The sequence below is a fragment of the Gorilla gorilla genome, chromosome 11, assembly GCF_029281585.2.
Source record: "Gorilla gorilla gorilla isolate KB3781 chromosome 11, NHGRI_mGorGor1-v2.1_pri, whole genome shotgun sequence".
NCBI lineage: Eukaryota > Metazoa > Chordata > Mammalia > Primates > Hominidae > Gorilla > Gorilla gorilla.
The window spans coordinates 594,353-738,531 of NC_073235.2; positions in this window are offsets into that span (position 1 = coordinate 594,353).

Here is a 144,179-nt window from a genome sequence, read left to right on the forward strand (position 1 = left end):
ATCTACAACGCTCTCTCTATAAACATGGAAATACCTACACCGATATCTCCATAAACATGGAAATATCGACACTGCTATGTGTAAAAACATGGAAATATCTACACCGCCATGTCTATAAACATGTAAATATCTACACCGTCATCTGTATAAACATGAAAATATCTACACCCAGTCTGTATCAAAATGGAAATATCCACACCGCCATCTGTATGATCATGGAAATATCTACACCGTTATATGTATAAACACAGAAATATCTACACCGCTATCAGTATAAACATGGAAATGTCTACACTGATATCTGTATAAACATGGAAATATCTACTCTGCTATCTGTAAAACAGGGAAATGTCTACACCGCAAACTCTATAAACATGGAAATATCTACAATGCTCTCTGTATAAACATGGAAATATCTACACCGCTGTCTGTATAAACATGGAAATATCTTCACTGCTATCTGTATAAACAAGTAAATATCTACACCGCTATCTATATAAACATGGAAATATCTACACCGCTATCTGTGTAATCATGGAAATATCTACACCGCTATCTGTATAAACATGGAAATATCTACACCGATATCTCCATAAACATGGAAATGTCTACACCGCTATCTGTATGAACATGGAAATATCTACACTGCCATCTGTATAAACTTGGAAGTATCTACACCGCCATCTCTATAAACATGGAAATATCTACACCGCCCTCGGTATGAACATGGAAATATCAACAACGTCATCTGTATGAACATGGAAATAACTACACAGACATCTGTGTGAACATGGAAATATCTACACCGACATCTGTATGAACATGGAAATATCTACACCGCCATCTGTATGAACATGCAAATATCTTCACCGCCATCTGTATGAAGATGGAAATATCTACACCGCCTTCTGTATGAACATGGAAATATCTACACCGCTATCTGTATGAACATGGAAATACCTACAAACCTATCTCTATAAACATCGAAATATTTAAACCGCTATCTGTATAAACAAGGAAATATCTTCACCGCCATCTCTATAAACATGGAAATATCTACACTGCCATCTGTATAAACATGGAAATATCTACACCGCTATCTGTATAAACATGGAAATATCTACACCGCCATCTCTATAAACATGGAAATATCTCCACCGCCATCTCTATAAACATGGAAATAATTACACCGCTATCTCTATAAACATGGATATATCTACACCGCTATCTGAATAAACATGGCAATATCTACACTGCTGTCTGTAAACAGGGAATTATCGACACCGCTATATCTATACACATGGAAATATCTACAAGACTATCTCTATAAACATGGAAATATCTACACCAATATCTCTGTAAACATAGAAATATCTATACCGCTATGTGTATAAACATGGAAATATCTACACCGCTATGGGTATAAACATGGAACTATCTACCCCGCCATCTGTATAAACATGGAAATATCTACACCGTCATCTCTATAAACATTGAAATATCTACACCGGCATCTGTATGCACATGGAAATATCTACACCGCCATGTGTATAAACATGGAAATATCTACACCGCTATCTGTATGAACATGGAAATATCGACACCACCATCTGCATAAACAAGTAAATAACTATAATGCCATCTCCATAAACATGGAAATATCTACACCGCTATCTGTATAAACATGGAAATATCTACACCGCTATCTGCATAAACATGGAAATATCTACACCGCTATCTGTATAAACATGGAAATATCTACACCACTATCTGTATAATCATGGAAATATCTTCAGCGCTATCTGTATAAAAATGGAAATATCTACACAGCTATCTGTCAATACAAGGAAATATCTACACCGCCATCCCTATAAACATGTAAATATCTACATTGCCATCTGAATAAACATGGGAATATCTACACCGCTATCTGTATGTACATGGAAATATCTACACCGCTATCTGTATAAACATGGAAATATCTACACTGCTATCTGTAAAACTGGGAAATATCTACACCGCTATCTGTATAAACATGGAAATATCTACAACGCTCTCTCTATAAACATGGAAATACCTACACCGATATCTCTATAAACATGGAAATATCGACACTGCTATGTGTAAAAACATGGAAATATCTACACCGCCATGTCTATAAACATGTAAGTATCTACACCGTCATCTGTATAAACATGAAAATATCTACACCCAGTCTGTATCAAAATGGAAATATCCACACCGCCATCTGTATGATCATGGAAATATCTACACCGTTATATGTATAAACACAGAAATATCTACACCGCTATCAGTATAAACATGGAAATGTCTACACTGCTATCTGTATAAACATGGAAATATCTACTCTGCTATCTGTAAAACAGGGAAATGTCTACACCGCTAACTCTATAAACATGGAAATATCTACAATGCTCTCTGTATAAACATGGAAATATCTACACCGCTGTCTGTATAAACATGGAAATATCTTCACCGCTATCTGTATAAACATGGAAATATCTACACCGCTATCTATATAAACATGGAAATATCTACACCGCTATCTGTGTAATCATGGAAATATCTACCCCGCTATCTGTATAAACATGGAAATATCTACACCGATATCTCCATAAACATGGAAATATCTACACCGCTATCTGTATGAACATGGAAATATCTACACTGCCATCTGTATAAACTTGGAAGTATCTACACCGCCATCTCTATAAACATGGAAATATCTACACCGCCCTCGGTATGAACATGGAAATATCAACAACGTCATCTGTATGAACATGGAAATAACTACACAGACATCTGTGTGAACATGGAAATATCTACACCGACATCTGTATGAACATGGAAATATCTACCCCGCCATCTGTATGAACATGCAAATATCTTCACCGCCATCTGTATGAAGATGGAAATATCTACACCGCCTTCTGTATGAACATGGAAATATCTACACCGCTATCTGTATGAACATGGAAATACCTACAAACCTATCTCTATAAACATCGAAATATTTAAACCGCTATCTGTATAAACAAGGAAATATCTACACCGCCATCTCTATAAACATGGAAATATCTACACTGCCATCTGTATAAACATGGAAATATCTACACCGCTATCTGTATAAACATGGAAATATCTACACTGTTTTCTGTGAAACAGGGAAATTTCTACACTGCTATCTCTATAAACATGGAAATAACTACACCACAATCTCTATAATCATGGAAATATCTACACCACTATCTCTATAAACATGGAAATATCTACACCACTATCTCTATAAACATGGAAATATCTACACCGCTATCTCTATAAACATGGAAATATCTACACCGCTATGTGTATCAACATGGAAATATCTATACCGCTATCTCTATAAACATGGAAATATCTACACCGCTATCTGTATAAACATGGAAATATTTACAACGCTATCTGTATGAACGTGGAAATACCTTCACCGCTATCTGTAGAAGCATGGGAATACCTACACCGCTATCTGTATAAACGTGGAAATACCTACACCGCCATCTGTATAAACATGGAAATATCTACACCGCCATCTCTATAAACATTGAAATATCTACAACGCCATCTGTATGAATATGGAAATAACTACACCGCCACCTGTATAAACATGGAAATATCTACACCGCCATCTGTTTAAACATGGAAATATCTACACCACTATCTCTATAAACATGGAAATATCTAAAACGCTATCTCTATAAACAAGGAAATATCTACACCGCTATCTGTATAAACATGGAAATATTTACAACGCTATCTGTATGAACATGGAAATATCTACACCGCTATCTCTATAAGCATGGAAATACCTACACCGCTATCTGTATAAACATGGAAATACCTACACCGCCATCTGTATAAACATGGAAATATCTACACCGCCATCTCTATAAACATGGAAATATCTCCACCGCCATCTCTATAAACATGGAAATAATTACACCGCTATCTCTATAAACATGGATATATCTACACCGCTATCTGAATAAACATGGCAATATCTACACTGCTGTCTGTGAAACAGGGAATTATCGACACCGCTATATCTATAAACATGGAAATATCTACAAGACTATCTCTATAAACATGGAAATATCTACACCAATATCTCTGTAAACATAGAAATATCTATACCGCTATGTGTATAAACATGGAAATATCTACACCGCTATGGGTATAAACATGGAAATATCTATCCCGCCATCTGTATAAACATGGAAATATCTACACCGTCATCTCTATAAACATTGAAATATCTACACCGGCATCTGTATGCACATGGAAATATCTACACCGCCATGTGTATAAACATGGAAATATCTACACCGCTATCTGTATGAACATGGAAATATCGACACCACCATCTGTATAAACAAGTAAATAACTATAATGCCATCTCCATAAACATGGAAATATCTACACCGCTATCTGTATAAACATGGAAATACCTACACCGCTATCTGCATAAACATGGAAATATCTACACCGCTATCTGTATAAACATGGAAATATCTACACCACTATCTGTATAATCATGGAAATATCTTCAGCGCTATCTGTATAAAAATGGAAATATCTACACAGCTATCTGTCAATACAAGGAAATATCTACACCGCCATCCCTATAAACATGTAAATATCTACATTGCCATCTGAATAAACATGGGAATATCTACACCGCTATCTGTATGTACATGGAAATATCTACACCGCTATCTGTATAAACATGGAAATATCTACACTGCTATCTGTAAAACAGGGAAATATCTACACCGCTATCTGTATAAACATGGAAATATCTACAATGCTCTCTCTATAAACATGGAAATACCTACACCGATATCTCCATAAACATGGAAATATCGACACTGCTATGTGTAAAAACATGGAAATATCTACACCGCCATGTCTATAAACATGTAAATATCTACACCGTCATCTGTATAAACATGAAAATATCTACACCCAGTCTGTATCAAAATGGAAATATCCACACCGCCATCTGTATGATCATGGAAATATCTACACCGTTATATGTATAAACACAGAAATATCTACACCGCTATCAGTATAAACATGGAAATGTCTACACTGCTATCTGTATAAACATGGAAATATCTACTCTGCTATCTGTAAAACAGGGAAATGTCTACACCGCTAACTCTATAAACATGGAAATATCTACAATGCTCTCTGTATAAACATGGAAATATCTACACCGCTGTCTGTATAAACATGGAAATATCTTCACCGCTATCTGTATAAACATGGAAATATCTACACCGCTATCTATATAAACATGGAAATATCTACACCGCTATCTGTGTAATCATGGAAATATCTACCCCGCTATCTGTATAAACATGGAAATATCTACACCGATATCTCCATAAACATGGAAATATCTACACCGCTATCTGTATGAACATGGAAATATCTACACTGCCATCTGTATAAACTTGGAAGTATCTACACCGCCATCTCTATAAACATGGAAATATCTACACCGCCCTCGGTATGAACATGGAAATATCAACAACGTCATCTGTATGAACATGGAAATAACTACACAGACATCTGTGTGAACATGGAAATATCTACACCGACATCTGTATGAACATGGAAATATCTACCCCGCCATCTGTATGAACATGCAAATATCTTCACCGCCATCTGTATGAAGATGGAAATATCTACACCGCCTTCTGTATGAACATGGAAATATCTACACCGCTATCTGTATGAACATGGAAATACCTACAAACCTATCTCTATAAACATCGAAATATTTAAACCGCTATCTGTATAAACAAGGAAATATCTACACCGCCATCTCTATAAACATGGAAATATCTACACTGCCATCTGTATAAACATGGAAATATCTACACCGCTATCTGTATAAACATGGAAATATCTACACTGTTTTCTGTGAAACAGGGAAATTTCTACACTGCTATCTCTATAAACATGGAAATAACTACACCACAATCTCTATAATCATGGAAATATCTACACCACTATCTCTATAAACATGGAAATATCTACACCACTATCTCTATAAACATGGAAATATCTACACCGCTATCTCTATAAACATGGAAATATCTACACCGCTATGTGTATCAACATGGAAATATCTATACCGCTATCTCTATAAACATGGAAATATCTACACCGCTATCTGTATAAACATGGAAATATTTACAACGCTATCTGTATGAACGTGGAAATACCTTCACCGCTATCTGTAGAAGCATGGGAATACCTACACCGCTATCTGTATAAACGTGGAAATACCTACACCGCCATCTGTATAAACATGGAAATATCTACACCGCCATCTCTATAAACATTGAAATATCTACAACGCCATCTGTATGAATATGGAAATAACTACACCGCCACCTGTATAAACATGGAAATATCTACACCGCCATCTGTTTAAACATGGAAATATCTACACCACTATCTCTATAAACATGGAAATATCTAAAACGCTATCTCTATAAACAAGGAAATATCTACACCGCTATCTGTATAAACATGGAAATATTTACAACGCTATCTGTATGAACATGGAAATATCTACACCGCTATCTCTATAAGCATGGAAATACCTACACCGCTATCTGTATAAACATGGAAATACCTACACCGCCATCTGTATAAACATGGAAATATCTACACCGCCATCTCTATAAACATGGAAATATCTCCACCGCCATCTCTATAAACATGGAAATAATTACACCGCTATCTCTATAAACATGGATATATCTACACCGCTATCTGAATAAACATGGCAATATCTACACTGCTGTCTGTGAAACAGGGAATTATCGACACCGCTATATCTATAAACATGGAAATATCTACAAGACTATCTCTATAAACATGGAAATATCTACACCAATATCTCTGTAAACATAGAAATATCTATACCGCTATGTGTATAAACATGGAAATATCTACACCGCTATGGGTATAAACATGGAAATATCTATCCCGCCATCTGTATAAACATGGAAATATCTACACCGTCATCTCTATAAACATTGAAATATCTACACCGGCATCTGTATGCACATGGAAATATCTACACCGCCATGTGTATAAACATGGAAATATCTACACCGCTATCTGTATGAACATGGAAATATCGACACCACCATCTGTATAAACAAGTAAATAACTATAATGCCATCTCCATAAACATGGAAATATCTACACCGCTATCTGTATAAACATGGAAATACCTACACCGCTATCTGCATAAACATGGAAATATCTACACCGCTATCTGTATAAACATGGAAATATCTACACCACTATCTGTATAATCATGGAAATATCTTCAGCGCTATCTGTATAAAAATGGAAATATCTACACAGCTATCTGTCAATACAAGGAAATATCTACACCGCCATCCCTATAAACATGTAAATATCTACATTGCCATCTGAATAAACATGGGAATATCTACACCGCTATCTGTATGTACATGGAAATATCTACACCGCTATCTGTATAAACATGGAAATATCTACACTGCTATCTGTAAAACAGGGAAATATCTACACCGCTATCTGTATAAACATGGAAATATCTACAATGCTCTCTCTATAAACATGGAAATACCTACACCGATATCTCCATAAACATGGAAATATCGACACTGCTATGTGTAAAAACATGGAAATATCTACACCGCCATGTCTATAAACATGTAAATATCTACACCGTCATCTGTATAAACATGAAAATATCTACACCCAGTCTGTATCAAAATGGAAATATCCACACCGCCATCTGTATGATCATGGAAATATCTACACCGTTATATGTATAAACACAGAAATATCTACACCGCTATCAGTATAAACATGGAAATGTCTACACTGCTATCTGTATAAACATGGAAATATCTACTCTGCTATCTGTAAAACAGGGAAATGTCTACACCGCTAACTCTATAAACATGGAAATATCTACACCGATATCTCCATAAACATGGAAATATCTACACCGCTATCTGTATGAACATGGAAATATCTACACCGCTATCTGTATAAACATGGAAATATCTACACTGATATCTCCATAAACATGGAAATATCTACACCGCTATCTGTATGAACATGGAAATATCTACACTGCCATCTGTATAAACTTGGAAGTATCTACACCGCCATCTCTATAAACATGGAAATATCTACACCGCCCTCGGTATGAACATGGTAATATCAACAACGTCATCTGTATGAACATGGAAATAACTACACAGACATCTGTGTGAACATGGAAATATCTACACCGACATCTGTATGAACATGGAAATATCTACACCGCCATCTGTATGAACATGCAAATATCTTCACCGCCATCTGTATGAAGATGGAAATATCTACACCGCCTTCTGTATGAACATGGAAATATCTACACCGCTATCTGTATGAACATGGAAATACCTACAAACCTATCTCTATAAACATCGAAATATTTAAACCGCTATCTGTATAAACAAGGAAATATCTACACCGCCATCTCTATAAACATGGAAATATCTCCACCGCCATCTCTATAAACATGGAAATAATTACACCGCTATCTCTATAAACATGGATATATCTACACCGCTATCTGAATAAACATGGCAATATCTACACTGCTGTCTGTGAAACAGGGAATTATCGACACCGCTATATCTATAAACATGGAAATATCTACAAGACTATCTCTATAAACATGGAAATATCTACACCAATATCTCTGTAAACATAGAAATATCTATACCGCTATGTGTATAAACATGGAAATATCTACACCGCTATGGGTATAAACATGGAAATATCTATCCCGCCATCTGTATAAACATGGAAATATCTACACCGTCATCTCTATAAACATTGAAATATCTACACCGGCATCTGTATGCACATGGAAATATCTACACCGCCATGTGTATAAACATGGAAATATCTACACCGCTATCTGTATGAACATGGAAATATCGACACCACCATCTGTATAAACAAGTAAATAACTATAATGCCATCTCCATAAACATGGAAATATCTACACCGCTATCTGTATAAACATGGAAATACCTACACCGCTATCTGCATAAACATGGAAATATCTACACCGCTATCTGTATAAACATGGAAATATCTACACCACTATCTGTATAATCATGGAAATATCTTCAGCGCTATCTGTATAAAAATGGAAATATCTACACAGCTATCTGTCAATACAAGGAAATATCTACACCGCCATCCCTATAAACATGTAAATATCTACATTGCCATCTGAATAAACATGGGAATATCTACACCGCTATCTGTATGTACATGGAAATATCTACACCGCTATCTGTATAAACATGGAAATATCTACACTGCTATCTGTAAAACAGGGAAATATCTACACCGCTATCTGTATAAACATGGAAATATCTACAATGCTCTCTCTATAAACATGGAAATACCTACACCGATATCTCCATAAACATGGAAATATCGACACTGCTATGTGTAAAAACATGGAAATATCTACACCGCCATGTCTATAAACATGTAAATATCTACACCGTCATCTGTATAAACATGAAAATATCTACACCCAGTCTGTATCAAAATGGAAATATCCACACCGCCATCTGTATGATCATGGAAATATCTACACCGTTATATGTATAAACACAGAAATATCTACACCGCTATCAGTATAAACATGGAAATGTCTACACTGATATCTGTATAAACATGGAAATATCTACTCTGCTATCTGTAAAACAGGGAAATGTCTACACCGCTAACTCTATAAACATGGAAATATCTACAATGCTATCTGTATAAACATGGAAATATCTACATTGCTGTCTGTATAAACATGGAAATATCTTCACCGCTATCTGTGTAATCATGGAAATATCTACACCGCTATCTGTATAAACATGGAAATATCTACACCGATATCTCCATAAAAAAGGAAATATCTACACCGCTATCTGTATGAACATGGAAATATCTACACCGCTATCTGTATAAACATGGAAATATCTACACCGATATCTCCATAAACATGGAAATATCTACACCGCTATCTGTATGAACATGGAAATATCTACACTGCCATCTGTATAAACTTGGAAGTATCTACACCGCCATCTCTATAAACATGGAAATATCTACACGGCCCTCGGTATGAACATGGTAATATCAACAACGTCATCTGTATGAACATGGAAATAACTACACAGACATCTGTGTGAACATGGAAATATCTACACTGACATCTGTATGAACATGGAAATATCTACACCGCCATCTGTATGAACATGCAAATATCTTCACCGCCATCTGTATGAAGATGGAAATATCTACACCGCCTTCTGTATGAACATGGAAATATCTACACCGCTATCTGTATGAACATGGAAATACCTACAAACCTATCTCTATAAACATCGAAATATTTAAACCGCTATCTGTATAAACAAGGAAATATCTACACCGCCATCTCTATAAACATGGAAATATCTACACTGCCATCTGTATAAACATGGAAATATCTACACCGCTATCTGTATAAACATGGAAATATCTACACCGCCATCTCTATAAACATGGAAATATCTCCACCGCCATCTCTATAAACATGGAAATAATTACACCGCTATCTCTAAACATGGATATATCTACACCGCTATCTGAATAAACATGGCAATATCTACACTGCTGTCTGTGAAACAGGGAATTATCGACACCGCTATATCTATAAACATGGAAATATCTACAAGACTATCTCTATAAACATGGAAATATCTACACCAATATCTCTGTAAACATAGAAATATCTATACCGCTATGTGTATAAACATGGAAATATCTACACCGCTATGGGTATAAACATGGAAATATCTACCCCGCCATCTGTATAAACATGGAAATATCTACACCGTCATCTCTATAAACATTGAAATATCTACACCGGCATCTGTATGCACATGGAAATATCTACACCGCCATGTGTATAAACATGGAAATATCTACACCGCTATCTGTATGAACATGGAAATATCGACACCACCATCTGCATAAACAAGTAAATAACTATAATGCCATCTCCATAAACATGGAAATATCTACACCGCTATCTGTATAAACATGGAAATATCTACACCGCTATCTGCATAAACATGGAAATATCTACACCGCTATCTGTATAAACATGGAAATATCTACACCACTATCTGTATAATCATGGAAATATCTTCAGCGCTATCTGTATAAAAATGGAAATATCTACACAGCTATCTGTCAATACAAGGAAATATCTACACCGCCATCCCTATAAACATGTAAATATCTACATTGCCATCTGAATAAACATGGGAATATCTACACCGCTATCTGTATGTACATGGAAATATCTACACCGCTATCTGTATAAACATGGAAATATCTACACTGCTATCTGTAAAACAGGGAAATATCTACACCGCTATCTGTATAAACATGGAAATATCGACACTGCTATGTGTAAAAACATGGAAATATCTACACCGCCATGTCTATAAACATGTAAATATCTACACCGTCATCTGTATAAACATGAAAATATCTACACCCAGTCTGTATCAAAATGGAAATATCCACACCGCCATCTGTATGATCACGGAAATATCTACACCGTTATATGTATAAACACAGAAATATCTACACCGCTATCAGTATAAACATGGAAATGTCTACACTGCTATCTGTATAAACATGGAAATATCTACTCTGCTATCTGTAAAACAGGGAAATGTCTACACCGCTAACTCTATAAACATGGAAATATCTACAATGCTCTCTGTATAAACATGGAAATATCTACACCGCTGTCTGTATAAACATGGAAATATCTTCACTGCTATCTGTATAAACATGTAAATATCTACACCGCTATCTATATAAACATGGAAATATCTACACCGCTATCTGTGTAATCATGGAAATATCTACACCGCTATCTGTATAAACATGGAAATATCTACACCGATATCTCCATAAACATGGAAATGTCTACACCGCTATCTGTATGAACATGGAAATATCTACACTGCCATCTGTATAAACTTGGAAGTATCTACACCGCCATCTCTATAAACATGGAAATATCTACACCGCCCTCGGTATGAACATGGAAATATCAACAACGTCATCTGTATGAACATGGAAATAACTACACAGACATCTGTGTGAACATGGAAATATCTACACCGACATCTGTATGAACATGGAAATATCTACACCGCCATCTGTATGAACATGCAAATATCTTCACCGCCATCTGTATGAAGATGGAAATATCTACACCGCCTTCTGTATGAACATGGAAATATCTACACCGCTATCTGAATGAACATGGAAATACCTACAAACCTATCTCTATAAACATCGAAATATTTAAACCGCTATCTGAATAAACAAGGAAATATCTTCACCGCCATCTCTATAAACATGGAAATATCTACACTGCCATCTGTATAAACATGGAAATATCTACACCGCTATCTGTATAAACATGGAAATATCTACACCGCCATCTCTATAAACATGGAAATATCTCCACCGCCATCTCTATAAACATGGAAATAATTACACCGCTATCTCTATAAACATGGATATATCTACACCGCTATCTGAATAAACATGGCAATATCTACACTGCTGTCTGTGAAACAGGGAATTATCGACACCGCTATATCTATAAACATGGAAATATCTACAAGACTATCTCTATAAACATGGAAATATCTACACCAATATCTCTGTAAACATAGAAATATCTATACCGCTATGTGTATAAACATGGAAATATCTACACCGCTATGGGTATAAACATGGAAATATCTACCCCGCCATCTGTATAAACATGGAAATATCTACTCCGTCATCTCTATAAACATTGAAATATCTACACCGGCATCTGTATGCACATGGAAATATCTACACCGCCATGTGTATAAACATGGAAATATCTACACCGCTATCTGTATGAACATGGAAATATCGACACCACCATCTGCATAAACAAGTAAATAACTATAATGCCATCTCCATAAACATGGAAATATCTACACCGCTATCTGTATAAACATGGAAATATCTACACCGCTATCTGCATAAACATGGAAATATCTACACCGCTATCTGTATAAACATGGAAATATCTACACCACTATCTGTATAATCATGGAAATATCTTCAGCGCTATCTGTATAAAAATGGAAATATCTACACAGCTATCTGTCAATACAAGGAAATATCTACACCGCCATCCCTATAAACATGTAAATATCTACATTGCCATCTGAATAAACATGGGAATATCTACACCGCTATCTGTATGTACATGGAAATATCTACACCGCTATCTGTATAAACATGGAAATATCTACACTGCTATCTGTAAAACAGGGAAATATCTACACCGCTATCTGTATAAACATGGAAATATCTACAACGCTCTCTCTATAAACATGGAAATACCTACACCGATATCTCCATAAACATGGAAATATCGACACTGCTATGTGTAAAAACATGGAAATATCTACACCGCCATGTCTATAAACATGTAAATATCTACACCGTCATCTGTATAAACATGAAAATATCTACACCCAGTCTGTATCAAAATGGAAATATCCACTCCGCCATCTGTATGATCATGGAAATATCTACACCGTTATATGTATAAACACAGAAATATCTACACCGCTATCAGTATAAACATGGAAATGTCTACACTGCTATCTTTATAAACATGGAAATATCTACTCTGCTATCTGTAAAACAGGGAAATGTCTACACCGCTAACTCTATAAACATGGAAATATCTACAATGCTCTCTGTATAAACATGGAAATATCTACACCGCTGTCTGTATAAACATGGAAATATCTTCACTGCTATCTGTATAAACATGTAAATATCTACACCGCTATCTATATAAACATGGAAATATCTACACCGCTATCTGTGTAATCATGGAAATATCTACACCGCTATCTGTATAAACATGGAAATATCTACACCGATATCTCCATAAACATGGAAATATCTACACCGCTATCTGTATAAACATGGAAATATCTACACCACTATCTGTATAATCATGGAAATATCTTCAGCGCTATCTGTATAAAAATGGAAATATCTACACAGCTATCTGTCAATACAAGGAAATATCTACACCGCCATCCCTATAAACATGTAAATATCTACATTGCCATCTGAATAAACATGGGAATATCTACACCGCTATCTGTATGTACATGGAAATATCTACACCGCTATCTGTATAAACATGGAAATATCTACACTGCTATCTGTAAAACAGGGAAATATCTACACCGCTATCTGTATAAACATGGAAATATCTACAACGCTCTCTCTATAAACATGGAAATACCTACACCGATATCTCCATAAACATGGAAATATCGACACTGCTACGTGTAAAAACATGGAAATATCTACACCGCCAAGTCTATAAACATGTAAATATCTACACCGCCCTCGGTATGAACATGGAAATATCAACAACGTCATCTGTATGAACATGGAAATAACTACACAGACATCTGTGTGAACATGGAAATATCTACACCGACATCTGTATGAACATGGAAATATCTACACCGCCATCTGTATGAACATGCAAATATCTTCACCGCCATCTGTATGAAGATGGAAATATCTACACCGCCTTCTGTATGAACATGGAAATATCTACACCGCTATCTGTATGAACATGGAAATACCTACAAACCTATCTCTATAAACATCGAAATATTTAAACCGCTATCTGTATAAACAAGGAAATATCTACACCGCCATCTCTATAAACATGGAAATATCTACACTGCCATCTGTATAAACATGGAAATATCTACACCGCTATCTGTATAAACATGGAAATATCTACACTGCTTTCTGTGAAACAGGGAAATTTCTACACTGCTATCTCTATAAACATGGAAATAACTACACCACAATCTCTATAATCATGGAAATATCTACACCACTATCTCTATAAACATGGAAATATCTACACCGCTATTTGTATAAACATGGAAATATCAACACTGCTATCTGAATAAACATGGAAATATCTACAGCGATAAGTGTATAAGCATGGAAATATCTACACCGCCATCTCTATAAACATGGAAATATCCACACCGCCGTCGGTGAGAACATGGAAATATCTGTACGCCATCTCTATAAACTTGGAAATATCTACACCGCCATCTGTATCAGCTTGCAAATATCTACACCGCCAGCTGAATGATGATGGAAATATCTACACGGCTATCTGTATAAACACAGAAATATCTGCACTGCTATCTGTATAAACATGGAAATATCTACACCGATATCTGTATAAACATGGAAATAAATACCCTGCTATCTCTACAAACATGGAAATATCTATAACGCTATCTGTATAAACATGGAAATATCTACACCGATATCTGTATAAACATGGAAATATCTACACCGCTATCTGTATAAACTTGTAAATATCTTCACTGCTATCTGTGTAAACATGGAAATATTGACACCACTATCTCTATAAACATGGAAATATCTACATTGCTCTCTGTATAAACATGGAAATATCTGCACCGCTATCAGTAAATACATGGAAATATCTACACCGCTATCTGTATAAACACTGAAATATCTACCCCGCCATATCTATAAACATGGAAATATCCACACTGCCATCTGTATAAACATGGAACTATCTACACCGCTATCTGTACAAGCATGGCAATATCTACTCCGCTATCTGTATAAACATGGAAATATCTACAACACTATATCTATAAAGAAGGAAATATCTACACCGCAATCTCTGTAAACATGGAAATATCTACACCGCTATCTGTTTGAACATTTAAATATATACACCACTATCTGTATAAACATGGAAATGTCTACACCGCCATCTGCATGAACATGGAAATAACTACACAGCCATCTGCAAGAAGATGGAATTATCTACACCGCCATCTGTATCAACATGGAAATATATACACAGCCATCTGTATCAACATGGAAATATCTTCACCGACATCTGTAGGAGCATGGAAAAATCTACACCTCTATCTGTATGAACATGGAAATATCTACACTGCTATCTGTAAAACAGGGAAATATCTTCACCGCTATCTATATAAACATGGAAATATCTACACCGCTATCTGAATAAACATGGAAATATCTACACCGCTATCTGAATAAACATGGAAATATCTATACCGCTATCTGTGTAAACATGGAAATATCTACACCGCTATCTCTATAAACATGGAAATAACTACACCGCCGTCTGTATAAACATGGAAATATCTACACCGTCATCTGTATAAACATAGAAATATCTACACCGCCATCTGTATCAAAATGGAATTATCTACACCGCCATCTTTATGATCATGGAAATATCTACAATGTTATCTGTATGAACACAGAAGTATCTACACCTTTATCTGCATAAATATGGAAATATCTACACTGTTATCTGTTTAAACATGGAAATAACTAGACTGCTATCTCTATAAACATGGAAATATCTACACCGCCATCGGTAAAAACTTGGAAATGACTACACTGCTCTCTGTATAAACATGTAAATATCTACTCCGCCATCTGTAAGAACATGGAATTATCTACACCGCCATCTGTATCAACATGGAAATATATACACCGCCTTCAGTATCAACATGGAAATATCTTCACCGCCATCTGTATGAACCTGGAAATATCTGTACTGCCATCTGTATGAAAATGGAAAAATCTACACCGCTATCTGTATGAACATGGAAATATCTACACTGCTATCTGTATGATCATGGAAATATCTACACCGCTTTCCATTTGAACATGGAAATATCTACCCCGCTATCTGTATAAACATGGAAATATCTACAATGTTATCTCAATAAACATGGAAATAACTACACCGCTATCTGTATAAACATGGAAATATCTATACCTTCATCTCTAAAAACATGGAAATATCTACACTGCCATCTGTATAAGCATGGAAATATCTACACGGCCTTCTGTACAAACATGGAAATATCTACAGCGCCATCTGTATAAAGATGGAAATATCTACAGCTCTATCTGTATAAACATGGAAATATCTACACCGCTATCTGTATAAACATGAAAATATTTACACCGCTATCTGCATAAACATGGAAATATCTACACCGCGATCTGTATAAACATGGAAATCTCTACACCATTATCTGTATATACATGGAAGTATCCACACCGCTATCTCTATAAACATGTAAATAAGTACACTGCTATCTCTGTAAACATGGAAATATCTAGATCGCCATCTCTATAAACATGGAAATATCTACAACGCCATCTGTATAAACATGGAAGTATCTACACCGCTAACCATATAAAGATGGATATATCTACACCGCTATCTGTATAAACATGGAAAAATCTTCACCACTATCTGTATAAACATGGAAATGTCTACACGGCCATCTCTATAAACATGGATATATCTACAATTCTATCTGTGTAAACATGGAAATGTCTACGCCGCTATCTGGGTAAACATGGAAATACCTACTCCGCTATCTGTATAAACACAGAAATATCTACACTGCTATCTGTATAAACATGGAAATATCTACACCGTTATCTGTATAAACTTGGAAATAACTACACTGCTATCTCTATAAACATGGAAATATCTGCACCGCTATCTGTATAAACATGGAAATATCTACATTGCTATCTGTAAAACAGGGAAATATCTACACCGCTATCTCTATAAACATCTAAATATCTACAGTGCTCTCTGTATAAACATGGAAATATCTACACCGCTATCTGCAAAAACATGGAAATATCTACGCTGCTATCTCTATAAACATGGAAATATGTACACCGCTATATCTATAAACATGGAATTATCTACACTGCCATCTGTATAAACATGGAAATATCAACACCGCTATCTGTATAAACATGGAAATATCTACACTGCTATCTGTATAAACATGGAAATTCCTTCACCGCTATCTGTATAAACACGGAAATATCTACACCGCCATCTCTTTAAACATGGAAATATCTACACCGCAATCGGTATAAATGTGGAAATATCTACATCACTATCTCTATAAACATGGAAATATCTACATCGCCATCTGTATGAACACGGAAATATCTTCACCGCTATCTGTATAAACATGCAAATATCTACACCACTAACTCTATAAACATGGAAATATCTACACCACTAAATCTATAAACATGGAAATACCTACACTGCCATCTGTATAAACATGGAAATAGCTACAGCGCCATCAGTATGAACATGGAAATATCTACGCCACCATCGGTATGAACATGGAAATATCTACACAGCCATCTGTATGAACACTGAAATATCTTCACGCCATCTGTATGAACATGGAAATATCTACACCGCCATCTGTATGAACATGGAAATATCTACACCGACATCTGTATGAACATGGAAATATCTACACCGCTATCTGTATGAACATGAAATATCTACACCGCTATCTGTATGAACACGGAAATATCTACACCACTCTCTGTATAAACATGGAAATATCTACACTTATCTGTGAAACAGGGAAATATCTACAACGCTATCTCTAAAAAGATGGAAATATCTACACCACTATCTCTATAATCATGGAAATATCTACACTGCCATCTCTATAAAGATTGAAATACATAGACTGCCATCTTATGAACTTGGAAATATCTACACCGCCAGGTGTATAAAGATGGAAATATCTACACTGCTATCTGTATGAACATGGAAATATCTACACAGCCATCTGTATAAAGATGGAATTATCTACACTGCTATCTGTATGGACATGGAAATATCTACCCCACTATCTGTATAAACAAGGAAATATCTACTCCGCTATCTGAATAAACATGGAAATATCTACACCGCTATCTGAATAAACATGGAAATATCTACAGTGCTATCTGTACAAACATGGAAATAGCTACACCGCTATCTGTATAAACATGGAAATATCTACACCGCTATCTGAATAAACATGGAAATATCTACAGTGCTATCTGTACAAACATGGAAATAGCTACACCGCTATCTGTATAAACTTGGAAATATCTACACCGCTATCTCAATAAACATGGAAAAATCTTCACCGCTATCTGTATAAACTTGGAAATATCTACAAAGCTATCTGTATGAACATGGAAATATCTACACCACTATCTGTTTGAACATGGAAATATCTAAACCGCTATCTGCATGAAAATGGAAATATCAACACAGCTATCTGCATATACATGGGAATATCTACACTGCTATCTCTTTACACATGGAAATAACTACACCGCTATCTGTATGAACATGGATATATCTACACCGCCATCTGTATGAACATGGAAATATCTGCATGGCCGTCTGTATGAACATATAAATATCTCCACCGCCATCTGTATTAAGATAGAGATATCTACACCGCTATCTGTATAAACATGGAAATATCTACACCGCTATCTGTATAAACATGGAAATGTCTACACCGCTATCTGTATAAACCTGGAAATATCTACACCGCTACCTGTATCAACATGGAAATATCAGCACCGCTATCTGAATGAACATGGAAATATCAGCCCCCCTATCTGTATGAACATGGAAATATCTACACCACTATCTGTATGAACATGGAAATATCTACACCGCTATCGGTATGAACATGGAAATATCTTCACCGCCATCTATATGAACATGGATATCTCTACACAGCCATCTGGATTAACATGGAAATATCTACAACGCTATCTCCATGAACATGGAAATAGCTATACCGCCATCTGTATAAACATGCAAATATCTACACCGCCATCTGTATGAACATGGAAATATCTACACCACTATCTGTATGAACATGGAAATATCTACACCGCTATCTGTTTGAACATGGAAATATCTACACCGCTATCTGCATGAAAATGGAAATATCTACACAGCTATCTGCATATACATGGAAATATCTACACAGCTATCTCTTTGCACATGGAAATAACTACATCGCTCTCTGTATGAACATGGAAATATCTACACCGCCATCTGTATGAACATGGAAATATCTACACCACTATCTGTATGAACATGGAAATATCTACACCGCTATCTGTATGAACATGGAAATATCTACACCGCTATCTGTTTGAACATGGAAATATCTAAACCGCTATCTGCCTGAAAATGGAAATATCTACACAGCTATCTGCATATACATGGAAATATCTACAGAGCTATCTCTTTATACATGGAAATAACTACACCGCTATCGGTATGAACATGGAAATATCTACACCGCCATCTGTATGAACATGGAAATATCTACACCGCCATCTGTATAAACATGGAAATATCTACACCGCTACCTGTATGAACATGGAAATATAAGCACCGCTATCTGTATGAACATGGAAATATCTACACCGCTATCTGTTTGAACATGGAAATAGCTACACCGCTATCTGTATGAACATGGAAATATCTACAGCACTATCTGTATGAACATGGAAATATCTACACCGCTATCTGTATGAACATGGATATATCTACACAGCCATCTGGATGAACATGGAAATAACTACACCGCTATCTGTATGAACATGGAAATATCTACACCGCTATCTGTGTAAACATGGAAATATCTGCACCGCTACCTGAATAAACATGGAAATATCAGCACCGCTATCTGTATGAACAAGGAAATATCTACACCGCTATCTGTACGAACATGGAAATAACTACACCGCTATCTGTATGAACATGGAAATATCTACACCACTCTCTGTATGAACATGGAAATATGTACACCGCTATCTCTATGAACATGGATATATCTACACAGCCATCTGGATGAACATGGAAATATCTACACCGCTATCTGTATGAACATGGAAATATCTACACCGCTATCTGTGTAAACATGCATACACCTTCACCGCTATCTGTATAAACATGGAAATATCTACACCGCTATCTGTATGAACATGGAAATATCTACACCGCTATCTGTTTGAACATGGAAATATCTAAACCGCTATCTGCATGAAAATGGAAATATCTACACCGCTATCTGTGTAAACATGCATACATCTTCACCGCTATCTGTATAAACATGGAAATATCTACACCGCTATCTGTATGAACATGGAAATATCTACACCGCTATCTGCTTGAACATGGAAATCTCTAAACCGCTATCTGCATGAAAATGGAAATATCTACACAGCTATCTGCATACGCATGGAAATATCTACATAGCTATCTCTTTGCACATGGAAATAACTACACTGCTATCTGTATGAACATGGAAATATCTACACCGCCATCTGTATGAACATGGAAATATCTGCACCGCCATCTGTATGAACATATAAATATCTACACCGCATTCTGTATTAAGATGGAGATATCTACACCGCTATCTGTATAAACTTGGAAATATCTACACCGCTATCTCTATAAACATGGAAATATCTACACCGCTATCTGTATAAACATGGAAATATCTACACCGCTATCTGTATAGACATGGAAATATAAGCACCGCTATCTTTATGAACATGGAAATATCTACACCGCTATCTGTACGAACATGGAAATATCTACACCGCTATCTGTATGAACATGGAAATAGCTGCACCGCTATCTGTATGAACATGGAAATATCTACAGCACTATCTGTATGAACATGGAAATATCTACACCGCTAACTGTATGAACATGGATATATCTACACAGCCATCTGGATGAACATGGAAATATCTACACCGCTATCTGTATAAACATGGAAATATCTACACCGCTATCTGTGTAAACATGCATACATCTTTGCCGCTATCTGTATAAACATGGATATATCTACAAAGCTATCTGTATGAACATGGAAATATCTACACCGCTATCTGTTTGAACATGGAAATATCTAAACCGCTATCTGCATGAAAATGGAAATATCTACACAGCTATCTGCGTATACATGGAAATATCTACACTGCTATCTCTTTACACATGGAAATAGCTACACCGCTATCTGTTTGAACATGGAAATATCTAAACCGCTATCTGCATGAAAATGGATATATCTACACAGCTATCTGCATATACATGGAAATATCTACACAGCTATCTCTTTACACATGGAAATAAGTACACCGCTATCTGTATGAACATGGATATATCTACACCGCCATCTGTATGAACATGGAAATATCTGCATGGACGTCTGTATGAACATATAAATATCTACACCGCCATCTGTATTAAGATAGAGATATCTACACCGCTATCTGTATAAACATGGAAATATCTACACCGCTATCTGTATAAACATGGAAATGTCTACACCGCTATCTGTATAAACCTGGAAATATCTACACCGCTACCTGTATAAACATGGAAATATCAGCACCGCTATCTGTATGAACATGGAAATATCAGCCCCACTATCTGTATGAACATGGAAATATCTACACCACTATCTGTATGAACATGGAAATATCTACACCGCTATCTGTATGAACATGGAAATATATTCACCGCCATCTGTATGAACATGGATATCTCTACACAGCCATCTGGATTAACATGGAAATATCTACAACGCTATCTCCATGAACATGGAAATAGCTATACCGCCATCTGTATGAACATGCAAATATCTACACCGCCATCTGTATGAACATGGAAATATCTGCACTGCCATCTGTATGAACATATAATTAACTGCACCGCCATCTGTATTAAGATGGAGATATCTACACCGCTATCTGTATAAACCTGGAAATATCTACACCGCTATCTTTATAAACATGGAAATATCTACACCGCTATCTGTATAAACATGGAAATATCTGCACCGCTACCTGTATAAACATGGAAATATCAGCACCGCTATCTGTATGAACATGGAAATATCTACACCGCTATCTGTACGAACATGGAAATATCTACATCGCTATCTGTATGTACATGGAAATAGCTGCACCGCTATCTGTATGAACATGGAAATATCTACAGCACTATGTGCATGAAAATGGAAATATCTACACCCCTATCTGTATGAACATGGATATATCTACACAGCCATGAGGATGAACATGGAAATATCTACACCGCTATCTGTATGAACATGGAAATATCTACACCGATATCTGTGTAAACATGCATACAACTTCGCCGCTATCTGTATAAACATGGATATATCTACAAAGCTATCTGTATGAACATGGAAATATCTATACCGCTATCTGTTTGAACATGGAAATATCTAAACCGCTATCTGCATGAAAATGGAAATATCTACACAGCTATCTGCATATACATGGAAATATCTACACAGCTATCTCTTTACACATGGAAATAACTACACCGCTATCTGTACGAACATGGATATATCTACACCGCCATCTGTATGAACATGGAAATATCTGCATGGCCGTCTGTATGAACATATAAATATCTACACCGCCATCTGTATTAAGATAGAGATATCTACACTGCTATCTGTATAAACATGGAAATATCTACACTGCTATCTGTATAAACATGGAAATGTCTACACCGTTATCTGTATAAACCTGGAAATATCTACACCGCTACCTGTATAAACATGGAAATATCAGCACCGCTATCTGTATGAACATGGAAATATCAGCCCCCCTATCTGTATGAACATGGAAATATGTACACCACTATCTGTATGAACATGGAAATATCTACACCGCTATCTGTATGAACATGGAAATATCTTCACCGCCATCTGTATGAACATGGATATCTCTACACAGCCATCTGGATTAACATGGAAATATCTGCAACGCTATCTCCATGAACATGGAAATAGCTATACCGCCATCTGTATGAACATGCAAATATCTACACCGCCGTCTGTATGAACATGGAAATTTCTGCACCGCCATCTGTATGAACATATAAATAACTACACCGCCATCTGTATTAAGATGGAGATATCTACACCGCTATCTGTATAAACCTGGAAATATCTACACCGCTATCTTTATAAACATGGAAATATCTACACCGCTATCTGTATAAACATGGAAATATCTGCACCGCTACCTGTATAAACATGGAAATATCAGCACCGCTATCTGTATAAACATGGAAATATCTACACCGCTATCTGTATAGACATGGAAATATAAGCACCACTATCTTTATGAACATGGAAATATCTACACCGCTATCTGTACGAACATGGAAATATCTACACCGCTATCTGTATGAACATGGAAATAGCTGCACCGCTATCTGTATGAAAATGGAAATATCTACAGCACTATCTGTATGAACATGGAAATATCTACACCGCTATCTGTATGAACATGGATATATCTACACAGCCTTCTGGATGAACATGGAAATATCTACACCGCTATCTGTATAAACATGGAAATATCTACACCGCTATCTGGGTAAACATGCATACATCTTTGCCGCTATCTGTATAAACATGGATATATCTACAAAGCTATCTGTATGAACATGGAAATATCTACACCGCTATCTGTTTGAACATGGAAATATCTAAACCGCTATCTGCATGAAAATGGAAATATCTACACAGCTATCTGCGTATACATGGAAATATCTACACTGCTATCTCTTTACACATGGAAATAGCTACACCGCTATCTGTTTGAACATGGAAATATCTAAACCGCTATCTGCATGAAAATGGATATATCTACACAGCTATCTGCATATACATGGAAATATCTACACAGCTATCTCTTTACACATGGAAATAACTACACCGCTATCTGTATGAACATGGATATATATACACCGCCATCTGTATGAACATGGAAATATCTGCATGGACGTCTGTATGAACATATAAATATCTACACCGCCATCTGTATTAAGATAGAGATATCTACACCGCTATCTGTATAAACATGGAAATATCTACACCGCTATCTGTATAAACATGGAAATGTCTACACCGCTATCTGTATAAACCTGGAAATATCTACACCGCTACCTGTATAAACATGGAAATATCAGCACCGCTATCTGTATGAACATGGAAATATCAGCCCCACTATCTGTATGAACATGGAAATATCTACACCACTATCTGTATGAACATGGAAATATCTACACCGCTATCTGTATGAACATAGAAATATATTCACCGCCATCTGTATGAACATGGATATCTCTACACAGCCATCTGGATTAACATGGAAATATCTACAACGCTATCTCCATGAACATGGAAATAGCTATACCGCCATCTGTATGAACATGCAAATATCTACACCGCCATCTGTATGAACATGGAAATATCTGCACTGCCATCTGTATGAACATATAATTAACTACACCGCCATCTGTATTAAGATGGAGATATCTACACCGCTATCTGTATAAACCTGGAAATATCTACACCGCTATCTTTATAAACATGGAAATATCTACACCGCTATCTGTATAAACATGGTAATATCTGCACCGCTACCTGTATAAACATGGAAATATCAGCACCGCTATCTGTATGAACATGGAAATATCTACACCGCTATCTGTACGAACATGGAAATATCTACATCGCTATCTGTATGTACATGGAAATAGCTGCACCGCTATCTGTATGAACATGGAAATATCTACAGCACTATGTGCATGAAAATGGAAATATCTACACCCCTATCTGTATGAACATGGATATATCTACACAGCCATGAGGATGAACATGGAAATATCTACACCGCTATCTGTATGAACATGGAAATATCTACACCGATATCTGTGTAAACATGCATACAACTTCGCCGCTATCTGTATAAACATGGATATATCTACAAAGCTATCTGTATGAACATGGAAATATCTATACCGCTATCTGTTTGAACATGGAAATATCTAAACCGCTATCTGCATGAAAATGGAAATATCTACACAGCTATCTGCATATACATGGAAATATCTACACAGCTATCTCTTTACACATGGAAATAACTACACCGCTATCTGTACGAACATGGATATATCTACACCGCCATCTGTATGAACATGGAAATATCTGCATGGCCGTCTGTATGAACATATAAATATCTACACCGCCATCTGTATTAAGATAGAGATATCTACACCGCTATCTGTATAAACATGGAAATATCTACACCGCTATCTGTATAAACATGGAAATGTCTACACCGTTATCTGTATAAACCTGGAAATATCTACACCGCTACCTGTATAAACATGGAAATATCAGCACCGCTATCTGTATGAACATGGAAATATCAGCCCCCCTATCTGTATGAACATGGAAATATGTACACCACTATCTGTATGAACATGGAAATATCTACACCGCTATCTGTATGAACATGGAAATATCTTCACCGCCATCTGTATGAACATGGATATCTCTACACAGCCATCTGGATTAACATGGAAATATCTGCAACGCTATCTCCATGAACATGGAAATAGCTATACCGCCATCTGTATGAACATGCAAATATCAACACCGCCATCTGTATGAACATGGAAATTTCTGCACCGCCATCTGTATGAACATATAAATAACTACACCGCCATCTGTATTAAGATGGAGATATCTACACCGCTATCTGTATAAACCTGGAAATATCTACACCGCTATCTTTATAAACATGGAAATATCTACACCGCTATCTGTATAAACATGGAAATATCTGCACCGCTACCTGTATAAACATGGAAATATCAGCACCGCTATCTGTATGAACATGGAAATATCTACACCGCTATCTGTACGAACATGGAAATATCTACAACGCTATCTGTATGAACATGGAAATAGCTGCACCGCTATCTGTATGAACATGGAAATACCTACAGCACTATCTGTATTAACATGGAAATATCTACACCGCTATCTGTATGAACATGGATATATCTACACAGCCATCTGGATGAACATGGAAATATCTACACCGCTATCTGTGTAAACATGCATACATCTTCACCGCAATCTGTATAAACATGGATATATCTACACCGCTATCTGTTTGAACATGGAAATACCTAAACCGCTATCTGCATGAAAATGGAAATTTCTACACAGCTATCTGCGTATACATGGAAATATCTACACTGCTATCTCTTTACACATGGAAATAGCTACACCGCTATCTGTTTGAACATGGAAATATCTAAACCGCTATCTGCATGAAAATGGATATATCTACACAGCTATCTGCATATACATGGAAATATCTACACAGCTATCTCTTTACACATGGAAATAACTACACCGCTATCTGTATGAACATGGATATATCTACACCGCCATCTGTATGAACATGGAAATATCTGCATGGACGTCTGTATGAACATATAAATATCTACACCGCCATCTGTATTAAGATAGAGATATCTACACCGCTATCTGTATAAACATGGAAATATCTACACCGCTATCTGTATAAACATGGAAATGTCTACACCGCTATCTGTATAAACCTGGAAATATCTACACCGCTACGTGTATAAACATGGAAATATCAGCACCGCTATCTGTATGAACATGGAAATATCAGCCCCACTATCTGTATGAACATGGAAATATCTACACCACTATCTGTATGAACATGGAAATATCTACACCGCTATCTGTATGAACATGGAAATATATTCACCGCCATCTGTATGAACATGGATATCTCTACACAGCCATCTGGATTAACATGGAAATATCTACAACGCTATCTCCATGAACATGGAAATAGCTATACCGCCATCTGTATGAACATGCAAATATCTACACCGCCATCTGTATGAACATGGAAATATCTGCACTGCCATCCGTATGAACATATAATTAACTACACCGCCATCTGTATTAAGATGGAGATATCTACACCGCTATCTGTATAAACCTGGAAATATCTACACCGCTATCTTTATAAACATGGAAATATCTACAGCGCTATCTGTATAAACATGGAAATATCTGCACCGCTACCTGTATAAACATGGAAATATCAGCACCGCTATCTGTATGAACATGGAAATATCTACACCGCTATCTGTACGAACATGGAAATATCCACATCGCTATCTGTATGTACATGGAAATAGCTGCACCGCTATCTGTATGAACATGGAAATATCTACAGCACTATGTGCATGAAAATGGAAATATCTACACCCCTATCTGTATGAACATGGATATATCTACACAGCCATGAGGATGAACATGGAAATATCTACACCGCTATCTGTATGAACATGGAAATATCTACACCGATATCTGTGTAAACATGCATACAACTTCGCCGCTATCTGTATAAACATGGATATATCTACAAAGCTATCTGTATGAACATGGAAATATCTATACCGCTATCTGTTTGAACATGGAAATATCTAAACCGCTATCTGCATGAAAATGGAAATATCTACACAGCTATCTGCATATACATGGAAATATCTACACAGCTATCTCTTTACACATGGAAATAACTACACCGCTATCTGTACGAATATGGATATATCTACACCGCCATCTGTATGAACATGGAAATATCTGCATGGCCGTCTGTATGAACATATAAATATCTACACCGCCATCTGTATTAAGATAGAGATATCTACACCGCTATCTGTATAAACATGGAAATATCTACACCGCTATCTGTATAAACATGGAAATGTCTACACCGTTATCTGTATAAACCTGGAAATATCTACACCGCTACCTGTATAAACATGGAAATATCAGCACCGCTATCTGTATGAACATGGAAATATCAGCCCCCCTATCTGTATGAACATGGAAATATGTACACCACTATCTGTATGAACATGGAAATATCTACACCGCTATCTGTATGAACATGGAAATATCTTCACCGCCATCTGTATGAACATGGATATCTCTACACAGCCATCTGGATTAACATGGAAATATCTGCAACGCTATCTCCATGAACATGGAAATAGCTATACCGCCATCTGTATGAACATGCAAATATCTACACCGCCATCTGTATGAACATGGAAATTTCTGCACCGCCATCTGTATGAACATATAAATAACTACACCGCCATCTGTATTAAGATGGAGATATCTACACCGCTATCTGTATAAACCTGGAAATATCTACACCGCTATCTTTATAAACATGGAAATATCTACACCGCTATCTGTATAAACATGGAAATATCTGCACCGCTACCTGTATAAACATGGAAATATCAGCACCGCTATCTGTATGAACATGGAAATATCTACACCGCTATCTGTACGAACATGGAAATATCTACAACGCTATCTGTATGAACATGGAAATACCTACAGCACTATCTGTATTAACATGGAAATATCTACACCGCTATCTGTATGAACATGGATATATCTACACAGCCATCTGGATGAACATGGAAATATCTAATCCGCTATCTGTGTAAACATGCATACATCTTCACCGCAATCTGTATAAACATGGATATATCTACACCGCTATCTGTTTGAACATGGAAATACCTAAACCGCTATCTGCATGAAAATGGAAATTTCTACACAGCTATCTGCATATACATGGAAATATCTACACAGCTATCTCTTTACACATGGAAATAACTACACCACTATCGGTATGAACATGGAAATATCTACACCGCCATCTGTATGAACATGGAAATATCTGCACGGCCTTCTGTATTAACATATAAATATCTACACTGCCATCTGTATTAAGATGGAGATATCTACACCGCTATCTGTATAAACATGGAAATATCTACACCGCTATCTGTATAAACATGGAAATGTCTACACCGCTATCTGTATAAACTTGGAAATATCTACACCGCAACCTGTATAAACATGGAAATATCAGCACCGCTATCTGTATGAACATGGAAATATCACCCCCTCTATCTGTATGAACATGGAAATATCTACACCGCTCTCTGTGTAAACATGCATACATCTTCACCGCAATCTGTATAAACATGGATATATCTACACCGCTATCTGTTTGAACATGGAAATATCTAAACCGCTATCTGCATGAAAATGGAAATATCTACACAGCTATCTGCATACACATGGAAATATCTACATAGCTATCTCTTTGCACATGGAAATAACTACACCGCTATCTATATGAACATGGAAATATCTACACCGCCATCTGTATGAACATGGAAATATCTGCACGGGCATCTGTATGAACATATAAATATCTACACTGCCATCTGTATTAACATGGAGATATCTACACCGCTATCTGTATAAACATGGAAATATCTACACCGCTATCTGTATAAACATGGAAATATCTACACCGCTACCTGTATAAACATGGAAATAACAGCACCGCTAACTGTATGAACATGGAAATATCAGCCCCTCTATCTGTATGAACATGGAAATATCTACACCACTATCTGTATGAACATGGAAATATCTACACCGCTATCTGTATGAACATGGAATTATCTTAACCGCCATCTGTATGAACATGGATATATCTACACAGCCATCTGGATAAACATGGAAATATCTACACCGCTATCTGTATAAACATGGAAATAACTACACCGCTATCTGTATAAACATGGAAATATCTACACCGCTACCTGTATAAACATGGAAATATAAGCACCGCTATCTGTATGAACATGGAAATATCTACAGCGCTATCTGTTTGAAAATGGAAATATCTACACCGCTATCTGTATGAACATGGAAATAGCTACACCGCTGTCTGCATGAAAATGGAAATATCTTCACAGCTATCTGCATATACATGGAAATATCTACACAGCTATCTCTTCACACATGGAAATAACTACACCGCTATCTGTATGAACATGGAAATGACTACACCGCCATCTGTATGAGCATGGAAATATCTACACCACTATCTGTATGAACATGGAAATATCTACACCGCTATCCGTATGAACATGGAAATATCTACACCGCTATCTGTATGAACATGGAAATATCTTCACCGCCATCTGTGTGAACATGGATATATCTACACTGCCATATGGATGAACATGGAAATATCTAGACGGCCATCTGTATGAACATATAAATATCTAAACCGCCATCTGTATTAAGATGGAGATATCTACACCGCTATCTGTATAAACATGAAAATATCTACACCGCTATCTGTATAAACATGGAAATGTCTACACCGCTATCTGTATAAACTTGGAAATATCTACACCGCTACCTGTATAAACATGGAAATATCAGCACCGCTATCTGTACGAACATGGAAATGTCAGCCCCTCTATCTGTATGAACATGGAAATATCTACACCACTATCTGTATGAACATGGAAATATCTACACCGCTACCTGTATGAAAATGGAAATAACTTCACCGCCATCTGTATGAACATGGATATATCTACACAGCCATCTGGATGAACATGGAAATATCTACACCGCTAACTGTATGAACATGGAAATAGCTACACCGCTATCTGTATGAACATGGAAATACCTACACCACTATCTGTATGAACATGGAAATATCTACACCTCTATCTGTTTGAACATGGAAATATCTACACCGCTATCTGCATGAAAATGGAAATATCTACACAGCTATCTGCATATACATGGAAATATCTACAAAGCTATCTCTTTACACATGGAAATAACTACACCACTATCTCTATAAACATGGAAACATCAACACCGCCATCTGTATGAACATGGAAATATCTGCACCGCCATCTGTATGAACATATAAATATCTACACCGCAATCTGTATTAAGATGGAGATATCTACACCGCTATCTGTATAAACTTGGAAATATCTACACCGCTATCTCTATAAACATGGAAATATCTACACCGCTATCTGTATAAACATGGAAATATCTACACCGCTATCTGTATAAACATGGAAATATCAGCACTGCTATCTGTAGGAAAATGGAAATATCTACACCGCTATCTGTACGAACATGGAAATATCTACACCGCTATCTGTATGAACATGGAAATAGCTGCACCGCTATCTGTATAAACATGGAAACATCTACAGCACTATCAGTATGAACATGGAAATATCTACACCGCTATCTGTATGAACATGGATATATCTACACAGCCATCTGGATGAACATGGAAATATCTACACCGCTATCTGTATAAACATGGAAATATCTACACCGCTATCTTTGTAAACATGCATACATCTTCGCCGCTATCTGTATAAACATGGATATATCTACAAAGCTATCTGTATGAACATGGAAATATCTACACAGCTATCTGTTTGAACATGGAAATATCTAAACCGCTATCTGCATGAAAATGGAAATATCTACACAGCTATCTGCATATACATGGAAATATCTACACAGCTATCTCTTTGCACAAGGAAATAACTACATCCCTCTCTGTATGAACATGGAAATATCTACACCGCCATCTGTATGAACATGGAAATATCTACACCACTATCTGTATGAACATGGAAATATCTACACCGCTATCTGTATGAACATGGAAATATCTACACCGCTATCTGTTTGAACATGGAAATATCTAAACCGCTATCTACCTGAAAATGGAAATATCTACACGGCTATCTGCATATACATGGAAATATCTACACAGCTATCTCTTTACACATGGAAATAACTACACAGCTATCGGTTTGAACATGGAAATATCTACACCCCCATCTGTATGAACATGGAAATATCTACACCGCTATCTGTATGAACATGGAAATATCTCCACCGCCATCTGTATGAACATGGATATATCTACACAGCCATATGGATGAACATGGAAATATATACACCGCCATCTGTATGAACATGGAAATATCTGCACGGCCATCTGTATGAACATATAAATATCTAAACCGCCATCTGTATTTAGATGGAGATATCTACACCGCTATCTGTATAAACATGAAAATATCTACACCGCTATCTGTATAAACATGGAAATGTCTACACCGCTATCTGTATAAACTTGGAAATATCTACACCGCTACCTGTATAAACATGGAAATATCACCACCGCTATCTGTTTGAACATGGAAATATCAGCCCCTCTATCTGTATGAACATGGAAATATCTACACCACTATCTGTATGAACATGGAAATATCTACACCGCTATCAGTATGAACATGGAAATATCTTCACCGCCATCTGTATGAACATGGATATATCTACACAGCCATCTGGATGAACATGGAAATATCTACACCGCTATCTCTATAAACATGGAAATATCTACACCGCTATCTGTATAAACATGGAAATATCTACACCGCTATCTGTATAAACATGGAAATATAAGCACCGCTATCTGTATGAACATGGAAATACCTACACTGCTATCTGTATGAACATGGAAATATCTACACCGCTATCTGTATGAACAGGGAAATAGCTGCACCGCTATCTGTATGAACACGGAAATATCTACAGCACTATCTGTATGAACGTGGAAATATCTACACCGCTATCTGTATGAACATGGATATATCTACACAGCCATCTGGATGAACATGGAAATATCTACACCGCTATCTGTATAAACATGGAAATATCTACACCGCTATCTGTTTAAACTTGCATACATCTTCGCCACTCTCTGTATAAACATGGATATATCTACAAAGCTATCTGTATGAACATGGAAATATCTACAACGATATCTGTTTGAACATGGAAATATCTAAACCGCTATCTGCATGAAAATGGAAATATCTACACAGCTATCTGCATATACATGGAAATATCTACACAGCTATCTCTTTACACATGGAAATAACAACACCGCTATCTGTATGAACATGGATATATCTACACCGCCATCTGTATGAACATGGAAATATCTGCATGGCCATCTGTATGAACATATAAATATCTACACCGCCATCAGTATTAAGTTAGAGATATCTACACCGCTATCTGTATAAACATGGAAATATCTACACCGCTATCTGTATGAACATGGAAATATCAGCCCCCCTATCTGTATGAACATGGAAATATGTACACCACTATCTGTATGAACATGGAAATATCTACACCGCTATCTGTATGAACATGGAAATATCTTCACCGCCATCTGTATGAACATGGATATCTCTACACAGCCATCTGGATTAACATGGAAATATCTGCAACGCTATCTCCATGAACATGGAAATAGCTATACCGCCATCTGTATGAACATGCAAATATCTACACCGCCATCTGTATGAACATGGAAATTTCTGCACCGCCATCTGTATGAACATATAAATAACTACACCGCCATCTGTATTAAGATGGAGATATCTACACCGCTATCTGTATAAACCTGGAAATATCTACACCGCTATCTTTATAAACATGGAAATATCTACACCGCTATCTGTATAAACATGGAAATATCTGCACCGCTACCTGTATAAACATGGAAATATCAGCACCGCTATCTGTATGAACATGGAAATATCTACACCGCTATCTGTACGAACATGGAAATATCTACAACGCTATCTGTATGAACATGGAAATAGCTGCACCGCTATCTGTATGAACATGGAAATACCTACAGCACTATCTGTATTAACATGGAAATAGCTACACCGCTATCTGTATGAACATGGATATATCTACACAGCCATCTGGATGAACATGGAAATATCTACACCGCTATCTGTGTAAACATGCATACATCTTCACCGCAATCTGTATAAACATGGATATATCTACACGGCTATCTGTTTGAACATGGAAATACCTAAACCGCTATCTGCATGAAAATGGAAATTTCTACACAGCTATCTGCGTATACATGGAAATATCTACACTGCTATCTCTTTACACATGGAAATAGCTACACCGCTATCTGTTTGAACATGGAAATATCTAAACCGCTATCTGCATGAAAATGGATATATCTACACAGCTATCTGCATATACATGGAAATATCTACACAGCTATCTCTTTACACATGGAAAGAACTACACCGCTATCTGTATGAACATGGATATATCTACACCGCCATCTGTATGAACATGGAAATATCTGCATGGACGTCTGTATGAACATATAAATATCTACACCGCCATCTGTATTAAGATAGAGATATCTACACCGCTATCTGTATAAACATGGAAATATCTACACCGCTATCTGTATAAACATGGAAATGTCTACACCGCTATCTGTATAAACCTGGAAATATCTACACCGCTACCTGTATAAACATGGAAATATCAGCACCGCTATCTGTATGAACATGGAAATATCAGCCCCACTATCTGTATGAACATGGAAATATCTACACCACTATCTGTATGAACATGGAAATATCTACACCACTATCTGTATGAACATGGAAATATATTCACCGCCATCTGTATGAACATGGATATCTCTACACAGCCATCTGGATTAACATGGAAATATCTACAACGCTATCTCCATGAACATGGAAATAGCTATACCGCCATCTGTATGAACATGCAAATATCTACACCGCCATATGTATGAACATGGAAATATCTGCACTGCCATCTGTATGAACATATAATTAACTACACCGCCATCTGTATTAAGATGGAGATATCTACACCGCTATCTGTATAAACCTGGAAATATCTACACCGCTATCTTTATAAACATGGAAATATCTACAGCGCTATCTGTATAAACATGGAAATATCTGCACCGCTACCTGTATAAACATGGAAATATCAGCACCGCTATCTGTATGAACATGGAAATATCTACACCGCTATCTGTACGAACATGGAAATATCCACATCGCTATCTGTATGTACATGGAAATAGCTGCACCGCTATCTGTATGAACATGGAAATATCTACAGCACTATGTGCATGAAAATGGAAATATCTACACCCCTATCTGTATGAACATGGATATATCTACACAGCCATGAGGATGAACATGGAAATATCTACACCGCTATCTGTATGAACATGGAAATATCTACACCGATATCTGTGTAAACATGCATACAACTTCGCCGCTATCTGTATAAACATGGATATATCTACAAAGCTATCTGTATGAACATGGAAATATCTATACCGCTATCTGTTTGAACATGGAAATATCTAAACCGCTATCTGCATGAAAATGGAAATATCTACACAGCTATCTGCATATACATGGAAATATCTACACAGCTATCTCTTTACACATGGAAATAACTACACCGCTATCTGTACGAACATGGATATATCTACACCGCCATCTGTATGAACATGGAAATATCTGCATGGCCGTCTGTATGAACATATAAATATCTACACCGCCATCTGTATTAAGATAGAGATATCTACACCGCTATCTGTATAAACATGGAAATATCTACACCGCTATCTGTATAAACATGGAAATGTCTACACCGTTATCTGTATAAACCTGGAAATATCTACACCGCTACCTGTATAAACATGGAAATATCAGCACCGCTATCTGTATGAACATGGAAATAACAGCCCCCCTATCTGTATGAACATGGAAATATGTACACCACTATCTGTATGAACATGGAAATATCTACACCGCTATCTGTATGAACATGGAAATATCTTCACCGCCATCTGTATGAACATGGATATCTCTACACAGCCATCTGGATTAACATGGAAATATCTGCAACGCTATCTCCATGAACATGGAAATAGCTATACCGCCATCTGTATGAACATGCAAATATCTACACCGCCATCTGTATTAACATGGAAATTTCTGCACCGCCATCTGTATGAACATATAAATAACTACACCGCCATCTGTATTAAGATGGAGATATATACACCGCTATCTGTATAAACCTGGAAATATCTACACCGCTATCTTTATAAAGATGGAAATATCTACACCGCTATCTGTATAAACATGGAAATATCTGCACCGCTACCTGTATAAACATGGAAATATCAGCACCGCTATCTGTATGAACATGGAAATATCTACACCGCTATCTGTACGAACATGGAAATATCTACAACGCTATCTGTATGAACATGGAAATACCTACAGCACTATCTGTATTAACATGGAAATATCTACACCGCTATCTGTATGAACATGGATATATCTACACAGCCATCTGGATGAACATGGAAATATCTAATCCGCAATCTGTGTAAACATGCATACATCTTCACCGCAATCTGTATAAACATGGATATATCTACACCGCTATCTGTTTGAACATGGAAATACCTAAACCGCTATCTGCATGAAAATGGAAATTTCTACACAGCTATCTGCATATACATGGAAATATCTACACAGCTATCTCTTTACACATGGAAATAACTACACCACTATCGGTATGAACATGGAAATATCTACACCGCCATCTGTATGAACATGGAAATATCTGCACGGCCTTCTGTATTAACATATAAATATCTACACTGCCATCTGTATTAAGATGGAGATATCTACACCGCTATCTGTATAAACATGGAAATATCTACACCGCTATCTGTATAAACATGGAAATGTCTACACCGCTATCTGTATAAACTTGGAAATATCTACACCGCTACCTGTATAAACATGGAAATATCAGCACCGCTATCTGTATGAACATGGAAATATCACCCCCTCTATCTGTATGAACATGGAAATATCTACACCGCTCTCCGTGTAAACATGCATACATCTTCACCGCAATCTGTATAAACATGGATATATCTACACCGCTATCTGTTTGAACATGGAAATATCTAAACCGCTATCTGCATGAAAATGGAAATATCTACACAGCTATCTGCATACACATGGAAATATCTACATAGCTATCTCTTTGCACATGGAAATAACTACACCGCTATCTATATGAACATGGAAATATCTACACCGCCATCTGTATGAACATGGAAATATCTGCACGGGCATCTGTATGAACATATAAATATCTACACTGCCATCTGTATTAACATGGAGATATCTACACCGCTATCTGTATAAACATGGAAATATCTACACCGCTATCTGTATAAACATGGAAATATCTACACCGCTACCTGTATAAACATGGAAATAACAGCACCGCTAACTGTATGAACATGGAAATATCAGCCCCTCTATCTGTATGAACATGGAAATATCTACACCACTATCTGTATGAACATGGAAATATCTACACCGCTATCTGTATGAACATGGAATTATCTTAACCGCCATCTGTATTAACTTGGATATTTCTACACAGCCATCTGGATAAACATGGAAATATCTACACCGCTATCTGTATAAACATGGAAATAACTACACCGCTATCTGTATAAACATGGAAATATCTACACCGCTACCTGTATAAACATGGAAATATAAGCACCGCTATCTGTATGAACATGGAAATATCTACAGCGCTATCTGTTTGAAAATGGAAATATCTACACCGCTATCTGTATGAACATGGAAATAGCTACACCGCTGTCTGCATGAAAATGGAAATATCTTCACAGCTATCTGCATATACATGGAAATATCTACACAGCTATCTCTTCACACATGGAAATAACTACACCGCTATCTGTATGAACATGGAAATGACTACACCGCCATCTGTATGAGCATGGAAATATCTACACCACTATCTGTATGAACATGGAAATATCTACACCGCTATCCGTATGAACATGGAAATATCTACACCGCTATCTGTATGAACATGGAAATATCTTCACCGCCATCTGTGTGAACATGGATATATCTAAACTGCCATATGGATGAACATGGAAATATCTAGACGGCCATCTGTATGAACATATAAATATCTAAACCGCCATCTGTATTAAGATGGAGATATCTACACCGCTATCTGTATAAACATGAAAATATCTACACCGCTATCTGTATAAACATGGAAATGTCTACACCGCTATCTGTATAAACTTGGAAATATCTACACCGCTACCTGTATAAACATGGAAATATCAGCACCGCTATCTGTACGAACATGGAAATGTCAGCCCCTCTATCTGTATGAACATGGAAATATCTACACCACTATCTGTATGAACATGGAAATATCTACACCGCTACCTGTATGAAAATGGAAATATCTTCACCGCCATCTGTATGAACATGGATATATCTACACAGCCATCTGGATGAACATGGAAATATCTACACCACTATCTGTATGAACATGGAAATATCTACACCTCTATCTGTTTGAACATGGAAATATCTACACCGCTATCTGCATGAAAATGGAAATATCTACACAGCTATCTGCATATACTTGGAAATATCTACAAAGCTATCTCTTTACACATGGAAATAACTACACCACTATCTCTATAAACATGGAAACATCAACATCGCCATCTGTATGAACATGGAAATTTCTGCACCGCCATCTGTATGAACATATAAATATCTACACCGCAATCAGTATTAAGATGGAGATATCTACACCGCTATCTGTATAAACTTGGAAATATCTACACCGCTATCTCCATAAACATGGAAATATCTACACCGCTATCTGTATAAACATGGAAATATCTACACCGCTATCTGTATAAACATGGAAATATCAGCACCGCTATCTGTAGGAAAATGGAAATATCTACACCGCTATCTGTACGAACATGGAAATATCTACACCGCTATCTGTATGAACATGGAAATAGCTGCACCGCTATCTGTATGAACATGGAAACATCTACAGCACTATCTGTATGAACATGGAAATATCTACACCGCTATCTGTATGAACATGGATATATCTACACAGCCATCTGGATGAACATGGAAATATCTACACCGCTATCTGTATAAACATGGAAATATCTACACCGCTATCTTTGTAAACATGCATACATCTTCGCCGCTATCTGTATAAACATGGATATATCTACAAAGCTATCTGTATGAACATGGAAATATCTACACAGCTATCTGTTTGAACATGGAAATATCTAAACCGCTATCTGCATGAAAATGGAAATATCTACACAGCTATCTGCATATACATGGAAATATCTACACAGCTATCTCTTTGCACAAGGAAATAACTACATCCCTCTCTGTATGAACATGGAAATATCTACACCGCCATCTGTATGAACATGGAAATATCTACACCACTATCTGTATGAACATGGAAATATCTACACCGCTATCTGTATGAACATGGAAATATCTACACCGCTATCTGTTTGAACATGGAAATATCTAAACCGCTATCTACCTGAAAATGGAAATATCTTCACGGCTATCTGCATATACATGGAAATATCTACACAGCTATCTCTTTACACATGGAAATAACTACACAGCTATCGGTTTGAACATGGAAATATCTACACCCCCATCTGTATGAACATGGAAATATCTACAGCGCTATCTGTATGAACATGGAAATATCTTCACCGCCATCTGTACGAACATGGATATATCTACACAGCCATATGGATGAACATGGAAATATATACACCGCCATCTGTATGAACATGGAAATATCTGCACGGCCATCTGTATGAACATATAAATATCTAAACCACCATCTGTATTTAGATGGAGATATCTACACCACTATCTGTATAAACATGAAAATATCTACACCGCTATCTGTATAAACATGGAAATGTCTACACCGCTATCTGTATAAACTTGGAAATATCTACACCGCTACCTGTATAAACATGGAAATATCACCACCGCTATCTGTTTGAACATGGAAATATCAGCCCCTCTATCTGTATGAACATGGAAATATCTACACCACTATCTGTATGAACATGGAAATATCTACACCGCTATCAGTATGAACATGGAAATATCTTCACCGCCATCTGTATGAACATGGATATATCTACACAGCCATCTGGATGAACATGGAAATATCTACACCGCTATCTCTATAAACATGGAAATATCTACACCGCTATCTGTATAAACATGGAAATATCTACACCGCTATCTGCATAAACATGGAAATATAAGCACCGCTATCTGTATGAACATGGAAATACCTACACTGCTATCTGTATGAACATGGAAATATCTACACCGCTATCTGTATGAACAGGGAAATAGCTGCACCGCTATCTGTATGAACACGGAAATATCTACAGCACTATCTGTATGAACTTGGAAATATCTACACCGCTATCTGTATGAACATGGATATATCTACACAGCCATCTGGATGAACATGGAAATATCTACACCGCTATCTGTATGAACATGGAAATAGCTACTCCGCTATCTGTATGAACATGGAAATATCTGCACCGCCATCTGTATGAACATATAAATATCTACACCGCCATCTGTATTAAGATGGAGATATCTACACCACTATCTGTATAAACATGGAAATATCTACACCGCTATATGTATAAACATGGAAATATCTACACCACTATCTGTATAAACATGGAAATATCTACACCGCTACCTGTATAAACATGGAAATATCAGCACCGCTATCTGTATGAACATGGAAATATCTACACCGCTATCTGTATGAACATTGAAATATCTACACCGCTATCTGTATAAACATGGAAATATCTACACCGCTATCTGTTTAAACTTGCATACATCTTCGCCACTATCTGTATAAACATGGATATATCTACAAAGCTATCTGTATGAACATGGAAATATCTACAACGATATCTGTTTGAACATGGAAATATCTAAACCGCTATCTGCATGAAAATGGAAATATCTACACAGCTATCTGCATATACATGGAAATATCTACACAGCTATCTCTTTACACATGGAAATAACTACACCGCTATCTGTATGAACATGGATATATCTACACCGCCATCTGTATGAACATGGAAATATCTGCATGGCCATCTGTATGAACATATAAATATCTACACCGCCATCAGTATTAAGTTAGAGATATCTACACCGCTATCTGTATAAACATGGAAATATCTACACCGCTATCTGTATGAACATGGAAATGTCTACACCGCTATCTGTATAAACCTGGAAATATCTACACCGCTACCTGTATAAACATGGAAATATCAGCACCGCCATCTATATGAACATGGAAATATCAGCCCCCCCATCTGTATGAACATGGAAATATCTACACCACTATCTGTATGAACATGGGAATATCTCCACCGCTATCTGTATGAACATGGAAATATCTTCACCGCGATCTGTATGAACATGGATATCTCTACACAGCCATCTGGATTAACATGGAAATATCTACAACGCTATCTCCATGAACATGGAAATAGCTATACCGCCATCTGTATGAACATACAAATATCTACACCGTCATCTGTATGAACATGGAAATATGTGCACAGCCATCTGTATGAACATATAAATAACTACACCGCCATCTGTATTAAGATGGAGATATCTACACCGCTATCTGTAGAAACCTGGAAATATCTACACCGCTATCTGTATAAACATGGAAATATCTACACCGCTCTCTGTATGAACATGGAAATATCTACACCGCTATCTGTACGAACATGGAAATATCTACACCGCTATCTGTATGAACATGGAAATAGCTGCACCGCTATCTGTATAAACATGGAAATATCTACAGCACTATCTGCATGAAAATGGAAATATCTACACCCCTATCTGTATGAACATGGATAAATCTACACAGCCATCTGGATGAACATGGAAATATCTACACCGCTATCTCTATGAACATGGAAATATCTACACCGATATCTGTGTAAACATGCATACATGTTCACCGCTATGTGTATAAACATGGATATATCTACACCGCTATCTGTTTGAACATGGAAATATCTAAACCGCTATCTGCATGAAAATGGAAATATCTACACAGCTATCTGCATATACATGGAAATATCTTCACAGCTATCTCTTTACACATGGAAATAACTACACCGCTATCTGTATAAACATGGAAATAACTACACCGCTATCTGTTTGAACATGGAAATAACTACACCGCTATCTGTATGAACATGGAAATAGCTACACCGCTATCTGTATGAACATGGAAATATCTACACCGCTATCTGTATGAACATGGAAATATCTTCACCGCCATCTGTATGAACATGGATATATCTACACAGCCATCTGGATGAACATGGAAGTATCTACACCGCTATCTGTATAAACATGGAAATATCTACACCGCTATCTGTATGAACATGGAAATATCTACACCGCTGCCTATATAAACATGGAAATATAAGCACCGCTATCTGTATGAACATGGAAATAGCTACACCGCTATCTGTTTGAACATGGACATATCTACACCGCTATCTGTATGAACATGGAAATAGCTACACCGCTATCTGTATGAACATGGAAATATCTACAGCACTATCTGTATGAACATGGAAATATCTACACCGCTATCTCTATGAACATGGATATATCTACACAGCCATATGGATGAACATGGAAATATCTACACCGCTATCTGCATGAACATGGATATAGCTACACCGCCATCTGTATGAACATGGAAATATCTGCATCACCATCTGCATGAACATATAAATATCTACACCGCCATCCGTATTAAGATGGAGATATCTACACCGCTATCTGTATAAACCTGGAAATATCTACACCGCTAACTGCATAAAAATGGAAATATCCACACCGCTATCTGTATAAACATGGAAATATCCACACCCCTGACTGTATAAACATGGAAATATCAGCACCGCTATCTGTATGAACATGGAAATATCTACACCGCTATCTGTACGAACATGGAAATATCTAAACCGCTATCTGTATGAACATGGAAATAGATACACCGCTATCTGTATGAACATGGAAATATCTACACCACTATCTGTATGAACATGGAAATATCTACACCGCTATCTGAATGAACATGGATATATCTACACAGCCATCTGGACGAACATGGAAATATCTACACCGCTATCTGTGTAAACATGCATACATCTTCACCGCTATCTGTATAAACATGGAAATATTTACACCGCTATCTGTATAAACATGGAAATAACTACACCGCTATCTGTATGAACATGGAAATATCTACACCGCCTTCTGTATGAACATGGAAATATCTGCACGGCCATCTGAATGAACATATAAATATCTACACTGCCATCTGTATTAAGAGGGAGATATCTACACCGCTATCTGTATAAACATGGAAATATCTACACCGCTATCTGTATAAACATGGAAATATCTACACCGCTACCTGTATAAACATGGAAATATCAGCACCGCTAACTGTATGAACATGGAAATATCAGCCCCTCTATCTGTATGAACATGGAAATATCTACACCACTATCTGTATGAACATGGAAATATCTTCACCGCTATCTGTATGAACATGGAATTATCTTAACCGCCATCTGTATGAACATGGATATATCTACACAGCCATCTGGATGAACATGGAAATATCTACACCGCTATCTGTATAAACATGGAAATATCTGCACCGCTATCTGTATAAACATGGAAATATCTACACCGCTACCTGTATAAACATGGAAATATAAGCACCGCTATCTGTATGAACATGGAAATATCTACACCGCTATCTGTTTGAACATGGAAATATCTACACCGCTATCTGTATGAACATGGAAATAGCTACACCGCTGTCTGCATGAAAATGGAAATATCTTCACAGCTATCTGCATATACATGTAAATATCTACACAGCTATCTCTTCACACATGGAAATAACTACACCGCTATCTGTATGAACATGCATATATCTACACCGCTATCTCTATGAACATGGAAATATCTACACCACTATCTGTATGAACATGGAAATATCTTCACCGCTATCCGTATGAACATGGAAATATCTACACCGCTATCTGTATGAACATGGAAATACCTTCACCGCCATCTGTATGAACATGGATATATCTACACTGCCATATGGATGAACATGGAAATATCTACACCGCCATCTGTATGAACATGGAAATATCTGCACGGCCATCTGTATGAACATATAAATATCTAAACCGCCATCTGTATTAAGATGGAGATATCTACACCGCTATCTGTATAAACATGAAAATATCTACACCGCTATCTGTATAAACATGGAAATGTCTACACCGCTATCGGTATAAACTTGGAAATATCTACACCGCTACCTGTATAAACATGGAAATATCAGCACCGCTATCTGTATGAACATGGAAATATCAGCCCCTCTACCTGTATGAACATGGAAATATCTACACCACTATCTGTATGAACATGGAAATATCTACACCGCTACCTGTATGAAAATGGAAATATCTTCACCGCCATCTGTATGAACATGGATATATCTGCACAGCCATCTGGATGAACATGGAAATATCTACAACGCTATCTGTATGAACATGGAAATAGCTACACGGCTATCTGTATGAACATGGAAATATCTACACCACTATCTGTATGAACATGGAAATATCTACACCGCTATCTGTTTGAACATGGAAATATCTACAACGCTATCTGCATGAAAATGGAAATATATACAAAGCTATCTGCATATACATGGAAATATCTACACAGCTATCTCTTTACACATGGAAATAACTACACCGCTGTCTGTATAAACATGGAAATATCTACACCGCTATCTGTATAAACATGGAAATATCTACACCGCTATCTGTATAAACTTGGAAATATGAGCACCGCTATCTGTATGAACATGGAAATATCTACACCGCTATCTGTACGAACATGGAAATATCTACACCGCTATCTGTATGAACATGGAAATAGCTGCACCGCTATCTGTATGAACATGGAAACATCTACAGCACTATCTGTATGAACATGGGAATATCTACACCGCTATCTGTATGAACATGGATATACCTACACAGCGATCTGGGTGAACATGGAAATATCTACAACGCCATCTGTATAAACATGGAAATATCTACACCGCTATCTGTGTAAACATGCATACATCTTCGCCGCTATCTGTGTAAACCTGGATATATCTACAAAGCTATCTGTACGAACATGGAAATATCTACAACGATATCTGTTTGAACATGGAAATATCTAAACCGCTATCTGCATGAAAATGGAAATATCTACACAGCTATCTGCATATACATTGAAATATCTACACAGCTATCACTTTACACATGGAAATAACTACACCGCTATCTGTATGAACATGGATATATCTACACCGCCATCTGTATGAACATGGAAATATCTGCATGGCCATCTGTATGAACATATAAATATCTACACCGCCATCAGTATTAAGATAGAGATATCTACACCGCTATCTGTATAAACATGGAAATATCTACACCGCTATCTGTATGAACATGGAAATGTCTACACCGCTATCTGTATAAACCTGGAAATATCTACACCGCTACCTGTATAAACATGGAAATATCAGCACCGCTATCTGTATGAACATGGAAATATCAGCCCCCCTATCTGTATGAACATGGAAATATCTACACCACTATCTGTATGAACATTGGAATATCTACACCGCTATCTGTATGAACATGGAAATATCTTCACCGCGATCTGTATGAACATGGATATCTCTACACAGCCATCTGGATTAACATGGAAATATCTACAACGCTATCTCCATGAACATGGAAATAGCTATACCGCCATCTGTATGAACATACAAATATCTACACCGTCATCTGTATGAACATGGAAATATGTGCACCGCCATCTGTAAGAACATATAAATAACTACACCGCCATCTGTATTAAGATGGAGATATCTACACCGCTATCTGTATAAACGTGGAAATATCTACACCGCTATCTGTATAAACATGGAAATATCTACACCGGTCTCTGTATGAACATGGAAATATCTACACCGCTATCTGTACGAACATGGAAATATCTACACCGCTATCTGTATGAACATGGAAATAGCTGCACCGCTATCCGTATGAACATGGAAATATCTACAGCACTATCTGCATGAAAATGGAAATATCTACACCCCTATCTGTATGAACATGGATAAATCTACACAGCCATCTGGATGAACATGGAAATATCTACCCCGCTATCTCTATGAACATGGAAATATCTACACCGCTATCTGTGTAAACATGCATACATGTTCACCGCTATGTCTATAAACATGGATATATCTACACCGCTATCTGTTTGAACATGGAAATATCTAAACCGCTATCTGCATGAAAATGGAAATATCTACACAGCTATCTGCATATACATGGAAATATCTACACAGCTATCTCTTTACACATGGAAATAACTACACCGCTGTCTGTATAAACATGGAAATATCTACACCGCTATCTGTTTGAACATGGAAATAACTACACCGCTATCTGTATGAACATGGAAATAGCTACACCGCTATCTGTATGAACATGGAAATATCTACACCGCTATCTGTATGAAAATGGAAATATCTTCACCGCCATCTGTATGAACATGGATATTTCTACAAAGCCATCTGGATGAACATGGAAATATCTACACCGCTACCTATATAAACATGGAAATATAAGCACCGCTATCTGTATGAATATGGAAATATCTACACCGCTATCTGTTTGAACATGGACATATCTACACCGCTATCTGTATGAACATGGAAATAGCTACACCGCTATCTGTATGAACATGGAAATATCTACAGCACTATCTGTATGAACATGGAAATATCTACACCGCTATCTCTATGAACATGGATATATCTACACAGCCATATGGATGAACATGGAAATATCTACACCGCTATCTGCATGAACATGGATATAGCTACACCGCCATCTGTATGAACATGGAAATATCTGCACCACCATCTGTATGAACATATAAATATCTACACCGCCATCCGTATTAAGATGTAGATATCTACACCGCTATCTGTATAAACCTGGAAATATCTACACCGCTATCTGCATAAACATGGAAATATCCTCACCCCTGACTGTATAAACATGGAAATATCAGCACCGCTATCTGTATGAACATGGAAATATCTACACCGCTATCTGTACGAACATGGAAATATCTAAACCGCTATCTGTATGAACATGGAAATAGATACACCGCTATCTGTATGAACATGCAAATATCTAAACCACTATCTATTTGAACATGGAAATATCTTCACAGCTATCTGCATATACATGGAAATATCTACACAGCTATCTCTTTACACATGGAAATAACTACACCGCTATCTGTATGAACAAGGAAATATCTACACCGCCATCTGTATGAACATGGAAATATCTACACCACTATCTGTATGAACATGGAAATATCTACAACGCTATCTGTATGAACATGGAAATATCTACACCGCTATCTGTATGAACATGGAAATATCTTCACCGCCATCTGTATGAACTTGGATATATCTACACAGCCACATGGATGAACATGGAAATATCTACACCACCATCTGTATGAACATGGAAATATCTGCACGGCCATCTGTATGAACATATAAATATCTAAACCGCCATCTGTATTAAGATGGAGATATCTACACCGCTATCTGTATAAACATGAAAATATCTACATCGCTATCTGTATGAACATGGAAATATCTACAACGCTATCTGTGTAAACATGCATACACCTTCACCGCTATCTGTATATACATGGAAATATCTACACCGCTATCTGTATGAACATGGAAATATCTACACCGCTATCTGTTTGAACATGGAAATATCTAAACCGCAATCTGCATGAAAATGGAAATATCTTCAGAGCTATCTGCATATACATGGAAATATCTACACAGCTATCTCTTCACATATGGAAATAACTACACCGCAATCTGTATGAACATGGAAATATCTACACCACTATCTGTATGAACATGGAAATATCTACACCGCTATCTGTATGAACATGGAAATATCTACAACGCTATCTGTATGAACATGGAAATATCTTCACCGCCATCTGTATGAACATGGATATATCTACACAGCCATATGGATGAACATGGAAATATCTACACCGCCATCTGTATGAACATGGAAATATCTGCACGGCCATCTGTATGAACATATAAATATCTAAACCGCCATCTGTATTAAGATGGAGATATCTACACCGCTATCTGTATAAACATGAAAATATCTACACCGCTATCTGTATAAACATGGAAATGTCTACACCGCTATCTGTATAAACTTGGAAATATCTACACCGCTACCTGTATAAACATGGAAATATCAGCACCGCTATCTGTATGAACATGGAAATATCAGCCACTCTATCTGTATGAACATGGAAATATCTACACCACTATCTGTATGAACATGGAAATATCTACACCGCTATCTGTATGAACATGGAAATATCTTCACCGCCATCTGTATGAACATGGATATATCTACACAGTCATCTGGATGAACATGGAAATATCTACACCGCTATCTGTATGAACATGGAAATAGCTACACCGCTATCTGTATGAACATGGAAATATCAACACCACTATCTGTATGAACATGGAAATATCTTCACCGCCTTCTGTATGAACATGGATATATCTACACAGCCATCTGGATGAACATGGAAATATCTACACCGGTATCTGTATAAACATGGAAATATCTACACCGCTATCTGTATGAACACGGAAATATCTACACCGCTATCTGTATAAACTTGGAAATATCTACACCGCTATCTCTATAAACATGGAAATATCTACACCGCTATCTGTATAAACATGGAAATATCTACACCGCTATCTGTATAAACATGGAAATATAAGCACCGCTATCTGTATGAACATGGAAATATGTACACCGCTATCTGTACGAACATGGAAATATCTACACCGCTATCTGTATGAACATGGAAATAGCTGCACCGCTATCTGTATGAACATGGAAATATCTACAGCACTATTTGTATGAACATGGAAATATCTACACTGCTATCTGTATAAACATGGAAATATCTACACCGGTATCTGTGTAAACATGCATACATCTTCGCCGCTATCTGTATAAACATGGATATATCTACAAAGCTATCTGTATGAACATGGAAATATCTACACCGCTATCTGTTTGAACATGGAAATATCTAAACCGCTATCTGCAGGACAATCGAAATATCTACACAGCTATCTGCATATACATGGAAATATCTACACAGCTATCTCTTTACACATGGAAATAACTACACCGCTATCTGTATGAACATGGATATATCTACACCGCCATCTGAATGAACATGGAAATATCTGTATGGCCATCTGTATGAACATATAAATATCTACACCGCCATCTGTATTAAGATAGAGATATCTACACCGCTATCTGCATACATATGGAAATATCTACACCGCTATCTGTATAAACATGGAAATGTCTACACCGCTATCTGTATAAACCTGGAAATATCTACACCGCTACCTGTATAAACATGGAAATATCAGCACCGTTATCTGTATGAACATGGAAATATCAGCCCCTCTATCTGTATGAACATGGAAATATTTACACCACTATCTGTATGAACATGGAAATATCTACACCGCTATCTGTATGAACATGGAAATATCTTCACCGCCATCTGTATGAACATGGATGTATCTACACAGCCATCTGGATGAACATGGAAATATCTACACCGCTATCTGTATGAACATGGAAATAGCTACACTGCTATCTGTATGAACATGGAAATATCTACACCACTATCTGTATGAACATGGAAATATCTTCACCGCCTTCTGTATGAACATGGATATATCTACAGAGCCATCTGGATGAACATGGAAATATCTACACCGGTATCTGTATAAACATGGAAATATCTACACCGCTATCTGTATGAACACGGAAATATCTACACCGTTATCTGTATAAACTTGGAAATATCTACACCGCTATCTCTATAAACATGGAAATATCTACACCGCTATCTGTATAAACATGGAAATATCTACACCGCTATCTGTATAAACATGGAAATATAAGCACCGCTATCTGTATGAACATGGAAATATGTACACCGCTATCTGTACGAACATGGAAATATCTACACCGCTATCTGTATGAACATGGATATAGCTGCACCGATATCTGTATGAACATGGAAATATCTACAGCACTATTTGTATGAACATGGAAATATCTACACTGCTATCTGTATAAACATGGAAATATCTACACCGGTATCTGTGTAAACATGCATACATCTTCGCCGCTATCTGTATAAACATGGAAATATCTACACTGCTATCTTTATGAACATGGAAATATCTACACCGCTATCTGTTTGAACATGGAAATATCTAAACCGCTATCTGCAGGGCAATCGAAATATCTACACAGCTATCTGCATATACATGGAAATATCTACACAGCTATCTCTTTACACATGGAAATAAATACACCGCTATCTGTATGAACATGGATATATCTACACCGCCATCTGAATGAACATGGAAATATCTGCATGGCCATCTGTATGAACATATAAATATCTACACCGCCATCTGTATTAAGATAGAGATATCTACACCGCAATCTGTATAAACATGGAAATATCTACACCGCTATCTGTATAAACATGGAAATGTCTACACCACTATCTGTATAAACCTGGAAATATCTACATCACTACCTGTATAAACAAGGAAATATCAGCACCGCTAATTGTATGAACATGGAAATATCAGCCCCCCTATCTGTATGAACATGGAAATATCTACACCACTATCTGTATGAACATGGAAATATCTACACCGCTATCTGTATGAACATGGAAATACCTTCACCGCCATCTGTATGAACATGGATATCTCTACACAGCCATCTGGATAAACATGGAAATATCTACAACGGTATCTCCATGAACATGGAAATAGCTATACCGCCATCTGTAAGAACATGCAAATATCTACACCGCCATCTGTATGAACACGGAAATATCTGCACCGCCATCTGTATGAACATATAAATAACTACACCGCAATCTGTATTAAGATGGAGATATCTACACCGCTATCTGTATAAACCTGGAAATATCTACACCGCTATCTGTATAAACATGGAAATATCTACACGGCTATCTGTATAAACATGGAAATATCTGCACCGCTACCTGTATAAACATGGAAATATCAGCACCGCTATCTGTATGAACATGGAAATATCTACACCGCTATCTGTATGAACATGGAAATATCTACACCGATATCTGTATGAACATGGAAATAGCTACACCGCTATCTGTATGAACATGGAAATATCTACACCACCATCTGTATGAACATGGAAATATCTACACTGCTATCTCTATGAACATGGATATATCTACACAGCCATCTGGATGAACATGGAAATATCTACACCGCTATCTGTATGAACATGGAAATATCTACGCCGCTATCTCTATGAACATGGATATATCTACACAGCCATCTGGATGAACATGAAAATATCTACACCGCTATCTGTATGAACATGGAAATATCTACACCGCTATCTGTGTAAACATGCATACATCTCCACCGCTATCTGTATAAACATGGAAATATCTACACCGCTATCTGTATGAACATGGAAATATCTACACCGCTATCTATTTGAACATGGAAATATCTAAACCACAATCTGCATGAAAATGGAAATATCTTCACAGCTATCTGCATATACATGGAAATATCTACACAGCTATCTCTTTACACATGGAAATAACTACACCGCTATCTGTATGAACAAGGAAATATCTACACCGCCATCTGTATGAACATGGAAATATCTACACCACTATCTGTATGAACATGGAAATATCTACAACGCTATCTGTATGAACATGGAAATATCTACTCCGCTATCTGTATGAACATGGAAATATCTTCACCGCCATCTGTATGAACTTGGATATATCTACACAGCCACATGGATGAACATGGAAATATCTACACCACCATCTGTATGAACATGGAAATATCTGCACGGCCATCTGTATGAACATATAAATATCTAAACCGCCATCTGTATTAAGATGGAGATATCTACACCGCTATCTGTATAAACATGAAAATATCTACATCGCTATCTGTATGAACATGGAAATATCTACAACGCTATCTGTGCAAACATGCATACACCTTCACCGCTATCTGTATATACATGGAAATATCGACACCGCTATCTGTATGAACATGGAAATATCTACACCGCTATCTGTTTGAACATGGAAATATCTAAACCGCAATCTGCATGAAAATGGAAATATCTTCAGAGCTATCTGCATATACATGGAAATATCTACACAGCTATCTCTTCACATATGGAAATAACTACACCGCAATCTGTATGAACATGGAAATATCTACACCACTATCTGTATGAACATGGAAATATCTACACCGCTATCTGTATGAACATGGAAATATCTACAACGCTATCTGTATGAACATGGAAATATCTTCACCGCCATCTGTATGAACATGGATATATCTACACAGCCATATGGATGAACATGGAAATATCTACACCGCCATCTGTATGAACATGGAAATATCTGCACGGCCATCTGTATGAACATATAAATATCTAAACCGCCATCTGTATTAAGATGGAGATATCTACACCGCTATCTGTATAAACATGAAAATATCTACACCACTATCTGTATAAACATGGAAATGTCTACACCGCTATCTGTATAAACTTGGAAATATCTACACCGCTACCTGTATAAACATGGAAATATCAGCACCGCTATCTGTATGAACATGGAAATATCAGCCCCTCTATCTGTATGAACATGGAAATATCTACACCACTATCTGTATGAACATGGAAATATCTACACCGCTATCTGTATGAACATGGAAATATCTTCACCGCCATCTGTATGAACATGGATATATCTACACAGCCATCTGGATGAACATGGAAATATCTACACCGCTATCTGTATGAACATGGAAATAGCTACACCGCTATCTGTATGAACATGGAAATATCTACACCACTATCTGTATGAACATGGAAATATCTTCACCGCCTTCTGTATGAACATGGATATATCTACACAGCCATCTGGATGAACATGGAAATATCTACACCGGTATCTGTATAAACATGGAAATATCTACACTGCTATCTGTATGAACACGGAAATATCTACACCGCTATCTGTATAAACTTGGAAATATCTACACCGCTATCTCTATAAACATGGAAATATCTACACCGCTATCTGTATAAACATGGAAATATCTACACCGCTATCTGTATAAACATGGAAATATAAGCACCGCTATCTGTATGAACATGGAAATATGTACACCGCTATCTGTACGAACATGGAAATATCTACACCGCTATCTGTATGAACATGGAAATAGCTGCACCGCTATCTGTATGAACATGGAAATATCTACAGCACTATTTGTATGAACATGGAAATATCTACACTGCTATCTGTATAAACATGGAAATATCTACACCGGTATCTGTGTAAACATGCATACATCTTCGCCGCTATCTGTATAAACATGGATATATCTACAAAGCTATCTGTATGAACATGGAAATATCTACACCGCTATCTGTTTGAACATGGAAATATCTAAACCGCTATCTGCAGGACAATCGAAATATCTACACAGCTATGTGCATATACATGGAAATATCTACACAGCTATCTCTTTACACATGGAAATAAATACACCGCTATCTGTATGAACATGGATATATCTACACCGCCATCTGAATGAACATGGAAATATCTGCATGGCCATCTGTATGAACATATAAATATCTACACCGCCATCTGTATTAAGATAGAGATATCTACACCGCAATCTGTATAAACATGGAAATATCTACACCGCTATCTGTATAAACATGGAAATGTCTACACCACTATCTGTATAAACCTGGAAATATCTACACCGCTACCAGTATAAACATGGAAATATCAGCACCGCTAATTGTATGAACATGGAAATATCAGCCCCCCTATCTGTATGAACATGGAAATATCTACACCACTATCTGTATGAACATGGAAATATCTACACCGCTATCTGTATGAACATGGAAATACCTTCACCGCCATCTGTATGAACATGGATATCTCTACACAGCCATCTGGATAAACATGGAAATATCTACAACGGTATCTCCATGAACATGGAAATAGCTATACCGCCATCTGTATGAACATGCAAATATCTACACCGCCATCTGTATGAACACGGAAATATCTGCACCGCCATCTGTATGAACATATAAATAACTACACCGCCATCTGTATTAAGATGGAGATATCTACACCGCTATCTGTATAAACCTGGAAATATCTACACCGCTATCTGTATAAACATGGAAATATCTACACGGCTATCTGTATAAACATGGAAATATCTGCACCGCTACCTGTATAAACATGGAAATATCAGCACCGCTATCTGTATGAACATGGAAATATCTACACCGCTATCTGTATGAACATGGAAATATCTACACCGATATCTGTATGAACATGGAAATAGCTACACCGCTATCTGTATGAACATGGAAATATCTACACCACCATCTGTATGAACATGGAAATATCTACACTGCTATCTCTATGAACATGGATATATCTACACAGCCATCTGGATGAACATGGAAATATCTACACCGCTATCTGTATGAACATGGAAATATCTACGCCGCTATCTCTATGAACATGGATATATCTACACAGCCATCTGGATGAACATGAAAATATCTACACCGCTATCTGTATGAACATGGAAATATCTACACCACTATCTGTGTAAACATGCATACATCTCCACCGCTATCTGTATAAACATGGAAATATCTACACCGCTATCTGTATGAACATGGAAATATCTACACCGCTATCTATTTGAACATGGAAATATCTAAACCACAATCTGCATGAAAATGGAAATATCTTCACAGCTATCTGCATATACATGGAAATATCTACACAGCTATCTCTTTACACATGGAAATAACTACACCGCTATATGTATGAACAAGGAAATATCTACACCGCCATCTGTATGAACATGGAAATATCTACACCACTATCTGTATGAACATGGAAATATCTACAACGCTATCTGTATGAACATGGAAATATCTACTCCGCTATCTGTATGAACATGGAAATATCTTCACCGCCATCTGTATGAACTTGGATATATCTACACAGCCACATGGATGAACATGGAAATATCTACACCACCATCTGTATGAACATGGAAATATCTGCACGGCCATCTGTATGAACATATAAATATCTAAACCGCCATCTGTATTAAGATGGAGATATCTACACCGCTATCTGTATAAACATGAAAATATCTACATCGCTATCTGTATGAACATGGAAATATCTACAACGCTATCTGTGCAAACATGCATACACCTTCACCGCTATCTGTATATACATGGAAATATCGACACCGCTATCTGTATGAACATGGAAATATCTACACCGCTATCTGTTTGAACATGGAAATATCTAAACCGCAATCTGCATGAAAATGGAAATATCTTCAGAGCTATCTGCATATACATGGAAATATCTACACAGCTATCTCTTCACATATGGAAATAACTACACCGCAATCTGTATGAACATGGAAATATCTACACCACTATCTGTATGAACATGGAAATATCTACACCGCTATCTGTATGAACATGGAAATATCTACAACGCTATCTGTATGAACATGGAAATATCTTCACCGCCATCTGTATGAACATGGATATATCTACACAGCCATATGGATGAACATGGAAATATCTACACCGCCATCTGTATGAACATGGAAATATCTGCACGGCCATCTGTATGAACATATAAATATCTAAACCGCCATCTGTATTAAGATGGAGATATCTACACCGCTATCTGTATAAACATGAAAATATCTACACCACTATCTGTATAAACATGGAAATGTCTACACCGCTATCTGTATAAACTTGGAAATATCTACACCGCTACCTGTATAAACATGGAAATATCAGCACCGCTATCTGTATGAACATGGAAATATCAGCCCCTCTATCTGTATGAACATGGAAATATCTACACCACTATCTGTATGAACATGGAAATATCTACACCGCTATCTGTATGAACATGGAAATATCTTCACCGCCATCTGTATGAACATGGATATATCTACACAGCCATCTGGATGAACATGGAAATATCTACACCGCTATCTGTATGAACATGGAAATAGCTACACCGCTATCTGTATGAACATGGAAATATCTACACCACTATCTGTATGAACATGGAAATATCTTCACCGCCTTCTGTATGAACATGGATATATCTACACAGCCATCTGGATGAACATGGAAATATCTACACCGGTATCTGTATAAACATGGAAATATCTACACCGCTATCTGTATGAACACGGAAATATCTACACCGCTATCTGTATAAACTTGGAAATATCTACACCGCTATCTCTATAAACATGGAAATATCTACACCGCTATCTGTATAAACATGGAAATATCTACACCGCTATCTGTATAAACATGGAAATATAAGCACCGCTATCTGTATGAACATGGAAATATGTACACCGCTATCTGTACAAACATGGAAATATCTACACCGCTATCTGTATGAACATGGAAATAGCTGCACCGCTATCTGTATGAACATGGAAATATCTACAGCACTATTTGTATGAACATGGAAATATCTACACTGCTATCTGTATAAACATGGAAATATCTACACCGGTATCTGTGTAAACATGCATACATCTTCGCCGCTATCTGTATAAACATGGATATATCTACAAAGCTATCTGTATGAACATGGAAATATCTACACCGCTATCTGTTTGAACATGGAAATATCTAAACCGCTATCTGCAGGACAATCGAAATATCTACACAGCTATCTGCATATACATGGAAATATCTACACAGCTATCTCTTTACACATGGAAATAACTACACCGCTATCTGTATGAACATGGATATATCTACACCGCCTTCTGAATGAACATGGAAATATCTGCATGGCCATCTGTATGAACATATAAATATCTACACCGCCATCTGTATTAAGATAGAGATATCTACACCGCTATCTGCATACACATGGAAATATCTACACCGCTATCTGTATAAACATGGAAATGTCTACACCACTATCTGTATAAACCTGGAAATATCTACACCGCTACCTGTATAAACATGGAAATATCAGCACCGCTAATTGTATGAACATGGAAATATCAGCCCCCCTATCTGTATGAACATGGAAATATCTACACCACTATGTGTATGAACATGGAAATATCTACACCGCTATCTGTATGAACACGGAAATATCTTCACCGCCATCTGTATGAACATGGATATCTCTACACAGCCATCTGGATTAACATGGAAATATCTACAACGCTATCTCCATGAACATGGAAATAGCTATACCGCCATCTGTATGAACATGCAAATATCTACACCGCCATCTGTATGAACACGGAAATATCTGCACCGCCATCTGTATGAACATATAAATAACTACACCGCCATCTGTATTAAGATGGAGATATCTACACCGCTATCTGTATAAACCTGGAAATATCTACACCGCTATCTGTATAAACATGGAAATATCTACACGGCTATCTGTATAAACATGGAAATATCTGCACCGCTACCTGTATAAACATGGAAATATCAGCACCGCTATCTGTATGAACATGGAAATATCTACACCGCTATCTGTACGAACATGGAAATATCTACACCGATATCTGTATGAACATGGAAATAGCTACACCGCTATCTGTATGAACATGGAAATATCTACACCACTATCTGTATGAACATGGAAATATCTACACCGCTATCTCTATGAACATGGATATATCTACACAGCCATCTGGATGAACATGGAAATATCTACACCGCTATCTGTATGAACATGGAAATATCTACGCCGCTATCTGTATGATCATGGATATATCTACACAGCCATCTGGATGAACATGAAAATATCTACACCGCTATCTGTATGAACATGGAAATATCTACACCGCTATCTGTGTAAACATGCATACATCTCCACCGCTATCTGTATGAACATGGAAATATCTACACCGCTATCTGTGTAAACATGCATACATCTCCACTGCTATCTGTATAAACATGGAAATATCTACACCGCTATCTGTATGAACATGGAAATATCTACACCGCTATCTATTTGAACATGGAAATATCTAAACCACAATCTGCATGAAAATGGAAATATCTTCACAGCTATCTGCATATACATGGAAATATCTACACAGCTATCTCTTTACACATGGAAGTAACTACACCGCTATCTGTATGAACAAGGAAATATCTACACCGCCATCTGTATGAACATGGAAATATCTACACCACTATCTGTATGAACATGGAAATATCTACAACGCTATCTGTATGAACATGGAAATAGCTGCACCGCTATCTGTATGAACATGGAAATATCTACAGCACTATTTGTATGAACATGGAAATATCTACACTGCTATATGTATAAACATGGAAATATCTACACCGGTATCTGTGTAAACATGCATACACCTTCGCCGCTATCTGTATAAACATGGATATATCTACAAAGCTATCTGTATGAACATGGAAATATCTACCCCGCTATCTGTTTGAACATGGAAATATCTAAACCGCTATCTGCAGGACAATCGAAATATCTACACAGCTATCTGCATATACATGGAAATATCTACACAGCTATCTCTTTACACATGGAAATAACTACACCGCTATCTGTATGAACATGGATATATCTACACCGCCATCTGAATGAACATGGAAATATCTGCATGGCCATCTGTATGAACATATAAATATCTACACCGCCATCTGTATTAAGATAGAGATATCTACACCGCTATCTGCATAAATATGGAAATATCTACACCGCTATCTGTATAAACATGGAAATGTCTACACCACTATCTGTATAAACCTGGAAATATCTACACCGCTACCTGTATAAACATGGAAATATCAGCACCGCTAATTGTATGAACATGGAAATATCAGCCCCCCTATCTGTATGAACATGGAAATATCTACACCACTATCTGTATGAACATGGAAATATCTACACCGCTATCTGTATGAACATGGAAATATCTTCACCGCCATCTGTATGAACATGGATATCTCTACACAGCCATCTGGATTAACATGGAAATATCTACAACGCTATCTCCATGAACATGGAAATAGCTATACCGCCATCTGTATGAACATGCAAATATCTACACCGCCATCTGTATGAACACGGAAATATCTGCACCGCCATCTGTATGAACATATAAATAACTACACCGCCATCTGTATTAAGATGGAGATATCTACACCGCTATCTGTATAAACCTGGAAATATCTACACCGCTATCTGTATAAACATGGAAATATCTACACGGCTATCTGTATAAACATGGAAATATCTGCACCGCTACCTGTATAAACATGGAAATATCAGCACCGCTATCTGTATGAACATGGAAATATCTACACCGCTACCTGTATAAACATGGAAATATCAGCACCGCTATCTGTATGAACATGGAAATATCTACACCGCTATCTGTACGAACATGGAAATATCTACACAGATATGTGTATGAACATGGAAATAGCTACACTGCTATCTGTATGAACATGGAAATATCTACACCACTATCTGTATGAACATGGAAATAGCTACACCGCTATCTCTATGAACATGGATATATCTACACAGCCATCTGGATGAACATGGAAATATCTACACCGCTATCTGTATGAACATGGAAATATCTACGCCGCTATCTGTATGAACATGGATATATCTACACAGCCATCTGGATGAACATGAAAATATCTACACCGCTATCTGTATGAACATGGAAATATCTACACCGCTATCTGTGTAAACATGCATACATCTCCACCGCTATCTGTATGAACATGGAAATATCTACACCGCTATCTGTGTAAACATGCATACACCTCCACCGCTATCTGTATAAACATGGAAATATCAACACCGCTATCTGTATGAACATGGAAATATCTACACCGCTATCTATTTGAACATGGAAATATCTAAACCACAATCTGCATGAAAATGGAAATATCTTCACAGCTATCTGCATATACATGGAAATATCTACACAGCTATCTCTTTACACATGGAAATAACTACACCGCTATCTGTATGAACAAGGAAATATCTACACCGCCATCTGTATGAACATGGAAATATCTACACCACTATCTGTATGAACATGGAAATATCTACAACGCTATCTGTATGAACATGGAAATATCTACACCGCTATCTGTGTAAACATGCATACATCTTCACCGCTATCTGTATAAACATGGAAATATCTACACCGCTATCTGTATGAACATGGAAATATCTACACCGCTATCTGTTTGAACATGGAAATATCTAAACCGCTATCTGCATGAAAATGGAAATATCTACTCAGCTATCTGCATATACATGGAAATATCTACACAGCTATCTCTTTGCAGAAGGAAATAACTACACCACTATCTGTATGAACATGGAAATATGTACACCGCCATCTATATGAACATGGAAATATCTGCACGGCCATCTGTATGAACATATAAATATCTACACTGCCATCTGAATTAAGATGGAGATATCTACACCGCTATCTGTATAAACATGGAAATATCTTCACCGCTATCTGTATAAACATGGAAATATCTACACCGCTACCTGTATAAACATGGAAATATCAGCACCGTTATCTGTATGAACATGGAAATATCAGCCCCTCTATCTGTATGAACATGGAAATATCTACACCACTATCTGTATGAACATGGAAATATCTACAACGCTATCTGTATGAACATGGAATTATCTTCACCGCCATCTGTATGAACATGGATATGTCTACACAGCCATCTGCATGAACATGGAAATATGTACACCGCTATCTTTATGAAGATGGAAATATCTACACCGCTATCTGTATGAGCATGGAAATATCTACACCACTGTCTGTATGAACATGGAAGTATCTACACCGCTATCTGTATAAACATGGAAATATCTTCACCGCCATCTGTATGAACATGGATATACCTACAAAGCCATCTGGATGAACATGGAAATATCTACACCGCTACCTGTATAAACATGTAAATATAAGCACCGCTATCTGTATGAACATCGAAATAGCTACACCACTATCTGTATGAACATGGAAATATCTACAGCACTATCTGTATGAACATGGAAATATCTACACCGCTATCTGTATGAACATGGATATATCTACACAGGCATCTGGATGAACATGGAAATATCTACACCGCTATCTGTGTAAACATGCCTACATCTTCACCGCTATCTGTATAAACATGGAAATATCTACACCGCTATCTGTATGAACATGGAAATATCTACACCGCTATCTGTTTGAACATGGAAATATCTAAACCGCTATCTGCATGAAAATGGAAATATCTACTCAGCTATCTGCATATACATGGAAATATCTACACAGCTATCTCTTTGCAGAAGGAAATAACTACACCACTATCTGTATGAACATGGAAATATGTACACCGCCATCTATATGAACATGGAAATATCTGCACGGTCATCTGTATGAACATATAAATATCTACACTGCCATCTGTATTAAGATGGAGATGTCTACACTGCTATCTGTATAAACATGGAAATATCTTCACCGCTATCTGTATAAACATGGAAATATCTACACCGCTACCTGTATAAACATGGAAATATCAGCACCGCTATCTGTATGAACATGGAAATATCAGCCCCTCTATCTGTATGAACATGGAAATATCTACACCACTATCTGTATGAACATGGAAATATCTACAACGCTATCTGTATGAACATGGAATTATCTTCACCGCCATCTGTATGAACATGGATATGTCTACACAGCCATCTGGATGAACATGGAAATATCTACACCGGTATCTGTATAAACATGGAAATATCTACACCGCTATCTGTATGAACACGGAAATATCTACACCGCTATCTGTATAAACTTGGAAATATCTACACCGCTATCTCTATAAACATGGAAATATCTACACCGCTATCTGTATAAACATGGAAATATCTACACCGCTATCTGTATAAACATGGAAATATAAGCACCGCTATCTGTATGAACATGGAAATATGTACACCGCTATCTGTACAAACATGGAAATATCTACACCGCTATCTGTATGAACATGGAAATAGCTGCACCGCTATCTGTATGAACATGGAAATATCTACAGCACTATTTGTATGAACATGGAAATATCTACACTGCTATCTGTATAAACATGGAAATATCTACACCGGTATCTGTGTAAACATGCATACATCTTCGCCGCTATCTGTATAAACATGGATATATCTACAAAGCTATCTGTATGAACATGGAAATATCTACACCGCTATCTGTTTGAACATGGAAATATCTAAACCGCTATCTGCAGGACAATCGAAATATCTACACAGCTATCTGCATATACATGGAAATATCTACACAGCTATCTCTTTACACATGGAAATAACTACACCGCTATCTGTATGAACATGGATATATCTACACCGCCTTCTGAATGAACATGGAAATATCTGCATGGCCATCTGTATGAACATATAAATATCTACACCGCCATCTGTATTAAGATAGAGATATCTACACCGCTATCTGCATACACATGGAAATATCTACACCGCTATCTGTATAAACATGGAAATGTCTACACCACTATCTGTATAAACCTGGAAATATCTACACCGCTACCTGTATAAACATGGAAATATCAGCACCGCTAATTGTATGAACATGGAAATATCAGCCCCCCTATCTGTATGAACATGGAAATATCTACACCACTATGTGTATGAACATGGAAATATCTACACCGCTATCTGTATGAACACGGAAATATCTTCACCGCCATCTGTATGAACATGGATATCTCTACACAGCCATCTGGATTAACATGGAAATATCTACAACGCTATCTCCATGAACATGGAAATAGCTATACCGCCATCTGTATGAACATGCAAATATCTACACCGCCATCTGTATGAACACGGAAATATCTGCACCGCCATCTGTATGAACATATAAATAACTACACCGCCATCTGTATTAAGATGGAGATATCTACACCGCTATCTGTATAAACCTGGAAATATCTACACCGCTATCTGTATAAACATGGAAATATCTACACGGCTATCTGTATAAACATGGAAATATCTGCACCGCTACCTGTATAAACATGGAAATATCAGCACCGCTATCTGTATGAACATGGAAATATCTACACCGCTATCTGTACGAACATGGAAATATCTACACCGATATCTGTATGAACATGGAAATAGCTACACCGCTATCTGTATGAACATGGAAATATCTACACCACTATCTGTATGAACATGGAAATATCTACACCGCTATCTCTATGAACATGGATATATCTACACAGCCATCTGGATGAACATGGAAATATCTACACCGCTATCTGTATGAACATGGAAATATCTACGCCGCTATCTGTATGATCATGGATATATCTACACAGCCATCTGGATGAACATGAAAATATCTACACCGCTATCTGTATGAACATGGAAATATCTACACCGCTATCTGTGTAAACATGCATACATCTCCACCGCTATCTGTATGAACATGGAAATATCTACACCGCTATCTGTGTAAACATGCATACATCTCCACTGCTATCTGTATAAACATGGAAATATCTACACCGCTATCTGTATGAACATGGAAATATCTACACCGCTATCTATTTGAACATGGAAATATCTAAACCACAATCTGCATGAAAATGGAAATATCTTCACAGCTATCTGCATATACATGGAAATATCTACACAGCTATCTCTTTACACATGGAAGTAACTACACCGCTATCTGTATGAACAAGGAAATATCTACACCGCCATCTGTATGAACATGGAAATATCTACACCACTATCTGTATGAACATGGAAATATCTACAACGCTATCTGTATGAACATGGAAATAGCTGCACCGCTATCTGTATGAACATGGAAATATCTACAGCACTATTTGTATGAACATGGAAATATCTACACTGCTATCTGTATAAACATGGAAATATCTACACCGGTATCTGTGTAAACATGCATACACCTTCGCCGCTATCTGTATAAACATGGATATATCTACAAAGCTATCTGTATGAACATGGAAATATCTACCCCGCTATCTGTTTGAACATGGAAATATCTAAACCGCTATCTGCAGGACAATCGAAATATCTACACAGCTATCTGCATATACATGGAAATATCTACACAGCTATCTCTTTACACATGGAAATAACTACACCGCTATCTGTATGAACATGGATATATCTACACCGCCATCTGAATGAACATGGAAATATCTGCATGGCCATCTGTATGAACATATAAATATCTACACCGCCATCTGTATTAAGATAGAGATATCTACACCGCTATCTGCATAAATATGGAAATATCTACACCGCTATCTGTATAAACATGGAAATGTCTACACCACTATCTGTATAAACCTGGAAATATCTACACCGCTACCTGTATAAACATGGAAATATCAGCACCGCTAATTGTATGAACATGGAAATATCAGCCCCCCTATCTGTATGAACATGGAAATATCTACACCACTATCTGTATGAACATGGAAATATCTACACCGCTATCTGTATGAACATGGAAATATCTTCACCGCCATCTGTATGAACATGGATATCTCTACACAGCCATCTGGATTAACATGGAAATATCTACAACGCTATCTCCATGAACATGGAAATAGCTATACCGCCATCTGTATGAACATGCAAATATCTACACCGCCATCTGTATGAACACGGAAATATCTGCACCGCCATCTGTATGAACATATAAATAACTACACCGCCATCTGTATTAAGATGGAGATATCTACACCGCTATCTGTATAAACCTGGAAATATCTACACCGCTATCTGTATAAACATGGAAATATCTACACGGCTATCTGTATAAACATGGAAATATCTGCACCGCTACCTGTATAAACATGGAAATATCAGCACCGCTATCTGTATGAACATGGAAATATCTACACCGCTACCTGTATAAACATGGAAATATCAGCACCGCTATCTGTATGAACATGGAAATATCTACACCGCTATCTGTACGAACATGGAAATATCTACACAGATATGTGTATGAACATGGAAATAGCTACACTGCTATCTGTATGAACATGGAAATATCTACACCACTATCTGTATGAACATGGAAATAGCTACACCGCTATCTCTATGAACATGGATATATCTACACAGCCATCTGGATGAACATGGAAATATCTACACCGCTATCTGTATGAACATGGAAATATCTACGCCGCTATCTGTATGAACATGGATATATCTACACAGCCATCTGGATGAACATGAAAATATCTACACCGCTATCTGTATGAACATGGAAATATCTACACCGCTATCTGTGTAAACATGCATACATCTCCACCGCTATCTGTATGAACATGGAAATATCTACACCGCTATCTGTGTAAACATGCATACACCTCCACCGCTATCTGTATAAACATGGAAATATCAACACCGCTATCTGTATGAACATGGAAATATCTACACCGCTATCTATTTGAACATGGAAATATCTAAACCACAATCTGCATGAAAATGGAAATATCTTCACAGCTATCTGCATATACATGGAAATATCTACACAGCTATCTCTTTACACATGGAAATAACTACACCGCTATCTGTATGAACAAGGAAATATCTACACCGCCATCTGTATGAACATGGAAATATCTACACCACTATCTGTATGAACATGGAAATATCTACAACGCTATCTGTATGAACATGGAAATATCTACACCGCTATCTGTGTAAACATGCATACATCTTCACCGCTATCTGTATAAACATGGAAATATCTACACCGCTATCTGTATGAACATGGAAATATCTACACCGCTATCTGTTTGAACATGGAAATATCTAAACCGCTATCTGCATGAAAATGGAAATATCTACTCAGCTATCTGCATATACATGGAAATATCTACACAGCTATCTCTTTGCAGAAGGAAATAACTACACCACTATCTGTATGAACATGGAAATATGTACACCGCCATCTATATGAACATGGAAATATCTGCACGGCCATCTGTATGAACATATAAATATCTACACTGCCATCTGAATTAAGATGGAGATATCTACACCGCTATCTGTATAAACATGGAAATATCTTCACCGCTATCTGTATAAACATGGAAATATCTACACCGCTACCTGTATAAACATGGAAATATCAGCACCGTTATCTGTATGAACATGGAAATATCAGCCCCTCTATCTGTATGAACATGGAAATATCTACACCACTATCTGTATGAACATGGAAATATCTACAACGCTATCTGTATGAACATGGAATTATCTTCACCGCCATCTGTATGAACATGGATATGTCTACACAGCCATCTGGATGAACATGGAAATATGTACACCGCTATCTTTATGAAGATGGAAATATCTACACCGCTATCTGTATGAGCATGGAAATATCTACACCACTGTCTGTATGAACATGGAAATATCTACACCGCTATCTGTATAAACATGGAAATATCTTCACCGCCATCTGTATGAACATGGATATACCTACAAAGCCATCTGGATGAACATGGAAATATCTACACCGCTACCTGTATAAACATGTAAATATAAGCACCGCTATCTGTATGAACATCGAAATAGCTACACCACTATCTGTATGAACATGGAAATATCTACAGCACTATCTGTATGAACATGGAAATATCTACACCGCTATCTGTATGAACATGGATATATCTACACAGGCATCTGGATGAACATGGAAATATCTACACCGCTATCTGTGTAAACATGCCTACATCTTCACCGCTATCTGTATAAACATGGAAATATCTACACCGCTATCTGTATGAACATGGAAATATCTACACCGCTATCTGTTTGAACATGGAAATATCTAAACCGCTATCTGCATGAAAATGGAAATATCTACTCAGCTATCTGCATATACATGGAAATATCTACACAGCTATCTCTTTGCAGAAGGAAATAACTACACCACTATCTGTATGAACATGGAAATATGTACACCGCCATCTATATGAACATGGAAATATCTGCACGGTCATCTGTATGAACATATAAATATCTACACTGCCATCTGTATTAAGATGGAGATGTCTACACTGCTATCTGTATAAACATGGAAATATCTTCACCGCTATCTGTATAAACATGGAAATATCTACACCGCTACCTGTATAAACATGGAAATATCAGCACCGCTATCTGTATGAACATGGAAATATCAGCCCCTCTATCTGTATGAACATGGAAATATCTACACCACTATCTGTATGAACATGGAAATATCTACAACGCTATCTGTATGAACATGGAATTATCTTCACCGCCATCTGTATGAACATGGATATGTCTACACAGCCATCTGGATGAACATGGAAATATCTACACCGCTATCTTTATGAAGATGGAAATATCTACACCGCTATCTGTATGAGCATGGAAATATCTACACCACTATCTGTATGAACATGGAAATATCTACACCGCTATCTGTATAAACATGGAAATATCTTCACCGCCATCTGTATGAACATGGATATATCTACAAAGCCATCTGGATGAACATGGAAATATCTACACCACTACCTGTATAAACATGTAAATATAAGCACCGCTATCTGTATGAACATCGAAATAGCAACACCGCTATCTGTATGAACATGGAAATATCTACAGCACTATCTGTATGAACATGGAAATATCTACACCGCTATCTGTATGAACATGGATATATCTACACAGCCATCTGGATGAACATGGAAATATCTACACCGCTATCTGTATGAACATGGAAATATCTACACCGCTATTTGTGTAAACATGCATACATCTTCACCGCTATCTGTATAAACATGGAAATATTTTCACCGCTATCTGTATGAACATGGAAATATCTACACCGCTATCTGTTTGAAAATGGAAATATCTAAACCGCAATCTGCATGAAAATGGAAATATCTTCACAGCTATCTGCATATACATGGAAATATCCACACAGCTATCTGTTTACACATGGAAATAACTACACAGCTATCTGTATGAACATGGAAATATCTTCACCGCCATCTGTATGAACATGGATATATCTACAAAGCCATCTGGATGAACATGGAAATATCTAAACCGCTGTCTGTATAAACATGTAAATATAAGCACCGCTATCTGTATGAACATCGAAATAGCAACACCGCTATCTGTATGAACATGGAAATATCTACAGCACTATCTGTATGAACATGGAAATATCTACACCGCTATCTGTATGAACATGGATATATCTACACAGGCATCTGGATGAACATGGAAATATCTACACCGCTATCTGTGTAAACATGCATACATCTTCACCGCTATCTGTATAAACATGGAAATATCTATACCGCTATCTGTATGAACATGGAAATATCTACACCGCTATCTGTTTGAACATGGAAATATCTAAACCGCTATCTGCATGAAAATGGAAATATCTACTCAGCTATCTGCATATACATGGAAATATCTTCACAGCTATCTCTTTGCAGAAGGAAATAACTACACCACTATCTGTATGAACATGGAAATATGTACACCGCCATCTATATGAACATGGAAATATCTGCACGGCCATCTGTATGAACATATAAATATCTACACTGCCATCTGAATTAAGATGGAGATATCTACACCGCTATCTGTATAAACATGGAAATAACTTCACCGCTATCTGTATAAACATGGAAATATCTACACTGCTTCCTGTATAAACATGGAAATATCAGCACCGCTATCTGTATGAACATGGAAATATCAGCCCCTCTATCTGTATGAACATGGAAATATCTACAACACTATCTGTATGAACATGGAAATATCTACAACGCTATCTGTATGAACATGGAATTATCTTCACCGCCATCTGTATGAACATGGATATGTCTACACAGCCATCTGCATGAACATGGAAATATGTACACCGCTATCTTTATGAAGATGGAAACATCTACACCGCTATCTGTATGAGCATGGAAATATCTACACCACTATCTTTATGAACATGGAAATATCTACACCGCTATCTGTATAAACATGGAAATATCTTCACCGCCATCTGTATGAATATGGATATATCTACAAAGCCATCTGGATGAACATGGAAATATCTACACCGCTACCTGTATAAACATGTAAATATAAGCACCGCTATCTGTATGAACATCGAAATAGCAACACCGCTATCTGTATGAACATGGAAATATCTACAGCACTATCTGTATGAACATGGAAATATCTACACCGCTATCTGTATGAACATGGATATATCTACACAGCCATCTGGATGAACATGGAAATATCTACACCGCTATCTGTATGAACATGGAAATATCTACACCGCTATCTGTGTAAACATGCATACATCTTCACCGCTATCTGTATAAACATGGAAATATTTTCACCGCTATCTGTATGAACATGGAAATATCTACACCGCTATCTGTTTGAAAATGGAAATATATAAACCGCAATCTGCATGAAAATGGAAATATCTTCACAGCTATCTGCATATACATGGAAATATCCACACAGCTATCTGTTTACACATGGGAATAACTACACAGCTATCTGTATGAACATGGAAATATCTACACCGCCATCTGTATGAACATGGAAATATCTACACCACTATCTGAGCATGGGAATATCTACACCAGTATCTGTATGAACATGGAAATATCTACACTGCTATCTGTATGAACATGGAAATATCTTCACCGCCATCTGTATGAACATGGATATATCTACACAGCCATATGGATGAACATGGAAATATGTTCACCGCCATCTGTATGAACATGGATATATCTACACAGCCATATGGATGAACATGGAAATAACTACACCGCTATCTGCATGAACATGGAAATAGCTACACCGCTGTCTGTATGAACATGGAAATATCTACACCACTATCTGTATGAACATGGAAATATCTACACCGCTATCAGTATGAACATGGAAATATCTTCACCGCCATCTGTATGAACATGGATATATCTACACAGCCATATGGATGAACATGGAAATATCTACACCGCTATCTGCATGAACATGGAGATAGCTACACCGCTATCTGTATGAACATGGAAATAGCTACACCGCCATCTGTATAAACATGGAAATATCTGCACCGCCGTCTGTATTAACATATATATATCTACACCGCCATCCATATTAAGATGGAGATATCTACACCGCTATCTGTATAAACCTGGAAATATCTACACCGCTATCTGTATAAACATGGAAATATCCACACCGCTATCTGTATGAACATGGAAATATCTACACCGCAATCTGTACGAACATGGAAATACGTACACAGTTATCTGTATGAACATGGAAATAGATACACCGCTATCTGTATGAACATGGAAATATCTACACCACTATCTGTATGAAAATGGAAATATCTACACCGCTATCTGTATGAACATGGATATATCTACACAGCCATCTGGATAAACATGGAAATATCTACACCGCTATCTGTATGAACATGGAAATATCTACACCGCTATCTGTGTAAACATGCATACATCTTCACAGCTATCTGTATAAACATGTAAATATCCACACCACTATCTGTATGAACATGGAAATATCTACACCGCTATCTGTTTGAACATGGAAATATCTAAACCACTATCTGCATGAAAACGGAAATATCTACACAGCTATCTGCATATACATGGAAATATCTACACAGCTATCTCTTTGCACATGGAAATAACTACACCGCTATCTGTATGAACATGGAAATATCTACACCGCCATCTGTATGAACATGGAAATATCTGCACGGCCATCTGTATGAACATATAAATATCTACACTGCCATCAGTATTAAGATGGAGATATCTACACCGCTATCTGTATAAACATGGAAATATCTACACCGCTATCTGTATAAACCTGGAAATATCTTAACCGCTATCTGTATAAACATGGAAATATCTACACCGCTATCTGTATGAACATGGAAATATCTACACCGCTATCTGTACGAACATGGAAATATCTACACCGCTATCTGTATGAACATGGAAATAGCTGCACCGCTATCTGTATGAACATGGAAATATCTACAGCCCAATCTGCATGAAAATGGAAATATCTACACCCCTATCTGTATGAACATGGATATATCTACACAGCCATCTGTATGAACATGGAAATATCTACACCGCTATCTGTGTAAACATGCATACATGTTCACCGCTATGTGTATAAACATGGATATATCTACACCGCTATCTGTTTGAACATGGAAATATCTAAACCGCTATCTGCATGAAAATGGAAATATCTACACAGCTATCTGCATATACCTGGAAATATCTACACAGCTATCTCTTTACACATGGAAATAACTACACCGCTATCGGTATGAACATGGAAATATCTACACGGCCATCTGTATGAACATGGAAATATCTGCACGGCCTTCTGTATGAACATATAAATATTTACACCGCCATCTGTATTAAGATGGAGATATCTACACCGCTATCTGTATAAACATGGAAATATCTAAACCGCTATCTGTATAACCATGGAAATGTCTACACCGCTATCTGTATAAACATGGAAATATCTACACCGCTACCTGTATAAACATGGAAATATCAGCACCGCTATCTGTATGAACATGGAAATATCAGCCCCTCTATCTGTTTGAACATGGAAATCTCTACAACACTATCTGTATGAACATGGATATATCTACACAGCTATCTGTATGAACATGGAATTATCTTCACGGCCATCTGTATGAACATGGATATGTCTACACAGACATCTGGATGAACATGGAAATATCTACACCGCTATCTGTAAGAACATGGAAATAGCTACTCCGCTATCTGTATGAACATGGAAATATCTACAGCACTATCTGTATGAACATGGAAATATCTACACCGCTATGTGTATGGAAATGGAAATATCTTCACCGCCATCTGTATGAACATGGATATATCTACAAAGCCATATGGATGAACATGGAAATATCTACACTGCTATCTGTATAAACATGGAAATATCTACACCGCTATCTGTATAAACATGGAAATATCTACACCACTACCTGTATAAACATGGAAATATAAGCACCGCTATCTGTATGAACATGGAAATATCTACACCGCTATATGTTTGAACTTGGAAATATCTTCACCGCTATCTGTATGAACATGGAAATAGCTACACCGCTATCTCTATGAACATGGAAATATCTACAGCACTATCTGTATGAACATGGAAATATCTACGCCGCAATCTCTATGAACATGGATATATCTACACAGCCATCTGGATGAACATGAAAATATCTACACCGCTATCTGTATGAACATGGAAATATCTACACCGCTCTCTGTGTAAACATGCATACATCTTCACCGCTATCTGTATAAACATGGAAATATCTACACCGCTATCTGCATGAACATGGAAATATCTACACCGCTATCTATTTGAACATTGAAATATCTAAACCACAATCTGCATGAAAATGGAAATATCTTCACAGCTATCTGCATATACTTGGAAATATCTACACAGCTATCTCTTTACACATGGAAATAACTACACCGCTATCTGTATGAACAAGGAAATATCTACACCGCCATCTGTATGAACATGGAAATATCTACACCACTATCTGTAGGAACATGGAAATATCTGCAACGCTATCTGTATGAACATGGAAATATCTACACCGCTATCTGTGTAAACATGCATACATCTTCACCGCTATCTGTATAAACATGGAAATATCTACACCGCTATCTGTATGAACATGGAAATATCTACACCGCTATCTGTTTGAACATGGAAATATCTAAACCCCTATCTGCATGAAAATGGAAATATCTACACAGCTATCTGCATATACATGGAAATATCTACACAGCTATCTCTTTGCAGAAGGAAATAACTACACCACTATCTGTATAAACATGGAAATATGTACACCGCCATCTATATGAACATGGAAATATCTGCACGGCCATCTGTATGAACATATAAATATCTACACTGCCATCTGTATTAAGATGGAGATATCTACACCGCTATCTGTATAAACATGGAAATATCTTCACCGCTATCTGTATAAACATGGAAATATCTACACCGCTACCTGTATAAACATGGAAATATCAGCACCGCTATCTGTATGAACATGGAAATATCAGCCCCTCTATCTGTATGAACATGGAAATATCTACACCACTATCTGTATGAACATGGAAATATCTACAACGCTATCTGTATGAACATGGAATTATCTTCACCGCTATGTGTATGAACATGGATATGTCTACACAGCCATCTGGATGAACATGGAAATATCTACACCGCCATCTTTATGAAGATGGAAATATCTACACCGCTATCTGTATGAACATGGAAATATCTACACCACTATCTGAATGAACATGGAAATATCTACACCGCTATCTGTATGAACATGGAAATATCTTCACGGCCATCTGTATGAACATGGATATATCTACAAAGCCATCTGGATGAACATGGAAATATCTACACCGCTACCTGTATAAACATGGAAATATAAGCACCGCTATCTGTATGAACATCGAAATAGCTACACCGCTATCTGTATGAACATGGAAATATCTACAGCACTATCTGTATGAACATGGAAATATCTACACCGCTATCTGTATGAACATGGATATATCTACACAGCCATCTGGATGAACATGGAAATATCTACACAGCTATCTGTATGAACATGGAAATATCTACACCGCTATCTGTGTAAACATGCATACATCTTCACCGCTATCTGTATAAACATGTAAATATTTTCACCGCTATCTGTATGAACATGGCAATATCTACACCGCTATCTGTTTGAACATGGAAATATCTAAACCGCAATCTGCATGAAAATGGAAATATCTTCACAGCTATCTGCATATACATGGAAATATCCACACAGCTATCTGTTTACACATGGAAATAACTACACAGCTATCTGTATGAACATGGAAATATCTAAACCTCAATCTGCATGAAAATGGAAATATCTTCACAACTATCTGCATATACATGGAAATATCCACACAGCTATCTGTTTACACATGGAAATAACTACACAGCTATCTGTATGAACATGGAAATATCTACACCGCCATCTGTATGAACATGGAAATATCTACACCACTATCTGAGCATGGAAATATCTACACCGTTATCTGTATGAACATGGAAATATCTACACTGCTATCTCTATGAACATGGAAATATCTTCACCGCCATCTGTATGAACATGGATATATCTACACAGCCATATGGATGAACATGGAAATAAGTTCACCGCCATCTGTATGAACATGGATATATCTACACAGCCATATGGATGAACATGGAAATATCTACAACGCTATCTGCATGAACATGGAAATAGCTACACCGCTATCTGTATGAACATGGAAATATCTACACCACTATCTGTATGAACATGGAAATATCTACACCGCTATCTGTATGAACATGGAAATATCTTCACCGCCATCTGTATGAACATGGATATATCTACAGAGCCATATGGATGAACATGGAAATATCTACACCGCTATCTGCATGAACATGGAGATAGCTACACCGCTATCTGTATGAACATGGAAATAGCTACACCGCCATCTGTATGAACATGGAAATATCTGCACCGCCATCTGTATGAACATATATATATCTACACCGCCATCCGTATTAAGATGGAGATATCTACACCGCTATCTGTATAAACCTGGAAATATCTACACCGCTATCTGTATAAACATGGAAATATCCACACCGCTATCTGTATGAACATGGAAATATCTACACCGCTATCTGTACGAACATGGAAATACCTACACCGCTATCTGTATGAACATGGAAATAGATACACCGCTATCTGTATGAACATGGAAATATCTACACCAATATCTGTATGAAAATGGAAATATCTACACCGCTATCTGTATGAACATGGATATATCTACACAGCCATCTGGATAAACATGGAAATATCTACACCGCTATCTGTATGAACATGGAAATATCTACACCGCTATCTGTGTAAACATGCATACATCTTCACAGCTATCTGTATAAACATGGAAATATCCACACCACTATCTGTATGAACATGGAAATATCTACACCGCTATCTGTTTGAACATGGAAATATCTAAACAGCTATCTACATGAAAATGGAAATATCTACACAGCTATCTGCATATACATGGAAATATCTACACAGCTATCTCTTTGCACATGGAAATAACTACACCGCTATCTGTATGAACATGGAAATATCTACACCGCCATCTGTATGAACATGGAAATATCTGCACGGCCATCTGTATGAACATATAAATATCTACACTGCCATCAGTATTAAGATGGATATATGTACACCGCTATCTGTATAAACATGGGAATATCTACACCGCTATTTGCATAAACCTGGAAATATCTACACCGCTATCTGTATAAACATGGAAATATCTACACCGCTATCTGTATGAACATGGAAATATCTACACCACTATCTGTACGAACATGGAAATATCTAAACCGCTATCTGTATGAACATGGAAATAGCTGCACCGCTATCTGTATGAACATGGAAATATCTACAGCACTATCTGCATGAAAATGGAAATATCTACACCCCTATCTGTATGAACATGGATAAATCTACACCGCCATCTGTATAAACATGGAAATATCTGCACGGCCTTCTGTATGAACATATAAATATCTACACCGCCATCTGTATTAAGATGGAGATATCTACACCGCTATCTGTATAAACATGGAAATATCTAAACCGCTATCTGTATAAACATGGAAATGTCTACACCGCTATCTGTATAAACTTGGAAATATCTACACCGCTACCTGTATAAACATGGAAATATCAGCACCACTATCTGTATGAACATGGAAATATCACCCCCTCTATATGTATGAACATGGAAATATCTACACCACTATCTGTATGAACATGGAAATAGATACACCGCTATCTGTATGAACATGGAAATATCTTCACCGCCATCTGTATTAAGATGGAGATATCTAAACAGCCATCTGGATGAACATGGAAATATCTACACCGCTATCTCTATGAACATGGAAATAGCTACACCGCTATCTCTATGAACATGGAAATATCTACACGACTATCTGTATGAACATGGAAATATCTACACCGCTATCTGTATGAACATGGAAATATCTACACAGCCATCTGTGTAAACATGCATACATCTTCACCACTATCTGTATAAACATGGAAATATCTACACCACTATCTCTATGAACATGGAAATGTCTACACCGCTATCTTTTTGAACATGGAAATATCTACACCGCTATCTGCATGAAAATGGAAATATCTACACAGCTATCTGCATATACATGGAAATATCTACAAAGCTATCTCTTTGCACATGGAAATATCTAGACCGCCATCCGTATGAACATGGAAATATCTACACCGCTATCTGTATATACATGGAAATATCAGCACCGCTATCTGTATGAACATGGTAATATCAGCCCCTCTATCTGGATGAACATGGAAATATCTACACCGCTATCTGCATGAACATGGAAATAGCTACACCGCCATCTGTATGAACATGGAAATATCTGCACCACCATCTGTATGAACATATAAATATGTACACCGCCATCCGTATTAAGATGGAGATATCTACACCGCTATCTGTATAAACCTGGAAATATCTACACCGCTATCTGCATAAACATGGAAATATCCACACCGCTCTCTGTATAAACATGGAAATATCCACACCGCTGACTGTATAAACATGGAAATATCAGCACCGCTATCTGTATGAACATGGAAATATCTACACCGCTATCTGTACGAACATGGAAATATCTAGACCGCTGTCTGTATGAACATGGATATATCTACACAGCCATCTGGATGAACATGGAAATATCTACACCTCTATCTGTATGAACATGGAAATATCTACACCGCTATCTGTGTAAACATGCATACAACTTCACCGCTATCTGTATAAACATGGAAATATCTACACCGATATCTGTATGAACATGGAAATATCTTTACCGCTATCTGTTTGAACATGGAAATATCTAAACCGCTATCTGCATGAAAATGGAAATATCTACACAGCTATCTACATATACATGGAAGTATCTACAAAGCTATCTCTTTACACATGGAAATAACTACACCACTATCTCTATAAACATGGAAATATCTACACCGCCAACTGTATGAACATGGAAATATCTTTACCGCCATCTGTATGAACATGGATATCTCTACACAGCCATCTGGATTAACATGGAAATATCTACACCGCTATCTCCATGAACATGGAAATAGCTACACCGCCATCTGTATGAACACACAAATATCCACACCGCCATGTGTATGAACATGGAAATATCTACACCGCTATCTGTATGAACATGGAAATAGCTACACGGCTATCTGTTTGAACACGGAAATATCTACACCACTATCTGTATGAACATGGAAATGTCTACACCGCTATCTGTATGAACATGGATATACCTACACAGCCATCTGGATGAACATGGAAATATCTACACCGCTATCTGTGGGAACATGGAAATATCTACACCGCTTTCTGTGTAAACATGCATACATCTTCACCGCTATCTGTATAAACATGGAAATATCTACACCACTATCTGGATGAACATGGAAATATCTACACCGCTATCTTTTTGAACATGGAAATATCTACACCGCTCTCTGCATAAACATGGAAATATCTACACAGCTATCTGCATATACATGGAAATATCTACACAGCTATCTCTTTGCACATGGAAATATCTACACCGCCATCCGTATGAACATGGAAATATCTACACCGCTATCTGTATATACATGGAAATATCTACACCGCTATCTCTATGAACATGGAAATAACTACACCGCTATCTCTTTAAATATGGAAATACCTACACCGTCATGCGTATGAACATGGAAAGATCTACATCGCTATCTCTATGAACATGGAAATATCTAAACCGCTATCTGCATGAAAATGGAAATATCTACACAGCTATCTGCATATACATGGAAATATCTACACAGCTATCTCTTTACACATGGAAATAACTACACGGCTATCTGTATGAACATGGAAATATCTATACCGGCATCTGTATGAACATGGAAATATCTGCACGGCCATCTGTATGAACATATAAATATCTACTCCGCCATCTGTATTAAGATGGAGATATCTACACCGCTATCTGTATAAACATGGAAATATCTACACCGCTATCTGCATAAACATGGAAATATCTACACCACTATCTTTATAAACATCGAAATATCTACACTGCTACCAGTATAAACATGGAAATATCAGCCCCTCTATCTGTATGAACATGGAAATATCAGCCCCTCTATCTGTATGAACATGGAAATATCTACACCGCTATCTGTATGAACATGGAAATAGCTACACCGCCATCTGTATGAACATGGAAATATCTGCACCACCATCTGTATGAACATATAAATATCCACACCGCCATCCGTATTAAGATGGAGATATCTACACCGCTATCTGTATAAACCTGGAAATATCTACACCGCTATCTGCATAAACATGGAAATATCCACACCGCTATCTGTATAAACATGGAAATATCCACACCGCTGACTGTATAAATATGGAAATATCAGCACCGCTATCTGTATGAACATGGAAATAGCTACACCGCTATCTGTATGAACATGGAAATATCTACACCACTATCTGTATGAAAATGGAAATATCTACACCGCTATCTGTATGAACATGGATATATCTACACATCCATCTGGATGAACATGGAAATATCTACACCGCTATCTGTATGAACATGGAAATATCTACACCGCTATCTGTGTAAACATGCATACAACTTCACCGCTATCTGTATAAACATGGATATATCTACACCGCTATCTGTATGAACATGGAAATATCTACACCGCTATCTGTTTGAACATGGAAATCTCTAAACCGCTATCTGCATGAAAATGGAAATATCTACACAGCTATCTGCATACACATGGAAATATCTACATAGCTATCTCTTTGCACATGGAAATAACAACACCGCTATCTGTATGAACATGGAAATATCGACACCGCCATCTGTATGAACATGGAAATATCTGCACGGCCATCTGTATGAACATATAAATATCTACACTGCCATCTGTATTAAGATGGAGATATCTACACCGCTATCTGTATAAACATGGAAATATCTACACCGCTATCTGTATAAACATGGAAATATCTACACCGCTACCTGTATAAACATGAAAATATCAGCACCGCTATCTGTATGAACATACAAATATCAGCCCCTCTATCTGTATGAACATGGAAATATCTACACCACTATCTGTATGAACATAGAAATATCTACACCGCTATCTGTATGAACATGGAATTATCTTCACCGCCATCTGTATGAACATGGATATATCTACACAGCCATCTGGATGAACATGGAAATATCTACACCGCTATCTGTATAAACATGGAAATATCTACACCGCTATCTGTATAAACATGGAAATATCTACACCGCTACCTGTATAAACATGGAAATATAAGCACCACTATCTGTATAAACATGGAAATATCTACACCGCTATCTGTTTGAACATGGAAATAACTACACCGCTATCTGTATGAACATGGAAATAGCTACACCGCTATCTGTATGAACATGGAAATATCTACACCGCTATCTGTATGAACATGGAAATATCTTCACCGCCATCTGTATGAACATGGATATATCTACACAGCCATCTGGATGAACATGGAAATATCTACACCGCTATCTGTATAAACATGGAAATATCTACACCGCTAACTGTATGAACATGGAAATATCTACACCGCTACCTATATAAACATGGAAATATATGCACCGCTATCTGTATGAACATGGAAATATCTACACCGCTATTCTGTTTGAACATGGACATATCTTCACCGCTATCTGTATGATCATGGAAATAGCTACACCGCTATCTGTATGAACATGGAAATATCTACAGCACTATCTGTATGAACATGGAAATATCTACACTGCTATCTCTATGAACATGGATATGTCTACACAGCCATATGGATGAACATGGAAATGTCTACACCGCTATCTGCATGAACATGGATATAGCTACACCGCCATCTGTATGAACATGGAAATATCTGCACCACCATCTGTATGAACATATAAATATCTACACCGCCATCCGTATTAAGATGGAGATATCTACACTGCTATCTGTATAAACCTGGAAATATCTACACCGCTATCTGCATAAACATGGAAATATCCACACCGCTATCTGTATAAACATTGAAATATCAACACCCCTGACTGTATAAACATGGAAATATCAGCACCGCTATCTGTATGAATATGGAAATACCTACACCGCTATCTGTACGAACATGGATATATCTACACCGCTATCTGTATGAACATGGAAATAGATACACCGCTATCTGTATGAACATGGAAATATCTACACCACTATCTGTATGAACATGGAAATATCTACACCGCTATCTGAATGAACATGGATATATCTACACAGCCATCTGGATGAACATGGAAATATCTACACCGCTATCTGTGTAAACATGCATACATCTTCACCGCTATCTGTATAAACATGGAAATATCTACACCGCTATCTGTATGAACATGGAAATATCTACACCGCTATCTGTTTGAACTTGGAAATATCTAAACCGCTATCTGCATGAAAATGGAAATATCTACACAGCTATCTCCATACACAAGGAAATATCTACATAGCTATCTCTTTGCACATGGAAATAACTACACTGCTATCTGTATGAACATGGAAATATCTACACTGCCATCTGTATGAACATGGAAATAACTGCACGGCCATCTGTATGAACATATAAATATCTACACTGCCATCTGTATTAAGATGGAGATATCTACACCGCTATCTGTATAAACATGGAAATATATACACCGCTATCTGTATAAACATGGAAATAACTACACCGCTACCTGTATAAACATGGAAATATCAGCACCGCTATCTGTATGAACATGGAAATATCAGCCCCTCTATCTGTATGAACATGGAAATATCTACACCACTATCTGTATGAATATGGAAATATCTACACCGCTATCTGTATGAACATGGAATTATCTTCACCGCCATCTTTATGAACATGGATATACCTACACAGCCATCTAGATGAACATGGAAATATCTACACCGATATCTGTATAAACATGGAAATATCTACACCGCTATCTGTATAAACATGGAAATATCTACACCGCTACCTGTATAAACATGGAAATATAAGCACCGCTATCTGTATAAACATGGAAATATCTACACCGCTATCTGTTTAAACACGGAAATAACTACACCGCTATCTGTATGAACATGGAAATAGCTACACCGCTATCTGTATGAACATGGAAATATCTACAGCACTCTCTCTATGTACATGGAAATATCTACACAGCTATCTGTATGAACATGGATATGTCTACACAGCCATCTGGATGAACATGGAAATATCTACACCGCTATCTCTATGAACATGGAAATATCTACACCGCTATCTGTGTAAACATGCGTACATCTTCACCGCTATCTGTATAAACAAGGAAATATCTACACCGCTATCTGTATGAACATGGAAATATCTACACCGATATCTGTTTGAACTTGGAAATATCGAAACCGCAATCTGCATGAAAATGGAAATATCTTCAGAGCTATCTGCATATACATGGAAATATCTACACAGCTATCTGTTCACATATGGAAATAACTACACCGCTATCTGTATGAACATGGAAATATCTACACCACTATCTGTATGAACATGGAAATATCTACACCGCTATCTGTATGAACATGGAAATATCTACACCGCTATCTGTATGAACATGGAAATATCTTCACCGCCATCTGTATGAACTTGGATATATCTACACAGACACATGGATGAACATGGAAATATCTACACCGCCATCTGTATGAACATGGAAATATCTGCACAGCCATCTGTATGAACATATAAATATCTAAACCGCCATCTGTATTAAGATGGAAATATCTACACCGCTATCTGTATAAACATGAAAATATCTTCACCGCTATCTGTATGAACATGGAAATATATACAACACTATCTGTGTAAACATGCATACATCTTCACTGCTATCTGTATAAACATGGAAATATCTACACCGCTATCTGTATGAACATGGAAATATCTACACCGCTATCTGTTTGAACATGCAAATATCTAAACCGCAATCTGCAGGAAAATGGAAATATCTTCAGAGCTATCTGCATATACATGGAAATATCTACACAGCTATCTCTTCACATATGGAAATAACTACACCGCAATCTGTATGAACATGGAAATATCTACACCACTATCTGTATGAACATGGAAATATCTACACCGCTATCTGTATCAACATGGAAATATCTACACCGCTATCCATATGAATATGGAAATATCTTCACCACCATCTGTATGAACATGGATATATCTACACAGCCATATGGATGAACATGGAAATATCTACACCGCCATCTGTATGAACATGGAAATGTCTGCACGGCCATCTGTATGAACATATAAATATCTAAACCGCCATCTGTATTAAGATGGAGATATCTGCACCGCTATCTGTATAAACATGAAAATATCTACACCGCTATCTGCATAAACATGGAAATGTCTACACCGCTATCTGTATAAACTTGGAAATATCTACACCGCTACCTGTATAAACATGGAAATATCAGCACCGCTATCTGTATGAACATGGAAATATCAGCCCCTCTATCTGTATGATCATGGAAATATATACACCACTATCTGTATGAACATGGAAATATCTACACCGCTATCTGTATGAACATGGAAATATCTTCACCGCCATCTGTATGAACATGGATATATCTACACAGCCATCTGTATGAACATGGAAATATCTACACCGCTATCTGTATGAACATGGAAATAGCTACACGGCTATCTGTATGAACATGGAAATATCTACACCACTATCTGTATGAACATGGAAATATCTTCACCGCCTTCTGTATGAACATGGAAATATCTACACCGCTATCTGTATAAACTTGGAAATACCTACACCGCTATCTCTATAAACATGGAAATATCTACACCGCTATCTGTATAAACATGGAAATATCTACACCGCTATCTGTATAAACATGGAAATATAAGCACCGCTATCTGTATGAACATGGAAATATGTACACTGCTATCTGTACGAACATGGAAATATCTACACCGCTATCTGTATGAACATGGAAATAGCTGCACCGCTATCTGTATGAACATGGAAATATCTACAGCACTATTTGTATGAACATGGAAATATCTACACCGCTATCTGTATAAACATGGAAATATCTACACCGCTATATGTGTAAACATGCATACATCTTCGCTGCTATCTGTATAAACATGGATATATCTACAAAGCTATCTGTATGAACATGCAAATATCTTCACCGCTATCTGTATGAACATGGATATATCTACACAGCCATCTGTATGAACATGGAAATATCTTCACCGCCATCTGTATGAACATGGATATGTCTACACAGCCGTCTGGATGAACATGGAAATATCTACACCGCTATCTGTATGAACATGAAAATATCTACACCGCTATCTGTATAAACATGCATACATCTTCACCGCTATCTGTAAAAACACGGAAATATCCACACCGCTATCTGTATGAACATGGAAATATCTACACCGCTATCTGTTTGAACATGGAAATATCTACACCGCTATCTGCATGAAAATGGAAATATCTACAAAGCTATCTGCATATACATGGAAATATCTACACAGCTATCTCTTTGCAGATAAAAATAACTACACCACTATCTCTATAAACATGGAAATATCTACACCACCATTTGTATGAACATGGAAATATCTGCACTGCCATCTGTATGAACATATAAATATCTACACCGCCATCTGTATTAAGAAGGAGATATCTACACCGCTATCTGTATAAACATGGAAATATCTACACCGCTATCTGTATGAACATGGAAATATCTACACCGCTACCTGTATAAACACGGAAATATGTACACCGCTACCTGTATAAACATGGAAGTATCAGCAGTGCTATCGGTATGAACATGGCAATATCTACACGGCTATCTGTATGAACATGGAAATATCTACAACGCTATCTGTATGAACATGGAAATATCTACACCACTATCTGTATGAACATGGAAATAGCTACACAGCCATCTGGATGAACATGGAAATATCTACACCGCTATCTGTATGAACATGGATATATCTACACAGCCATCTGGATGAAGATGGAAATATCTACACCTCTATCTGTATGAACATGGAAATATCTACACCGCTATCTGTATGAACATGGAAATATCTACACCGCTATCTGTATGAACATGGAAATATCTACACCGCTATCTGTATGAACATGGAAATATCTTCACCGCCGTCTGTATGAACATGGATATATCTACACAGCCATCTGGATGAACATGGGAATATCAGCACAGCTATCTGTATGAACATGGAAATATCTACACCGCTATGTGTATGAACATGGATATATCTACACAGCCATCTGGATGAACATTGAAATATCTACACCGCTATCTGTGTAAACATGCATACATCTTCACCGCTATCTGTATAAACATGGAAATATCTACACTGCTATCTGTATGAACATGGAAATATCTACACCGCTAACTGTTTGAACAGGGAAATATATACAGCGCTATCTGCATGAAAATGGAAATGTCTACACATCTATCTGCATATACATGGAAATATCTACACAGCTATCTCTTTACACATGGAAATAACTACACCGCTATCTGTATGAACATGGAAATATCTACACTGCCATCTGTATGAACATGGAAATATATGCACCGCCATCTGAATGAACATATAAATATCTACACCGCAATCTGTATTAAGATGGAGATATCTACACCGCTATCTGTATAAACATGGAAATATCTACACCGCTATGTGTATAAACATGGAAATATCTACACTGCTATCTGTAAAAACATGGAAATATCTACACCGCTACCTGTATAAACATGGAAATATCAGCACTGCTATCAGTATGAACATGGAAGTATCTACACCGCCATCTGTATGAACATGGAAATATCTTCACCGCTATCTGTATAAACATGGAAATATCTACACCGCTACCTGTATAAACATGGAAATATAAGCACCACTATCTGTATAAACATGGAAATATCTACACCGCTATCTGTTTGAACATGGAAATAACTACACCGCTATCTGTATGAACATGGAAATAGCTACACCGCTATCTGTATGAACATGGAAATATCTACACCGCTATCTGTATGAACATGGAAATATCTTCACCGCCATCTGTATGAACATGGATATATCTACACAGCCATCTGGATGAACATGGAAATATCTACACCGCTATCTGTATAAACATGGAAATATCTACACCGCTATCAGTGTAAACATGCATACATCTTCGCCACTATCTGTATAAACATGGATATATCTACAAAGCTATCTGTATGAACATGGAAATATCTACACCACTATCTGTATGAACATGGAAATATCTACACCGCTATCTGTATGAACATGGAAATATCTTCACCGCCATCTGTATGAACATGGAAATATCTACACCGCTATCTGTATGAACATGGAAATATCTTCACCGCCATCTGTATGAACATGGATATCTCTACACAGCCATCTGGATTAACATGGAAATATCTACACCGCTATCTCCATGAATATGGAAATAGCTATACCGCCATCTGTATGAACATGCAAATATCTACACCGCCATCTGTATGAACATGGAAATATCTGCACCGCAATCTGTATGAACATATAAATAACTACACCGCCATCTGTATTAAGATGGAGATATCTACTCCGCTCTCTGTATAAACCTGGAAATATCTACACCGCTATCTGTATAAACATGGAAATATCTACACCGCTATCTGTATAAACATGGAAATATCTGCACCGCTACCTGTATAAACATGGAAATATCAGCACCGTTATCTGTATGAACATGGAAATATCTACACCGCTATCTGTACGAACATGGAAATATCTACACCGCTATCTGTATGAACATGGAAATAGCTACACCGCTATCTGTATGAACATGGAAATATCTACAGCACTATCTGTATGAACATGGAAATATCTTCACCGCTATCTGTATGAACATGGATATATCTACACAGCCTTCTGGATGAACATGGAAATATCTACACCGCTATCTGTATGAACATGGAAATATCTACACCGCTATCTGTGTAAACATGCATACATCTTCACCGCTATCTGTATAAACATGGAAATATCTACACCGCTATCTGTATGAACATGGAAATATCTACACCGCTATCTGTTTGAACATGGAAATATCTTAACCGCAATCTGCATGAAAATGGAAATATCTTCACAGCTATCTGCATATACATGGAAATATCTACACAGCTATCTCTTTACACATGGAAATAACTACACCGCTATCTGTATGAACATGGAAATATCTACACCGCCATCTGTATGAACATGGAAATATCTACACCAATATCTGTATGAACATGGAAATATCTACACCGCTGTCTGTATGAACATGGAAATATCTGCACCGCTACCTGTATGAACTTGGAAATATCTTCACCGCCATCTGTATGAACATGGATATATCTAAACAGCCATATGGATGAACATGGAAATATCTACACCGCCATCTGTATGAACATGGAAATATCTGCACGGCCATCTGTATGAACATATAAATATCTAAACTGCCATCTGTATTAAGATGGAGATATCTACACCGCTATCTGTATAAACATGGAAATATCTACACTGCTATCTGTATAAACATGGAAATATCTACACCGCTATCTGTATAAACTTGGAAATATCTTCACCGCTACCTGTATAAACATGGAAATATCAGCACCGCTATCTGTATGAACATGGAAATATCAGCCCCTCTATCTGTATGAACATGGAAATATCTACACCACTATCTGTATGAACATGGAAATATCTACCTCGCTATCTGTATGAACATGGAAATATCTTCACAGCCATCTCTATGAACATGGATATATCTACACAGCCATCTGGATGAACATGGAAATATCTACACCGCTATATGTATGAACATGGAAATAGCTACACCGCTATCTGTATGAACATGGAAATATCTACACCACTATCTGTATGAACATGGAAATATCTACACCGGTATCTGTTTGAACATGGAATTATCTACACCTCTATCTGCATGAAAATGGAAATATCTACACAGATATCTGTGTAAACATGCATACATCTTCACCGCTATCTGTATAAACATGGAAATATCTACACCGCTATCTGTATGAACATGGAAATATCTACACCGCTATCTGTTTGAACATGGAAATATGTAAACCGCTATCTGCATGAAAATGGAAATATCTACACTGCTATCTGCATATACATGGAAATATCTACACAGCTATCTCTTTACACATGGAAATAACTACACCGCTATCTCTATGAACATGGAAATATCTACACTGCCATCTGTATGAACATGGAAATATCTGCACGGCCATCTGTATGAACATATAAATATCTACACCGCCATCTGTATTAAGATGGAGAAATCTACACCGCTATCTGTATAAACATGGAAATATCTACACCGCTATCTGTATAAACATGGAAATATCTACACCGCTATCTGTATAAACATGGAAATATCTACACCGCTACCTGTATAAACATGGAAATATCAGCACCGCTATCTGTATGAACATGGAAATATCAGCCCCTCTATCTGTATGATCATGGAAATATCTACACCACTATCTGTATGAACATGGAAATATCTACACCGCTATCTGTATGAGCATGGAAATATCTTCACCGCCATCTGTATGAACATGGATATATCTACACAGCCATCTGGATGAACATGGAAATATCTACACCGCTATCTGTATGAACATGGAAATAGCTACACCGCTATCTGTATGAACATGGAAATATGTACACCACTATCTGTATGAACATGGAAATATCTACACCGCTATCTGTATAAATATGGAAATATCTGCACCGCTATCGGTATAAACATCCGTATTTGCTCTTAATTTATACCCAAGGCTGGGATGTTTCATATGATAAAAAGACCAAATACAGAATTAGTCTATATTTGGTCTGGCAATTGATCTCTGCAATAATCAAACCTCAAAGACAATCAAACCTGAAATCTAAGCTACTTATTAAATAGCTTGGTTTTTAGGTTGCACGTTGCTGTGTATGCTGGCTTCATAGAAAATGCAAGTAGCAATGGCCATTTTTTAATAGTCATTATCCTTGAAGCTCTCCTAGTTTTGAATCACATAGAAATATAAATCAAATCTCACTAGATTTTTTTTTTTGAAACAGGGTCTGGCTTGGTTGCCCAGGATGAAGAGCAGGGCATGATCTTGGCTCACACCTCTGCCTCTCGGACTCAAACCATCCTCCCACCTCAGCCTTGGAGTAGCTGGGACCACAGGCATGTGCCACCATATCCAGCTAATATTTTTATTTTTGTACCAATGGGGTTTGTCATCTTTCCCAGGCAGGCCTCAAACTCCAAGACTCAAGCAATCCACCTGCCTTGAATTCCCAAAGTACTGGGTTTACAGGCGACAGCCACTACGCCCAGCAACTAAACTTCTAAAAATCAATTTAACATAAAATTATCTAAGCGTGCAAGGAAAGATAAGAAGCCTAAGGAACCAGTGAGTTGAAGAATAAATGCAGTTTAAATCATACATGAAAACAACATGATTTGCTGTGGTAGGAATCATCTAACATGCTTTAAAGCATGAGTAAAAGGTCTTTACTTAGAAAACTGGATCTTAGCTTAGAATATCTTTAGATAAGAGTATGAAAAGTCATATCATATTGATAAGTAAAGTGCTTCCTTTGGCTAATTTTAAGGATAGGACATTTATTTTCATATAATTCATAGGAATCTTAGACTTAAAAATAAAATTTCCCTTCTCAAATCCTTACTTTCATACATTTTTTGCATTTCTTTCACTTTTGTACTTTTGTGTTAATGGCCTATGTCTCAACATATTCTATTAAGCCTTCTGGAAACACATACTTTGTTTCCAGCCTCTTCAGAGAACCATCACTCCAATTCCTAGGCTTCTGAAGAAGCAGACCCAAGCTTATAGTTATTACATATTTCCAAATCTAGGTGACCAACAAAAATTGATACTTTTCCCATCATACCTTTAAGTTAATAATCAGGTGTATGCTGAGAGGTAAAGACCCAAGAGTGTTGGTTGTCTAATTGTGCAGCTGTATAAACAAATCTTAATGCTTGAAAATATTCAAAGGTTATTCTCACGTTGATTGTTGGTAACTATATGTAACAACATGAAAAGAAAAAAAAATCAAAGAATTAGGTCTGAGGATAATACACAATCTCTAAGGGTAAGAAGAGCAACAAAAATTCTGCTTCAATTACCACTGAAATAATATATTTATCCTGTAAAATCTATGGTGGCTGGTTGTAAAAATTAGGCATTAGCAAACTGATAAAGACTTTTTAATGAAAACATTATGAAACATAGTTTTTAAAAAGTTAAATACACCCACACCAGTTTTTCACATTCTTTGGGCTGCTTTAATGCTGCCATTAAATAATTGATTTAGTTGTGACATAGATCCTATGTTCCATGGAGTCTACCATTCATAAAGATGCAATGTAAGGTAACAAAAATATAAATTATGTGTGTGGGGGGGAGAAGTCAAGAGTATTTTTATGTGACAGAAGTTAAGTTGTTATCAGTGTAAAATAGTCTGTTACAAATACAGGACTCTGTATGTTAGTTTCACTAACCAGAAAGAAATAAATTACAGCAGATACACACACACACACCAAAAAAGGGAAAAGAAACAAAGCTTAGCACCACAGAAAACCACCAAACTAGAGGGATAAACAATAAGAAAGGAAGAAGTGAACAAGTAATCTAAAAAACAACTAATGAAATGGTAGAAGGAAGTCCTAATTTATCAATAATAAACTTGAATAGAAGTGGATTAAACTCTACTTAAAAGATATAAAGTGGATGAATGGATTCAGATAGCAAAACCCACCTATATGCTGCCTACATGATACTTACCTCACTATTAAAGACAAATAGACTGAAAGTGAAGAGATGGAAAAATATATTTTATGCAAACAAATGAAAAGCAAGCAGGAGTAGCCACAGTCATGTCATATTTTAAAAGGCTTTAAATAAAAAAACTATATAAAAAAAGAATGTCACTGTATAATGAAATGATAAAAGGCCCAATTCAATACGAGGACATAACATATATATTACTTAGGTGTAACTATATATGTACCCAACACCAGAACAACCAGATATATAAAGCAAATATTAGATTTAAAGGTAGAGATAGACTGCAATACAATATTAGTAGGAAATTTCAACACTCCACTTTAAAAATGGACAGATTCTATGAAGAGAAAATCAACCAAAAAATGACAGACTCAAACTATACCATAGACCAAATGGACCTAGCAGGTAAAGAAGATCTCACCTGATATGGTTTGGCTGTATATCCCCACCCAAATCTCATCTTGATTATAGCTCCCATAATTCATACATGTTGTGGGAGGGAACCAGTGGGAGATAATTGAATCATGGGGGCGGTTCCCCCATACTGTTCTTGTGGTAGTGAATACGTCTAACAAGATCTGATGGTTTTATAAGGGGGAACCCTTTCACTTGGTTCTCAATTCTATTTTGTTTGCTACCATGTAAGATGTGTCTTTCGCCTTCCATCATGATTGGGAGACCTCCCCAGCCACGTGGAACTATGAGTCCACTAAACCTCTTTTTCTCTGTAAATTACCCAGTCTCGGGTATGTCTTTATCAGCAGTATGAAAACAGACTAATACATCATCCAACAGCTGCAGAATACAAATTATTCTCAACTGTACACCAAACATTCTCTAGGACCAATCATACATTATGACACATAATAAGTCTTAACAAACTTAAGAAGACAGATATCATATGAAGTATCTTTTCTGATTACAGGGATATAAAGTCAGAAATCAACAACAGGAAAGCCCTTGGAAATTTTATAAAAACATGGAAATTAAATAGCACGCACCCAAGAAATCAATAGGTCTCATTAAGACATTAATAGGAAAATTTCAAAAGTCACTGAGACAAGTAAGAATGAAAATCCAACATACCCAAACCTATGGAACGTAGCAAAAGCAGTTCTAAGAGGGAAATTTATAGCAATAAAAGCCTACACCAAAAAAGAAGAAAGATTTTCAAATCACAAAGCAAAATTATACACTTCAAGTAACTAGAACATCAAAAACAAACTAAACCCAAAATTGGTAGAAGGAAGGAAATAATAAAGCTCACAGCAGATATAAATGAAACAGACACTAAAAAATATTTCAAAAGATAAATAAGACAAAGTGTAAAGGTAAAACTGACAAACCTTTAGCTAAACTAAGACAAAAGGAGAGAAAATTCAAATAAATAAAAGATGAAAAAGGAGACATTACAACTGATACACCACAGAAATAGAAGGGATTGTAAGACATTACTCATAACTATATGCCAACAAATTTGATAATGTAGAATAAAATGAATAAATTTCTGCACACATACAACTACCCAGATTAAATTGTGAGGAAATATAACATCTGAACACATCAATAATGAGTTTGGAAATTGAATCAATAATAAAACATCTTCCATCAAAACAACAACAACAACAACCAACACCCAGGACCTGATGTCTTCACTGCTGAATTCTACCAAACAGTTAAAGAATAACTACCAATTCTCCACAAACTTTTCCACAAAAGTAATGAGGAAGGAATACTTCCATACTCATCTTATGAGGCTCGCAACATCCTGATTCTAAAACCAGACAAAGACACGCACAAAATGAAAATAACAGGCCAATATTCCTGAAGAACATAGATACAAAAATTCTCAACAAGATACAAGTGAACTGACTTCGACAGCACACTAAAAAGAGTATTCACTATAATCAAGTGGGGTTCATCCCAGGGATGAAAGGATGGCTTAACATGCACAAATCAGTAAATATGATACACCACCACAATAGAAAGAAGAACAAAAACCATGTGATCATTTCAACAGATGCAAAAAGAACACTTGACAAAAGTCAACATTCCTTTATGATAAAAACTGTCAAGAAAGTAGGTATAGGAGTGTACCTCAACGCAGTAAAGGCCATATGTGACAAACCCACAGCTAACATCTTATTTATGGTGAATAGTTAAATGCTTTTCCTCTATGATATGGAGGAAGACAAGGATGTCAACTTCTACCACTTCTATTTAGCATAGTACTGGAGGTCAGAGCCAGAGCAATTAGACAAAAGAAATAAATAAGAGGGATCCAAACTGGAAAGAAGGAAGTCAGATTGTTTCTGTTTGTAGAAAATGTGATCTCACATACATATGTATACATCTATATATATGATCATATAGATATATATGATCTCTCTCTCTTTAGGGTTCTTTCTATATATACTTATATAGAGTGAGAACCCTAAAGACTTGACCAAAAACTACTAGAAATCATAAATAAATTCAGTAAAGTTGTAGTATACAAAATCAACACAGAAAATTCAGTGTTGTTTCTATACACTAATAGTGAACTATCTGAAAAAGTCATCAAGAAAGGAATTCCATTTACAATAGCTACCAAGAAATCTGCAGATAAATTTAATCAAGGTCGTGAAAGATCTCTACAATGAAAACTATAACACACTGATGGAAAAATTTACGATCCACAAAAAATGGACACTATATACTCATGGAATGGAAGAACTGATACTATTGAAATGACCATACTAACAAAATGTCCTACAGATTCAATGCAATCCCTATCAAAATACCAATGAAATTCTTCACAGAAATAGAAAAAAATACCCTAAAATTTGTATGAAACCAGAAAAGACCCCAAATAACCAAAGCAATCCTGTGCAAAAATAACAAAGCTGGAGGCACCACACTACCTGACTTCAAAATATACTACAAAGCCATAGTAAGCAAAACAGCATGGCACCGCCATAAAGCAAACACATAGACCAATGGAAGAGAATATACAGCTCAGAAATAAATTCTCATACCTAAAGTCAACTGATTTTCCAAAAAGGAGTCAAGAGCACACACAGGGGTAAAGACAGTCTCTTCATTAAATGGTACTGAGAAGATTGGATATCTACATGTGGGATAATGAAATTAGACCCCTATCTTTTACCTTATACAAAAATCAACTCAAATGCGATTAAAGACCTAAAGGTAAGATTGAAAACTATGAAAAACTACTAGAAGATAACATGTGGGAAATTCTCTATAACTTTGGGTTCTACAAGGATTTTTTAAATGAGACGTCAAAAGCACAGGCAACAAAAGCAAAAAGAGATAAATGGGGTTTCATCAAACTAAAATGCTTTTGCACAGCAAAGGAAACTTAACAGAGTGAAAAAACAACTTACAGAATGGGATACAATATTTGCAAACTATACATCTGCTAAGGAGTTAATGCCCAGATTATATAACAAACTTAAACAACTCAACAGCAAAAACATAAATAACTTATTTAAAAATGGGCAAAACTGGGAGGCTGAGGCAGGCGGATTGCCTGAGGTCAGGAGTTTGAGACCAGCCTGACCAATATGGTGAAATCATTTCTCTACTAAAAATACAAAAATTTAGCCAAACATGATGGCGTGTGCCTGTAACCCCAGCTACTCAGCAGGCTGAGGCAGGGGAATTGCTTGAACCAGGGAGATGGAGGTTGCCGTGAGCCCCGATTGCACCACTGCACTCCAGCTTGGGCAACAGAGCAAGACTCCTTCGCAAAAAAAAAAAAAAAAAGGACAAAATAAACTAAAAGAAATGCCACAAGAGAAAATATAGAAAGGGTCAAGACGAATATATAATAAAATCATGTTCAACATCACTAACCATCAGGGAAATGCAAATCAAAACCGCAATGAGATACCAGTTCACCCATTAGAATGGCTATTAGCAAAAAGGTAAAAGATAACAAGAGTTGGCAAGGAAGTGGAGAAAATGGAACACTTACGCACTGTTGATGGGGTTGTAAACTAGTACAACCATTAAGCAAAACTTTATGGAAGTTTGCTAAAAAATAAAAAATAAAAAAAAAAAAAATCATTCGATCACATAACCCAGCAATCCCACTACTGGGTATATATCCATAGGAAATGAAATCATTGTGTTTGAAAAATATCTGCACTCTTATGTTTACTGTAGCACTATTTCTAATAATCAGATATGGAATCAACCTATGTGTATAAAAACAAACAAGTGAATTATATATATATAATATATATTATGTATATTATCTATAATACATATTATGTATATTATATATAATATATTATGTATAATATATTAATATTAATATATTATTAATATTAATATATTATATATTAATATCAATAATAAATAATAATTATTAATTAATAATTATTAATAATTAATATTAATATTAATATATTATTAATATATAATATATATTATATGTATAATATACATTATATATTATGTATATTTTATATATAATACATATTATGTATATTATATACATAATATATATTATGTATATTATAATATATATAATGTATAATGTATATAATATACGTTATGTATATTATATATAATATACATTATGTATGTTATGTATATTATATATTACATATAATATATATATTATTATATATAATTATATATAATTATAATTATAATTATATATAATTTTATGTGTAATTATAATTATGCATAAAATTAATTATAATTATATATAATTTTATGTGTAATTATAATTATACATAAAATTATATATGTATATATATATATATATATATGGACACACACACAATGAAATACTATTCAGCCATAAAAAAAGAATGAAATTCTGCCAGTTGCAACAACATGGATGACCCTGTAGGATACAATGTTAAGTGAAATAAGCCAGACACAGAAAGCAAATACCGCATGATCTCACTCATATGTGGAATCTTAAAAAAAAAATGTTAATAGAGAAGTAGAGTATAATAGTGGTTACCAAACAGTGAGGAAGAAGTGGGGAGGGCAAAATGGAGATAGATTGGTTAACAGTTATGAAATCACAATTATATAGGAAGAATAAGTTGTAGTGTTCTTTGCAAAGCAGGGTGACTATAGTTAAAAGTAAAGTATTGTATATTACAAAGTATCTAGAAGAAAGGATTTTGAAATTTCTTATTAAAAAGAAATGATGAATGCATGAGGTAATTAATACACTAACTATCCTTATTGGATCATTAGACAACATACATATTCATTGAAACATCAAATTGTATCCTATAAATCTATATAATTACAATGTGAAAATTTTTTAAAAATAAATTAATGAATTAAATAACAATTTTAAAATGTTCTCAATCACCAATGCAAAGTTTAGGAGCTTTGTTCTTGACTCAGCCTTAAGACTGAAAACTAATGTGTTAGAAATATTTGTAGATCCTCTCAATTTTGAAAGAATCCTAGCTAAACTACTGAAATATAAAATATATTCTATGTAATATGCTCTTAGGTATATTCTTAGGTGAACTCTGCTTTTAGATGAAGCTTATAAAAATGAAAAACGTATCTGAAATAAAATTTTAAAGTATTTGGAAAATTACAGCTTAATCTCTTAAAGACAAATTTTCTATACAGTAACCTTTTTATGTGCTTTTGAAATGGGGTATACAATTATTTTCCCTGATGTGAGACAAAATATAGAAAGTTGGCATTTTATCTAAGAAGTTAACTTAGGAAGAAAGAGTGAGAGGCAGAGGAATGAGGGAAGAAAGGAAGGCTGATGATGGGATACCTTATCAAGTTGCCTAATGCTGTATTGGAACCTAATAGGCCTTCTAAGGAGTTTTATTACATAATGCAAGACTCCTCAATCTGGGAGGAGGAAAGGGCTTTATTTTTGAGTGGTCACAGGTTGCCCCATGGGCATAAACTCTACCAAGCTGCTAGGTTACACCTACATGAGCATCCCACCTGCTTAAGTAAGAGCAGCCACAAACTGTGGGCCATTCCAGGTAAGTGTCATATCACACCTGCACCAACTAGTCAAAGTCTGGGTCAAAGCCTGTGCAGAACTGATCGCTACAGCAGAGGCTAAAATAAGAAATGGGGCTAAGAGAGTGAAAAGCAGTGCCCATATGTATCCAAAAACAGGTTGAAGATATCTTTAGGAAGGAACAGATAATTTTTTTTATTCATACAATAACAGATGCATATGAACTCCTCGACTAGTCACCCATTCCTGTCAGCCCTTGGGCTTCATAACTAAATCATTCTTCCTTTGTAATCCAGTCCCACATTTTCAGCTATCTCTATATGTTTATTATCTTAAATATTTCTTTGCTCTATACTCTTCCCCTAGTCTTCAACCAATTTCTTTCTTTATTGTCCCAACCCACAGACTGTTATTTCCACTTCGATGTCCCATAGAAGCTTCAAGGGTTTGAAATACCTAAAAAAACAACTCATCTTTCTCCCTAAAACTCCCTCTCCTTCTCCCACTTCAAAATTTCAACTAATGGCTCCCCCTGTTATTCCCACCAGAATCCTGAATGATCCCTGTTTCTCCTCATTCACTCCATACATGTAAATCTCATTAACGTTACTTTCTAGATATTTCATGAATCCTTTCCATTCATTCTGTACTAGAAAGTGTTCCCAGTTTAGACCCTGGTGGTTGGTGACCTCTTACCTAGGCGCGCTCTCTCTCTCTCTCTCTCTGTGGGTGTGGGTGTGGGTGTGTGTGTCCTGAGAATTTATTTACTTCTGGTTTTTGTTTGTTTTTTAGTATCCAGAATCTACAGGGAACTTAAATCAATTAGAAAAAAAAATAACCCAATTAAAAAATGGGCAAAGGACATGAACAAACACTTCTCAAAAGAACACATACAAATGGCCAACAAATACACGAAAAAAAAATGCTTAGAATCACTAATCATCAGAAAAATGCAAATCGAAACACAATGAGATACCATTTCATACCGGTTGGAATGGCTATTATTAAAAAGTCAAAATACAACAGATGCCAGCAGGGCTGTAGACAAGAGGAAGTGTCTGTATATTTTTAGCTATAGCCCTACTTCAAACGTGTCCCCATTACAGCCAAAAGAGCGGCCTATCTAAAGGACTGTTCTGATCAGCTCACTTACCTGACTGAAACCTTCAGTGACTCCCATGGCCTGCAGGTCAATGCACTAATTCATGACTATAACATCTGAGATATCCTTGATCTGGCTACTGGTCTAGCCCTCTCTGACTCACGCTTTATAAACCATGCATTCTGGAACTTTTTAGTTGTTTCCCACATCAGCATGCTACTTCCCATCCATGTAGATTTGCAGAGACCTCCTCATCTTTTTAATTCCCAGTTCCCACTCTCAACATGGGCCATCTCCTACCCACACTTCAAAACCTAAGCAAAACAACACCTTCCGTGACACCTCCATGCTGAGTCAGATGCCATCCCCTTTGTATTGTAGTTCTTTGCTTGTGTGCCTTTGTCTCACTTTGTTCTCTTTAAAATAAACTCCATGAGGACAATGATCACCTGCTATTTGTGTTAATATCTGCACCTAGTGGCATAGTGTCTGGAGTATAGTAGGATCTATTTTCAAGGAAAAAAAGATTATATCTATACCAATAGACATGAATTAGCGCTTTTTTTTTTTTTAAAGATAAGCTCCCTTTGAACTAAGTCAATGTTTACAAGAAGAGTTATACTAAAAAGTTCACTTTTGCTGCTTACGTTTCATTTATTTCAGGCAATTAATTCATTGTTATTGGTAAATCGATACTTTTTATTGATACTGAAAAGAGAGAAATAAACTAATGACTATCTCTGTTAGAGTAGATTTGTTCATATCTATCAGTAAAATGTTAATTATCTGAAAGTCAATAATAAAACATAAACTGTGATCTTAAATGTTTTTTAGGGGCTCAAAAATAATTAGAATTCATGTCAGCATATAAAAAAAGATCAGAGTATTTTTAAGATATGATAAAATTTTATTTTAGTTTCTTAATAGGGATTTTTGTGACCTTATAGAGTTCAACTAATTATAATTTTAAAAATAGGATTTATAGAGTTTTAGAATTAGAAACAATTTATAGATTATTTTATTTTTCTTTTGAGGAATCAGGTCATCAGAAGATCAAGGAACACCTATAATGTCACTAGATCCTAATTTAATTTAAATTTTAGAATCCAGGTATTCTAACTCCTGTCTTGATACTATTTCTACTTTATTATGTTGCTTCCCAGGGCTTTAAAAAATAAAAGCTGGGAAATTACATTTGCTTTGCATATACAGCACCAATTATCAAATTCAGCATAAAAGCATAACATGTATACATCAAAAAGAAAACATAAAAACTTCAAATTAAAAGCATCTCAAAACAATTGAATATAATAGGGAAACCTTATACAAATGCAACACTCACCCATTAATAAAAAGAAACCAATTGGAGAAAAAAGAAATTCAATATAAACATGTTGGAATATAACCTAATTCATTTTAATCCAATGCTTCAAATTGAAAAAAATTAGCACTAGTGTTATTTTCCTTTATCATTACAATCTTGCTTTTCATTACATTATGCTATGTTTTGTATTAAACATAAAATCAATTTTTCACCTTAACACATGCTAGAAATACAGAGTCACCATATTGGAAATCAGTAGAAAGTGTCTTTGTTTCTACTTTTTTTTCTTTGAAAAAGCTTTGGGAAAAAAAATCATTTACAATGTTTAATTTTAATAACTTAAAGAATGTAATTGATTTTTGTTTGTTTTTGACATGGAGTTTCACTCTTGTCACTCAGGCTGGAGTACAATGGCATGATCTCGGCTCACTGTAACCTCCACCTCCCAGGTTCAAATGATTCTCCTGTCTCAGCCTCCCGAGTAGCTGGGATGACAGGCACTCGCCACCACACCCGGCTAATTTTTGTATTTTTAGTAGAGATGGGGTTTCATCATGTTGGCCAGGCTGGTCTCAAACTCCTGACCTCAGGCGATCCGCCCACCTCGGCCTCCCAAAGAGCTGGGACTACAGGCGTGAGCCACCGTGCCCAGCCAATTGAATAGTTTTTAACTCAGAGGATAAATGCTTGAGGGGATGGAAAGCCCATTCCTCATGACGTGATTATTTCACACTGCATGCCTGTATCAAAACATCTCATGTACCCCACAAATATATAAACCTCCTATGTACCCACAAAAATTTTATAAAATAATGAAAATATTTTAAAACTAAAAAAATTGTTTTTTAATTAAGCAACTTTATTTAAATAAAATCATTCTTCCTCATCCTCAGTCCTGGGATCTACCAGAAAGAATTAGCAACATCTTAAAGATGACAAAGTGTTAAAGATAAGCTGCTATTAAGTAAAAGTGTGAAGTGTGGAGGGGACAAGCTGGATGCCTGAACCATTTTGTTCTATCTTTAGGACAGTGAAAGAGCAAGAAGCAGGGTTGGGTGGGGGACATATATTCTGTTGAGCATTGTCACCACTATATTCACTGAAATTCATCTGCATGCTTGTATGTATACTTTTGATTCGCCTGATACACTGAAAATTATATGAAATTGTTCTCTATTCTTTAGATAATTATAATCTAAGTGCTAATATGAAGCTTAGAATTTATATGAAATATGTATGCCCACAACAAGACATTTCAGCTATTTCCTAGATAATAATCTCACTTCACCCTGCACAAAACAGGCACATGATCATGTCACTCTGACCTGGTTTGAGTCCAAGGAGGCTTTTGTTTTTAAAATAATTTAGGTTAGTAGTTAAAATATGAACTTTGGGCCAGGAGTGGGAGCTCATGCCTATAATCCCAGCACTTCGGGAGGCTGAGGCGGGCGGATGACTTGAAGTCAGGAGTAGGAGACTGGACTGGCCAACATGCTGAAACCCCATCTCTACTAAAAAAAAAAAATAGAAAACTTAGCTGGGTGTGGTGGCGGGCACCTATAATCCCAGCTACTTGGGAGACTGAGGCAGGAGAATTGCTTGAGCCTGGGAAGTGGAGGTTGCAGTGAGCAGAGATCTTACCACTACACTCCAAAACAAACAACAAACAAAAAAATTCTAGAGTCACACTGAAAATCTTAACAACCTGCTTCTACTACCCATTTTTTTAATTTTTATTTTGACCTGATTTTAGATTGATAGCAAAATGCACAAATAACACAAAGTGCCCCCTATGTCCCTCACCCTACTTCCCCTAATGCTAACATTTTCAGAGCCATCCTTATTTTCTCTATAAAAGAGCAGAGTTCTCCTTTTAGAGATTTGGAAAGATTATTAAAAGATAAGTTACAAAATACAGTACCTGACACGTATAAAATATTAAATAAATACTAGCCATGCTTAATTATTTTGTTTTAAGTCTATATGAGTCAAGTTTTAGTAGAAATATGGGCTAGAAAAAAAAAACAGAAAGCGGGACTCTGTGATCCGACTTGGGCTTATAGAACAGACTGCACTAGTTTGTTCTCATGCTGCTAATAAAGTCATACCCAAGACCGGGTAATTTAGAAAGGAAAGAGGTTTAAGGAACTCACAATTCCACATGGCTGGGGAGGCCTCACAGTCACGGCAGAAGGCAAAAAAGAAGCAAAGGCACATCTTAAATGGTAGCAGAGAAGAAAGCTTGTGTAGGGAAGCTCCCATTTTAAAAGCATCAGATCTCGTGAGACTTATTCGCTACCAGGAGAACAGTAGGGGGAACCCGCCCCTATGATTCAATGATCTCCACCTGACTCCATCCTTGACATGCGGGGATAATTACAATCAAGGTGAGATTCGGATGGAGACACAGCCGAATCATATCAATGACTAATGAGAGTTACGTCCAGAACCTAATGAAAACCTGTCTGAGGCCACATTCCCTGTAAAGCAGATTTGAGATAGAGATTTGTGTAGAGAACATTTAACTGGGTAAAATCCTAGGAACCAACAACTGTGGCGAAAAAGCTGAATTGGATAAAGGGAGTTGAGATGTGAGGCAGTCACAACAAATACCTCAGCTAATCTCAAGGGGGAGCTGAGAAGCTGGGGCGACCCTTCAGAGTTGCCCTAAATTGAGGCAGGAGTATGGAGTTTTAATACCTTTCACTGGCCATTCTTCAGATAAGAGTTGTCCCCAAGGATGGACATCAGCTTGACAAGTTATTAATTAGATCTCCTGAGAATAAATTCTAGAGAGAATCAGCTGAGAGGCATGATTTGCCAACACTCCCAATAGCTGGGCAAACTTCAGTTTTGAGGGAGGATTTGGGTCACACACAAAAGTCTCCACAACCAATTATTCATGGGAAATTCTATGTAGGCAGAGCTATTTCATGGTCAGTTAATCAAAACTACATAATCTATTTGGTTAAGCAAAAGAAATTAAAAAGATAAAATAAAATCTATGTATTAACACTCAAAAGTTTTTTAATGCATTTGCCTTGCATTTCGTATGTTTTGCCTTGCCTTTTATATGTTTTGCCTTGCATTTGTTTATTTGCTTTTAAGAACCTTTAGAGAACAATAATTACTAATATAATATGGAGTAGCACAGCATAGACGAGGGAAGCTATCTCTCTCCCTTTTCCCAGAACCTGGAACAGCTAAAGATCCTAAGCATTGTCAGCTTTGGTATCTGACATAGTTTGGATGTTTGTCCCCTTCAAATCTCACGTTAAAATGTGATCCCCAATGTTGGAGATAGATGCCTCCTGAATGGCTTGGTGCTGTCCTCTTGGTAATGAATGAGTTCTTACCCTGTGAGTTCATGCGATATCTGGTTGTTTAAAAGAGACTGACACCTCTTCCCTGTCTCTCTTGCTTCCGCTCTCACCATGTGATATGCTGGTTTCCCTTCACCTTCCACCATGATTGGAAGGTTCCTGAGGCCCTCCCTGGAAGCAGGTGCCAGTACTATGCTTCATGTACAGCCTTCACAACAAGGAGCCAAATAAACCGCATTTCTTTATAAATTACCCAGCCTCAGGTATTTCTTTATAACAATGCAAATGGGCTAACAGAGTATCATTCATGGACAGTGAGTGTATTAGTCAATTTTCATGCTGCTGATAAAGACATACCCAAGACTGGGTCATTTATAAAGAAAAAGAGGTTTAATGAATTCACAGTTCCACATGGCTGAGGAGGCCTCACAGTTATGGCAGAAGGCGAAAGGCGCATCTTACATGGCAGCAGGCAAACAGCAAATGAGAACCAAGTGAAAGGCGAAAGGGGTTTCCCCTTATAAAACCATCAGATCTCATGAGACTTATTCACTACCACTAGAACAGTGTGGGGAAAACTGCCCCCATGATCCACTTACCTCTCACTGGGTCCCTCCCACAACATGTGAATTATGGGAGCTACAGTGCAAGATGAGATTTCAGTGGGGACACAGCCAAACCATATCAGACAGTAATAACTTTCAATTAAATATAGCTAGACTTTCTGTCAGTGGGTCACAGCAGTCTAGAGAACACATTGAAAAACTCTGGGAACAGCAGATATAGAGGTCAGATCTAGAGATTTTTAACAAAGTTTAGTGCTACAATGCATTGGTGACCACAGACAAAAGGTGTCTGTTGTTGTTATAGTTTGTTTTCTGTCTTGTTTTTCATCATGGGAGGACAAAAAGAAAAAATGGGGGCAATGGTGAAGGAGAAATGAAAAAGACCTGCTTTTCTATGGGTGGAAGCGACTAAACGAGAGAATAAATTTGGATCACACAACAAATGCAAATCAAGTTAGAAGCATGAAAGGCATGATTAAGGCCATGGTTCTAATAGAGATCAGCCAGCGGAACCAGGATCATGCCACACCGAGAGAGGCTGCAGAGCCATTGCCTTCTCTCCTGTCAAAGCTAAATTAATGAAATGGAACTCACAGAAGCACTATGTAATCAAATATTGGTGGGACACAAGCAAATTCTTAAAAAGTTTCATTGATCAGTGATAATATCTTTTGGTGTAAATATCTCCTCAAAACATTTCAGGAAAAAAAAAATAAAGCTATAATTTTACTTTAGAAATATTTAACTTTGTTATACTAGTTTACTTATTTTTTACCTAATACTTCTGATATATTGTTATGTAGGTTAAAGATGCTCGATTCATGCCACTGTGGAAACCACACATAATTTAGGCAATAATGCAAATTCTTTTCAAATTCTTTTATCAGTGTATTCACTTTATTTTTATTTCAAACACAATACAAAATTACAGGATGCTATCAAAGTGATGCTACAAAACCCCACTAAAATTTTTTCAATTCTTCAAATCACACACTTACACACACACACACACACACACCACATGCATTCCCCGTACAGACCTTTTTTTGGGGGGCCTGAGTAAATAATTGCATTTTATTTTCAATTTTTCATTTTGAAATAATTAAAGACTTACCAAAAATGTTGCAAAACTACGTGCCTTTTTGAAGTAAAGTCTTGAAAAAGTTGTTTGGTATATCCTTTATAGTAATAAAAGAAAACACGTGTATATTCTGTTGATTAAAGGCATGCTGAGATCGTCAGACATGTGATTTCATCAGAGACTCCAATATAGAGCGCAGCTGTAACGACATCCTAAGAGTGTTCTAACTGAAATGTGTTGGAAGAAGGTTCTAATTTTTTTCAACCCTTCTCAAGTTGGCACTCAGCAGATTTCCACTCTATAAAAGTAACTCCTGCTCTGCAACTAATGTTCACAGATAAGCTCCAAACATATTTACAGCTCCATTTAAGTATAATGTACACACAGTAAAATTCACCCTTTTCAATGTGCAATTTAATGGGTTATGGCAGATGAATATCATCATTTGACCACAATCATGATCAAGATACAGAAAATCTGCATCATCACAAAACGTTTTCTTTTGCTGTTTTGCATTTGATCTTTTCTCCATTCCTGAACACAGGCAACCACTAATCTGCTTCTGTTTCTACAGTTTGCATTTTCTAGAGTATCCTATTAGTGGAATGATACATTGGTGTCTTTCATGTCTAGCTTCTTTCACTGAGCATAATGCTTTTGATATTCATTTATATTGCTGTTGTATCAGTTTGCTCCTTTTTATTGTTGAGTGGTACTCCATCTACAACTGGTTTATCCATTTACAAGTTGATGGACACATCTGCTATGAACTTCAAGGATGAGGCTTGGTACGGATATGTTTTTATTTATTTTGAGTCGCAGTGGAATTATTTGGCTATATGATCAGTACTAAGTTTAACATTAAAAGAAACTGCCAAACTGCTTTCCAAAATGTCTGTACCATTTTGAAGTCCCACTAGCCAGGTGTGAATAGCAATTCTTCACATCATGTGGTATGGTCAGTTCTGCTCGTGTCAGCCACTCCAGTGGGTGTACATTGGTACCTCAATGTGGTTTTAACTTGAATTTCCCTGATGATGGGTAATGTTAAGTATCTTTTCATTTGTGTATTGGACATCATCTCTTTTTAAATTAAAATATCTGTACAAATATTTGGCCCATTTAGGTCAAAATATTACGTTAAATGAGTTATTTGTGTTTTGTTATTTAGTTTTTTAGTTATGTGTACATTCTAGATGAAAGTTCTTTATCAGACATATTTAAAATTATTCTGTCCCAATCTTTGGTTTGCCTTTTCATTTTTTGATGCTATGTTTTAAGTTGCAAAAGTCTTAATTTCATGAAGTCCAACTTACTATTTTTTTCCATTTTCATCCATCCTTTTCTTATCTAAAAAATTTTTAGCTATAGTAAGATTATTAAAAATTTTTCCTATTCAGTAAGCTTTATACTTTTTATATTTACATTATGTATAAAATACATGTTGAGTTAATTTGAGGATATGGTGTGAGGTAATTCTGAAGTTCATATTCTCCATTTAATATCCAATTTTAATAGTACCATCTTTATAAAGACATTGATTTCCTTATTGAAATATTTTGGCAACTTTGGCCATGTAAGGCAGGATATATTTCTAAATTATTTATTCTGTTTCACTGATATATATGTCTTCTTCATGCCAGTAAGTTTACTGTACTGTTTAGTGTAGCTTTACAATATGTCTTGAAATTTGGAAAGTTTTCCAACTTTATTCTTCTTTCTAAAACATGCTCTGGCTATTCTAGGACTTCTGCATTTAAAAAAAAATTAGAATCAGCTTTGTAATTTCTCCAAAAAGGCCTATAGGTTTGACTGGGATTGTGCCAAATCTGGAGATCAGTTTCAGAAGAATTATCATCTAATAAGTATGACATGTATATTTACCAATGAACTTGATACATATTTCTACCTATTCAATCTCTCGTATTAGTGATTTAGAAATTTTGGATCAGCATACCTTTTATTAAATTTATTCTGAATTATTTTATTATTTTTGAGGCTATTATAAGTTAAATTGCTTACATAATTTTATTTTCTAATTGGTGTTGATTGTGTATAGAAACACAATTGATTTTATTTATTGATCTTTCATCCTACAACTTTGTTAAATTCACTTCATACCTCTAGCACACTTCTGCAGATGCCTAAGGATTTTCTATGTATATGTTTACATCACGTGAGAATAGTATTTTTCTTTCTTCCCAACTTGGGTGTCACTTATTTCTTATTTTCTTTTCTTTTCTCTTTATTTCTTTCTTCTTTCTGTCCATTCCTCCTTCCTTCCCTTCTTTCTTTCTCCCTGTTTTAGAATCAGTTTTGTAATTTATCCAAAAGGACCTATAAGGTTTCATGGGAATTCCACTGAATCTAGAGATCAATTTCAGGAGAATTATCATCTCATAAGTATTAAATATTTATCAATGAACTTGGTATATATTTCCACTTATTTAATATTGAATGCAATACTTTAAAGAACTAGGGAGAGAGGACATCATTGCATTTTTCATAATCTTATGTAGAAAGTATTAAGGCTTTCACCATTTTAAGTAAGATGTTTGCTATAGATTTTTTGTAAACACATAATCAGTTTGAAAATGTACTTTTCTATCCTCAGTTTGCTGGGAGTTTTTAATTTAAAAAATGTGTTACATTTTGTAAATTCCTTTTTTGCATCTATTGAGAGTGTCACGTGATTTTTCTTTTTTCTGTCAGCATGGTAGATTTTCAGTTGTTGAAACCAACTTGAGATAAACCCCACTTGGTTAAAACACATTATCATTTTTAAATATTCCTAGACTCAATTTGCTAATATTGTATTAAGAATGTTGCATCTAAGTTCATAATGGTTATCAGTCTGTCATTTTTGAGTTGTGATATCTGTATTTGTTTCTGATATCGAGAGAATCCACGTAAAACATCTACTTCTGTCATCAGTAATAATCTGACCAGGGATAACACCAACAGTTAGAGAGGAACCTGTCATTACCTGTGGCAGCAGAGATATCAGAGATTCCAAAAAGAAAAGCAAGGTTAAAATTTCAAATATAATCACATGAAATATCAGAAAGCCAGGGGATAGAAATATAGGAGAGCAAAATCTTAGAGGTCAAAACAAGTAGTTAAGTACTGCACATGATAATAAAAAGTAAAATCTTTTCCTAAGGCAGAGCCTGGCTGCTGCCTAGCTTCTTTGACAATTCTTGGTAGGCTTTCATGGCTTTATAAGGGCTTATACTTTAGGTAAAGTTATAGTCAGGGAAACGGTGGGTGTAGGTTGGCTCTGTAGAAATGAAGCATTACAGGAGCACTGCAGTGAGAAAGAAACTGATACTGATGATACTTCGGTCACACTAATAATACATGCTAATGATAATCATAGCAATCATGGTAATGACAGAAAATATATATATAATATTAACATGCTTCTATTTGCACATATACATATGTGAATAGAAACATTGATTTAAAGACATGAAAGTATAGAAATAGCCTACACCTGATAAAGATATGCTCATACACAATAACAAACCTCAGTATAAACAGAGATTTTGATGTATCACAGAATTCTGCAATAGATCACAATTTTGACACTATGGGAAGTGTCATTTTCAGAACTTTTCTTTATCTCCATTATCTCCATTCTCTATTTCCAACATTCCTGGAGACTGAACTCAAGGATCAGTAAATATTCTCAACCTTAACCATAGCAGACTTCATTCATCCCATATATGCTTGTTATTTTTCCCCATTGACAGAAGGCATTGTACCATGAAATATACAACATATCTCTGACACACCTGACGAAAACAAACAATGGGGAAAGATTGACTATTTAATAAATGGTGATGGGGAAACTGGCTAGCCAAATGAAGAAAGCTGAAAGTGGACCCCTTCCTTACACCTTATAAAATAATTAACTCAAGATGGATTAAAGACTTAAACATAAGATCTAAAACCATAAAAACTCTAGAAGACAACCTAGCCAATACCATTCAGAACATAGGCATAGGCAAAGACTTCACGACTAAAACACCAAAAGCAGTGGCAACAAAAGCCAAAATTGAGAAATGGGATCTAATTAAACTAAAGATAGCTTCTGCACAGCAAAAGACACTATCATCGGAGTGAACACACAACCTACAGAGTGGGAGAAAATTTTTGCAATCTATCCATCTAACAAAGGGCTAATATCCAGAATCTACAAGGAACTTAAACAAATTTACAAGAAAAAAACAACCCCATCAAAAAGTGGGAAAAGGATATGAACAGACACTTCTCAAAAGAAGACATTTATGCGGCCAATAAACACATGAGAAAAAGCTCATCATAGGCTGGGCGTGGTGGCTCACGCCTGTAATCCCATCACTTTGGGAGGCCAAGGCGAGTGGATCACAAGGTCAGGAGTTTGAGACTTGCCTGGCCACTATGGTGAAACTCTGTCTCTATCAAAAACACACAAAAAAACTTTAGCCAGGCGTGGTGGTATATATCTGTAATCCCAGCTACTCAAGAGGCTAAGGCAGGAGAATTGCTTGAACCCATTAGGTGGAGGTTGCAGTGAGCCGAAATTGTGCCACTGCACTCCACCCTGGGTGACAGAGTGAGGCTGTCTCGAAGAAAAAAAAAAAAAAAAGCTCATCACCCCTGGTCCAATGAGATACCATCTCGCGCCAGTTAGAATGGCAATCATTAAAAAGTCAGGAAACAACAGGTGCTAGAGAGGATGTGGAGAAATAGGAATGCTTTTACACTGTTGGTGGGAGTGTAAATTAGTTCAACCATTGTGGAAGACAGTGTAGCAATTCCTCAAGGATCCAGAACTAGAAGTATCATTTGACCTAACAGTCTCATTACTAGGTACACATCCAAAGGATTATAAATCATTCTACTATAAAGACACATTCACACATACGTTTATTGCAGCACTATTCACAAGAGCAAAGACTAGGAACCAACCCAAATGCCCATCAATGATAGACTGGATAAAGAATATGTGGCACATATACACCATGGAATACCATGCAGCTATAAAAAAGGATGGATTAATGTCTTTTGCAGAGACATGGATGAAGCTGGAAACCATCATTCTCAGCAAACTATCACAAGAACAGAAAACCAAACACCACATGTTCTCACTCATAAGTGGGAGTTGAACAATGAGAACACATAGACACAGGGAGGGGAACATCACACACTGGGGCCTGTCAGTGGGTAGGAAGGAAAGAGGAGGGATAGCATTAGGAGAAATACTTAATGTAGATGACGAGTTGACGGGTGCAGCAAACCACGACAGCACATGTATACCTATTTCACAAAACTGCAAGTTCTGCAAATGTATCCCAGAACTTAAAGTGTATGTATGTGTGTATATATATATACACACAAATGTAAATGTAAATGTAAATAAATTGAAAATGGTAAAAATAGAAATATGTTTCCTACACAAATAGCGACATAATAAAGCAAGATAGAATGTATGTTTGAGTTAAAAAAAATTGCTTAGAAGACAACTTGAATTCCATTCCAAGGAACTAGTTTTCAAAAGTTTACAACCAGATTTCAGTTTGGCAAAAGGCAACAATGCTGTTTTGAAAATAATTTCTGAAAAGAGCTTCCCCAGCAGTTCCAAATGGCAGTCCTGATACAAGGAAGTAGGGGCAATTTTGTTACCACCAGGAACACTGAATTTATTTTCAGACCTTGAAATTCTGGGAGGCCCTCGAATAATAATCAACTACAGTATTTTACTTTACATAGAAATATTGTTTTAATGTTAATATAAAAGCTTGTATATGAACTAAAATTGTCAATCTGCCACTTTTAAGAAAGAAGAATCCATTATGTCCCTAATCTATAGTGAGTTGATATGTTCCATAAGCAGTTCTGGAAGGAGGCTACACTTAGAGCATAAATTGGTATAGATCGCTTTGCTCTCACAGATAGCGACACAATATTTTCTGCTGAATGGGAAAAAGTTTGAAGGCATAAATCAAGATAAAGCAATCATCTGACAAAGAATTACAAAGAGGCCCCATACCTTTTTCTTAGTGAACTCCGTGTGACACATTGATTTTCCACTGAAGATAAAAGCCAAAATCATGTGTCATCAATAGAAAGCAAGCAAAACTATTTGGTTCAATATGTTATGGTACTTAACGAAAAAAAACTTGCAGAGAAAAGACAAATCTAAAATGTTGCACATGATTCAAACAAGTCTGGATCAGAAGAGACATTTCAGAGGTCACTGCTAGAGAGTCGAGGATACATTAGAGAGAAATAAACTCCTGCTTTTTTGTTTATCTACTTACATACACAGATACTGTCTGATGAAGATGATTGATATCAGGTATGGTATTTGATGGTATAGTCATTTACAAAATAATTCATCCCTTATGATCTAATGTAATTTTCTTCATATTACACGTGTATATTTAAATACTTCCTTGTGAAGTGGAGGCTAGCCAGGCTGCTGTTAGCATATCCAGTACATTTCTGCAAATTCCAAAATGGCAAATCCCACAGTTGAAATTTCAACCTCTCTAGCGTCCCTCGGCTGGAGTGCATAATCACGGCAAAAGTCTGCAACATCAGAGGTGGCCGCCACAGACACAAAGTCTATGTTTCTCACTCCATTCTACCAAATCTAGTCAGCAGTCTGGGTGAGGGGGCTTGGCAGTATCTATGAGCAGAAAGCATTCAAATGGCTGGTATATGTGCTTCTGGGGAACCTAAGGGGAAAAAAGAGAGAGGGAGGGAGGGAGGGAACAAGAAAGAAGAAGGAAACTCAAGGAGAGAGGAAGGGAAGGAGGCTGGCAAGAAGGGATGGAGGGAGCAAGGGAGGGAGGAATAAAGGAAGGAAGTTACACCAAGTTTCAAAACTGGCCACGGACTGAGAAGGATTAAGAGACAAACGGAATTGAAAGCATTTATGTTCATACTCGGTATTTTTCTTACCCATTCTTGCAAATTAGTAATTTAAAAATTTTCATTTCCACAAATCCACGTGTTTTCTTGTTCCTCTCTCTCCGCTCTTTTTCCTTCTTTCCTTCCTGCCTTTCTTCTTTCTTTTCAACATAGGTTATATAAATGTGTGAGAGCTATCACTAGTCTACATTAATCATCAGGATTTCCCTGTATATTTCCAATTAAGATGACCCATAATAATATTCTACTGTAATTTTGGAGGGTCCAAAATACTAGATGGCATTTAGTGTTTTGGAAATCATGACAAGTCTAACAGGACTTTAAAAAACCTATCAAGACATCTGATGTGTTTTCTTGCCCATACACTCTTTAATGAGGTCTGCTTGACCCTTTCTTCTTCCCTTCTCTAGTCATGGGTTCTTCACACTGAAAACTAAGCTTTGCATCAGTGTTTGACGAACAGGTGACATAATAAACTGCAGTTACATTTTAAATTCAGCTCAAGATGGTAGATGAGAAATCTAAGATTGTGAAGTGAGATTTAGCATGCTGTTCAGTATGCAACAAATCTGAGTGTTGCTCACACAGGATTCATACCAACAGGCTCCTTCCAAAACCTTTCAATGCAAATTCTAGCAAATGCACACTTGGAAGAAAAATGTTCCATGAAGTTGTATATGTAAATTTATACTTTCAGCATTTATGTATATAATTTCAGGGGAAGTGGGATCAACTTAACATTATTAAACATAGTCCAATGATACTTACAACATAACTTCAGAAACATTTTATTACTAGAAGTATTTTAAAAAGGATGTACCATTTAGGATTTAAGACACACCCCACAAATGAAAAAACAAATGAGATTATAAACAACATTTTTTAAGAAAATTATGCCATCTCTTTCACTACAAAATCCTCCTAGGGGAAAAATATCTTTTCCTTCATTATTAAAGGATGTTATCAGAGCACAGTGGAATTCTTTCAGATTTACTCAGAAGGTTCTCTGGAGTTGAGAGATCTATTGGAGAATATTTTCTTTGAAAGTCCATGTCCTTTCCCCAGGCCTACATCATATATAAATAAACATTTCAGAAAAGGGGCCATGTTAGGAAAAAGTGGGTTGAAGATTGTAAGACCTGGTTCCTGGGTGCCAAATAATTCACAAGTTGGAATAAGCTGGGTTTCTGTAACACTTCTCTATGACTGCCATTGATACTGAACTATGCCAAGGCACTAAGTCCTACCAAGGAAAAGCAGGAGGAAAACAGGTGTAAGAAAACGTTTCCTGTCAGTGTGTCCAGAGATAGCATGAGTCAACAGCGGCTCCTCATGAAGCCATCGATTCGTAACACTGGAGTATCTAGAATGCATCTGGGTCGAATTATTAAAAAGAAAGTTCTTCTCAAGCTAGTTGTAATGGTAGCTACTTTAAAAAATTAAAGTTCTGCGATTCTGCTAAAAACCTATGTGGTGAACCAACAATAAAGGCGGCTGGAGATATTGGTATGAAATAGTTATTTTTCCTTATATACCTGGACGTTCATATAAGAAATTATACTTTTGGAAGGTCTGTCATATTCTCAGTGTATAAGAGTTGAATCATTTTTAGAAGTTATTGTCAGAATTTTGCTTTAATAGTGCAATAAAGTGTGCATTCTCTCTCTCTCATTTTCATTCAACAGCCTCTACAAATTGAGCCTGGCTCAAAGGTCTTTCCCTCTTGGAATATGACTCCTCCCCTGTCCCTCTACATAGGCTGTTCTATAACAAATTATTTTGCTGTCTTGATTTTTCAGAGACCTCATGCTAGTAGTAGAGAGCCAGGAGAAAGTGAGATGTCCTATATAAAAGGCCTGCTAGAAAAAGAAATCAGCACTGAGTTCTAAGGATACTGAACAACTTTTTAAAAAACAAGCAAGCCATATTAAACACATTAGTTACAACCAAATTAGATAAAACCATGAAAATTATCCAAGAAGAAAAAGTACATCACCTGTCTAGGTTTAAAATTGCTTAAGGCTGCCATCCAAGGACCATCTATGATAACAAATACAGTAGTCTGTATTGACACAAAGTTTTAGTGATAGACGTAATTACATTCTTCTGCTGGTGGTGTTCTAGAATAAATGGAATATCTGCTGATCAAATCTGAATGCATCCCATAATATTAGCATGTAGGATCCCAGATCTGCAGGCACTATCTCTTTCTCAGATCTACACTTTGAATATTATGTTAGTTAAAATGAGAAGTATGTTAGAAAATGTCTTTTACAAAAGAAATATTGGCTGAGTATGGTGGCTCATGCCTGTAATCCCAACACTCTGGGAGGCCAAGGTGAGAAGATCTCTTGAGCTCAAGAATTTGAGACCAGCTTGGGCAACATATCTATAAAAAATTTTAAAACTTAGCCGGTGTGGTGGTGCACACCTATAGGCACAGCTACTTCAGAGGCTGAATCAAGAGGATCACTTGAGCTTGGGAGTTTGAGGTTGCAGTGAACTATGAACATGGCACTGAACTCCAGTCTGGGCAACAGAGTGAGAACTTGTCTTCAAAAAAATAAAAAAGAAGAAAAAAATAGGAAATATTGTGTTCACATCTGCTATGGTACTCTTTCTTATATAAACTATTTCTTTGCAGTATTCTAGAGGATTTAAGACAAATTTACCACTGAATAATTTCATATGGTATATTATTGCATTAGTATAGTATGTTATTATATAATTAGTATAAGTGACCAGTGCTGCAACAACCACATTCCAAAAAGTATTGTGATCCTCCAAAATTACAATGTCTAAATGACATTATTCTCCTTCATGAGACCATTATACCTTAATTTTTCAGCACCATGAAAATCTACAAATGCCCTCTAAAATATATTTAGAAAACGTGGGGAAAAAATAGATACAGTTTCAGAAGATACATATATTTTGAAAATTAGCCTTTTTGGAATAAATTATTCTTTATGACATATAAATAAACACATTTTTCAGACTGGCGGGGTAACATTTGCATCAGTCAAAATAATTAGATTACTAAAACCTGTAATCTTATTAGAAAAATGGTTTATTCAGAGAATCATTGGAATTATTAGCCTTCAAGCTGCTATAGATTGAATCTGATCAAAATAATTAAGATAATATTATTTCATTTTTCAGTATAATATCTCCTTAGTATTTTTGTTTCTTATTTAATATGTGATTATATTTACTTCTGTGAATAATATGGATGAAGATCATTACAGTGTCAAGATCACTGGGTTCAGAGCACAGAAACCTCAAGTCTATTCTTTTTTCTTAAATACCTGTAAGACTTTAAAGAAGACAGAGTTTCTGGACTCTAATTTCTCTATCTGTAGAATAAATGGGTTAGACCAAATAACTCCTTTCTGCTTATAAATTTTCTAATTATATGACTGAGCTTACACCTGGAAAACAGTCTATCTCCTGTATAAATTAATGATAGAAATGAAAACCACCACGTTTCATGAAATTAACCACATAAATATCAACATCAACTGCTCAGAAGGACTTAAGTGCAAGTATCACAGGAATTCTGAAGCACAGAGAACTAAATATAAGAAATGTAACATTCTTCGTATTTTCAAAGAAGATTTTAATAATATATGTAAACACAGTAGCCTGTTCATAAGAAAAAAGAAAAGGGACGTCTTAGCATATTCAGGGTTCAACCAAAACTACTACTGGAATGTAAATCAAAGTAATATTCACCTAACTGTCATAATTGGCATGAATAATTTTAAGTAAAACACTTTTATTTGATATTAAATGTGAACAATAAGCCAAAACAGAGAAAATTAATCAATTGATCATTTATTGAAACTGAAATAAAAATATATAATTATTGAAGTCTCTTATATACATAAACCAATCATTGCTTAAATGAGCTGACATACTAGCTCCATAGTTTTATGTCACTAAGGAACTCTTTTGAACACAATAAAGAAACCAGAATTGAGCACAAAGAATGATGAACTGGGAAGTTCATGGCTTTCTATCTACTAATTAGGAGTACAATCATTCAGTCAAACAGCCACTCAACAAACATTTAGCATACAGCTTCTGGATACCAGGTACTGGTGTAGGTGCTAGAGCAACAAGGAAATAGTCCCTGCATTCAGTGAGCTCACAGGCAAGTAAACAAGTAAGTATAAAGACTGCATGACTGATTGGGAGCGGTGGTTCATGCCTGTAATCCCAGCACTTTGGGAGGCCAACGTGGGCAGATCACGAGGTCAAGAGATCGAGACCATCCTGGCCAACATAGTGAAACCCCGTCTCTACTAAAAATACAAAAATTAGCTGGGCACGGTGGTGCACGCCTGTAGTTACTTGGGAGGCTGAGGCAAGAGAATCAGTTGAACCTGGAAGGTAAAGGTTGCAGTGAGCTGAGATCACACCACTGCACTCCAGCCTGGTGACAGAGTGAGACTCTGTCTCAAAAAAAAAAAAAAAAAAAAAAAGACTCCATGATAAATGTGTATCTACAAAGGGCACAAAGGAATGAGTAGCTAATCCCCAAAGCCATATGGAGCAGTCAGTATAAGCTTCAGGAAAAGAAACTGAAGTAAAAAGCTAACCTGAATCTGAAAAAAATGAGTAGGTATTTTCCAAGCACGTTTCAGGGGAAAAGTTGCAGGATGCAGAAGTCCTCCCAAGTACAAAAAGAGAATGAACTCTGGACAACTGGCAATTTATGGCACACAGGAATCAGTAAATGTAGGGATGAGAGGCACACAGAAACATGGGCAAAAACAGGAATTTTGACTTTATTCCATAAATCATGGAAAGCCACCAATGGGTTTTAAGTAATAAAATACTAAGACCAGGTTTGCATTTTAGAAAGGTCAATTTGATTTCAGTGAGGAGGTCCAAAAATGAGAGCAGCAAGGCCAGATAGAAGTCCTGCTGCAACTAGCTATGGTTAGAGATGCAGACCAAAACTAAGGTGAAATCATTTAGAAGAAAGAACGTGGATATAAGAGCCATTGGTTTGGCCTCTCCACATCATTTTTTTAATTTTATTTTCATTTATTTATTTATTTATTTTTTGAGACAGAGTCTCGCTCTGTCACCCAGGCTGGAGTGCAGTGGCGTGATCTTGGCTCACTGCAAGTTCTGCCTCTCGGGTTCACACTATTCTCCTGCCTCAGCCTCCCGAGTAGCTGGGACTACAGGCACGTGCCACCACGCCCAGCTAATTTTTTCTATTTTTTAGTAGAGATGGGGTTTCACCATGTTAGCCAGGATGGTCTCGATCTCCTGACCTCATGATCCACCCACCTCGGCCTCCCAATGTGCTGGGATTACAGGCTTGAGCCACCATGCCCAGCTGGCCTCTCCACATCTTTACTGTTATACTGATAACATGGGGATGAAAATAAATATTATTTGTATTTAAACTATTATTGTTATGTGAAAATTAAACAAATAACATACTATGATAACATCGGAGGTTCAAGAAATATTAAGTCTTGAAAATAGGAAAGATGAAAGGAAGGAAACAGGGAGTGGGGAGGAAAGTAGGAGAAAGGAGAGAATATAGGAATGAGAGAGGAGGAAAATAATAAGAAAGAAGTAGAAAGCTAGGTACGGTGGCTCATGACTGTAATCCCAGCGCTTTGGGAGGCCGAATCAGGCAGATCACAAGGTCAGGAGTTCAAGACCAGCCTGGCCAATATGGTAAAACCTTGTCTCCACTAAAAATACAAAAATTAGCTGGGTGTGGTGGCAGGCACCTATAGTCCCAGCTACTCGGGAGGCTGAGGCAGGAGAATCACTTGACCCTGGGAGGCAGAGGTTGCAGTGAGCTGAGATCACACCACTGCACTCCAGCCTGGGTGACAGAGAAAGATGCTGTCTCAAAAAAAAAAAAAAAAAAAAAAAAAAAAAAAAAAAAAAAGAAAGAAGTAGAAAAAGATATAGTATTTCTTAATCAGCAGAAGCTACTCTTATTTTTCAATACTCTACCTTTCTAATGTATCACTGACAAGGAAAGGTCTTGAATAATTGACTGAAGTCAGAATAGGTAAGGCACTCTACCTGTGGATACGTGAGAGGCCTTAAAAAGTTCATGGAAAATGTATATTATGAAAAAAACTATGCAAAGGTTTCAATTTTGGCAGCAAAATAAACTCATACTAATTTATTATAGCATGTTTGAACAGGATCTAGTTTGAGACAGTAAGAAGGAGTAGACATTAGTTTGAAAAGAGCCCCTAGCAGAGCAATGTAAATTCTGCTAAAATTGAAGCAAGAACAAACATTAGATTATGATGAAGCTTGAGTGAAAGAATGGTGAAATCACTGATGCTTTACAAGAAGCTTGAGGGGACAATGCACCAAAGAAATCAGTAGTTCACAAGCGGACAGCTTTTTTAAAGAAGAAACGAGATGATGTGGAAGATGAAGTCCACAGGGACAGATCATCCATATCAATTTGCAAGGAAAAAAATTAATCTTGTTTGTGCCCTAATTGAAGAGGACTGATAATCAACAGCACAAACAATAGCCAACATCGTAGACATCTTAATTGGTTCAGCTTACACAGTTCTGACTAAAAAATTAAAGTTGAACCAACTTTCCACTGCATGGGTGCCAAAAGTGTTGTGCTCAGATCAGCTGCAGACAAGAGGAGAGCTCTCAATGGAAATTTTAAAGAACTAGGGTCAAGATCCTGAAGGATTTCTTTGAAGAATTGTAACAGAAGATAAAACATGGCTTTCCCAGTATGATCCTGAGGGCAAAACACAATCAAAGCAATGGCTACCAAAGGTGGAAGTGGTCCAGTCAAAGCTAAAGGGGATCACTCAAGAGCAAAGGTCACGGCAACAGTTTTTTGGGGACATTCCAGGCATTTTGCTTGTTGACTTTGTGGAAGGTCAAAGAACAATAATATCTGCATATCATGAGAGTGTTTTGAATAAGTTAGCCAAAGTTTTAGGGCAAAATACCTGGGAAAGCTTTAGCAGACAGTCCTCTAACACCACAATGTTTCTGCTCATTCCTGTCATCAAGCAAAGGCAATTTTGTGAGAGTCTCAATGGGAAATTGTCAGGCATCCACCTTACAGCTCTGATTTGGCTCCTTCTGACTTCTTTTTGTTTCCCAATCTCAACAAATGTGGAAAGGGCACCCATTTTTCTTAAGTTAATAATGTATAAGAGACTGCATTGACATTGTTAAGTTCCCAGGACCATCAGTTCTTTAGGGATGAAAACCGAAGATCACATTTTCAATGTTTATCTTTTAACTTCATTTTTCCACAAACTTTTTGAAGTTTCTCCATACAAATGTCTCCATACAAATGAGCACTTGCAAAATAAGCAGAGAGTCTCATTCAATGGACAGAAAGTTCTGTGCCATCTAAAAATTATCTTAAGCAAGTTCAATGTGTAGCAACAGACTGTATTGATAAATATCAGTTAGGTTGACTTCTGCAATGACCATGATGGAGTAACAAGAACTAGACTTTCTCTCCCTCCTGAAACAACCAAAAAAATGGCCAAAATGTATGCCACAAAAGTTTGCAAGACCCTGTAAAGTCAGTCTCAAACAAGGTGAGCCTATCAACTGCCCTAATTTATGCCTGGAGAAAGTTTTCCAGCCCACTACTCCAGGAGAAAAGCCCAAGAGGAGCCCATCGTTCTCCCTGAGCTGAGGGGACAGAGCTGAGAGTCCACAGAAACCATGTTGACATGAGCTCTCAGGACAAGGTTTCCGAGAAGAAGGGGCTGCACAGAAAGAGAACTCCAGAGCTCTGCAAAGGGTCCCCCTAAAGTACATAGCTAAGTAATTGTTAGGACAGGCCTAGAGAAAAGTACCTACAGTTGGGGAAACAACACCCAGATAAGATGAAAAGTAACAGTACACATGCTCACCAAGGTCCAGTAATAGTGCTTATTTTATCAGCCAAACCAGGAACACCTCAAGATTCCCAGGGATACCCAGAAGGATCTTGCCTCACTAGTTGGGAGTGATTAGCTCTAAAATGAGAACTGGTCTGATCCCACCTAATGAATTTTTAAAGCAAGACCAAAAAGAGTCAAACTCTTTCCAACTAAACTTAAATACATACCAATACAAAGATCAAGAATATTTATATATACTTCCAGCACTCAATAAGATAAAAGTCACCATATCTGACATCCAGACACAGTTTAGCAGAGACACAACAGTAACAACAAAACACAGAAGAACGTGGCTCATAATAAGGAGAAAAATCACTGAGTCAGAACTGATCCAGAGTAAATCAAGGTGCCAGAGTTATCAGTTAAGAACATTCAAATGCTTATTGAAACAGTATTCTATATGTTCTAAAATAGAGACATGCAAGATACACTAAAGGAGGCTGGGCGCAGTGGCTCACGCCTGTAATCTCAGCATTTTGTGAGGCCGAGGCAGGTGGATCACGAAGTCAGGAGTTCAGGACCAGCCTGACCAATATGGTGAAATCCCATCTCTACTAAAAATACAAAAATTAGCGGGGCATAGTAGCATGCGGCTGTAGTCCCAGCTACATGGTAGGCTGATAGCACGTTAGTCATTAAAGAAGAAAAGATAGACACCTCTCAAAATAAAATAGAGAGAGAAAATAAACTTTTAAAAAACATGAACAGAGCAATAGTAGACAGTAAATTTCAAGTAACTGAATTTACGTGTAATCTCAGTTCCCAAAGGAGAGGAGAGGGAAGATGTGAAAACATTTGGGACTTTGAGTCAGGCAAAGCTTTCTTTGATATGACCCCACAGCATGATTTATATAATAATATATTGATAAGAAGAACTCATCAAATTTAAAAAAAAGAATCTGCTCTTCAAAAGAATCTATTAAGAGACTGAAAAGACAAGCTGCAGGCTGGGAGAAAATATTTGCAATTCATATATCTGATGAAAGGCTTGCATCAAAAATATATTTTAAAAGCTCAAAATTTAATAATGAAAAACAAACAACCCCATTTAAAACTTGGGTGAAAGACTGGAACAGACATTTCAAAGTAGACATTTGTTTGGTAAATAAGCACATATGCTCAACATAATTAATGCTTAGGGCAATGCAAATTAAAACCAAAATGAGACGCCACTATCTATTTTTAAATAGCTAAGATTAGCATGACTGATAATAGCCAAGCACTGGCTTGGATGTGGAGAAGCTGAAACTCTCATACACTGCTGATGGGAATACAAAAAAGTGTAACCTTTGAAAAACAGTTTAAGAGTCCCTTAAAAAGTTAAACATACTTCTGCCGTAAGACTCAGCCATTGCACTCCTGGGTATTTACCCAAGAGAGATAAAAGTAGGTGTTCATATAATGATATCAACACAAATGTTCATAGCACATGTATTCATAATAGCCCAAACTAGAAAGTCTAAATATCAATCAATACATTAATGAATTAACTTGCTTTATCCGAATTAATTATGGATACATACTATAACATGAATGAATCTCAAAATAACTATACTAAGTGAAACAAGGCAGACTCTACAGGTAAAACATGCAGAGAAAAAAGCATAAAATGTCAGACAAAAAAGTGCATAGTGTAAAATTTTATTTATATACATTTTTTGACTGTATAAATTACTGTCCAGTGACAGAAAGCAGTTTGGTGGTTTTTAAGGGCCAGGAATGAGGGGCCAGAGAAATGTATTATAAAGAGGCATCAGGAAACTGGAGGTGAAGTATATTTCCATCACCTCGATTGTGTGCTGATGGTTTCTAAACTTTCAATATTTTTAGTTTATTATATGTTATACAAAATAAAGCTTGTAATAAAAATCAAAAGATTGAGCCATCCTTGTTTTCTCTATAAAAGAGCAGAATTCTCCTTTTAGAGATTTGGAAAGATTATTAAAAGATAAGTTACAAAATACAGCACCTGACACGTATAAAATATTAAATAATTACTAGCCATGCTTAATTATTTTGTTTTAAGTCTATATGAGTCAAGTTTTAGTAGAAATATGGGCTAGAAAAAAAAAACAGAAAGCGGGACTCTGTGATCCGACTTGGGCTTATAGAACAGACTGCACTAGTTTGTTGTCATGCTGCTAATAAAGTCATACCCAAGACCGGGTAATTTAGAAAGGAAAGAGGTTTAATGAACTCACAATTCCACATGGCTGGGGAGGCCTCACAGTCACGGCAGAAGGCAAAAAAGAAGCAAAGGCACATCTTAAATGGTAGCAGAGAAGAAAGCTTGTGTAGGGAAGCTCCCATTTTAAAAGCATCAGATCTCGTGAGACTTATTCGCTACCAGGAGAACAGTAGGGGGAACCCGCCCCTATGATTCAATGATCTCCACCTGACTCCATCCTTGACATGCGGGGATAATTACAATCAAGGTGAGATTCGGATGGAGACACAGCCGAATCATATCAATGACTAATGAGAGTTACGTCCAGAACCTAATGAAAACCTGTCTGAGGCCACATTCCCTGTAAAGCAGATTTGAGATAGAGATTTGTGTAGAGAACATTTAACTGGGTAAAATCCTAGGAGCCAACAACTGTGGCGAAAAAGCTGAATTGGACAAAGGGAGTTGAGATGTGAGGCAGTCACAACAAATACCTCAGCTAATCTCAAGGGGGAGCTGAGAAGCTGGGGTGACCCTTCAGAGTTGCCCTAAATTGGGGCAGGAGTATGGAGTTTTAATACCTTTCACTGGCCATTCTTCAGATACGAGTTGTCCCCAAGGATGGACATCAGCTTGACAAGTATTAATTAGATCTCCTGAGAATAAATTCTAGAGAGAATCAGCTGAGAGGCATGATTTGCCAACACTCCCAATAGCTGGGCAAACTTCAGTTTTGAGGGAGGATTTGGGTTACACATAAAAGTCTCCACAACCAATTATTCATGGGAAATTCTATGTAGGCAGAGCTATTTCATGGCCAGTTAATCAAAACTACATAATCTATTTGGTTAAGCAAAAGAAATTAAAAAGATAAAATAAAATCTATATATTAACACTTAAAAGTTTTTAATGCATTTGCCTTGCATTTCGTATGTTTTGCCTTGCATTTCGTATATTTTGCCTTGCATTTGTTTATTTGCTTTCAAAAACCTTTAGAGAACAATAATTACTAATATAATATGGAGTAGCACAGCATAGACGAGGGAAGCTAACTCTCTCCCTTTTCCCAGAACCTGGAACAGCTAAAGATAATAAGCATTGTCAGCTTTGGTATCTGACATAGTTTGGATGTTTGTCCCCTTCAAATCTCACGTTAAAATGTGATCCCCAATGTTGGAGATAGATGCCTCCTGAATGGCTTGGTGCTGTCCTCTTGGTAATGAATGAGTTCTTATCCTGTGAGTTCATGCGATATCTGGTTGTTTAAAAGAGACTGACACCTCTTCCCTGTCTCTCTTGCTTCCGCTCTCACCATGTGATATGCTGGTTTCCCTTCACCTTCCACCATGATTGGAAGGTTCCTGAGGCCCTCCCTGGAAGCAGGTGCCAGTACTATGCTTCATGTACAGCCTTCACAACAAGGAGCCAAATAAACCGCATTTCTTTATAAATTACCCAGCCTCAGGTATTTCTTTATAACAATGCAAATGGGCTAACAGAGTATCATTCATGGACAGTGAGTGTATTAGTCAATTTTCATGCTGCTGATAAAGACATACCCAAGACTGGGTCATTTATAAAGAAAAAGAGGTTTAATGAATTCACAGTTCCACATGGCTGAGGAGGCCTCACAGTTATGGCAGAAGGCGAAAGGCGCATCTTACATGGCAGCAGGCAAACAGCAAATGAGAACCAAGTGAAAGGCGAAAGGGGTTTCCCCTTATAAAACCATCAGATCTCATGAGACTTATTCACTACCACTAGAACAGTGTGGGGAAAACTGCCCCCATGATCCACTTACCTCTCACTGGGTCCCTCCCACAACATGTGAATTATGGGAGCTACAGTGCAAGATGAGATTTCAGTGGGGACACAGCCAAACCATATCAGACAGTAATAACTTTCAATTAAATATAGCTAGACTTTCTGTCAGTGGGTCACAGCAGTCTAGAGAACACATTGAAAAACTCTGGGAACAGCAGATATAGAGGTCAGATCTAGAGATTTTTAACAAAGTTTAGTGCTACAATGCATTGGTGACCACAGACAAAAGGTGTCTGTTGTTGTTATAGTTTGTTTTCTGTCTTGTTTTTCATCATGGGAGGACAAAAAGAAAAAATGGGGGCAATGGTGAAGGAGAAATGAAAAAGACCTGCTTTTCTATGGGTGGAAGCGACTAAACGAGAGAATAAATTTGGATCACACAACAAATGCAAATCAAGTTAGAAGCATGAAAGGCATGATTAAGGCCATGGTTCTAATAGAGATCAGCCAGCGGAACCAGGATCATGCCACACCGAGAGAGGCTGCAGAGCCATTGCCTTCTCTCCTGTCAAAGCTAAATTAATGAAATGGAACTCACAGAAGCACTATGTAATCAAATATTGGTGGGACACAAGCAAATTCTTAAAAAGTTTCATTGATCAGTGATAATATCTTTTGGTGTAAATATCTCCTCAAAACATTTCAGGAAAAAAAAAATAAAGCTATAATTTTACTTTAGAAATATTTAACTTTGTTATACTAGTTTACTTATTTTTTACCTAATACTTCTGATATATTGTTATGTAGGTTAAAGATGCTCGATTCATGCCACTGTGGAAACCACACATAATTTAGGCAATAATGCAAATTCTTTTCAAATTCTTTTATCAGTGTATTCACTTTATTTTTATTTCAAACACAATACAAAATTACAGGATGCTATCAAAGTGATGCTACAAAACCCCACTAAAATTTTTTCAATTCTTCAAATCACACACTTACACACACACACACACACACACCACATGCATTCCCCGTACAGACCTTTTTTTGGGGGGCCTGAGTAAATAATTGCATTTTATTTTCAATTTTTCATTTTGAAATAATTAAAGACTTACCAAAAATGTTGCAAAACTACGTGCCTTTTTGAAGTAAAGTCTTGAAAAAGTTGTTTGGTATATCCTTTATAGTAATAAAAGAAAACACGTGTATATTCTGTTGATTAAAGGCATGCTGAGATCGTCAGACATGTGATTTCATCAGAGACTCCAATATAGAGCGCAGCTGTAACGACATCCTAAGAGTGTTCTAACTGAAATGTGTTGGAAGAAGGTTCTAATTTTTTTCAACCCTTCTCAAGTTGGCACTCAGCAGATTTCCACTCTATAAAAGTAACTCCTGCTCTGCAACTAATGTTCACAGATAAGCTCCAAACATATTTACAGCTCCATTTAAGTATAATGTACACACAGTAAAATTCACCCTTTTCAATGTGCAATTTAATGGGTTATGGCAGATGAATATCATCATTTGACCACAATCATGATCAAGATACAGAAAATCTGCATCATCACAAAACGTTTTCTTTTGCTGTTTTGCATTTGATCTTTTCTCCATTCCTGAACACAGGCAACCACTAATCTGCTTCTGTTTCTACAGTTTGCATTTTCTAGAGTATCCTATTAGTGGAATGATACATTGGTGTCTTTCATGTCTAGCTTCTTTCACTGAGCATAATGCTTTTGATATTCATTTATATTGCTGTTGTATCAGTTTGCTCCTTTTTATTGTTGAGTGGTACTCCATCTACAACTGGTTTATCCATTTACAAGTTGATGGACACATCTGCTATGAACTTCAAGGATGAGGCTTGGTACGGATATGTTTTTATTTATTTTGAGTCGCAGTGGAATTATTTGGCTATATGATCAGTACTAAGTTTAACATTAAAAGAAACTGCCAAACTGCTTTCCAAAATGTCTGTACCATTTTGAAGTCCCACTAGCCAGGTGTGAATAGCAATTCTTCACATCATGTGGTATGGTCAGTTCTGCTCGTGTCAGCCACTCCAGTGGGTGTACATTGGTACCTCAATGTGGTTTTAACTTGAATTTCCCTGATGATGGGTAATGTTAAGTATCTTTTCATTTGTGTATTGGACATCATCTCTTTTTAAATTAAAATATCTGTACAAATATTTGGCCCATTTAGGTCAAAATATTACGTTAAATGAGTTATTTGTGTTTTGTTATTTAGTTTTTTAGTTATGTGTACATTCTAGATGAAAGTTCTTTATCAGACATATTTAAAATTATTCTGTCCCAATCTTTGGTTTGCCTTTTCATTTTTTGATGCTATGTTTTAAGTTGCAAAAGTCTTAATTTCATGAAGTCCAACTTACTATTTTTTTCCATTTTCATCCATCCTTTTCTTATCTAAAAAATTTTTAGCTATAGTAAGATTATTAAAAATTTTTCCTATTCAGTAAGCTTTATACTTTTTATATTTACATTATGTATAAAATACATGTTGAGTTAATTTGAGGATATGGTGTGAGGTAATTCTGAAGTTCATATTCTCCATTTAATATCCAATTTTAATAGTACCATCTTTATAAAGACATTGATTTCCTTATTGAAATATTTTGGCAACTTTGGCCATGTAAGGCAGGATATATTTCTAAATTATTTATTCTGTTTCACTGATATATATGTCTTCTTCATGCCAGTAAGTTTACTGTACTGTTTAGTGTAGCTTTACAATATGTCTTGAAATTTGGAAAGTTTTCCAACTTTATTCTTCTTTCTAAAACATGCTCTGGCTATTCTAGGACTTCTGCATTTAAAAAAAAATTAGAATCAGCTTTGTAATTTCTCCAAAAAGGCCTATAGGTTTGACTGGGATTGTGCCAAATCTGGAGATCAGTTTCAGAAGAATTATCATCTAATAAGTATGACATGTATATTTACCAATGAACTTGATACATATTTCTACCTATTCAATCTCTCGTATTAGTGATTTAGAAATTTTGGATCAGCATACCTTTTATTAAATTTATTCTGAATTATTTTATTATTTTTGAGGCTATTATAAGTTAAATTGCTTACATAATTTTATTTTCTAATTGGTGTTGATTGTGTATAGAAACACAATTGATTTTATTTATTGATCTTTCATCCTACAACTTTGTTAAATTCACTTCATACCTCTAGCACACTTCTGCAGATGCCTAAGGATTTTCTATGTATATGTTTACATCACGTGAGAATAGTATTTTTCTTTCTTCCCAACTTGGGTGTCACTTATTTCTTATTTTCTTTTCTTTTCTCTTTATTTCTTTCTTCTTTCTGTCCATTCCTCCTTCCTTCCCTTCTTTCTTTCTCCCTGTTTTAGAATCAGTTTTGTAATTTATCCAAAAGGACCTATAAGGTTTCATGGGAATTCCACTGAATCTAGAGATCAATTTCAGGAGAATTATCATCTCATAAGTATTAAATATTTATCAATGAACTTGGTATATATTTCCACTTATTTAATATTGAATGCAATACTTTAAAGAACTAGGGAGAGAGGACATCATTGCATTTTTCATAATCTTATGTAGAAAGTATTAAGGCTTTCACCATTTTAAGTAAGATGTTTGCTATAGATTTTTTGTAAACACATAATCAGTTTGAAAATGTACTTTTCTATCCTCAGTTTGCTGGGAGTTTTTAATTTAAAAAATGTGTTACATTTTGTAAATTCCTTTTTTGCATCTATTGAGAGTGTCACGTGATTTTTCTTTTTTCTGTCAGCATGGTAGATTTTCAGTTGTTGAAACCAACTTGAGATAAACCCCACTTGGTTAAAACACATTATCATTTTTAAATATTCCTAGACTCAATTTGCTAATATTGTATTAAGAATGTTGCATCTAAGTTCATAATGGTTATCAGTCTGTCATTTTTGAGTTGTGATATCTGTATTTGTTTCTGATATCGAGAGAATCCACGTAAAACATCTACTTCTGTCATCAGTAATAATCTGACCAGGGATAACACCAACAGTTAGAGAGGAACCTGTCATTACCTGTGGCAGCAGAGATATCAGAGATTCCAAAAAGAAAAGCAAGGTTAAAATTTCAAATATAATCACATGAAATATCAGAAAGCCAGGGGATAGAAATATAGGAGAGCAAAATCTTAGAGGTCAAAACAAGTAGTTAAGTACTGCACATGATAATAAAAAGTAAAATCTTTTCCTAAGGCAGAGCCTGGCTGCTGCCTAGCTTCTTTGACAATTCTTGGTAGGCTTTCATGGCTTTATAAGGGCTTATACTTTAGGTAAAGTTATAGTCAGGGAAACGGTGGGTGTAGGTTGGCTCTGTAGAAATGAAGCATTACAGGAGCACTGCAGTGAGAAAGAAACTGATACTGATGATACTTCGGTCACACTAATAATACATGCTAATGATAATCATAGCAATCATGGTAATGACAGAAAATATATATATAATATTAACATGCTTCTATTTGCACATATACATATGTGAATAGAAACATTGATTTAAAGACATGAAAGTATAGAAATAGCCTACACCTGATAAAGATATGCTCATACACAATAACAAACCTCAGTATAAACAGAGATTTTGATGTATCACAGAATTCTGCAATAGATCACAATTTTGACACTATGGGAAGTGTCATTTTCAGAACTTTTCTTTATCTCCATTATCTCCATTCTCTATTTCCAACATTCCTGGAGACTGAACTCAAGGATCAGTAAATATTCTCAACCTTAACCATAGCAGACTTCATTCATCCCATATATGCTTGTTATTTTTCCCCATTGACAGAAGGCATTGTACCATGAAATATACAACATATCTCTGACACACCTGACGAAAACAAACAATGGGGAAAGATTGACTATTTAATAAATGGTGATGGGGAAACTGGCTAGCCAAATGAAGAAAGCTGAAAGTGGACCCCTTCCTTACACCTTATAAAATAATTAACTCAAGATGGATTAAAGACTTAAACATAAGATCTAAAACCATAAAAACTCTAGAAGACAACCTAGCCAATACCATTCAGAACATAGGCATAGGCAAAGACTTCACGACTAAAACACCAAAAGCAGTGGCAACAAAAGCCAAAATTGAGAAATGGGATCTAATTAAACTAAAGATAGCTTCTGCACAGCAAAAGACACTATCATCGGAGTGAACACACAACCTACAGAGTGGGAGAAAATTTTTGCAATCTATCCATCTAACAAAGGGCTAATATCCAGAATCTACAAGGAACTTAAACAAATTTACAAGAAAAAAACAACCCCATCAAAAAGTGGGAAAAGGATATGAACAGACACTTCTCAAAAGAAGACATTTATGCGGCCAATAAACACATGAGAAAAAGCTCATCATAGGCTGGGCGTGGTGGCTCACGCCTGTAATCCCATCACTTTGGGAGGCCAAGGCGAGTGGATCACAAGGTCAGGAGTTTGAGACTTGCCTGGCCACTATGGTGAAACTCTGTCTCTATCAAAAACACACAAAAAAACTTTAGCCAGGCGTGGTGGTATATATCTGTAATCCCAGCTACTCAAGAGGCTAAGGCAGGAGAATTGCTTGAACCCATTAGGTGGAGGTTGCAGTGAGCCGAAATTGTGCCACTGCACTCCACCCTGGGTGACAGAGTGAGGCTGTCTCGAAGAAAAAAAAAAAAAAAAGCTCATCACCCCTGGTCCAATGAGATACCATCTCGCGCCAGTTAGAATGGCAATCATTAAAAAGTCAGGAAACAACAGGTGCTAGAGAGGATGTGGAGAAATAGGAATGCTTTTACACTGTTGGTGGGAGTGTAAATTAGTTCAACCATTGTGGAAGACAGTGTAGCAATTCCTCAAGGATCCAGAACTAGAAGTATCATTTGACCTAACAGTCTCATTACTAGGTACACATCCAAAGGATTATAAATCATTCTACTATAAAGACACATTCACACATACGTTTATTGCAGCACTATTCACAAGAGCAAAGACTAGGAACCAACCCAAATGCCCATCAATGATAGACTGGATAAAGAATATGTGGCACATATACACCATGGAATACCATGCAGCTATAAAAAAGGATGGATTAATGTCTTTTGCAGAGACATGGATGAAGCTGGAAACCATCATTCTCAGCAAACTATCACAAGAACAGAAAACCAAACACCACATGTTCTCACTCATAAGTGGGAGTTGAACAATGAGAACACATAGACACAGGGAGGGGAACATCACACACTGGGGCCTGTCAGTGGGTAGGAAGGAAAGAGGAGGGATAGCATTAGGAGAAATACTTAATGTAGATGACGAGTTGACGGGTGCAGCAAACCACGACAGCACATGTATACCTATTTCACAAAACTGCAAGTTCTGCAAATGTATCCCAGAACTTAAAGTGTATGTATGTGTGTATATATATATACACACAAATGTAAATGTAAATGTAAATAAATTGAAAATGGTAAAAATAGAAATATGTTTCCTACACAAATAGCGACATAATAAAGCAAGATAGAATGTATGTTTGAGTTAAAAAAAATTGCTTAGAAGACAACTTGAATTCCATTCCAAGGAACTAGTTTTCAAAAGTTTACAACCAGATTTCAGTTTGGCAAAAGGCAACAATGCTGTTTTGAAAATAATTTCTGAAAAGAGCTTCCCCAGCAGTTCCAAATGGCAGTCCTGATACAAGGAAGTAGGGGCAATTTTGTTACCACCAGGAACACTGAATTTATTTTCAGACCTTGAAATTCTGGGAGGCCCTCGAATAATAATCAACTACAGTATTTTACTTTACATAGAAATATTGTTTTAATGTTAATATAAAAGCTTGTATATGAACTAAAATTGTCAATCTGCCACTTTTAAGAAAGAAGAATCCATTATGTCCCTAATCTATAGTGAGTTGATATGTTCCATAAGCAGTTCTGGAAGGAGGCTACACTTAGAGCATAAATTGGTATAGATCGCTTTGCTCTCACAGATAGCGACACAATATTTTCTGCTGAATGGGAAAAAGTTTGAAGGCATAAATCAAGATAAAGCAATCATCTGACAAAGAATTACAAAGAGGCCCCATACCTTTTTCTTAGTGAACTCCGTGTGACACATTGATTTTCCACTGAAGATAAAAGCCAAAATCATGTGTCATCAATAGAAAGCAAGCAAAACTATTTGGTTCAATATGTTATGGTACTTAACGAAAAAAAACTTGCAGAGAAAAGACAAATCTAAAATGTTGCACATGATTCAAACAAGTCTGGATCAGAAGAGACATTTCAGAGGTCACTGCTAGAGAGTCGAGGATACATTAGAGAGAAATAAACTCCTGCTTTTTTGTTTATCTACTTACATACACAGATACTGTCTGATGAAGATGATTGATATCAGGTATGGTATTTGATGGTATAGTCATTTACAAAATAATTCATCCCTTATGATCTAATGTAATTTTCTTCATATTACACGTGTATATTTAAATACTTCCTTGTGAAGTGGAGGCTAGCCAGGCTGCTGTTAGCATATCCAGTACATTTCTGCAAATTCCAAAATGGCAAATCCCACAGTTGAAATTTCAACCTCTCTAGCGTCCCTCGGCTGGAGTGCATAATCACGGCAAAAGTCTGCAACATCAGAGGTGGCCGCCACAGACACAAAGTCTATGTTTCTCACTCCATTCTACCAAATCTAGTCAGCAGTCTGGGTGAGGGGGCTTGGCAGTATCTATGAGCAGAAAGCATTCAAATGGCTGGTATATGTGCTTCTGGGGAACCTAAGGGGAAAAAAGAGAGAGGGAGGGAGGGAGGGAACAAGAAAGAAGAAGGAAACTCAAGGAGAGAGGAAGGGAAGGAGGCTGGCAAGAAGGGATGGAGGGAGCAAGGGAGGGAGGAATAAAGGAAGGAAGTTACACCAAGTTTCAAAACTGGCCACGGACTGAGAAGGATTAAGAGACAAACGGAATTGAAAGCATTTATGTTCATACTCGGTATTTTTCTTACCCATTCTTGCAAATTAGTAATTTAAAAATTTTCATTTCCACAAATCCACGTGTTTTCTTGTTCCTCTCTCTCCGCTCTTTTTCCTTCTTTCCTTCCTGCCTTTCTTCTTTCTTTTCAACATAGGTTATATAAATGTGTGAGAGCTATCACTAGTCTACATTAATCATCAGGATTTCCCTGTATATTTCCAATTAAGATGACCCATAATAATATTCTACTGTAATTTTGGAGGGTCCAAAATACTAGATGGCATTTAGTGTTTTGGAAATCATGACAAGTCTAACAGGACTTTAAAAAACCTATCAAGACATCTGATGTGTTTTCTTGCCCATACACTCTTTAATGAGGTCTGCTTGACCCTTTCTTCTTCCCTTCTCTAGTCATGGGTTCTTCACACTGAAAACTAAGCTTTGCATCAGTGTTTGACGAACAGGTGACATAATAAACTGCAGTTACATTTTAAATTCAGCTCAAGATGGTAGATGAGAAATCTAAGATTGTGAAGTGAGATTTAGCATGCTGTTCAGTATGCAACAAATCTGAGTGTTGCTCACACAGGATTCATACCAACAGGCTCCTTCCAAAACCTTTCAATGCAAATTCTAGCAAATGCACACTTGGAAGAAAAATGTTCCATGAAGTTGTATATGTAAATTTATACTTTCAGCATTTATGTATATAATTTCAGGGGAAGTGGGATCAACTTAACATTATTAAACATAGTCCAATGATACTTACAACATAACTTCAGAAACATTTTATTACTAGAAGTATTTTAAAAAGGATGTACCATTTAGGATTTAAGACACACCCCACAAATGAAAAAACAAATGAGATTATAAACAACATTTTTTAAGAAAATTATGCCATCTCTTTCACTACAAAATCCTCCTAGGGGAAAAATATCTTTTCCTTCATTATTAAAGGATGTTATCAGAGCACAGTGGAATTCTTTCAGATTTACTCAGAAGGTTCTCTGGAGTTGAGAGATCTATTGGAGAATATTTTCTTTGAAAGTCCATGTCCTTTCCCCAGGCCTACATCATATATAAATAAACATTTCAGAAAAGGGGCCATGTTAGGAAAAAGTGGGTTGAAGATTGTAAGACCTGGTTCCTGGGTGCCAAATAATTCACAAGTTGGAATAAGCTGGGTTTCTGTAACACTTCTCTATGACTGCCATTGATACTGAACTATGCCAAGGCACTAAGTCCTACCAAGGAAAAGCAGGAGGAAAACAGGTGTAAGAAAACGTTTCCTGTCAGTGTGTCCAGAGATAGCATGAGTCAACAGCGGCTCCTCATGAAGCCATCGATTCGTAACACTGGAGTATCTAGAATGCATCTGGGTCGAATTATTAAAAAGAAAGTTCTTCTCAAGCTAGTTGTAATGGTAGCTACTTTAAAAAATTAAAGTTCTGCGATTCTGCTAAAAACCTATGTGGTGAACCAACAATAAAGGCGGCTGGAGATATTGGTATGAAATAGTTATTTTTCCTTATATACCTGGACGTTCATATAAGAAATTATACTTTTGGAAGGTCTGTCATATTCTCAGTGTATAAGAGTTGAATCATTTTTAGAAGTTATTGTCAGAATTTTGCTTTAATAGTGCAATAAAGTGTGCATTCTCTCTCTCTCATTTTCATTCAACAGCCTCTACAAATTGAGCCTGGCTCAAAGGTCTTTCCCTCTTGGAATATGACTCCTCCCCTGTCCCTCTACATAGGCTGTTCTATAACAAATTATTTTGCTGTCTTGATTTTTCAGAGACCTCATGCTAGTAGTAGAGAGCCAGGAGAAAGTGAGATGTCCTATATAAAAGGCCTGCTAGAAAAAGAAATCAGCACTGAGTTCTAAGGATACTGAACAACTTTTTAAAAAACAAGCAAGCCATATTAAACACATTAGTTACAACCAAATTAGATAAAACCATGAAAATTATCCAAGAAGAAAAAGTACATCACCTGTCTAGGTTTAAAATTGCTTAAGGCTGCCATCCAAGGACCATCTATGATAACAAATACAGTAGTCTGTATTGACACAAAGTTTTAGTGATAGACGTAATTACATTCTTCTGCTGGTGGTGTTCTAGAATAAATGGAATATCTGCTGATCAAATCTGAATGCATCCCATAATATTAGCATGTAGGATCCCAGATCTGCAGGCACTATCTCTTTCTCAGATCTACACTTTGAATATTATGTTAGTTAAAATGAGAAGTATGTTAGAAAATGTCTTTTACAAAAGAAATATTGGCTGAGTATGGTGGCTCATGCCTGTAATCCCAACACTCTGGGAGGCCAAGGTGAGAAGATCTCTTGAGCTCAAGAATTTGAGACCAGCTTGGGCAACATATCTATAAAAAATTTTAAAACTTAGCCGGTGTGGTGGTGCACACCTATAGGCACAGCTACTTCAGAGGCTGAATCAAGAGGATCACTTGAGCTTGGGAGTTTGAGGTTGCAGTGAACTATGAACATGGCACTGAACTCCAGTCTGGGCAACAGAGTGAGAACTTGTCTTCAAAAAAATAAAAAAGAAGAAAAAAATAGGAAATATTGTGTTCACATCTGCTATGGTACTCTTTCTTATATAAACTATTTCTTTGCAGTATTCTAGAGGATTTAAGACAAATTTACCACTGAATAATTTCATATGGTATATTATTGCATTAGTATAGTATGTTATTATATAATTAGTATAAGTGACCAGTGCTGCAACAACCACATTCCAAAAAGTATTGTGATCCTCCAAAATTACAATGTCTAAATGACATTATTCTCCTTCATGAGACCATTATACCTTAATTTTTCAGCACCATGAAAATCTACAAATGCCCTCTAAAATATATTTAGAAAACGTGGGGAAAAAATAGATACAGTTTCAGAAGATACATATATTTTGAAAATTAGCCTTTTTGGAATAAATTATTCTTTATGACATATAAATAAACACATTTTTCAGACTGGCGGGGTAACATTTGCATCAGTCAAAATAATTAGATTACTAAAACCTGTAATCTTATTAGAAAAATGGTTTATTCAGAGAATCATTGGAATTATTAGCCTTCAAGCTGCTATAGATTGAATCTGATCAAAATAATTAAGATAATATTATTTCATTTTTCAGTATAATATCTCCTTAGTATTTTTGTTTCTTATTTAATATGTGATTATATTTACTTCTGTGAATAATATGGATGAAGATCATTACAGTGTCAAGATCACTGGGTTCAGAGCACAGAAACCTCAAGTCTATTCTTTTTTCTTAAATACCTGTAAGACTTTAAAGAAGACAGAGTTTCTGGACTCTAATTTCTCTATCTGTAGAATAAATGGGTTAGACCAAATAACTCCTTTCTGCTTATAAATTTTCTAATTATATGACTGAGCTTACACCTGGAAAACAGTCTATCTCCTGTATAAATTAATGATAGAAATGAAAACCACCACGTTTCATGAAATTAACCACATAAATATCAACATCAACTGCTCAGAAGGACTTAAGTGCAAGTATCACAGGAATTCTGAAGCACAGAGAACTAAATATAAGAAATGTAACATTCTTCGTATTTTCAAAGAAGATTTTAATAATATATGTAAACACAGTAGCCTGTTCATAAGAAAAAAGAAAAGGGACGTCTTAGCATATTCAGGGTTCAACCAAAACTACTACTGGAATGTAAATCAAAGTAATATTCACCTAACTGTCATAATTGGCATGAATAATTTTAAGTAAAACACTTTTATTTGATATTAAATGTGAACAATAAGCCAAAACAGAGAAAATTAATCAATTGATCATTTATTGAAACTGAAATAAAAATATATAATTATTGAAGTCTCTTATATACATAAACCAATCATTGCTTAAATGAGCTGACATACTAGCTCCATAGTTTTATGTCACTAAGGAACTCTTTTGAACACAATAAAGAAACCAGAATTGAGCACAAAGAATGATGAACTGGGAAGTTCATGGCTTTCTATCTACTAATTAGGAGTACAATCATTCAGTCAAACAGCCACTCAACAAACATTTAGCATACAGCTTCTGGATACCAGGTACTGGTGTAGGTGCTAGAGCAACAAGGAAATAGTCCCTGCATTCAGTGAGCTCACAGGCAAGTAAACAAGTAAGTATAAAGACTGCATGACTGATTGGGAGCGGTGGTTCATGCCTGTAATCCCAGCACTTTGGGAGGCCAACGTGGGCAGATCACGAGGTCAAGAGATCGAGACCATCCTGGCCAACATAGTGAAACCCCGTCTCTACTAAAAATACAAAAATTAGCTGGGCACGGTGGTGCACGCCTGTAGTTACTTGGGAGGCTGAGGCAAGAGAATCAGTTGAACCTGGAAGGTAAAGGTTGCAGTGAGCTGAGATCACACCACTGCACTCCAGCCTGGTGACAGAGTGAGACTCTGTCTCAAAAAAAAAAAAAAAAAAAAAAAGACTCCATGATAAATGTGTATCTACAAAGGGCACAAAGGAATGAGTAGCTAATCCCCAAAGCCATATGGAGCAGTCAGTATAAGCTTCAGGAAAAGAAACTGAAGTAAAAAGCTAACCTGAATCTGAAAAAAATGAGTAGGTATTTTCCAAGCACGTTTCAGGGGAAAAGTTGCAGGATGCAGAAGTCCTCCCAAGTACAAAAAGAGAATGAACTCTGGACAACTGGCAATTTATGGCACACAGGAATCAGTAAATGTAGGGATGAGAGGCACACAGAAACATGGGCAAAAACAGGAATTTTGACTTTATTCCATAAATCATGGAAAGCCACCAATGGGTTTTAAGTAATAAAATACTAAGACCAGGTTTGCATTTTAGAAAGGTCAATTTGATTTCAGTGAGGAGGTCCAAAAATGAGAGCAGCAAGGCCAGATAGAAGTCCTGCTGCAACTAGCTATGGTTAGAGATGCAGACCAAAACTAAGGTGAAATCATTTAGAAGAAAGAACGTGGATATAAGAGCCATTGGTTTGGCCTCTCCACATCATTTTTTTAATTTTATTTTCATTTATTTATTTATTTATTTTTTGAGACAGAGTCTCGCTCTGTCACCCAGGCTGGAGTGCAGTGGCGTGATCTTGGCTCACTGCAAGTTCTGCCTCTCGGGTTCACACTATTCTCCTGCCTCAGCCTCCCGAGTAGCTGGGACTACAGGCACGTGCCACCACGCCCAGCTAATTTTTTCTATTTTTTAGTAGAGATGGGGTTTCACCATGTTAGCCAGGATGGTCTCGATCTCCTGACCTCATGATCCACCCACCTCGGCCTCCCAATGTGCTGGGATTACAGGCTTGAGCCACCATGCCCAGCTGGCCTCTCCACATCTTTACTGTTATACTGATAACATGGGGATGAAAATAAATATTATTTGTATTTAAACTATTATTGTTATGTGAAAATTAAACAAATAACATACTATGATAACATCGGAGGTTCAAGAAATATTAAGTCTTGAAAATAGGAAAGATGAAAGGAAGGAAACAGGGAGTGGGGAGGAAAGTAGGAGAAAGGAGAGAATATAGGAATGAGAGAGGAGGAAAATAATAAGAAAGAAGTAGAAAGCTAGGTACGGTGGCTCATGACTGTAATCCCAGCGCTTTGGGAGGCCGAATCAGGCAGATCACAAGGTCAGGAGTTCAAGACCAGCCTGGCCAATATGGTAAAACCTTGTCTCCACTAAAAATACAAAAATTAGCTGGGTGTGGTGGCAGGCACCTATAGTCCCAGCTACTCGGGAGGCTGAGGCAGGAGAATCACTTGACCCTGGGAGGCAGAGGTTGCAGTGAGCTGAGATCACACCACTGCACTCCAGCCTGGGTGACAGAGAAAGATGCTGTCTCAAAAAAAAAAAAAAAAAAAAAAAAAAAAAAAAAAAAAAAAAAGAAAGAAGTAGAAAAAGATATAGTATTTCTTAATCAGCAGAAGCTACTCTTATTTTTCAATACTCTACCTTTCTAATGTATCACTGACAAGGAAAGGTCTTGAATAATTGACTGAAGTCAGAATAGGTAAGGCACTCTACCTGTGGATACGTGAGAGGCCTTAAAAAGTTCATGGAAAATGTATATTATGAAAAAAACTATGCAAAGGTTTCAATTTTGGCAGCAAAATAAACTCATACTAATTTATTATAGCATGTTTGAACAGGATCTAGTTTGAGACAGTAAGAAGGAGTAGACATTAGTTTGAAAAGAGCCCCTAGCAGAGCAATGTAAATTCTGCTAAAATTGAAGCAAGAACAAACATTAGATTATGATGAAGCTTGAGTGAAAGAATGGTGAAATCACTGATGCTTTACAAGAAGCTTGAGGGGACAATGCACCAAAGAAATCAGTAGTTCACAAGCGGACAGCTTTTTTAAAGAAGAAACGAGATGATGTGGAAGATGAAGTCCACAGGGACAGATCATCCATATCAATTTGCAAGGAAAAAAATTAATCTTGTTTGTGCCCTAATTGAAGAGGACTGATAATCAACAGCACAAACAATAGCCAACATCGTAGACATCTTAATTGGTTCAGCTTACACAGTTCTGACTAAAAAATTAAAGTTGAACCAACTTTCCACTGCATGGGTGCCAAAAGTGTTGTGCTCAGATCAGCTGCAGACAAGAGGAGAGCTCTCAATGGAAATTTTAAAGAACTAGGGTCAAGATCCTGAAGGATTTCTTTGAAGAATTGTAACAGAAGATAAAACATGGCTTTCCCAGTATGATCCTGAGGGCAAAACACAATCAAAGCAATGGCTACCAAAGGTGGAAGTGGTCCAGTCAAAGCTAAAGGGGATCACTCAAGAGCAAAGGTCACGGCAACAGTTTTTTGGGGACATTCCAGGCATTTTGCTTGTTGACTTTGTGGAAGGTCAAAGAACAATAATATCTGCATATCATGAGAGTGTTTTGAATAAGTTAGCCAAAGTTTTAGGGCAAAATACCTGGGAAAGCTTTAGCAGACAGTCCTCTAACACCACAATGTTTCTGCTCATTCCTGTCATCAAGCAAAGGCAATTTTGTGAGAGTCTCAATGGGAAATTGTCAGGCATCCACCTTACAGCTCTGATTTGGCTCCTTCTGACTTCTTTTTGTTTCCCAATCTCAACAAATGTGGAAAGGGCACCCATTTTTCTTAAGTTAATAATGTATAAGAGACTGCATTGACATTGTTAAGTTCCCAGGACCATCAGTTCTTTAGGGATGAAAACCGAAGATCACATTTTCAATGTTTATCTTTTAACTTCATTTTTCCACAAACTTTTTGAAGTTTCTCCATACAAATGTCTCCATACAAATGAGCACTTGCAAAATAAGCAGAGAGTCTCATTCAATGGACAGAAAGTTCTGTGCCATCTAAAAATTATCTTAAGCAAGTTCAATGTGTAGCAACAGACTGTATTGATAAATATCAGTTAGGTTGACTTCTGCAATGACCATGATGGAGTAACAAGAACTAGACTTTCTCTCCCTCCTGAAACAACCAAAAAAATGGCCAAAATGTATGCCACAAAAGTTTGCAAGACCCTGTAAAGTCAGTCTCAAACAAGGTGAGCCTATCAACTGCCCTAATTTATGCCTGGAGAAAGTTTTCCAGCCCACTACTCCAGGAGAAAAGCCCAAGAGGAGCCCATCGTTCTCCCTGAGCTGAGGGGACAGAGCTGAGAGTCCACAGAAACCATGTTGACATGAGCTCTCAGGACAAGGTTTCCGAGAAGAAGGGGCTGCACAGAAAGAGAACTCCAGAGCTCTGCAAAGGGTCCCCCTAAAGTACATAGCTAAGTAATTGTTAGGACAGGCCTAGAGAAAAGTACCTACAGTTGGGGAAACAACACCCAGATAAGATGAAAAGTAACAGTACACATGCTCACCAAGGTCCAGTAATAGTGCTTATTTTATCAGCCAAACCAGGAACACCTCAAGATTCCCAGGGATACCCAGAAGGATCTTGCCTCACTAGTTGGGAGTGATTAGCTCTAAAATGAGAACTGGTCTGATCCCACCTAATGAATTTTTAAAGCAAGACCAAAAAGAGTCAAACTCTTTCCAACTAAACTTAAATACATACCAATACAAAGATCAAGAATATTTATATATACTTCCAGCACTCAATAAGATAAAAGTCACCATATCTGACATCCAGACACAGTTTAGCAGAGACACAACAGTAACAACAAAACACAGAAGAACGTGGCTCATAATAAGGAGAAAAATCACTGAGTCAGAACTGATCCAGAGTAAATCAAGGTGCCAGAGTTATCAGTTAAGAACATTCAAATGCTTATTGAAACAGTATTCTATATGTTCTAAAATAGAGACATGCAAGATACACTAAAGGAGGCTGGGCGCAGTGGCTCACGCCTGTAATCTCAGCATTTTGTGAGGCCGAGGCAGGTGGATCACGAAGTCAGGAGTTCAGGACCAGCCTGACCAATATGGTGAAATCCCATCTCTACTAAAAATACAAAAATTAGCGGGGCATAGTAGCATGCGGCTGTAGTCCCAGCTACATGGTAGGCTGATAGCACGTTAGTCATTAAAGAAGAAAAGATAGACACCTCTCAAAATAAAATAGAGAGAGAAAATAAACTTTTAAAAAACATGAACAGAGCAATAGTAGACAGTAAATTTCAAGTAACTGAATTTACGTGTAATCTCAGTTCCCAAAGGAGAGGAGAGGGAAGATGTGAAAACATTTGGGACTTTGAGTCAGGCAAAGCTTTCTTTGATATGACCCCACAGCATGATTTATATAATAATATATTGATAAGAAGAACTCATCAAATTTAAAAAAAAGAATCTGCTCTTCAAAAGAATCTATTAAGAGACTGAAAAGACAAGCTGCAGGCTGGGAGAAAATATTTGCAATTCATATATCTGATGAAAGGCTTGCATCAAAAATATATTTTAAAAGCTCAAAATTTAATAATGAAAAACAAACAACCCCATTTAAAACTTGGGTGAAAGACTGGAACAGACATTTCAAAGTAGACATTTGTTTGGTAAATAAGCACATATGCTCAACATAATTAATGCTTAGGGCAATGCAAATTAAAACCAAAATGAGACGCCACTATCTATTTTTAAATAGCTAAGATTAGCATGACTGATAATAGCCAAGCACTGGCTTGGATGTGGAGAAGCTGAAACTCTCATACACTGCTGATGGGAATACAAAAAAGTGTAACCTTTGAAAAACAGTTTAAGAGTCCCTTAAAAAGTTAAACATACTTCTGCCGTAAGACTCAGCCATTGCACTCCTGGGTATTTACCCAAGAGAGATAAAAGTAGGTGTTCATATAATGATATCAACACAAATGTTCATAGCACATGTATTCATAATAGCCCAAACTAGAAAGTCTAAATATCAATCAATACATTAATGAATTAACTTGCTTTATCCGAATTAATTATGGATACATACTATAACATGAATGAATCTCAAAATAACTATACTAAGTGAAACAAGGCAGACTCTACAGGTAAAACATGCAGAGAAAAAAGCATAAAATGTCAGACAAAAAAGTGCATAGTGTAAAATTTTATTTATATACATTTTTTGACTGTATAAATTACTGTCCAGTGACAGAAAGCAGTTTGGTGGTTTTTAAGGGCCAGGAATGAGGGGCCAGAGAAATGTATTATAAAGAGGCATCAGGAAACTGGAGGTGAAGTATATTTCCATCACCTCGATTGTGTGCTGATGGTTTCTAAACTTTCAATATTTTTAGTTTATTATATGTTATACAAAATAAAGCTTGTAATAAAAATCAAAAGATTGAGCCATCCTTGTTTTCTCTATAAAAGAGCAGAATTCTCCTTTTAGAGATTTGGAAAGATTATTAAAAGATAAGTTACAAAATACAGCACCTGACACGTATAAAATATTAAATAATTACTAGCCATGCTTAATTATTTTGTTTTAAGTCTATATGAGTCAAGTTTTAGTAGAAATATGGGCTAGAAAAAAAAAACAGAAAGCGGGACTCTGTGATCCGACTTGGGCTTATAGAACAGACTGCACTAGTTTGTTGTCATGCTGCTAATAAAGTCATACCCAAGACCGGGTAATTTAGAAAGGAAAGAGGTTTAATGAACTCACAATTCCACATGGCTGGGGAGGCCTCACAGTCACGGCAGAAGGCAAAAAAGAAGCAAAGGCACATCTTAAATGGTAGCAGAGAAGAAAGCTTGTGTAGGGAAGCTCCCATTTTAAAAGCATCAGATCTCGTGAGACTTATTCGCTACCAGGAGAACAGTAGGGGGAACCCGCCCCTATGATTCAATGATCTCCACCTGACTCCATCCTTGACATGCGGGGATAATTACAATCAAGGTGAGATTCGGATGGAGACACAGCCGAATCATATCAATGACTAATGAGAGTTACGTCCAGAACCTAATGAAAACCTGTCTGAGGCCACATTCCCTGTAAAGCAGATTTGAGATAGAGATTTGTGTAGAGAACATTTAACTGGGTAAAATCCTAGGAGCCAACAACTGTGGCGAAAAAGCTGAATTGGACAAAGGGAGTTGAGATGTGAGGCAGTCACAACAAATACCTCAGCTAATCTCAAGGGGGAGCTGAGAAGCTGGGGTGACCCTTCAGAGTTGCCCTAAATTGGGGCAGGAGTATGGAGTTTTAATACCTTTCACTGGCCATTCTTCAGATACGAGTTGTCCCCAAGGATGGACATCAGCTTGACAAGTATTAATTAGATCTCCTGAGAATAAATTCTAGAGAGAATCAGCTGAGAGGCATGATTTGCCAACACTCCCAATAGCTGGGCAAACTTCAGTTTTGAGGGAGGATTTGGGTTACACATAAAAGTCTCCACAACCAATTATTCATGGGAAATTCTATGTAGGCAGAGCTATTTCATGGCCAGTTAATCAAAACTACATAATCTATTTGGTTAAGCAAAAGAAATTAAAAAGATAAAATAAAATCTATATATTAACACTTAAAAGTTTTTAATGCATTTGCCTTGCATTTCGTATGTTTTGCCTTGCATTTCGTATATTTTGCCTTGCATTTGTTTATTTGCTTTCAAAAACCTTTAGAGAACAATAATTACTAATATAATATGGAGTAGCACAGCATAGACGAGGGAAGCTAACTCTCTCCCTTTTCCCAGAACCTGGAACAGCTAAAGATAATAAGCATTGTCAGCTTTGGTATCTGACATAGTTTGGATGTTTGTCCCCTTCAAATCTCACGTTAAAATGTGATCCCCAATGTTGGAGATAGATGCCTCCTGAATGGCTTGGTGCTGTCCTCTTGGTAATGAATGAGTTCTTATCCTGTGAGTTCATGCGATATCTGGTTGTTTAAAAGAGACTGACACCTCTTCCCTGTCTCTCTTGCTTCCGCTCTCACCATGTGATATGCTGGTTTCCCTTCACCTTCCACCATGATTGGAAGGTTCCTGATGCCCTCCCTGGAAGCAGGTGCCAGTACTATGCTTCATGTACAGCCTTCACAACAAGGAGCCAAATAAACCGCATTTCTTTATAAATAACCCAGCCTCAGGTATTTCTTTATAACAATGCAAATGGGCTAACAGAGTATCATTCATGGACAGTGAGTGTATTAGTCAATTTTCATGCTGCTGATAAAGACATACCCAAGACTGGGTAATTTATAAAGAAAAAGAGGTTTAATGAATTCACATATCTGTACCGCAACCTGTATAAATATGGAAATATCTTCACCGCTACCTGTACAAACATGGAAATATCTACACCGCCATCTCTTTAAACATGGAAATATCTACACTGCTATGTGTATAAACAAGGAAATATCTACAGCGCCATCTCTATAAACATGGAAATATCTACACCGCTATCTGTATGAACATGAAAATATCTACAGCGCCATCTGTATAAATATGGAAGTATCTACACCGCCATCTGTAGAAACATGGAAATAACTACACCGCCATCTGTATAAACATGGAAATATCTACACCGCCATCTGCATAAAC